The sequence below is a fragment of the Haemaphysalis longicornis genome, unplaced genomic scaffold (assembly GCF_048455015.1).
Source record: "Haemaphysalis longicornis isolate Haplotype H1 unplaced genomic scaffold, Haemaphysalis longicornis Haplotype H1 scaffold_3, whole genome shotgun sequence".
NCBI lineage: Eukaryota > Metazoa > Arthropoda > Arachnida > Ixodida > Ixodidae > Haemaphysalis > Haemaphysalis longicornis.
Window position 1 is genome coordinate 12,428,428 of NW_027526335.1, and position 110,609 is coordinate 12,539,036.

General features: G+C 47.0%; 8 protein-coding genes and 1 long non-coding RNA gene across 15 annotated transcripts; 4 read left to right on the forward strand and 5 right to left on the reverse strand.

Annotated features, from left to right (window-relative positions):
- Positions 1–2,385: 2,385 nt before the first annotated feature.
- LOC144173981 (phospholipid-transporting ATPase ABCA3-like) lies at positions 2,386–9,029 on the reverse strand. The gene is made up of 4 exons (XM_077702373.1): positions 8,779–9,029; positions 7,760–7,933; positions 6,162–6,304; positions 2,386–4,751 (listed from the first exon to the last, which is right to left on the reverse strand). Exons 1-4 carry the CDS (start codon positions 8,898–8,900, stop codon positions 4,465–4,467), a joined length of 726 nt encoding a protein of 241 aa, XP_077558499.1. The 5' UTR covers positions 8,901–9,029; the 3' UTR covers positions 2,386–4,464.
- On the reverse strand, positions 8,912–14,269 carry LOC144173802 (phospholipid-transporting ATPase ABCA3-like). Its single transcript, XM_077702060.1, has 8 exons — positions 14,000–14,269; positions 13,344–13,518; positions 13,034–13,159; positions 12,046–12,209; positions 11,465–11,585; positions 10,606–10,853; positions 9,304–9,527; positions 8,912–8,966 (listed from the first exon to the last, which is right to left on the reverse strand). The coding sequence occupies exons 1-8, from the start codon at positions 14,267–14,269 to the stop codon at positions 8,912–8,914; spliced, it is 1,383 nt and encodes a 460-aa protein (XP_077558186.1).
- Positions 14,270–16,232: 1,963 nt separating this feature from the next.
- On the reverse strand, positions 16,233–42,621 carry LOC144173803 (phospholipid-transporting ATPase ABCA3-like). Its single transcript, XM_077702061.1, has 15 exons — positions 42,618–42,621; positions 41,735–41,883; positions 41,621–41,687; positions 38,660–38,898; positions 33,991–34,228; positions 32,776–32,964; positions 32,135–32,316; positions 29,051–29,191; positions 24,323–24,598; positions 23,658–23,813; positions 21,937–22,147; positions 20,863–21,023; positions 19,553–19,849; positions 17,907–18,067; positions 16,233–16,744 (listed from the first exon to the last, which is right to left on the reverse strand). The coding sequence occupies exons 1-15, from the start codon at positions 42,619–42,621 to the stop codon at positions 16,390–16,392; spliced, it is 2,826 nt and encodes a 941-aa protein (XP_077558187.1). The 3' UTR covers positions 16,233–16,389.
- Positions 42,622–42,763: 142 nt separating this feature from the next.
- LOC144173983 (lysosomal aspartic protease-like) lies at positions 42,764–76,536 on the forward strand. Of its 3 annotated transcripts, none has more exons than XM_077702377.1 (9): positions 42,764–42,912; positions 55,000–55,138; positions 62,108–62,231; positions 63,078–63,211; positions 64,931–65,115; positions 68,763–68,885; positions 70,599–70,687; positions 71,697–71,795; positions 74,817–76,536. In XM_077702377.1, exons 1-9 carry the CDS (start codon positions 42,782–42,784, stop codon positions 74,936–74,938), a joined length of 1,146 nt encoding a protein of 381 aa, XP_077558503.1. In that variant the 5' UTR covers positions 42,764–42,781; the 3' UTR covers positions 74,939–76,536. The 3 variants fall into 3 exon arrangements, with proteins under 3 accessions (XP_077558503.1, XP_077558501.1, XP_077558502.1); XM_077702375.1 differs by having other exon boundaries at positions 70,540–70,687; positions 74,817–76,530; XM_077702376.1 differs by lacking the exon at positions 42,764–42,912 and adding an exon at positions 52,835–53,401 and having other exon boundaries at positions 70,540–70,687; positions 74,817–76,526.
- Positions 48,214–52,587, forward strand: LOC144173984 (Fanconi anemia group E protein-like). 2 transcript variants are annotated; one of them, XM_077702379.1, is made up of 8 exons: positions 48,217–48,604; positions 48,704–48,802; positions 48,885–49,028; positions 49,275–49,401; positions 49,490–49,565; positions 51,995–52,067; positions 52,149–52,271; positions 52,404–52,581. In XM_077702379.1, the coding sequence occupies exons 1-8, from the start codon at positions 48,266–48,268 to the stop codon at positions 52,503–52,505; spliced, it is 1,083 nt and encodes a 360-aa protein (XP_077558505.1). In that variant the 5' UTR covers positions 48,217–48,265; the 3' UTR covers positions 52,506–52,581. The 2 variants fall into 2 exon arrangements, with proteins under 2 accessions (XP_077558504.1, XP_077558505.1); XM_077702378.1 differs by lacking the exon at positions 48,885–49,028 and having other exon boundaries at positions 48,214–48,604; positions 52,404–52,587.
- Positions 62,249–79,455, reverse strand: LOC144173989 (uncharacterized). 2 transcript variants are annotated; one of them, XR_013323410.1, is made up of 4 exons: positions 79,356–79,437; positions 76,648–76,879; positions 74,505–74,577; positions 62,249–62,413 (listed from the first exon to the last, which is right to left on the reverse strand). It is a non-coding gene; the product is annotated as an uncharacterized LOC144173989 (long non-coding RNA). The 2 variants fall into 2 exon arrangements; XR_013323409.1 differs by lacking the exon at positions 74,505–74,577 and having other exon boundaries at positions 79,356–79,455.
- Positions 79,456–79,486: 31 nt separating this feature from the next.
- On the forward strand, positions 79,487–83,466 carry LOC144173985 (mitochondrial inner membrane protease subunit 1). Of its 2 annotated transcripts, none has more exons than XM_077702380.1 (5): positions 79,487–79,764; positions 79,856–79,944; positions 80,014–80,131; positions 80,270–80,380; positions 83,386–83,466. In XM_077702380.1, the coding sequence occupies exons 1-5, from the start codon at positions 79,654–79,656 to the stop codon at positions 83,431–83,433; spliced, it is 477 nt and encodes a 158-aa protein (XP_077558506.1). In that variant the 5' UTR covers positions 79,487–79,653; the 3' UTR covers positions 83,434–83,466. The 2 variants fall into 2 exon arrangements, with proteins under 2 accessions (XP_077558506.1, XP_077558507.1); XM_077702381.1 differs by having other exon boundaries at positions 79,489–79,764; positions 80,014–80,122.
- Positions 83,454–91,287, reverse strand: LOC144173986 (small ribosomal subunit protein eS10-like). Of its 2 annotated transcripts, none has more exons than XM_077702382.1 (6): positions 91,187–91,287; positions 90,762–90,819; positions 90,250–90,517; positions 88,479–88,538; positions 88,329–88,381; positions 83,454–83,549 (listed from the first exon to the last, which is right to left on the reverse strand). In XM_077702382.1, exons 2-6 carry the CDS (start codon positions 90,810–90,812, stop codon positions 83,511–83,513), a joined length of 471 nt encoding a protein of 156 aa, XP_077558508.1. In that variant the 5' UTR covers positions 90,813–90,819; positions 91,187–91,287; the 3' UTR covers positions 83,454–83,510. The 2 variants fall into 2 exon arrangements, with proteins under 2 accessions (XP_077558508.1, XP_077558509.1); XM_077702383.1 differs by lacking the exon at positions 91,187–91,287 and adding an exon at positions 91,112–91,175.
- A 75-nt stretch (positions 91,288–91,362) lies between these two features.
- LOC144173982 (ER degradation-enhancing alpha-mannosidase-like protein 2) lies at positions 91,363–106,310 on the forward strand. The gene is made up of 9 exons (XM_077702374.1): positions 91,363–91,705; positions 92,990–93,246; positions 95,816–95,941; positions 96,721–96,932; positions 97,418–97,559; positions 98,955–99,079; positions 101,923–102,067; positions 103,485–103,606; positions 104,541–106,310. Exons 1-9 carry the CDS (start codon positions 91,611–91,613, stop codon positions 106,092–106,094), a joined length of 2,778 nt encoding a protein of 925 aa, XP_077558500.1. The 5' UTR covers positions 91,363–91,610; the 3' UTR covers positions 106,095–106,310.
- The last annotated feature ends 4,299 nt before the right edge of the window (positions 106,311–110,609 follow it).

Genomic DNA, 110,609 nt, shown 5'->3' on the forward strand with positions numbered 1-110,609 from the left:
CCGTGAACAGCCCGCAGCCCGCAGTAACCTAACACTCAAAAGCCTTCTTTACTGCCTCCAATAACACGAAGCCAAGCTGAACTTATTGGACAAACACCTTGACCCATACATATCCACCGAGTGTCTCGAAGAGGAATTTACTGCGCGCTTTGAATGGGAAGAGATCATAATCGACACCAGAATCTGATTACGATGCGCTTTAAAAGAAGGAATCAAAACAGAATATCAGAGTTCTACTGGTGCATTGTCCGGTATCTCCGACTTTTCGCTCGCAAAGAAGTCTACGAAGGAATTGACTGAGATATTCGAGCTCCACATAGTTCAATTCTGACGCCGCCTATTTGATCGTCGACCCCGTTAATGAAGTATTTCTGGGTGAAGATTCCCAAACCATTCCCAAACAGCGAAGCCTGAACTCACTTGCAAGCAGGACTCAGAGAAGACGCCTAATTACAGGAATCAACCCGAGTACGAGCCACCTTCACCAGACCTGAGCTTGAAGCAGCTCCCACGGAACACAAATCACAACATGCTTCGGCGCATACATAGAACACGCAAGGCAACAGCGTGGAGAGGCCTGAAAAACCGAGTTAAAAACCTTTGTCCTTGCCAAAAGCCATCTGCATCAATCAGACCTTTTCCCAGGCGCTTGACCCGTTTGACAGTTCAACTGTGAGAGCGCTTTAATGAATGGGCAACGTACCAACGCGGAAATTTCAGGAGACCGCCGAGGCTCTTTATTAGGCGCACGAAACAGACACACCATCGGAATCGACATAAAACTCGCCTGTTCTGCAAACACACAAATCCAGAAAAAGTGAACCGAACAGGCATGATCTACACAAGAATCATCATAATTGGCTTCCAGTGATTCCGAAGAAAATTGTCCACTCTCATGCGAAACCTACTTTCATCAAACAACTTGTGGTCGCAGTCTACAAGTCTGTTACCGAACACACAGCTGTCTGCTGGAAGCGCCATCGACACTACAAACACCGCTGGAAGATCAAGCTGTCGTCCCAAAATAGAACTGGATGAAACTTCGAAGTAAATGTGCCAGTAAAACGGACTACAGTGATCGGCCAACCAGTTAATTCACTCTGTCGGGGTGGCGAGGAAGTTATGAAAGAAGACGTTCCCCGATTCCCGCGTATGCTGACATTATCATCACCATTATGTAAATAAAATTTCATGGTTCTTTCTGCACGTCCCGGCCCTTTGTCTTCCGGCTTTCCACAACACAGGTGTTCCCGAGACCCCAGCTGAGAGCTGGTCATCCCGCACTCCCACTGTTCCGGGGTGGGAGAAGGGAGGGCGTTATTTACTGCTCAGAACCTTCGGCAGTTCTTTTAGCACAGGGAATCCGGTAAATTTTTATGTCAGACAGAATGGCAGCATGTCAGACAGGAATGGCTCTGTCCTCAGCCGGCCCTCCGAGGATGGTGGCGGATCTGTCGTGAACCTTCGAATTCTCAGCATTCTTAGGGTGCCACCCAAGCTCTCAGCTGCGGAAATTCTTTCTGCTAAAAGTGTGAAATAAGCATAATGTGCTAAGTCACGTTCACGTGTAGCTCGGTGTAAATGATTTGGGCTGCGACGCTTTTGTCGACTGCAAAGCTGTGAATACCAACGGCGAGTATTTTTTTTAGAAGTTTTCCGCCCGTAGCCGAGTTTGAAGACACAGCTTGAAGACACAAATGCGCCTCGAAGAAAGATCGTAAGTACAGAAGTTTATTCCTTGACAAAGCAGAATGACCTCCTCAGCTCTTAACAAAGATGAATCTCATAGTAAAGTACTATTCATAAAAAATTCTTTACAAATTACTGAGCTATTCTGTTCTACAAAAGCAGACGACTGGAGAAGCTGCGGGGATAACACCATTCAGTAACTACACACTATCATACTGAGTATCAATATTAGACAGCACGCAAGATTCTTTGCAACTCATTCCCTTATTGCTAGGTTTCCCAATGCCCTTGCAGGTTACCCGGCACAGCACATGACGGCTGTCAATACTAGAGTACTTGGAAAGTGCCGAGATCCTTATTCCGTTTCCGTTTCCCGTTTCTCCTCCGTCCTACCGGTGCTGCATCTCTACGGCCAGTGGTGTACCCGTGATTTGTGGATGACTGTGCACGTGTTCGTGGCGTGACCTTAAAACTTTGGTGTGTCAGTCTTGCACATTGTTTTCTTCTAGCAGGCGTCTTTGACCTTGAGCGGCATGTGCGCGGCTCTGTCACGTTTTCTTCTTTGCTTGTTTTTTGCTGCCTCTGCAATTGATAGGGCACATCGGCAAAAGATTTTCGCCGTTAGTTCGCGGACACCGAGCGTCAGAAGGACATAAAGCAACTCGTGTGGACAGGGGCGACGTCAGTGAGGTTGGCTGTGGTGTCGCTGGGTACGAGCCTCGGGCGGCTGTACCGATGTTGCGAGGTCGAAGTGGTGACAGCTCGAGACAATCTTGGGTTGCCGCTCTTTCTTCTCCCTCTCTCCAAGGATTCACTGTCAGTATGGGTAGAAGCTAGGTCGGCTCCCAGGTCTGCTGTTCCTCCAGCCTTGCACCACTAGTGAAAGCTGCGCCATATTTTTTTTTTTTGCGCGAACCTTCCCGCATTTTGGACGAGACCAACGGGGTGGCAACTGGTTTTGGAGCAAAGAAAAGCGCGTAGCAGCTCGGTGGACTGCTGCGGTGTATCCTTGGGATCGAATCACCTCCCTCCCCCCCTCACTTTATCCGTACGTGTTGGTACACCGCCGGGCTCGACCACTCCGTGAAATTCCCAATACTCGTCCACCTCCGGCGGCTTCATCGTCCGTCATATGTATAAAATTTGCTCTCTACCTAGTATAATACACTTATAAGTAAATTTTGCAAACTAAATTTAAATGCCTTATTTTGAGGAATTGCGGATGACAGCTACACTAGAGATATGAGGCGCGCTGTAGTGCAGGGCTACAAAATAAATTCTTATGGTCACACAGATGTTTACTTTTTGTAGCCGCCATCATAAAACCAGTCTCCGCGTCCTGGATCGAACTCGCGCGTTCAGTCTCAACGCCTTAGCCCTGCGCCTCAGCCACTGACTCACAGTGGCGGGGTAAAAACTAGGCTGCCAGTACGCGAACCGGTACACTGGGAACCCCAAAATAAAGGCTCCGTGCGCACGTCCAGACCACATCGATGCATGGAGTCCGTACACAAATATTGTTTTCCCGCCAAAATGAGAAGTGTTCGCAACCAGGGAATACGCTGAACATTTAATCCTTTTTTGGGAGCCTACATACTTTAGAGTACTCCCAACAGGTGTACACGCCTGGCGAAAGATGCGATGCGAATGCGTCTATGCGGATTACAATGTAATGAGCAGGTCGAGCATGCTTGTTCACAGTGGCACTGCATGCCGTCTCGTATTGTAGGATTTAATGTTGCAAGTGGAGCACTTTATAACAGCGTAGGAACAATGCCCGCGAAGCTTGTTCAAGAACTTTGAACCTCGCCGCAGCTGCACGTAACACGTACAATTTCAACAAAATAGACGCTGTGGACTACCTTGGAGTTACATCGATATGCTTCCTAATTAAGCAGTTTATGCCAGTACCCGAATTACATCAATCGCTAACGCAAGCACAACAGCGCAATGAAATAACACTTTCGTGAATGCCGTAGCACGGTGAGAGGTTTTCAGTAAAATGTCCTATTCGCGACCTACGTGTATAGGTACCTTTGTGCTTTACACAAGCGGTACATCGCACCTTTCTCACCAGTGTGCACACAACAGCAAATCGCGCGTAATGTTATCTCTTTTCGGCTAACAGTCTTGTATTGCACAAGGCACTTCAAATCTTTCACCTATGTGGACACAGCCCCGCGCTTCGGGGGTGCGCAGTATAAAAAGAAACGAACGCAGGGTCATCGCTCTTAATCACATCGTCCTATTTACTCACGACATTTAAACTCTTTGGCGGCTGGCCTCTAAACCGTTTTAAAAAAAAAAAAACTTTTTGGGTGCTCTGAGTGAGCCCGAATGTGGTGCTTGGGCCCCAGTTCATTATCCAAAAGTTCAGCGTTCCACACAGAGCACACTCAAAATCAGTATTAATGTCACCCGAGGAAAGCTGACACCAGCTTACGCAACACATGACAAAATCTAGTAATCTCCGTGGTCTTGTTTTCTTGATCTAGTATTCTCTGTGACCTAAAAATTAAGACAAGAAGGGCCTAAATGGCCATAAGTTCTGGGTGAGAAAACGAGGCGGAGAATATATCAGTGAAAGAACGACGCTTGCACTGACAACATAAGTATAAAGATGAGCGAGGAGTTGTAGGCAAAAGAAAAAAGAACAAGGGGATGGGCAGCGAATAAGTGCTAAAGCGATCATTACTGTAAAAAATATTGAAGTACAATTGACAACGCTAATGGCGGAAAACGAAAAGATAGTTCGGTCCACCAGCAGCAGCAGCGCTAGACTTCGTGCGGACTGGAGTCCGAGGGCGAGGCGAGCGACGGCGACTGCACAGAGTCCACGGCGCAGCGCCTGCTGCGGCGCGTGTAGTGCAGGAAGACCTCGGTCAGGCTGACGTCGCTGACCAGGTACTCGTGGATGAGGTGCTCGGCCCGGAGCTCCTCCATGCCGGTGAACAGCTCGTGCCACGGCTGAGCCGGAACGTGGAAGCGCAGCAGCGACCCGGCCTGACTGCGCCGCAGACGGCTGCCCGGGAAGCGCGCCTCCATGGCCGCCTTCAGCACCGCTGCGAACCGGGCCAGGCTTCCCCGCTCATCGCAGTTCTTTCAGGGGCGATTATCGCGCAGTTACTTGGCGTGGCGCAATGAATTAGCGCACAGATCAAAGAAATTGTGCACCCTTACGTCTAAGGCCGGGTTCAGACTGTTGCCTCAACTGTCGGAATATCTTTAAAAAATGATGTCGTTTCCCGTCTCAGCTAAGCAAACTGCGTGACACGCCATTTTTTTTACGTCCATAGCTCATGATATGGTTGTTACGTCGGTAGTCTGAAAATAGCTTAACGACGGCGATGGTTGAACACGAAGCTTTCTCGCGAGGGATTCCTCTGTTGGTACGAAAACCTAAAGCAGGCTTCACCTGCGAATTTGTATATTTGAGGCAGAGTACGCTTTACAGGTGGAAGTAGGCTTTTCTGCAGTTGATTATTTGTGGACTACAGACGCCATCAGTGAGACATAAAAAGCTTCGCTTTAAGGTTCGACCGCGTCGGAGTGGTGCATCGGATAAACGTCGGCTCCATAAAGCGAGGGACCCAGGTTCGATTCCGACCACAGGAATCGTTTTTTTTTTTTCAGTCCACCCACGATCATCATCATAATTTGATAAAGCTGGCTTTCCTGCAGTGTGTTTTGATGTGGACTACAGACATCCTCAGGGAGACATAGAAAGCTTCGCCTCCATATTGAGACTGAAATGTTTTTGTGCGCGCAGTTTCAAGTTTAGAATCTAGCTGTACCAGGTTTCGGAGCCATGTAAACTACCCTATTGAAATGTAAGGGCAGTAACTTCGGCCAAAGAACTGCACAAAAGCTCGTATATTTCTACGGAGCTTTTCTATATTGCCCATGTACAAGTCGTCTCCTTATACTCTGTTCGAAATGTCACTTTTCAGGTATGGTTTTACTTCGCTCCTTAGCGATAATCGGCTTTTTGAGCGGGAAAGATGGGGTCAAACCGGACGAAGTTCTGTCCCACCAAGCTCCTGCGTTCGGACTGTATAACAGGTCGGGCATATGGTAAGAACATTTGAGTTCATGAACTGGTCTCTGAGAAAAGAGAACAGCCCGCAAGATTATCGGCTTTCTTAGATACCATACTTTTCCGCTCCTCCTTATTTCTGCCTTACTAACTGTGACAGCGGGACACCGGTGCGTCACGGAGGGGGAGGCAGCCTGACCTAAAAGTTCAGATGCTCGCGCTGGCAACCAGGCGGCGACCGTAAACTTGGAATCGCGAATACTAAACCTCTCGTCGGCGACGTCGCATAGCAGGCCACGGTTTTTCAACGATCAAGTAGGGCAAAACTGCTAACGCAGTATAGTAAAAGTTATGGTGCTGTTAAGAGCCCATCGTTTTTTACACTATATTATTCATAGGCCACGAAGCAAGTGCATTTATGCGGAGGCACACATACCAGGGTTGGGCGACGTGCTCCGAGCCAGCACCGTGGCACCGTGGCCGATGTTCTCCTTGAGCTTCTGCGTCGAGCCGAGGCAGGCGAAGCGGCCCTCGGATAGGATGCCCACTCGCGAGCACAGGGCCTCGCACTCGCGCATGCTGCACCGCCGCAGATGAGAGCAGACGGGTGCAGTAGCTACACTGAACGGCTTCGGGCCGTTCAGTGTAGCTGAACGGCCCGAAGACGCACGAATACGTGCACAAACTTCAAATGAACCGAAAGGCACCGCATCACCAGCTCTGGGCGCATGCGAGGCATGGTGCAACGAAGCTTAAAGACAGTGCGTCGATCGCCAAAAAAAAATCAATGCCCCTTTCTTAGAGAAAAATGGTTAAAACGCGAAGCTTTCTCCCTTGAAAATTGTGCCAAAGTCCAAAATCCACACTTCTTCGACTGTGTCGGAATAGCGCAATCGCATACACGTGGGCTTCATAACCCAAGAAACTCGGATTCGATTGCAACCACGGGAAGCACTTTTTTACCCTTTCCGCAGAAAGCTTCGCGTTTCATCATCAATATCATCATGTGTCCTCCCATTGTTTAAAGCTGGCTTTCCTACAGTGCGAATTCGCATTCAACACCAGCGGTGAGGAATAGGAAGCTTCGCTTTACTCCCATCTATAAAGTGAAGTGTTCGTTTCAGAATAACATATCTTTACCAAGGTCTGTAGCGATGCTTCGCCCTGTAGAATTATCATTGGTGCAGCCACACTAGGAAGTTATCCGGGGCACACTGGAGCAAAATCTGGCCACACTGACACGCAGTTAGAACGAACCTTCCTAATGATCCTTTATGGGAGGGACCTTTGCCCAGCAGTGCTCACAAATGGGCTGATGATAATGTGCGCGCGAAACTTCAGCGGCCAATCTATGCGTCGATTTTTTGGGGGGAAGGAGGAGGGGGGGAGGGGATCAGTTATGATTCTCAGCCAGGGAGCTCGCTTCTGGCTCTTCTTTCAATACGAGCTTGTGCCACTGGCTGTTACCTTCAAGGCTCGATATGCAAAATTTTCGTCCAGAAAATGGCGCCATACTTTGCGCGAGAGCTGAGCCGCTATACAACAAAAATGGCTCAGGTTTAACACTTGCAAACTAGTTATCACGAGAGAAAGGTCTGTTTGGCTTGGTTTAACAAAGACTATGCACACAGTGTATGCGCAGGTTAGGCTGAAGTGCACGCGCAGACGGCCCAGCCGGCGCGCCACCTATGGCGAGGCCGAGGGACCAAGCGCCGGCAAAGCATCCAGCAAACCCTCGCCTAGTCAAGTGGTACCGCAGCGGCGAGGCACCTCGCGAGTGCTGCTGCGACGCATCTCCGCAGCTATAGTTCACTGCACCGCAGCGGATCACGAGGCAAGACGTCACACCTTCCACACTTGCGCTCCGACTGCTGAAGGTCATTGCGACGCAATGATTGACCTTGCGAAACACGCCGTAGTAGAGCCTTCACTTTAATAGTGTCAGGACTGCAGAAGAGCCAGTGCACAACTATAGACAGACGCAGCAGCAGCAGCAGCAGCAGCAGCAGCAGCGGGGCCTGAGGAGGCGCTTACCAGTGCGAAGAGAGGAGTATGGCGAGCTCGAGGTGCTGCTTGGCGGCGATGAGGATGTTCCAGATGCGTCTGCGCGCCGGGGGATCCACGGCCGCCGTCGGCTCGTCCAGCAGCACCACGTGCGGGTTCCCCACGAACGCCACGGCCAGCGACAGCTTGCGACGGGTGCCGCCGCTGCGATTGTTTAAGCCCCATCAATATAAAGATGCCCGTTCATGATCAGCCGTGGCACATCTTTTTAAGGCGAAAGCCTTCAATGACCCATTGACGAAAAAAATCTGGCGTCCGACCTCAACGTCCGTAAGAGAAAAACAGCTCCTCCTGAGGCGTCCCAAACAACGAGGCGTTCCGTAGCCGGAGGCGTTCCACAGCAAGCTTTAACTTAATCAGTAGCGAGATGTGGTCGTTCGCGCCACTACAGCGCAAAAGAAGGAGGCGTAAGAACAAGCACCAAAATTCACCATCATCGTCATTTCTTTCTACGATGGCAGCAAGAACGAGCAGCGGCGGAATGTGTAGGAGACAAGTCAAAGCTATTCAAAAGCGTTGAGGCCAAGGAGGTTGAGGTGGATCCCAAACCTAAGTGTCCCACCTTCCAACGCACAAGGTTTCAAGCTCTTGGACAATGCGAGGCCGGAGCAAGGCGTTTTGGGCATTCAATTTGGCACCCATGCTTTCGCACTCAACTCGTTAGAAGTGCTTAGTTTTCCTCAGATCTATTTTGCTCAGCGTTCTGTCGCTTTTTGTATCCTACAAGCGACATGCGTTAACACTGTCGTACTACTACGTACAACTCTTCCAATATCCGTGAACACGGCTAGCTGTATGAAGCGCTCAGGTGTCCTCATTTTTTCTTTTTCTGCCTCAGCATTCGATCGCTTTTTCGGATCGCGTACGCCACTTATCTTGCTACTGCGTACAACTTCTCAAATGTCCGTGACCACAGGTTGCTAAACCCCCTCCTTCCAAAGCAGCCTTTTGTTTCAGCGTTCGTGTTCAGTGTTCATGTTCATACGTACCTGTAGGTGCCTACGGCGAAGTCTGCGTACTGGGCCATGTCCACGAACTCGAGCGTCTGGTGGATGACGTCGGGCACGCTCTGCTCGCGGATGCCGCGCAGCCTGGCGAACAGCGCCAGCATCTCGCGGCCCGTCAGCAGGTCCAGGGCCACGTCCGCCTGCGGACAGTAGCCGATCCGCGCCTGGTACTGCACCCAGGGAGCAACATGCCACCGGCATCATTACTCGTCCTCCTCCTCGACTCGGGCGCGCTTTCTATTCTATTAAAGACGACAGCCTTTCTTGGGCTACCTAAAGAACAATATTTTGGTTTGCCTGTACGTCTTTTTGTCGGTCTCTGCCTCGATTCAGCTGGCCGGCTAATGTTGCGCCACATGGTCGCGTGAAAGGGCGTCAGAAATTTCAAGACTTCGGGCAGAATTGGTGCACAGTTTCATGGTAATGGTACGACGGATGCTGCATTCAAAGCCCGCAGCGGGACACGATGAGCGAGTTGCTGAACTGCGGGAGAAGAAGAAAGCATGCCGGCTCGCCTTGCTCCTCTTGGTGACGAGGTCGGCGTCTCCGATGAAGGCGTTCCCTGCGGTCGGCATGAGGTCCCCAGTGAGCATGCGGAACGTGGTGGTCTTGCCTGCCCCGTTCATGCCCAGCAGGCCGAAGCACTCGTGCCTGCGCAGCGCGAACGACAGCCCGTGCACGGCCTCCATGGTTCCGTAGCTCTTGCTCAGGTTGCTCACCAGCAGCGCCGCCTGCGCGCCGCGAAATTCAAACCTTTTCCGTCATCATCATCATTAGCATCATCATCATCATCAACAACAGTGTTCTCGATGTTAAAGCGGAACAAGGAAAAATTTATTTGCCGTCTTGGCGAGGAAAGGGCCCCATGTTCAAGGTAAATGCTATTTCACTGATCCCTACCCACATATATACATCTTTGGTGCACAGCGCATGAAGAGATAACAGCATCGTCCTCACTTGTTCTGAACTGCTTGCGGATTCAATGTGGAGCGAGAGACAGTCTTTAAAAATAAAGTGCCATTTTACTCTGGCAACGTGGGGGACCAGTGGAGCTGCGAGGGTTTTTGGATAGCCATAAACACCAGCTTAAACCACGCCGTCACGCCGGAGACGCGTTCAGAGAGATTTTGAGCAGGCTTAAATGTGAAACTTCAATGTGGAAAAGCCAACTTATAAAACCCAAGCGTACACCCATTTTCTTAAAGTCAGCTTCACTTCTACAGACAAATGCGCTGCTAGGAAAACATCTCTTCCGGAGGCAGATTACGTCATCTTGTATCAAAATTTGAAGCAGGCAGCCGATGGGAGATAGTGTGAAGTGAAAAGAAGAAGTGAGAAGAACGAAGTGAGAAAAAAAGGCTCTTCTCGTTCGTCGCGCGTCAAATTACTAAGGAGTTCTCCGCTGTAAAAAATAACTGTCACTGAGTTTACACATTCGCTTGTATGAAAACTATGCTTCGTGTCCTATAAGAGTGCAATAGGTGTGGTATGATACGTTCATTGTGCGACCGACTTTCCGCTTCCCGGCCAGACATCTCACCAAAACGCTGACGTCGTAACTACTGCTGCAAACTGTCTCCGTTGTGGTGGTGAGAAGGCCAGTGTTTCGTACGAGCGCATGCTGTTCGTAGATGCTACTTGCATCGACTTTTCTTTATTTACCCGCACCTCTGTAATCGCCTCTTTGTTACGTGTAGTTTGCTGACTGTTTGCTGACAGGCTCTTTCTTGCGCACAAGACGAGAGTTCGGTGTACGTTTATATCTGACGTATCGGCGAATCTATTCGCGAGGGATGAAGCGGGACGTGCCTGCTCGATGCGTCCGTCCGAGATGAGCCTGCGCACGCGCGTGCGCTCCTCACTCACTCCGCCGTGCTCGCTGGGCATGACGCGTGACCGCAGCCGCGTGCGCGCAACGTAGCCCAGGCCGGAGTCGAGCGCTGTGACCAGCGAGAGCAGCGCCAGGCCGACGAACAGCATGAGGAGCACGTCCCGGCCGCCACTCATCTTCTCCCACGTCAGGCAGCCCTTGGACAGCAGGCAGTCGCGACACTTCTCTGCGCCGAAGTTCAAGACGAGGGAGTTCGCCACGAATGCTGAAGCCGGCGGGGCCTCGAGCAAAAAAAAAAAAAAAAGGCGCTGGCAGACTAATTTGTGAACAAAGAAAAGTCGAAAAGAGCGTGTAAAAATAGTATGAGTGAAAAGCCACACGCACGGGAAGAACAATAACAAGGGCGTTTACTTACGTATCGGCAGGGGACTTGCCTTCCTCAAACTTGCGTCTGGTGAGCCAAGTCTCTCGACAATACGTCAGTAAACGTCTTGTTATTGTCATTCCCGTTTGTCCGACTTTTCACCCATACTGCTAACAATGCTTCCTTTTGATCTGTTCATTACTATCACCTTTAGCTTGCATCACACATCACGCGATGTGTGCCCGCTGGTTTTTCGCTCGAGCGTTCGAGTAAACGGTCGCTCTGAACATCGACCTCCTTGTCTTCTCAGTATATATAATATGCACGCACACGGGGGTGTGTGCGTGCGTGCTTGCGCGAATACGCTGATCTAACCAGCCACCCTTGCACAGCTTGCCGAACGTTTGCTGATCAGCAGAGCTTGCAGGGTACACTTTTCTGGACGGCAGTATAGTAAATGTAGAAACACGCACCTGGACAGCATTCGATGAAGCGATTGAGGTGGTCGGGTATCCTTTCGAGTCCGAAGTTTTCGCAGAATAGCAGACGATCGAACGTGGACATGTACTTGCACATGACTCTCTCTTGCGCAATCTGCGAATATGGCAAGCAGAAGAGCGTAAATTGCGCAGAGTGTTGCGCAGAGTAAAGTGCAAATCCCAGTGCCCGAAGAGCGAGCTGGGCTCATAGGTTACCTACTCTTTCTTGCTTCGTTAAAAATGCTTCCTCTAGGTCAAGAAGCATTGGCAGTATCCGGAATTGCGCAACATAAATGAAGGGGGGGGGGGGGGGAGGCTTAAAGATTGGAAGCAACGTATTCGATTAGTTCGTTTTCCGATTATGACAAGACGAGTAGGCGAGTAGGTGCCGCGGGTAGCACGAGCCCTCAAGCGAAAAGTTGAAGTTGACACGTGTAGGTTGCTGGCCCAGTTAAGGCTATTCGCGCGGGGTAAAGAAATCCGCGAATAGTAAGCTATCCAGAGGCGGAGGTAACCATGCGCGTGGGGTGCGTTAATACTCGCGTAAAAGCGGCAAGCTCAGGTTCCCCACGTACCTGGAGGCAGTTGGAGATGCCCCAAGTGAGCGCGAAGCTGGGAATGCCCCTGAAAACCCACAGCGCGGCGTCCAGGTATGGCGTCTCTTGCGTGCCGTTGTCCCAGCGGCCCGTCAAGGTCGGCAGCAGGTATAACAGGGACATGCTCGTGTTCAGCACCATGCCTGCGCAGTCAGCCGGCGGACTCCCGCGCTCAGTGATCGCGCCTTTAAGTTCCGCTGGCTTCGTTGTTACACAAACGGGTCTAGCCTAAGATGCATCATGCACTTGCAAGTGAAGGATGCGTTTTTTTCTTCTGACAGTGGAATGCTACCTGTAGTTAATGCTCCTGCAACATTTAATGGGTCATCTCAACTACGCAGCGCCAAGTTTGTCCCAACAGGCTTTATGAGATCTGACAAATGCCAAGATATTTGTGCATGAGCACATTGTAAGGAGCGTCATGCCGTTCTAAGAAGCAAGCTCGCTAAGTCACCGCCATAGCAAACTCGTCCAGAAGACTCTCTTGGGCAATGAGTTTTCACCTACTTAGTCCTTTACTTAGTCCTTAGTCATTAAAAACACTGCAATCACTATACTCTCATAGCCATAAAGCTATTGTGTTTAGCTTTTAGGTTTCTACGAGAGGTGGGGATACTTGGGGTGGGTATTGAAGCGCGGATATTTATTGGGAGGAGCGACATGTTTGTGTACTTGTTCAGACAGCAGTAAAACTGCGATGACGGGTGGACGTGGGTGACAAATAGAGGGACCACAATCTTTTCTTCACTCTAGGAGCGCCGTCTTTTCGTATTGCGCGATCTGACCATTCAATTTGGATAGTTTGGACCCTGCGTCTAGGCTCCCAGTGCCAAAATAGTCTAAATAGAAAAGAAACATACGCCTGGAGCACTTCAGCTATGTACGGCTGTTTTCCCACCGATTTCATAGGCGGAAGAAATAGACGTAACGGGACTCGTAGGGGAGTACGGAGGAGGGTGGATTATACCTGCCATGATGCTGACGCTGGCGATGGCCACGTATCCCGTCGACGGCTGGTTGCAAACCAGCGAGGTCATGTAGGCAACCGGTATCGACGCCCAGCCGTAGCACAGCATCATCATATAGACGGCAGCTGCATTGAGTGAAAAAAAAAAAGCGTTTCTACCAAAAACCTGGCTAATTTCTGCATGGCAGCAGCCATTTCAGGAGTACTAACAAATCGCGAGTGCCTTCACATCAAAGAGCAATTCATGTTATTTTAGTCTCTATCGCTGCCTCAAATGAAACTGGCCACAGCCAAAGGCGGAAAAACGAACCAAGCGTCGAGGGGTCCGAGTAGAGCCGGTGCCAGTCGAGCAGGCCGAAGGGCAGCAACAGCACCAGCGAGCAGACCGCGTGCAGCGCCAGGTCGACCGCGAACGCCGTGATCCAGAAGGTGAACGCGCTCGCACCCGCCAGCAGCTGCAGCAGCTTCACGTTTTGCACGCGCTCCTGCAGCAATCGAGGAGAGTACGCAATTTATTTGCCTGCCTATTTTTGCTCCACTGAAAATATCCCACTGCGAAGATAGACTTCAGCCCGGCGAAGCTGCGCTCTGGTGGAATTTGCCGTGCTGGGGTGCGGCTATATTGGGGATTTTTTGTGCTAAATTATACGGACGCTGGCGAGATCTCTGCATCACAGACTAATGGCATACACAATTTTGGGGTGGAAACAGTGATGTCGCATCATAGCGCGGCTACGCCTATCACGGCGCAGGCTCTAGTGCGCCGCACACGGGGCCGCCAAAGAGCGCACGGAATATCGCGCAATGTCATGGGGGAGAAAGACGCCGAGCGCGACCCTGGAAGCAGGCGGCGGCAGTGGAAAGAAGTACAAAGCGGGGCTGTGACCACACTCCCTCCGTAGATGGACACGCTTCGCTGTGCCACACACCATGTGGAAAGGGTAGCTACGTCACCGACTCGGTCACCTGTATGGGGAAGAGGACGTAGGTGGAGGCGAGGAAGGCGAGCCCGACGGGGATGAAGACGCCGCAGATGACGCGCGTGGCGAGCACGATCTCGGGGTCCGGCTCGGGGCTCGGGTGCTCCCGGGGCAGCGGGTGGTTCACCACGCGCACCTTCCAGCCGGGCAGGAAGGCCCGCGTGGCCGCCGCCAGCGACACCACCGCCGAGTGCGGAGAGTAGGCGCTGTGCCACGCAGTCACCTGCGAGGGACGGGGACGAAGCTGCTCGCTCATTATGGCCAGCGCGGAGGTAAGTTATTGAGGGTCTCTTACCACGTCTTTCTTCCCCGGACACGCATGTCTTGAACGTCGCCATCCCACAAAAACCTGACACGAGCTGGCTATGGTATACACCTCAGCGATGCACAGTGGCGCATCCACCATGGCGACATAAGGCGTTGCACAGGTGTGCACGCGACACCTTCTTTTAGTGCGAACAAGCTATTAGTCTACCAACCTGCATTTTGTAGTTGTCTGGTTGAAACATACCGTGCTATCCGAGTTATAAGTCGCGTACGAGTGCGAAAAGGTGGATGTCAAATCAGCTGATCAGATGGCGCAGCAGAGGGAGTGGGGACGCGGGTAGGCGACTGCCCGGCGTCGGGCCTAACGTCAGGCATTGAGGTCAAATGTCGTCAGCCGGTGCCCGCAGCTTGGCAGGAAATGGGTATGACGTTGCCTGGCATGTCATTAGGCATGGCGTTAAGATTACCTCGAATATAGGTTCAACAATGTCAGTAGGCCAAGGGTCTCGGTCGCAATAAGGGAGAGAGGAAGGAAAAGATACAGAGGAAATTTCTAAAGGATGATGTCAGAAATTCGGCAACATAACTCAGCGAGAAGTGATGCTCACGCATTCTCATAAAAATCTAGCGCAGCCTGAAATCATGCTGCTTTAGTGCAATATTTCCTGGTTGTCGCAGCCAAACGGTATGTATGTATTTATTGTTCTTTAGAAAGAGAGGAAGGTCCACCAGCAGGCGTAAGTTGTCTCGCCTAGAGGCGGACACCGGAACGCCTGCTGGTGCAGGGGAGGGGGATGGGGAGGAAAGAGTACATAGGAACAGGGGGATAGGGTAGAGGAGAGTTAACAGGGAACATATATAAAACACACAGGGAAGATTAACAAGTAAGGTGAAAAAAACGAATAGGTGTAAAAAAAGGAGGAGTTAAACAACTGGGCAAAGTACGAGGCAATTCTTTTTTCCGGGCGCGGCAAGAAGTAAAGGAAGAAAATCCCAAGATCCCTCTATAGCCAAGGTGCAGCTTCGGAGCCTAAAACCTCAGTTTTGATTTGATCGTAGGCAGCGCGGCGTACTCCCCGGAAAATTTTGAGCAATCGAGTACATTTAATTTCTGAACCATTAGTCGGATATTTGTCAGAAACTGACCTCACCACTTTTTCCCGCACAGCTACACTGCGAGGTTATGAAGAATATGTGGTGGCTCTGAAATATGAAGTGTTATTCTAATTCAACCGACGAACTTCTTTCTGGGGGTTGGTGGCTCTATGGCCTAATCGAGTAAGGGGGAAATGGTGAAGAAAGGAAAGCTCCTACTTGGGCGGTCAGGCCGGCTTCGTGTACCGACCTGTGCGCTCGTTTTTGCGCTAACTTTAACGGCTCCTGTTGCTCGCCATACGTATAATGCCCCAGCTACAACGCTAACGTTCCCGCATGCACCGCGCTAATTAAGGTATTTCCGGCGTATTTACTGCTGGAACTCATAATTCGATTGAGTGGCCGTGGTAACTCTATAGGTAGGCTACACTGAATCATTCAAAACAATAAATGTAAGTGTTTTTTTTTAACTTGTTCATATGTGCCGATTGCTTTCAGCTGAACCAAAGGATCAGGCATTTTTTTAGAAAGCGGAAGGCTTCTCTTTGCGGACTAGTGTACAGTTGTTGTTAAAGGGACCCTGCAACACTTTAGATAAGCGTTTTCACTCTTTCCTTTGCGTCTGGAACCACTGCGAAAGCTATAGTTATCGCCAGCACGGAGCGGCACTGTGTGATTTTGCTCGTCGCAACAGATACGCATTCCGTTTCCACTTTGTTTTTGTGGCTTCATTTTTAAATTTGCTATCGAAAAGCGTTCATTGCTGCAACTGAAAAAAAAAAAACCGACCAACAGCCGCTACACGGCCTCAGTGACGTAATTCGAGCCATCGAAGAACGTAAATAACGGGACAGGGAGGAAAATCTTTCGAGGGAGTTTCCAAGTTATCTGATGGCCATAAAACAGTAATTTTTGGCTGAGGTACTTTGCGACCCCCTAATCGAAGTACTGGGTGTGTTGGGTGACTACATTCTGCAAGCATTTAAGATTTCAAAAAAAGTGGAAGGAAGTGTTTCAGGGTCCCTTTAATCTCTCGTTCGGTTGCTTAGCGTGCTGCGTGGAAAGAACGGTGTGCATCCGGCTCTCCCACAGCCACCTCCTATAACGAGAACGAACGCGTCGCATTGCAGCCTCGCCGACCGTCTGTCTCCTTGCCTCTATAATCTTCTGCGCGTGCCCAAGCGGCCCGCCAGGAACGACGGCTTGCGGCGGAACGTAGGACCAGTTGTCGGTGAGCCGGTAGCCGGCGCCCACCGCGAAGCGGCGCCGGTAGCGCTGGTAGTTGTGCAGCGCCTGCCGCTTCAGCCACTCCAGGGGCTCGTCCGGTTTCAGGCGCTGCACGGTGGCCTCCTCCTCTTCGGACAGGTACCTGAACAGTGGGATGGCGAAGGGTCAGATATCCCAACAGAACTAAAGTGAGAGTCATATGAGCGTATTATATGAAGTCGGGCCCGTGTTACAACTGCATGCAGTTTATTTGGAAGTTCACGCTCAACCATCGTACATCTTTTCCGCACTCTTTTTTTAAATTGCACTATATCCCTTTCGGCCTTGCCGGTGTGAATTGACGACACGACATAAACGTTCCTCTAGCGCATAGAAAACGAAACCAAAACTGCTAGTTTTCTGGGAAATGTGTCTTCAATGATGCCTATTGCGATAGACATCGCCTTGTTGCGTTGTAGCCGAGCTGGACGCTAGAAAGACGGAAAAGCTCCGATGAAAACGAAATTTCGACATTGAGGCTGAAAAAACAGTGGTCCTAGTTCCATTCCCAAGCTTGTAAATCTATAAATACGTTCACTACGAAGCTCACTTTTGTGTTTGTAGGCACATGTGCTCCTAACGTTTAGAAAAACACGCAAAAAAGTTTCTGCTCAACATAAAGTTAATTGACAGATATCTTAATTACCTCATTAATAAATCAGTTATTACTTTCGCAACTACCTCAATTTTTTTGTTAGTGACCTTATCGCACCCCAGATTTTAAGAAACCAGACAAAAAAATATTGTCTTGCTCGTAATAAAGAAATCTGGGCTGAAAGGTATGAGCATTTTGGTTATTATGTTGTGTAAATTTAAACGAGGAAACCTGCAGTGAAGTGGTTCTTTTTTTATTCAACAACAACAACAACAGTACAGTATAGTACTTTGCAGTCGCCCTTAACCGCAGTGAAGGATCAGACGAAACGCACTGATGCTCCACGCATGACTACATGTGCAAAAGAAATGGTATAGACAAAAGTAACAGTAACAATTTTGCACAGCTCATAAATAAAAAGTGCATTTTTGGCTTTTTTTTTTTCATCAGAGGGGGAAACAAAGAAACGTTCAACGAAGCTCAACGAATGCGGAAAGACACTGCTTTTCAGCTGCAAGTGAATTTTTTCTTTTGTTCTTTAGTAAAGCAATTCTTTGACAAACATTATCTGATTAGTGATTCCAGCAAGATCAGTGACCTAGTTACTGCTGCTCAGCCTTCGTTGGTCACATTCGCGTCAAACTGCGTTCGGTCAGCCCAAACTGTGTACCTGGCATATCGTCGCGTAGCCACGTTCTCCATGCTCTCGTCGGTCGTGTAGAAGGCAACCGTTCGGCCAAACAGGTTCCGCAGCGAGTATTCCACGGCGCCGGAGTATATGAGCTTCCTTGAGATGTGCGTTTGGTTGATGAACACGAACAGGAAGATAACCTGCAATGGAAGAACGAGAAAGTAAATTCCGCCCAAAGATCGCTTTCGTCACTGTACTTTGGGTGCTTGCCTACGCAGTTAAAACATTCCTGTCGGCCACCATTTCCTGAAGAGTGAGCCGCAGAAAAGCACTGTGGCAAGGGCGCGAAGCGACAGCCACTGCTCCCCATCGCTTCACTTGTCGCTTCGCGCCCTTGCCACAGTGTTTTTCTGCGGCTCACACTGAGTGCACAACTCCTCAAAGCGACAGTCCCAACCCCAGACGCATGCATTTCCATGCCGCTACCCCGTCGTTTTAGAGAATTGGGCCCCAGCTCAGTGTAGCGACAGCAATTCTTGAGGGCGCACACGAGGTCATGCAGTTTCTCTAAGGAGATGTCGTGAGTCCTGACTGCAGCGGTGGAAAGGGTCGAACACATGAGCGGAAAAACTCCCCCGGCGCGAAGTGCCCGGCACGATCTTCGCGCAGTTGCTTTAGCAGAAACGCACCTCACAGACACGTACAGGAGTACTACCGCTGTTTCAATGCCACAAAATTGGGCCCATCTCCCCGTGAGGGGGACTCGAGTAAATGCGTCGCATAGGGGGTGGGTGTATTGCGTTAACGTTTAGTGTTTGGGGAGTTGGTGGTAGTGAATGCGTTGTATCAGCAGCTTCTTGACGTAGTTTGAATGAGTCAAGGATATAAGGCGCGTTCGTAGCCTCCCATTCTGTGTCGGCTTTGTGGCGCAGTGGGTAGAGCACCATGTACATTGCGTTCCGCCCGCAGGGTCGAGGGATCGAAAACAGGCGCCGGATAGTATTTTTTTTATATAGTGTAGGGGGAGGGGTGCGGACAACGACGGTGCGGACTACGACGGACGTCAACGCGGGTGACATCGTGAGTTACTGAAATGCTCTGCATTTAAAAGCACGCGTCCCCGCACGTGTCTCCGCCCGAGAACCGGTTTGGCTGCCGGATGACCTGCCGGATGAGCCTTTGGCTGCCGGATGAGCCTCCAACCTGCTAGATATTTTGACGTGCCGCGTGGGAAACCGGATTGCTCGGACGGACATGTGTCCCCCGCACATGAGTGGAAAGGGATGCGTCCCAGCACGCGTCTCCGCCCCGAGAAGCGGTTTGGCTGCCGTATGACCTGCCGGATGAGCCTTCGGCTGCCGGATGAGCCTCAAATTTTCTAGATATTTTGACGTGCCGCGTCGGAAACCGGATTGCTCGGACGGACATGTGTCCCCCGCTTAAAAGGTAGAACACATGAGCAGAAAGGGACGCGTCCCCGCGCGCGCGTCTCCGCCCCGAGAAGCGGTTCGGCTGCCGGATGACCCGCCGGATGATGAGCCTTTGGCTAGCGGATGAGCCTCCAACCTGCTAGATATTTTGACGTGCCGCGTCGGAAACCGGATTGCTCGGACGGACATGTGTCCCCCGCTATGTGTTCACTTTCTGCCAGACGTTCGGGGTGCGCCGTCCGATCGCGCACTCACCGAGAGCGGCAGCAGGAGCATGAGCACGGGCAGCCGGAGGTCCCGGCGGCCGTACTGCAGCCGCTTGAGCACCAGGGCGAGAAGGCGCTGCCTGGAGGTCGGGTGGATGCCCCCGGCGGCCACCTTGTTGGCGTCCACCAGGGCGCACGGGCAGTCCGGCAGCTCGGGAATGCCGTCGCTCTCGCTCTCGCCCGGGTCGCGCTCCACCTGGCGGAGGACGTCCTCCAGCGCGGCCACGAACACCGACAGCGAGTCCAGCAGGAAGCGCCGACGGTTCTCCTCGAGCTCCTTCAGCAGCTACGCAAAAGAACACCTCGCCCTCACTCGGGATGGAAGTGCAACAAGGTAGCGCCAGTTGGAAAATGTGCACGTTGGTCAGCGCAAACGAAAACAGGGCAAGAAGAGTAGGAAGGACACAGAGCTTGTGCTGTTCCTTCTCTCGTGTTTTCGTTTGTCTAGACCATCACGATCGAAGAACCTGTAACGCCGTGCATAGGAGACGTCGCCTTCCGGCCTCTCGGCCATACGCAGCTGCCACACAGATTGAGAAGTTTGAGGTGGGTTAGGAACCCACCTCTCATGGCGCATTGGCCATGTAGCCACTCTGTCCTCCTTTAGTAAAACAAATCGTGGTGAATTTATATGTGCAGTAGCGACAAGATAGTTGAAACATAGAAATGCTTTCGCTAAAGTGGGATGAAAATGGTGGTGTTTTATTGGTATTGTACCCTCATTTTTGTTTTAGTGCTTTTGAATTCGGGTGCAGAACTGAAAAAATACCCGTTTGGCACACGTGGATTTGTTTGGTTGCGGTTCAGTCTCGACTCGACAACATTATCGAGTTTGTCGTAGTATGCCAAGTTCATAATTACTCAGCCCCGTCAGGACACGTGTCGTGGGGGTTCATTAGTGTAGAAAACCACGAAGTATTTCCTATGGACTTGTGGGAGCAGTCAATAACTGACATTTTTGCAATAGCCATCAAGCCGCCTGTACGTTGGAAAGAAAAAAAAACACCAAATTTAATAGGGTAGCCTACCTAGTGATTATTCGCAGCGACATTCGTTGATATAGCTTAAGTAAGAACAAAATGGCGACAACCAGACGAGCTAGGCGCTGTGGATAAAAGACCAATTTCTAAAGTAGGCTAAGCTCTGTGCGATAAAAATAAACCTTTCCCTGCGACTTTCCACGGTAGTTAATAATCTTAAAGAATGACGTCATACATGAGGCACAGTTGGGCATATATGCGACTTCGACCGACTCCAGCTCATCCGTGTATCAGGCCGCGTGCAGCGCGTGGCGCGCACCTGTATGAGCACTTGCACACCGGTGTCGCCCACGTTGGCGTTGAGCGTCTGGTGGTCGTCGGCCTTGATGTGGGCCCGGGGCACATATCGCCGCACCAGATCAGCCAGGGCCCGGGCGGGGCTGAAGTTCCTCATGCCGGCTCGAATGGAGTAGCCCGTGCCTGCATGCAGGAACGGCTCCCGTCAGCGCATTTCCAAACGCTTCGCTGCACGGAGCACCCACGTGACATGCGTGATGTCACTGCGCGCGCTATTCTTTTGAACGCCTGCTACAAGTACATAATTTGGGTTCTGTTGCCTTGATGTAGAGTACTGAGTACTGGCGCTGACGGCTTGGGTTCGAGCCCCAGCAGGTCTATTTCTTTATTTTATTGCCTAATTTTATTTTCTAAATTAATTTTTGTCTAAACTCAAATCTACGCGTTTTTTTTAATTTGTTAATAATGGTTACTTGGTTTATTTTAGGTCGCTTTAGGATCTGGGCGCAGGCAATGACCATATGGAATTACTGTTCTCCATCGCGCGAACAGACATGTCACGTGGGTGCTCTGTGCAGCGAAGCGTAAGGAAATACGCTCCCCGTCACAGTATGGCAGTGGGCTTCTCATACCACCGTTTTGCCTCCGGCCAGGAAATGGCAAGTTTAAGCAGGGGCCCGCCTTTTCAAAGGCATTAGATGTGATGGCATTTACATTGTCGTCGACATCGGTGGTTATATACCCTTGCCTCACTCAGTAGCTTCTACACCTGAAGCCCTCAATCGTGACGCGCTCAAAACTGATTTCGAATTTTTTGACCAGTTTTCATAATTTCCTAGCCTATTTTAGTAAACCTAACCGCCTTAACTAGCCCACGCCTCAAAGCTAGACTTGCTTTTCCGCGGACCCACAGCTCCACTCCCCACTTCCCCACAGTTTTCCGAAACCTAATTTTTGAAAGCGGAACATCTCGGTGTTCCTGGGGTGGTGTCTGCAAAAACAAGCGCAAGAAACTGAATTAAAATTTAATTCATGACATTGTAACAAGTAAACCCTGGATGAGGTAGGCCCATAGAACTTAGCATTGAGGGGGTACCGTAGGTGGTACGCAGGAAGAGCGGCGAGCCGCAGCAGCGCAGCCTTCCGGCGGCCAGCACGGCGATGCGGTCGCCCAGGGTGTCGGCCTCCTCCATGCTGTGCGTGGTGAGCAGCATGGTCTTGTCCTCGTGGAAGCGCAGCACGCATTCCCACAGGGCGCCCTTGCACTCGGGGTCCGCGCCAGACGTCGGCTCGTCCAGAACCACGATCTGGACGGGGACAGTGCAAGGCCCGGTAACGAACAGGAGGCCTCGCAATTTTCTAGGACCAGCGTTTTCATGACACGAAGTGCTCACGAGGACCAGATTTGGCTCTGATCACAGTGACACAGAGGGATGGACGACAAGGGGGGTTGATAAGAGAAACACTATTCCTCAAGGATCTTTTCTGCGAAGAAAACATTTGACACCCACCTGAAAGGAAACCGTATGCCCAATGTTGCTCAGTAGCAACAACTCAATATTTTTTTCTCTTGCACTTCGTGTTTCTTTTTTCAGCATGTAATACCATATCTTGACAGACAAAGGCTCCCCACCTTCAAAATTAAAAAAAAAGATAGGGCAGCACGTGCTTCTGTGTACTAAAAAAGTCTTGTTTATTCGTGTCAACTCGCATCGAGCCCGGGGGCTCAATGGGCTAGTGACAGGTAAGCGAAATTGGGCAGTTTCGTTGTTAGTACAAGCGACAGCAAAACATACTTCACGTTATTGTCTTCACCTGAACCATAAATCATGCTGATCAAGGTATCTTTCTTGTTGAACTGATATTTGGGCAGCCAGTGCCCAATGTTTCCCAGTGCCCTGTGGGTCACTGTGTCCGTCCTAGAACCAAATTTTTTCTGACTTCATATTTGTGATGTCGAAAGATCTTTTAGATCATAAAAAAGTTTTCACAATCTTAAGCTAAAGTTTCGGGCATCAAAGGGATACACCAACTGAGCTAACCAGGAGGCTAGCTGTTTAAACCATGAGGGAAAATCTTCGGACTACTTGAAGTGAGGGATAAATGTTAACATTCGCTTTGTATACATACGAGATGCTCGTTCGCAAGTCAAGAAACCGGCCAATGTGTACGGATTAACGCAATCAGGGTTACGTACGGGACAATAAAAATTATCGCGAAATGTTTCCCGCAGGACCAAGCCTTCATTTAGCGAAGAACCGTCTGAGTTTGTCTTGGCTATATGTTCGTAAAAAACAATTATTCTCAATTTCACCACCTGGTGAAGACCCGCTTCGGTGGCTCAGTGGATAAGGAGTTCTGCTTTTCAGATGGAGGCGAAAAGCGAAAACGCCCGCGTGCCGACATTTCAGCTCACGTAAAGATTTCCAGGTGGTCAAAATTGATACGGAGCCCTCCACTACGGCACGCCTCATCACCCAGGTGCAGCTTCAGGACGTTAAACTCCACAATCAATTCATCATCAAGTGTGAAATTGTGAATTTACAGACGGGAAAGGTGGTGCGAAATTCCTCTACAAGGGCTTGCAGTTCAGCACATGTTTGGGAGTGCCCTGATTGATCCTAACGGTCCCCGAAGCGACTGATATTTTCCTACCTTTAATTCATATGATACTGTAAATTAAGGGCCGAAAACTATAATAAGTCGCTTTGGGGACCATTATAATAAATCGGCGCACTCCAAAACATGTCCGAAGTATTCTCGGTAACACCTCTTTGGCAAAAGCCTCGCGTCGAGGCGGCGGAGCGCCCCACTGACCATGGGGCTGCCCACGATGGCAACGCCGAGCTGCAGCTTGCGCATGGTGCCCCAGGACAGAGAGCTGGCCAGGGCGTCGCGCTTCTCGGCCAAGTTGAACGCCTGCAGGATCTCCTCGATGGCTTCGTCGGCGGTCGCCCAGCTGCCGCTGCGGATCTGCGTGAGGGCGTGGCGTGCGAGCTCATCACCAGTGAAAGAGCTGGTGAGACGTGTCGTCATCACCCAATTTTGAGTGTTTTCTGTACGCTCTGTTCACTCTAACTTAGTTTCGACGTTTTCTAAGTTTTGCCTGCCTCAAAAATGTTCATCTCAATCTATTTCAAGGCCTGGCACTGTTTTGGAGGCAGAAGTCTTTGCCACCTTCATTACACAGAACACATTACATCTTCATTACACAGTTGCGTCACATCTTTGTCGTTTGCCCTCAGCTCGCTCGAATTGGAATCTTTTAAACAGACATGAAATGGGTAAAACTCAAGATCGCTCCCCAGATTTGCCCCACGATGTCCCGGCTCACTGGTAGACACCGATTTACCCTGCACCAGGCAAGTTATCACAATGATGTGAGTGCGGCCTTTGCAAAGAGTCTTTGCGAACGAACATTTCGGCGTGTCTGAGGCCGAATTGACGCCAAAAGAGGCGTTTGCCGCTGTGGAAGGGCGCACCCTGGCAAAGAATTGCAGGTGCTCGTGGACCGTGAGCCCCATGAAGAGAACGTTCTCCTGCGGACAGAAGCCCATGGAGTGCCGCGCAGCGTCCGTTTCCAGCGCCACGTTGAAGCCGCCGACGTAGACGGAGCCCTCGGTGGCCTGGTCGAGGCCCGTGATGAGGCGCAGTAGCGTAGTCTTGCCCGCCCCGTTGCGGCCCAGCAGCACGGTCACGTCGCCCGGGTACGCCTTGAGACTCACGTGCCGCACGGCCACCGTCTTGTTGCGGTACACCTGGAAGCGGCGAGAAGGATTGGCCGACAACGGGGATCTTGAGGATCCAGCACGCCGAAGATCCGCTTCGGTTATGACGCATGTTATAACGCAGGGGAACGCACTGAGCTATGCACCAAGCCTCATTCACGTTAGTATTGTTGCTGTTTATTCGTTTCTGGCACGAATATAGCCAGGGTCAAACCAGGGACGCAGCTCCCAGTGTCAGAACGGTACCAGGCTTCAAATCGCGATTTTGCGTTTCAAAGATACATGTGGGTGGAATATTGAGCTGCGCCCATTTCAATAACGTCCGTTGCGAGAATATACTGCAAAGCGGGCACAACGAGGCGGGCACGGGGATATTCTGGATGACCTACAGCAACCCCTGAGCGTATAATAAAGCAGCATTGCACAAAACAGACACGTTTTAAGCTCACGCTGCCTCAAAACGTCAGTCTAATACTGTAGGCCGCCGTATTCGGGGACTACGGACTGAGGTGACCTCACGATGCTGCCAAAGTACCTTTATGTATGTGAGGTCTGTGGCCAAAACTCTCCTTGACAGCTATTTTCTGACAGCTAATTCGACTGTACACTGTAGATGCTGTAATTAAATGTGCGATAAATATAGCAATGGCGAGGGCAAACTTTGCACGAAACTTGCATGCGGTCATGTTAAGAAAAGCGAGATTTAATATGCGCCAAAGTATAGTGCGCAAATTCAACCGCTACATTACTACAAATAATTTGCGCAAGATACTATAGCACAGACAGATAAAATGATCAACCTTCATTTGTTCGCGTATCTTTAAAGATCCTGGTTGAGACATCACATGACTGTTCGTGGACGTAACAAGACGGGATACAAGGCAACTAGTATGGGCAATGCTTACATCTAACAAAATTCAAACGTTTGAAGCTCGGACATTCGCATAACTCTGCACACTCAACAGACAAATGTGTCGCTTGGGGGAGACAGTGCATGAACAAATCATATCTCGCCTCGTTAGAAGACGCACCATTGTTTGACACTGGCCAAGGCCAAAACTACCAGTGCATCCTTTGCACGTAATTACGTTAATCATTGTATTATTTCTCATTTTTTAATATCAATCGCCTACAATGAATTGGCAGGCAGAAGCACTAAATCACTACGAAGCCAACCAGAACACCAAAAAACTATCACAAAAGCTGATTTTCTCGAAGTGATGTAGTGGGATCAGACAATTACACACGTGCCATTGTATTGCCTTTTGGCTACTTTGTCTTCGCTAGTATTACCGAGGCAGAAATAGCAGTTAACGCGGAGTCAAGAAAAAGACAGGTGCCACGTGATTGTCTTTTTGAGTACTGTGTCTTCGCTACTATTACCAAACCAGAAACAACAGTTCACCTGGAGTCAAGAAAAGTGCGAAAAAAACCTGTCAAGCATTTTGAACATTTATCAATAACAATATATGTTGGGAATTAGCAATTTGGGAGTAATTTTAAACCAATATTTATACTTACATGCATATCAAGACAAATTAGTTATTTATATTTGTAGCAATGTGAAGCATGGAGTATTACAGGCGAAAATCCCGAAGCAAGCGACTGCGATAGGATCGACCGTAAGAAACAGAAGAATCTCAAATTTATAAAATATTCCTTCTGTAAAATAATTCTTTTGTAGTGGTAGTAGAGTGCATTCCAAAAAAATTACGCCCACCTCCCCTCGCGGGAACCCTGGTGTGATGCGACGCTGAGGGGGTTCAAGCGCAAGCGGAGAGCAACCGTGGACCGAAAGGCCACCGGAGAGTGGCACAGGAAACCGCGGAGAGAGAGAGAGTACTGCACATGCGCAGCACCGCGCGCAGCGCCGCCCACCGGCGGAGTGAGAGCGCGCTGGGCCGCACACGCTCTCACCTAGGCACGCCCCGGCGCCAGTGCGTCTGCCGCGGCTATGACGCAACACAATCCAACACAATCCACTTTAATCCAATCCAATCCAAATCCAATCCAATCCAATCCAAGCCAAGCCAAGCCAAGCCAAGCCAAGCCAATCGAATCCGATCGAATCCGATCGAATCCAATCGAATCCAATCCAATGCCCCTCGCGAGAGAGTGTTCGCTATCGGAGAGGAGAGCGGGAGAGTGGCTGCGTACAACGGACGCACGCCGCGGACAACAACGGACGCACGCAGGAAGGACAGGGCCGCCGACAAGAGATGCTCTGAGCGTCGCATCTAAAAAGCGTATGCCTAAAGTCGGCTTTTTTGCTTGCACAAGTGTCTAACAGGCAAAGCCCGCTTTACAGAGTACGGATACTAGTGCAGTCGGGATGACAAAAGACGAGGAACAGCAGAAAGGACAAACTCCGGGTCCCGCCTGCTCGGACTTCGCGAACGCCGACTACTCTGGCCTTCATCTTCAAACCGTTTGTAGGCATTTGGGTGAGGTTGTCCAATTCATCGCCAATCATTCGCGGTCACGGTTGCGGTTGGTTCGCACAACATTCCAACCTCGAATAACGTTCTGTACAATACTAGAAAGGACACACAGACCATACAGCCGAACTTAACAGCCAGTATAAGACGTTTTTTCGAGATTTGTTAGCTGCTTGCAAAACAATGTATCCTGTTAAGACCGTACTGGAGAACCTTATCTTTTACTCGCATATCGTTTTAAGTACAACTATATACGATTTCGAAAAGGGCCGGCTTGCTCAGCTGTATGGGGAAAAAAACGAGTTTTATCTCTGGTTGGGTTTTATGTGAACTAAAGGGATTTTAGTTTAGTCAAACTGCAGCCATCAAAGGGTCACTCTTTTATCCAATGCTGTGAATTCAATATATCTCAAAATTGTATTCCTCGCACTCGAACTACTGCACGTAACTTAGCCTTATCTTGAAGGAATCAATGGTTATGTAGAATTAAAATAAAAAAACACCATTTTAGTGCAGTCACCCGTCTGTATTTTGTTAATGATAAGTTACCAAAGTTAGTTAGCCGCATAGGTGACAGCCTATGAAAACCCAGAGACCAGGCTGGGTTTAGGAAAGGGTACTCAACCATAGATCATATCCATGTCGTCAATCAAGTGATAGAAAAATCTGCAGGGTACACTAAACCCCTTTATAAGGCATTTATAGATTACGAGAAAGCGTTTGATTTCGTACTCACCGCAGCCGTTTTAGACGCACTAAAAGACCAGAAAATAGAGGAAACCTACATAAGACTTTTAGAAGACATGTATAAAGAATGCACGGGCAAGATAACCCTCCACAAGCAAAGCGATAAATTTCCAATCCGAAAGGAAGTAAGACAGGGAGATACCACTTCTCTAAAACTATTCACAGCATGTTTGAAGGCGGCATTTAGGAAGCTTGACTGGGAAAACAAAGGGCCATTTGAGGTTTGCGGATGACAACCTTGCGGAGTGAGACTCCAGAACACATGCCAACAATCCTTGAGAAACTACAATCAGAAAGCACGGCCGTAAGGTTAAAAATAAATATGAATAAATCGAAAGTAATGCGGAGTAAGCATGCCAAAAATGTCCTCTTCAGCTGACGGAACGAAACGCTAGATGAAGTAAAAGAGTGTAACTACCTTCGACAGATGGTTAGTGCTGACCCCAACCACGAGAAATACGGCGCAGAATAGGAATGGGTTAGGAAGCACTTGGCAAGCACTCCCTAATAACGAAAAGTAAGCTTAAGCTACCTCTACCACTCAAAAGAAAAATCTACAACCAGTGCAAACTGCCGGTCATGACATGCGGAGCCAAAACTTTGCGCCTTACTAAACAACTGGAAAGCAAAGTTAGGTCGGATCAACGAGCCATGAAACGGAGATTGTTAGGAGCAACACTCAGGGACAGGAAACAAGCTACCTGGAACAGAGAACAAACTAGAGTAGATGGTATGATAGCTCAAAAAAATGGACTTGGGCTGACCATGTAGTGAGATGAACCGACAACCGTCGGACAATTACTGTAATAGAGTGGATACCAAGTGATGGGTCTAGAAGAAGGGAAAGGCCATTAATTCGATGGAGGGATGAAATAAAATTCGGAGGTAAACTGTGGACTCGACCAGCGCAGGACAAGAGCGGTTGGAGGTCAATGGCAGAGGCCTTCGTCCTGCGGTGGACCTCAGTAGGCTGATGATGCTGAAGACTCGCAATGTGCTTCAAAATGCCATTAGCTCCGTTAAGGTTATTTCAAGTAGTGATGCTTGATTGAGCGAGTATAGGTCAGAATAAGTGCAAACTCAGCATGTCCTTCTCGTACAAAAAAAAATGTTGGGGAACGAATACCTTTCCCCGCATAATGAGCGTGTGAATTTTAACTTTGTGAGCACTTTTGTGTCAAGTACATAATCGAAATCCGAGGTCCAGGGCCTCGTTCCATCGGTGTTTTTATTGTTTGTATCACAGAACATTTGGCACACACTGTATTGCCGTTCGTGACTTGTCTAAATGACTCACCTTAGTGACGTCGTTAAGCACGATGCCGGGATTTGTGCGGTCCCCGATGTCTTCCAGCGGAGGAGGATCAGCTTCAGAGACATCCGTCGTGGACTCGCTCACCATCACGTTTCCCGTGGGCCTGCTCGTCCAGTAGCTCAACTGCGGTGGTTCCGAAAGCAGCAAAAGAGAAACACAGGTACTGCGTCAACAGGACTAGCAACCAAATCCCTCAAACGTTGGCGCAGAAAGTGTTCGTGTTATAGATGCACGTGGTGGAACCTTTAAAGGGACCCTGCAACACTTTTTTCAACTTTTTTGAAACCTTAAATTCTTGCAGAACGTAGTCACCCAACGAACCCAGTACTTATATTAGGGGGTCGCAAAGTAACACAGCCACAAATTACTGCTCTATGCCCATCAGATAGCTTGTAAACTCGCTCAAAAGATTTTGCTCTCTTTCGCGGTCTTGACGTTCTTCGATGGCTCGAATTACGTCACTGAGGCCATGTAGCTGCTGTTGGCCAGTTTTACTTCAGTTGCAGCAATAAACACTTTTCGACAGCAACTTTAAAAAAAGCCACAAAAACAAAGCAGAAATGGAAGTCGCTTCTGCGGTGACGAGCAAATCGCGCAGTGCCGCTCCATGCTGGTGATAGCTTTCGCAGTGGTTCCAGACGCGAATGAAAGAGTGAAAACGCTTATCGAAAGTGTTGCAGGGTCCCTTTAAAAGTACATGTGGAAAAATTCGCAGCCTATGCGGTAAACCAAACAATCTTTCATATTTTCATGCAATGACCTGTCCTCACGCAGCCGTTGAAGTACTCCGTCCAGTTCAATGTGTTACATGTGATGTAACGACGATGGAGAGTTCATCCTAAAGCTAACACGGACACAGTGCAACCGCTCTTATCATGTTAACGGAAACTAAGATCTCGATTTGTCACTTCGCGCGCCTCTGATAGGCGTCTCCTCACAGATCTGCTCACATTGAACACGTGGTCACCATAAAGTTTACGTGCCAGCTGGTCTCCATGCTCATCGTGTCAGCGAGAACGTGCAACTTCTGTATCTGTCTTTTTGCAGGCTATTGTTGTGAAAAGCCATTGCCACGTTCATGGCTCTGCGGGGCGGCAGATCCTCCAGCTGTGGTGGATGCAAAAAACGTTACTTGTGGAAAATGCGACGCTTATTTCGGTCTCAGACGCCCTGAACTTTGAGGGAAGAAACAGCGTTTTTTTAGGAAGACACGTCAGTGGGCACAGACACCCGCTCCGGCCTGAGCTTTCTAGCTAAACCAGCCCAAATAACTCTGAACGGCTTGTGATCGGCATGTTTTAGGCTGGCCGCACGAGCGAAGTGCTTTCACTAATTGTGAGTGGCTTCAGCGTCCGGAGCGTTCTGCGTATTTGGAGACGTTCTAGCATAGAAAAATAGCCAGAGGTAGTTTTCGGAATAAAGTTACGTTTTAAAATGGGTCGCGGGTTCGATTCCCGGCCGCGGCGGCCGCTTTTCTGATGGAGGCGAAAAGCAAAAACGCCCGTGTGTACGAGATTTCGGCGCACGATAAAGATCCCCAGGTGGTCGAAATTAATCCGGAGCCCTCCACTACGGCGCGCCTCATCGCCTGCGTTGCGTCGGCGCGTTAAACCCCCACAATCAATCAATAAATCAACGTTTTAAAATGCATTGTTGGATTTTGTCAAACCTTCTAAGGATTAAGTAAAATGGCTGCATTTTACTTGCGAAAGAACTACGAGGACGAAGAAGAAGAAGCACACAGGACGACGACGACGACGACGATGATGATGATGATGATGTCCTCAGTTTTTTGGAACGTACCCGGAAGGAGGTCTGGCCAGGGCTAAATACCTTATTGTATTTCATGAGACCCTCAAAATACTATCTGAGAGACGGAGGCCGTAAGATGAAAGTTCTTTATGATTACAACCCCAATTGCACAATAATTTAGACCCTTCAGCAATTCAATCGACCTGAAGAAGAAAGAAAAGCTTGAATGCAATTACATATATGCCTTTTTGCATACCCCAAATTTGTTGCTTCAACAGATAATATAAGTGGACCATTTAGAGCTAACCCCAAACGCTCAATAGGGTCCTTCAAAAACAGTTGTCTAGCGGCCGAGAAGCGGTGACAGGCAAGAAAAAATGTTCCGATTATTTCAGGGACCTGACACCTCACACATAGTTCCGTAGGGGAAAGCCCTGTTCTATACGATAGAAATTTAGCCTTGGAATTCTGCAGCGCAGCTCAGTGAAGTTTGCTTCGCATTGCCGAGAACCACAAAAATGAACATTTCTACCGAAATTTAAATGTTGATACTCTTCAAAGGATAGGAGTGCACCGGAACGTGTAGCGTCCAAATTCCAATATCATCTTAATCTTGAAGATCCAAGAACAGCCAGATTAGGTATGCCGAATCGAACGGGAGGGCGTTCACTAATACGACGTCCTGCGTGCTGGCGTGTCATGTGCTGCTTTTTCGTCCTCGCCCTTTTTTCGCTAGTAAGTAATTAACCAACTAGCTTAACTTTCTGTCTTAAATGAGATGAAACAGCCCAAACTGTGTTAAACCTGCGCACTTCATCTTTGAGAAACCAACCATACTGTTCTGAAAGTTTTGTTTGTTTGCTTGTTTGTTTGTTTGCTTGTTTGCTCGCTCGTTTGCTTGCTCGCTCGTTTGCTCGCTTGCTCGCTTGTTCGCTTGCTCGCTTGTTCGCTTGCTCGCTTGTTCGTTTGCTAGCTTGTTCGTTCGTTCGCTTGTTCGTTCGCTTGTTCGTTTGCTTGTTTGCTTGTTTGTTTTGTTTGCTTGCTGGTTTGTTGCACGTCAATACTCTACGATAGAATGAGAAGCCAACACATTTTACGGGCCCGATGCAAGCTGACGCCAGAATGCTGCGGGGTGCCCGCCGTAGACATTATGTGGTCATGTTCGAAAACTACATTCTTCTTGTCCTTTTGGCTTCTTCTCCCCAAACCCCGTCAAGGGAGAGTTGGCAGCGTAAAAAAAAAGACTACATCCCCAGAAGTTGGGGTTTGGCAAAACTCTTGTCTCCTCTGGTGCCCGAGCCACGCTCTGCTCACCCTCATGAAAAAGAGCGGCTCCTTGGGAATGCCGTACTGCCAGGGCCAGACATTGTCCAAGTACCACACGGCCATCGCGTACGCCACACAGTAGGCGCACACGACCAGAATCATGCCGACCAGCGTCACGTTGTCGTAGCGGGAGCCGGGCAGCCGCAGGTTGCTCCACTGGGCGCCTTCGTCTGCGCACACATCCACGAGAGAGAGAGAGAGAGAGAGAGAGAGAGAGAGAGAGAGAGAGAGAGAGAGAGAGAGAGAGAGAGAGAGAGAGAGAGAGAGAGAGAGAGAGAGAGAGAGAGAGAGAGAGAGAGCTTTAACGAATACCGAAGAAGTTAGCCCCACAAACGACGGGGATGTTCTTTATTCTGATGTGGAAGAACATAGTGAGGTGAAAAAGAGAAGGGAAAAACGTAGACAAACAATGAATACAGGGTAATAAAATGAAATAAATAAGGAGCTCATTGCGGGAATTCTGCAGAGTGTATGGGCGTGTCTATGAACTGAGCGAAGTTCAAGACCAACAGAAGCTTTCGCCCTGTCTGCCTGCCTTGTACTTGGAGGTGATTGCTGAAGAAAAAGGCATGCACAGAAACCGACATGCTGGGGGGTAGGAGGTGGGGGGGACATGCCGTGTACTCAACTGTTCTCTTCGTGCAGGGCGATGATACGAAATATCCAGTGCACGGCCATGTTGGGGAAGACAGAGCTCTTGATCTTCTCGGCAAGCGAGAGGTCCGCGTACTCGACCGACCCGGGCACGTCCAGGAAGAACATGGGCACCTCGTACGTCAGCATCCACAGGCACACGGTTGCAAACACAGCATACACCGCTGCGGGGGTCCATTAAACAGAAATTGACCTCAGTTAGCTTTCCTCAAATCAGACGTGGAAGAAGACGGTTCGGCTGCGCCAACTGCAAAATATTGCGCGAAAGCAGCGCGTGCTCCTGCTTGTGAAACACGAAACTACTTTTGTCCGATGCCCTACTCCAGGTGTGCGCGACTCTGAGGTATATGTAACACTCTGCCAGGATTCAGAAGGTGCAGATATTGCGGCCGACCTTCCTAGATCAATCGATCAATCGATCGGTCGATTGATTGATTGATTTATTGATTGATTGATTTAATTGATTGATTGATTGATTGATTGATTGATTTAATTTATTGTTTTAATTGATTGATTGATTGATTGATTGATTGATTGATTGATTGATTGATTGATTGATTGATTGATTGATTGATTGATTGATTGATTGATTGATTGATTGATTGATTGATTGATTGATTGATTGATTGATTGATTGATTGATTGATTGATTGATTGATTGATTTAGCTGACGAACCATTTTGTAAAGCACAGCCCAGTGCACTCCTGCAGGTATGGGCCCCTGTCGGCAAGCTCGTTCGCGCCGTTTGAAGAGATTAATATATACTTTGGACATTTTTTGACAACTATCACGATTCACTTTATCTCACTTATGCGCTCGTGGGTGTCGTTGCACACAATTAAGGCGAAACGGCAGTGTCTGTAGTAACGTGCACTGCGCAGACATGACGTCTAACTCTTTGTTTACAGAAACGCCGGCCGGCGTGGCATAACCGGCAAGGCATCGGCTCCATGTACCGGCAAGGGCTGAGTGATCACCCGCAAAACGGAACAGGGAGCCTATTTTCTTTCTACTGTCAACCACCGGAGGACGACTGGCCGTGCGCGACAGAAAAGCTCCGGGCGAGCAGCCCAAAAATGTTTCACGTTAACATTAAACAAGCCCCTCGTTCTTTCAGTTTAACGGGTAGTAAAGCATGTTTCCGGTCGCAATGTTTTTTGGCGCTACGCATAAGGCAGCGTGGTCTCACGCGTCTTGACGACACAGCTGATGAGCAGGCAGAAGAGGTCGGCGTAGACGGCGTAGAGCATGATCATGGCCAGTACGAGCGTGAAGTCGCTCTGCGGCAGCATGGCGGGTGCGCAGAAGAGCGGCACCTTGAGCAGCACCGTCAGCAGCACGGCCACCACCAGCATCACCAGCAGGCAGCTCAGGTACGCCGACAGCCAGTACACAGCGTCCGACACGCCCGCTATGCGCAGCAGCTCCTGCGAAATGGGCACCAGGGGTCCTTATCAGAGGCAAAGCCCTCTCGGGGGATACAGCAAACACGAGGTGGTAAGGGGAGTCTGGAAAGGGGTCATGGTACCAGGATTAACTTTCGCAAATTCGGTTCTGTGCGTGAAACCAAAGACCCAAGCGGTAAATCAGAGGGCGGTAGGCAGATTGGCCCTAGGGGCCCACAGCAAAACTACAAATGAAGAGGTACAGGGGGATATGGGCTGGTCGTCTTTCGAGGCGAGGGAGGCGCAGAGCAAGATGAAGTTTGAGGAGCGACTTCGTGACATGGAGGACGAAAAATGGGCCGCGAGTGTGTAAGTACCTGTATATGAGGAGCTTGGACACTTGGTGGAGACGGGGGACCAGACAGCTGGCCAAGCGGTACGGAAAGTCGGTAGGGGAAAGTGGGGTTTACACAACAGTTAAAAAGCAGGTAAAGGCAGCAGAGCCGACGAAGTGGGCACAGAGCATGGAAGCGAAAAAAAACCTGGAGTCTTATGGGGCAGAGAAACGGGAAATTAAGAAGGAGGGATTCTATGGCAATACGAGAGGCAGTGCATTGCTCTTCGAGGCACAGCCGGGGTGCCCGAGAACCCGGGCGTACACGGGTAGCTACAGGCAGCAGGATGAAACATGTGCATGCAGCGTCAGTGATCGGGAACTATACACCATATTGTCAGGGGCTGCACAGAGATGCAACAACCGCGGAGTGAGGTGGAAACGACGCTGGCGGAGGCTTTGGGATTTGGGGCGAGGGGGAACCTCAACTTCAAGGCCATAGAGGTGACGAAGAGGCGACTGGAGTGGTGGTGGAGGAAAAGTAGGGAAGGGATGGGTACGCAGGCGGAGTAAATACGGATGAGAATTTAGAACAGCGAGTGGAGAAAAAAAAAGGGGGGGGGGGGGGAGCGATGAGTTTAAAACAGGGAAGAGGGGGAGATGGGAGGGAGGAAGCAAATCTATTAGGTTGGTTGGGAGTAGGGCAAGTAAGCGTAATAAAACAGGCAAGTCGGTTGCTGAAAACCGACGCCCTGATTCAGGGAGAGCCACTAATCATCATCATCGTCGTCATCATCATCACCATCATCATGTTGCGGCTTGCCACATGCGTGTCTTGCACGGTTTGGGATGCGTGGAGTCTGAGAAAACTTTCTCGAAAGCCTATTGGTAGTTTACCTCAATGTTCAGGAACGGGAGAACTATACCTTTCTCATTTGGCCTTTCGTGTTCAGTTTTCAGGTTTTATTTATCCCTCTCACGGAGGTCCTCAGAGGCGAAATGGTGCGCACTAATGCGTGTCCATTTCTTACCAGGTTTGGGATTCGGTGAGTCTTCGGCAAAACTTTCCTAAAAACCTATTGCTAGTTTACCTCAACGTTCGGAAAATGTTCCTCAAAAAAAAATACCGTGCTCATTTGGTCTGTCGTGTAACGTTTTCGGGTTTTATTATCCCCTTCCTCGGATAATTTGACGCATAGCAACATGTACCATGGTTTTGGATGGTCAAGAACTGTCGTTCAAGAAAGCTGTGGAGGCGCGTACCTCAACGGTAAAAAGAGGCTGACACCATCTATCCCTTCGTGCATTATACCAATAAAAATGCAAAGAAGAGGCAGGGCAGGCTCAAAGTGCAAAAATGGAGGGACAATGCGAGTGTTTTGTCCGAGTTTGTAAAAAACATAACTAAACATTAGGGGCTGCCTCATATGTTCTTCCAACTACCACTAGACTTTCAGCTAGGCCTTCCCCATTACAGGTTATTTCTCGCAGTTTCGCCGCTTTCTTGGTGCTCGGGAGAACTTCGACACCAGCCCGGCACTTTCAGCTCAGAAAAGTTCGTGTGCAAACAGACTTACATTATACAAAGCTCGTGCACTCGGAGAAGTTAAAATAATGCATTGTACGTCAGGTACGTTAGGTCCTTTCAAATCAAATGAGCCTCCCAATGCGCGATGCACAATAACACGACATGCATGAAACCGTGCAAAATTTCGAATATCAATAAATCTCGCTCACGTTTCGCTTTCGCCTGCGGCGTGCTTTGTGCGTGAACCAATTGCCACATTTGTGCGTGAACCTATCGAGTGAACCGTTGAGACATTTCTGCGTGCACGTTCTAAGGGAGTCTAGAGGCCACCGTAGCCTTATATTGTCGCGAAATATACCCTCCAGTCTGTTTATTGTGTTTTGTTTACAGATTTTGGTCGCGGCCAGCTGTCGTATCTGATTTGATAGGAAGAATGTATTGCCTGTCGTTACTAAAACGAAATGTTCGTCTTTGATCGCCGGCGTTCTAGATCTGATTCGGTAGTTCTCTAAAGATTAACGCCGAAGGATAAATACTCGCAAGGCAAATACACCGGCATGTTATTCGCCGACGCCAGTCTGCGCACGTCACTTCGTTAACTGCTTCTACGTCGCTTGTATTTTCTTTGAGTTTTAGCGAACAGCTCGGATCTCTCCTCCCAGCGTAGCCTGGTGGAAAGGGCCCGGGTGGCCAGCGCAGGCCAGGGTATCCCGGAATAGAGGAAACCCCCCACCAGACGGGTGCCCAGACATCAGTATACCGAAGACTTGCCTAAATAGTTTATCTCGAAAACAGGCGCGGAAAGACGTAGACTATAAGAAGAGAAATACACAGGACGACGCGCTAACTAGCAACTGGCAACATTTATTAGGAAACAGAAATATATAGGGCGACCAACCGACATAATTCACTGATTAAGGCTTATACATAATTCACTGATTAAGACCTATACATAGATTATCAAATAAAAGTTTCCCCCGACATAAAAGTGCAACCCATGATATGCTAGTACCGCACGTGTCGTTCCAGAAACGCCAACTCTGCTTCTTGCAGACTGACTGAAGATTTACTCACGCACATTGACCCCTCCCGGCTATTCCAAGCTTCTATTATCTCCCTTTCTGTCTTGCCCCTGTGCCTAAACAACACGGTTGTTTTTTCGAACATGGGTTTGCACCCCCCATGTACCTTGCACTCTTTACAGTGCGAAGCCAGGTGCGTGTAAGGCCTGCCCACCAGTGAACTGTGGTGCTCCCGCAGTCGTATGTTCAGGCATCTGCCTTGTGGGCCTTGTGGCAAGGCCTACATCGGGCAAACAGGCAGATGCCTGAACATACGACTGCGGGAGCACCACAGTTCGCTGGTGGGCAGGCCTTACACGCACCTGGCTTCGCACTGTAAAGAGTGCAAGGTACATGGGGGGTGCAAACCCATGTTCGAAAAAACAACCGTGTTGTTTAGGCACAGGGGCAAGACAGAAAGGGAGATAATAGAAGCTTGGAATATCAGCCGGGAGGGGTCAATGTGCGTGAGTAAATCTTCAGTCAGTCTGCAAGAAGCAGAGTTGGCGTTTCTGGAACGACACGTGCGGTACTAGCATATCATGGGTTGCACTTTTATGTCGGGGGAAACTTTTATTTGATAATCTATGTATAGGTCTTAATCAGTGAATTATGTATAAGCCTTAATCAGTGAATTATGTCGGTTGGTCGCCCTATATATTTCTGTTTCCTAATAAATGTTGCCAGTTGCTAGTTAGCGCGTCCTCCTGTGTATTTCTCTTCTTAGTCTACGTCTTTCCGCGCCTGTTTTCGAGATGAATCAGCACCAACTCGCCCAACTTGCCATCCTGTTAAATAGTTTATTCCTCCTCCTCCTTAGTCGAGCCCGAGTTCGCTCCAGTAAGCTTTGTTTCTTTAAGAAACCTGCGTCATCTCTGGCTACGTGACAATATGACTATCCCAAACATTTAACTGTGCATACTTGCACTTGACTGATTGTAGGGTTTAACGTGCCGACGCAACGGAGGTGATGAGGCGCACCGTATGTGGAGGGCTCCGGACTAATTTTGACCACCTGGGCATCTTTAACGTGCGCCGAAATCTCGAACACACGGGTTTTTTTGCTTTTCGCCATCAGAAAAGCGGCCGCAGCGGCCAGGAATCGAACCCGCGTCCTCGATCGTGCTCAGCAGCGCAACGCCTTGGCTACTGAGCAACCGCGCCGGGTGCATGCATGCCTACTTGCACTTGCGCCGACGGAGGGGTGAACTGCGCAAAAAAAAAAATCCAAACCTCGACATTAGCTGCAATGAGTTCAGCTAAAATGAGTGATCAGTTCCTCTCTCCACTTTCGCGACTGCGACACCGCGGTCAAGTTTGCCTATTAAACCCGACGTATCCTCGACTTAATATTGTTCCAAAGAATCACGAGCCGTTATGTTTGGGCCCCATACCCCACCGTTCAACAGCTTACCCAGGACACCCATGAGGGTTCGTAAAAGACTTTCCTTCCGCGCAAAACAACATGTATTCGCAGTTGCAACAGAAGCTGCTTAAGTGGCTGTGTAGACGGGCGGGATGTTCGTTCGCAGTGCAGTCTACGCCACTACCTTCATTCCAACGGATTTCTCGTCGGCGATGCGCTTCACGGCGACGGGTGCGATGACGATGAAGCCATAGACGACGCTGAGGTCGGTGATGCGGCGGGCAGTGTCGCCCGGCCCGAGCTCCGCGGGCGCCGGGAAACGTCGCGTCTGGAAGTACACGGGTGGCAGCGGGTTCTCTAGGCGACGGGCCTCGGCCCCGGCCACAGCCATGTTCAGACGAGACACAATGGGCAGCAGGACTCCTGCGGGCACGCGCGTACCTGCTGTGAGGCACGCACTCTCGTTAATCTGTACGTAAGATGCGGCGGCAGTTGTCTGTACATCCGCAGCTAGGCTGGAATGTCAACCGGCATGTTCTGACGCCTTGACAGGAGGTCCTCCACTCCCATCCTACTACCGCGTGCCCGGCCCTTAATTAGTTATAGGGACATTACGAACCAACAGGATGGAGAGGTGGCGTTACCCGCTCTTCACAAATAGCTTAGCAGAGAACAGCAAGCGATTTACAGGCAGATACAGGCAGAATCCTTGTACCCGGAAAGGTACGAAAACGAATGCAATTTCTGCAAGACTCAGTTAGGCACGCTCCAACACGTCATTGGAGTATGCGATTTCTTCAAGCCAATCCCCCCGCATCTTACCTTTCCCACAACGCCACCCCATCCATCATCCTCCCTCACCGAGCGATAGAAGACCTTGTTGACCAGCCCCGCCCTAGAAAACCAGCCCGTCCTGACCTGTAGGGGCCAGGCGGCTAGATAAGCATATGGGTCCCGTGAAGAGGGAACCACTTCCATCGACGGCGTCTAAGAATACGTTGTAGTAGCTCGGTTCAATAAAAGTTGTCTCCCTCTCTCTCCCCGGCCCCTAATTAAGCAGCATAGGTGGTACAGAAGGGCTCCCTGGACAGGCCAGTTGTCTCTCTCTCTCTCTCTATCTATCTATCTATCTATCTATCTATCTATCTATCTATCTATCTATCTATCTATCTATCTATCTATCTATCTGTCTATCTATCTATCTATCTATCTATCTATCTATCTATCTATCTATCTATCTATCTATCTATCTATCTATCTATCTATCTATCTATCTATCATCTCTCTCTCTCTACCTCATACTCGCCAAACGAATCTACCAAAGCGAAAGACCGTATAGGGCAGTTTTCTGGTTGCGTGCTGGCTAATGCCTCGCATCTCCATTTACGCTATTATAACGATTAGAAGTGGAACTTGCGGGAAATCTGCATTATTGTGGAAATGCAGGGCGTTAGACGTTCGCCGTTTTGCGTGAATATTTTATATTTTTCTTATGTTCTAGTTTTTTTTTTTTTTTCTCTCGACCAATTATCTCCATTTACGCTATTATAACGATTGGAGGTGGAACTTTTGCGAAATCTCCCTTGTTGTGGAAATGCCATGCGTAAGACGTTTTGCCATTTTTCTGTAATTTTCGGATATTTTCTAATTTGTAGTTTTTTTTTTCCTTTCGACCAACTAATTACCTCCATTTACGTTATTATAACGATTAAATTTGGAACTTTCGGGAAATCTTCATTATCGTGGAAATGCAGGGCGTTACACGATTAGCCATTTTCCGTAATTATTTTATATTTTCTTATTTTCTTAGTTTTTCAAAATTTCATTCGACCAGTTATCTCCATTTAAGCCAATATGGCGATTAGAGGTGGACCTTCCGCGATATCTGCATTTTGTGGAAATTCAGGGCGTTACACGGTCGTGGCTGTGGGGGTACTCGGCAAAGAATGCTACGCATTAATACGGTCAGAAACAAAACAAAGGCAAACCGCTGTCCTGCGCAGTATGGTGGCGCCATCTAGAAGGAAAAACGGTAAAAAACGCGTTCCGCTGCCAGTAAACAGCGCACTAACGTTCGTTTGAAGACCTGTCCTTGTTATGTCATCGCAAAAGTAACGAAATACGATTAGGCGGGAAAACCGAAACTTTAACTTCGTTCCTCAGTGAATAAAGCATCGTTTGCTGCTGCACAAGATCTGGGGACACTATAAAACACCCAATCTTTCGAATAAAACAAACTTAAATTTTGTCTGCATGGTCCCTTTAAGGGACAGAGAATGCCAACTGGCAGTACGCCATGCTGCCTCATCATTTACTTTAATATCTTGCCTTGTGGTAGTGTGCGATTCCTTGTCCACGTAATTGAATTACGTTTGTACGTACATGTGGTGCAATGGAAGCCTTGGGTAGACTCTGTAGGCTCTGCGATTTAAGTTATATTATACTCTCAATCCAACGCATAGTTCTGCGCTTACATTCTGGGTGAAACGTTAAAATGCGAAGCCATAGTACAAACTCGTTCATCTGAAGTTTGAAAAATGATCCTGGAGGCGCACTCAAATGTATAAATCTGTAAAACTAATACGTATGTTTTTTTCTATAGCTCAGTCAACTGAAACTTTTCGCATTGTTAAAAAGAAGCTCCGAAGATGGTTCAACTGAAACAATCCTTTTATTCACATTTTGCATACCCACAGAGCCCTGTGAGAATTACATCGTGTGAATTAGCCATATACGTAAGTAAGCAACGTCGTTTTAATACAGGGTTTAATATTAGGAGGGGTCCATCCATTAATAACCAGGCGAGCAAATACAAATTGGTTGCGGAGAGAATTAGACGGTGTGAACACAGGAAACAAAACGCATATAAGTAACTCGTATAAAGAAAAATTAGTACTACAAAACAATTACAACTCTTTGCGGGCAACAAATATGATACAGTACTCTCAAAATAACGGTTAATTATATATTCAGGCGAATATAAGCTGATTCCATGCATTTCACTAAACAAAAATACATACTGGCTTGCGATTGCGTGGCAAATACAGGCTGGTCAGTGCTATATACAGAGCGTGATCGGCGATGTTCATCGTTCAAGTGAGGGGGAGACGTCCAAGCGGTCGAGGCCGCAGTGTGTGGTATATACCATTGAGCCAGAAGGGCGGCTGCTTGTTGACGCGGCTGGCCAGCATGGTCTGCCGGGTGTAGAACTCCTGCAGGAGGGGAAGCGCAGCGTGTAGCTCAGGAGGCCCTGGTCGGCCTGCTCGAACACCACGCCGTAGTTGTTGGCCAGTCCCAGGGAGTTCGTGCGCACGGACAGATTGGCTACCATCTCCGCCTCGCTCGAGAACATCTCCAGCTGGACTTCGGGAAACGCCTGGCGCAGCACTTCCTCGCCTGTCACGTTTCCTGCGCCGCGAACGAGGAGTGAGGAGGCCGAGCAACGTATCGCTCTCTCTCTCTCTCTCTCTCTCTCTCTCTCTCTCTCTCTCTCTCTCTCTCTCTCTCTCTCTCTCTCTCTCTCTCTCTCTCTCTCTCTCTCTCTCTCTCTCTCTCTCTCTCTCTCTCTCAACGCGACAGGCATGCGATCCTCCACGTTCCCTACAGCTGCCGGACATTTAAAGTTGATTGAATGGTGTCCGTGGTGTCCGGTTTTACGTGCCGTTATTTAAACAGGAAGGCGGATACCATACCCTCTTTCCGCCGTTCCTACCGTAACGATGGAACCCTGTCGCGCAACGCCTGAGCGATATGAGGTGTGAAAGAAAAGTTATAACCAGGGCCTAAGCGTTTTTTTTTTTTTTTTTTTTTTTTCTGGAGGGGCTGTGGCTATGCCCTTTTCTGCCTCATTATTGTAGGGTGAAAACTTCACTTACCTGCCCTCGTTTTTTTTTTGTTTTTTTCTCGGATGGTACTAGAGCGGAAGGGGGTGTGAGGAATTGGAACGTCCAAGCTGCCCCCTGGCTGAGGCACCGCTGTAGCCGAAGATTTCGAGCGCTCTAATATTGAAATACCATAATTGAATCACAGCGAGATCATCGGGATTTATACAAGTTGCCGGCACATCCTTTCGGAGGCCTCAAACATGCCAGAATTTGCGCTGTGGCCACCCTCTAGGCGCTCTACCCGTGACTTGTGTGTACCCATGGTGCCATTGTAGAGTTCATGGAACACAAACCAAAAACCAGCCGCCCAAGGGAAACCCATCGTCGCAGTACGGCACATTCGGCGCAACGATGACTTCAGAGCCCCGAAAGTCCCCTTTGCAGCCCAGCGCATGCGCGTACCCGGTGCCGGAACGAAGCCGATGGTGGCGGGGAAATGGAGCGGCGACGTCCTGACCACGCTGGGCGAGTCGTCGTCCGGCCCCGCAAACTTGGTGCCGGCGGGTGGCAAGGGCAGCGGTATATCGCCGAAGGACTCGCCGTTGCAGTGCAGGTACGTCTGCACCAGCGTGAGCAGCAGGGGCGCCAGCAGCTCCAGCGCCGTGATGGCCCAGTTGCGCCGCAGCTTGTACAGGTACACGCTCTTCCACAGCAGCAGCCGAAGCTGCCGCCAGCGCATGGCCACCCTGCGCGCACACGTAAACGTGATGTCGGCAGCGTTTGAGTTCGCCGGCGCCTTCACGATACGCATGTAACGATACTCGCTGTCCGTAGGATTACTGAGCTTGAACTTAACGTGTCTGGTTGTTCTCGATTTTGATTTTGATGATTGATTGTAGGGTTTAACGCGCCGACGCAACGCAGGCGATGAGGCGCGCCGTATTGGAGGGCTCCGGATTAATTTTGACCACCAGGGGATCTTTAACGTGCGCCGAAATCTCGTACACACGGGCGTTTTTGCTTTTCGCCTCCATCAGAAAAGCGGCCGCCGCGGCCGGGAATCGAACCCGCGACCTCGTGCTCAGCAGCGCAACGCCTTAGCCACTGAGCCACCGCGGCGGGTTCTGGTTGTTCTCGATTGATTGTAAGGTTTTTTAACGCGCCGACGCAACGCAGGCGATGAGGCGCGCCGTAGAGTTGAGGGCTCCGGATTAATTTTGACCACCTGGGGATCTTTAACGTGCGCCGAAATCTCGTACACACGGGCGTTTTTGCTTTTCGCCTCCATCAGAAAAGCGGCCGCGGAGGCCGGGAATCGAACCCGCGTCCTCGTGCTCAGCAGCGCAACGCCTTAGCCACTGAGCCACCGCGGCGGGTAAAGATATATGTCTACTGTAGCAAGCGCGTGAGCGCTCCTCGCGGGTTTTGCCGCTTGTTCTGGTAACGCGAATCCTGTACGACTTCTGAGCTACACTATCTTTTGGAGGAAAAAAGAAGTCTTGCCTTTGCACGCCATGTTAAAGGACAACTCAAGTGAGACTTCTTATCACCAAACACGGTTCTAGCGAAACTACGGGCCCATGGCCGCAAAGTATGTTACAAGCAGCTAGCACTGCCGCTGAACGAACCCGAGGGCTCACCTTGTTTTGCCGCCTTCCGTATGGGCGAGGCTTACAGGCAAGTGCGCTGGTAGCCGCTCCTTCAGCGTTCCTTTTCGAAGCTGCCTTTTGAGCGTGTGCACGAGCGTGTGATGGCAGGCTGGCGCGAGGATCGTGCACACGTCATCTTTCTGCGTGACTGCGAAGAAGAGGATGATAATGCTCTTTATGTTAAGAAAACAAAATATCTTTTTCGTCCCTTATGGCTTCTGCGTTATTGTCATCTCGCGTTCAAACTGACCTTCGCTGACCTTTGCAGCCTCTTAAGAATTGGAAGCTTTGGCCGTTCCTTTTACTCGGTATATTCCGTTCGACCAGCATCGTCCTATAATCGAAACGGGCCCAATGAACGAACTTGCTTCTTTATTTACAATTACGGGACTTTCTTACGTCCTTCAAGGATTACCACGCACTAGGCTCTCGGAAGTTCTAAAAAAAAAATATTAGCACAATGTCAGGTCTTGGTGCTGCTCCTCCTTGCACTGTAATATTGCATGTGCTGTGTATGGAGGAGGAAACGGACGGAGATGTGACGCGGAAATTTACTCTCTTCTTCTCCATTGCCTCTTTTCTTTTTTTGCTTGCTATACTTGTTTGTAATTTTATTCCTCACGACGTTCGAATTATCATTAAGCTGTACCCTGCAGACGGATAGGTTTTTTTGTCCAACCTTGATGACTGGTCGATCCCCTGATAGAGTTATGTGACTTTCACCGTAGCACATATTTGTACTATGCGAAATATTGTTGATTCGCATGGTGGTTTAAAGACTAAAGAAAGATATTGAGACGACGTTTGGCGTGACTGTTTATTCGAGCACCCGGGCGAAGGAACCACCCAAATGGTGATGATGATGATTATGTACAGGTGATGATGCCTGGCCCATCGGAGCCAGCACTGATGATAGTGGGGTTTCTACAAACTTTCTGCCGCCCCCTGCTACGCTTGCCTTCTCTAGGGATCCACTCTGTTACCCTTAATGACCAACGGTTATCTTGCCTTCGCATTACATGCCCTGCCCACGTCCATTTCTTCTTCTTAATTTCTACTAATATGCCCTTAACACGCGTTTGTTCCCTCACCCACTCCACTCTCTTCTTGTCCCTTAACGTTACACCTATCATCCTCCATTCCATTGCTCGCTGAGTCGTTCTCAATTTAACTTGAACCCTCTTAGTGAGCCCCCAAGTTTCTGCCCCGTAGGTGAGTACCGGTAAGATACAGCTGTCATACACTTCCTTCTTCAGGGAAAATGGTAGGCTTCCAGTCACTATCTGAGAATATCTGCGGTATGCACTCCACCCCATTCGTATCCTTCTAATTACCTCTGCCTCATGGTTGGGATCTGGGATCACAACTTGGCCTAAGTAGATATATTCGCTTACCACTTCCACTGCCTCGCCACCTATCTCAAACCGCTGTTCTGCCCCGAGGTTATTCATCATTACTTTAGTTTTCTGCAGATTAATTTTCAGCCCCACGTTTATACTTGTTTGTCCAGTTCGGAAAGCATGCTTTGCAATTCGTCCCCCGAGTTACTTAGCAAGGCAGCGTCATCAGCAAATCTGAGGTTACTGAGGTATTCTCCATTAACCCTTACTCCCACCTGTTCCCAATCCAATGTTCTGAATACTTCTTGTAAACATGCTGTGAATAACATTGGAGAGATTGTGTCTCCTTGTCTGACGCCCTTCCTTATAGGTATTTTACTGCTCTCCTTATGGAGGATGACGGTAGCTGTGGACCCATTGTAGATATCCTTTAGTATTCTTACATAATGCTCGTCTACACCCTGGTTCCGTAATGCCTGAATCAGGGCCGTACCCAGAGGGGGGGTTTGGGGGTTCAAACCCCTCCCGAAATCTTTTCCAGGCAGCACGTAAACAATACTTACTCTTGCTTTCAGCAAAACTACCCCCTTCCCGAAATTCATAACCCCCCCCCCCCCCCCCCCCCCGAAAAAAATTTCTAGGTTACGGCCCTGGCCTGAATGACTGCTGATGTTTCGACAAACTCAAATGCTTTCTCATAGTTTATGAAGGCTATATATGGGGGTTGAGTATACTTCGCGCATCTCTCTATCACCTGATTGATCGTGTGAATATCGTCCATTGTTGAATAGCGTTTACGAAACACTGCTTATTCTTTGGGTTGACTGAAATCTCAGGTGTCAGTAATTCTGTTAGCGATTACTTTTGTAAGTACCTTGTAGACGACTGACAGTAAGCTGATCGGCCTGTAATTTTTCAAGTCCTTCATGTCACCTTTCTTATGGATTAGGATGATGTTCGCGTTCTTCCAAGAATCCGGCACTCTTGTGGTCATTAGGCATTGCGTATACAGGTTTGCCAGTTTTTCAAGTACAATTTTCCCGCCATCCTTCAAGAGGTCTGCTGTTATCTGATCCTCACCAGGTGCTTTGCCCCCTTTCATTTCTTTCAAAGCCTTCCTTACTTCTTCGGTCGTTACTGGTGGGATATCTATCTCATCTGAACTACTGTCTCGTTCGGCATTATCCTGTATGTCCCGGCTACTTTACAGATCCCTATAGAACTCCTCGGCCACTGTGACTATTTTATCCCTATTTGTGATGATATTGCCTTGCTTGTCTTTAAGTGCATACATCTGATTTTTCCCCACGCCAAGACGCCTCTTCACTGCTTTCAAGTTACCTCAGTTCTTTACAGCGTATTCGACCCTCTCCATATTATACTTCCGTATGTCAGCTGTCTTGTGTTTATTGATTAACTTCGAAAGCTTTGATAGTTCTATTGTGTCAGCTGAGGTAGAGCCCAATACCTATCCAAAACGTGGGATTCCAACCCTGCTACAGTCTACGTGGACGGGGCAGGCCCCACCAATTGTGTAACCACAGCAGCGGCCTGCTCGTCCAGCGGTAACCCCATAGCAATGGCATCCACCAAAACGATTGATCCGGCCCGCGCGGAAGAGGTTGCCAATTGCCTGGCCATCTCTGCCCAGCCTCGCGCCATAATAATGATGATTCCGAAGTGGCTTGCCGAAATTTTATCACAGGCAGGATATTCCCCCTGGCCCTTCGAGTAATTGCGAATCATCCTCCTGAAGGTGCACAGACCGTACGGTTCCAGGACATCAATGACAAAACGGGGGGAACGTCACCGCGCACGCGTTATTTATTCCGGGCGTTCACCCCCGCTGGTTGCCCCTAGACTTGGCAGGAGGAAATTTCCAGCTCTTCATCTCTCGCCCACAAGAACGGAGGAGGTGAAACAGCTTTACACGAACACGTACACTTCCAATTCCCGCAACCCTACATAAGTACTACCCGGACATCTACCCAACGGCCAACACCACAATTCCCGCACTGCGATCAAACGGGAGATTTACTCCACACGATGTGGTACTGGACACAAATCCCCACATGAAGAACATATAGCACCGAACAACAGATCCCCGACACAATGGGAGGCCTCCTCAACCCGCATCCAGCTTGCCAGAAATGGCTCACGGACCGGGCAGAGAGAGCTACACGTCGCCGTAGGCCAACGAAAGCCCCGGACTAAAGGGCCCGACCATCGTGACTCAAGAAGCTCTGAGCAAATAAAGTTCTCTATCTATCTATCTCACTCTCGGCGGCAGCGACGCGCTGCGAGATAACGGCATTATAGTGATTGTAGCGCGCGCCGCGTGCGGTCGCTCATCACGCGGTCACTTGCTGAGACGCAGCAGTTATGTGCCGTGACTGAGAGGACTGCAGCTCGCGCTACGCACAAATTTCACACTCGGGAGCATAGTAATCGTCAGCCACTTTTTCTGCGCTGCTTTTTCTGTGTAGGACTGCACCAACTAGCCCGTTGTAATCACTGTTGTGTCGCAGCACATGGTCATGGCGGTCATGGTAGGATATGGTCAGTGCTCACTGCTCTGTCGTGCACGTGGTGAGCTGATCGAATGGCGGGAGCCATAAACGCACCCCCTTCCCTCCCCACCACCACCACCTTGCGTCCTTGGGGCCAAAATTTTGGGGTGGGGTGTGGGGAGATGTCCCTCTTCTACGGCTACGGAGCTGACAAAGCGTTGGACGAAGCGCCGATCCTTCTCGGCTTCGTGGACCGGAGGCGAAGGTCAACAGGCCGAAAACCGAAACTGGAGAGGCGATGACTGGAGGCATCCTGAAGCACCTGGAGGCCTGGAGTCAATCCAAAGACAAATTGTCAAGCCAAGGGAAGTACGTTATATATACGAAGTGCGCTAAGTTTGGTGTGGTTGGATCCTCCCTGTTCTGTGATACTGATTACCGCGAAATTATACCAGCGGTTTGACAGTATGTTTACACTCTACGGCCGGGTATATTCCGACTGCAAGCGCGATATGTTATTGGAACTCTTGGAAGAATTAAAATCCAAGGGCACGAGTGAGCAACCCAGATCGTTAGAAACCCGAGCCACTCCGCAGGAACGCTGCAAGCCGTTGTTTCAATTTCTTCCCTGTGACTCCGAACCAGAACCGATCGGTGATGTTCTAGATGACGACACTGCGGAGCTCGATGAAGACCCCGAGGAAATCGTGGCGAGCAACAATCGTGAACTATGCACACATAAAATGGACGAGCTTGAGGTGCATGGTGCTCCGGATGATTTGGCGGATCTGCCTGAAGAGATACAGGTTAGTCACTACACTGTACGCGTTTTCCTTTTGTGAATAATTTTGTGTGGGCTGCCCAAGGTCATAACTAGTGCCCGTTCGGTTCTCGCTCTACCGCAGCTGAGCGTAGCAAGGATTAAAGAAGCGCTGCATTCTTGCGATGAAGGAGCTGTTCTGACGGAGGATATTCGTTTCATGGTTGCTGCAAGGCCAGAGACGGTACGCAAGAGTGCTTTTACATCACTCGCATGTCACAAGGTGCTACTGCTTCGTGTTTACTACGACAGATTTTATTTTTCAGGTCGCTGCAGTTTGTGATGAACTGGAGACGGACGCGATTGCCCATTCGAAAATGTTTTTGCTGCTCGCTTCGTTTGCTGCTCTTAAGGGTGAAATTAGCCTCATCAACGGCGTTGTCTTCGTGAAGTCTGTACTTCTTCCCAAGGTGCAATAATGCTATTGTGTTTTAATAATTATGTTTGTGAATCTGACGAAGTGTTCGAGATTGTGCGATATTTTTCTGTTAATTTTCCACGTAGAGAAGTTCCTTGTTATTATGAATGTTAACGTATAAAGCATTTTATTCGTGTATTTTTAATAGAAAATATCTGAACGAGGTTAAACGTCTGGAGATATATTTTTTTCGTCATTCTTGGTGATTTCTGTCTTTCCTTTTTTTTTTTCCCCGAAGGTTGCTAGTTGGGATGAAAACACCAGGGCTCGTCCACTTGTTGAGTCCATTGTAGCCTTTGCACAGGATTTGCCACATGTTACCATTGAGGGCCTTGTCATTCCTCTAATATCTTCGGAGAAATTAGGTTTGTACGACTATCACTGCATGCGAATAACAGCATGTTAGATCCAAACTTATGTAACTCTTATTGTGGATTACTTTTTCTTGACCAGGAAAAGTGCAGGCTGAAGTTGTGGAAATGCTCATCAGGGAAGGAATTCCTAAAGACTACACCCCAGTCTGCTTGAGGCACTGTACTCTTTTTTGTTTGCCAAGTTCTTTTCATCCCATGTCGCCATAAAAAGTATGGGCTACAGTAATTGATGCTAGAAATTCATCGAAATGCCGTTTATGGCAGCATATAAAACTTTATAAATGCTACTGCCATTGCCACCCACTGCTACAAACAGAGAGTACTCATGGTATTTAGCACACTAGAGTGACTCCAGCAGACTCCTTCAGTTTAGGAATTTGCTGTTAGCTGCTATTACATCAGCATATTAACTTTTTTCTGAATACCGTTGTGCTGTCTTTGAACCTGACATTTCAGATCAAATGTGATGCCATTCTTATTCTACTTTATGTTGATACAACGATGTGCTTATCATATTAAGCACGTTGAACACGAACATAAACCTTTGTGTCCAAGGACGGAAAAGGGTTCTTTGGCCTCAGGCAGGTGCCAATCATTTCTGACCCAAGAAATAACGAATGGCTGAACGGCTTCGTACTGTTGGAATCACTGAGTTCACCCAGCAGATAAATCATTGACACCAGCAGGTAACAGGATGTTTATTCCAGTGTGCACATTGCGAGCGTAGACTTGGTTGGGAGAGGTCTAGACTGAGTAGATGGTCGAGTGGAGGCAATGCATTGTTTGAGCCAGACTCTGCTTCATTCCCCACACAGGCAGGAAAAAAGTGTGCCTTGTCCTCTTTTCAAATGTTGCTGCAAATTCTGAGGCGGGGCTTCCTAGCTGTTCAGATTCAAACGGCATCCATTGCTGCTAGTCGGTATTAACCAGTTGCCCAACAATGTATTGCAGCTTTGCGAAAGACAGCCATTGTGGAATTTCTAGTCAGGGTTCCCTTAACTTGGCCACTTGATAAGACCGTGCAGATCTTTTAAAGAGGTATGTCCGCTTTGTTGTTTAAAGTAAAATGACCAGACGTCCCAATTTAAGCGGGACACGTCCCGGTTTTGCGGCTGTGGTCCCGCTGTCCCGCAGCCTGCTTCTGGACCGGTGTTTTGTCCCGCTTTCGGCCAGAATTATGGAAAACGGGTATCAAGCCCAGTGTCACTAATGAAAAGCTGGAGGAATGGCAGAGCCGAAACAAACCATTTGAGGAACTTCAAAAAAAGAGTGCACACGATGAAACTAAGCAAGATAGTGTTGGGTGTCCCTTGCTTAGTCCGAATGACTGAGCTGTTTTGTTTAAGTTACAGTGTACCAACAATCCGTTCAGCACACCCTTCTGCATCATTGCTCGTCGAACAAAGGGCGAGAGAAATATGAAACGTATTATCTTCCAGTTAAAACAAAATTTCACTGAGCCTTAGTCTCCCTTCAAGCTATGTCCGACGTTCTTACACCTCCCTTCCTGTCCCTGTCTCTCTCCCCCCCCATCCCGCTTTGGAGTCTGAGGAATATGGTCACTTTAGTTTAAAGTGAAGGTAATTTTTATAAACGTTCTCTAATACTACAAGCACAAACACATCTGTCAAATTACAGGTAACCATGTCAGTTTTCCGATTAATATTGTTGACTTTCTCCTTCCTTGCATGTGCATTCTTGTTGCCAAGTGCCCTGTGGATGAGCACCCTCTTGGCAGTTTATGTGCAATGACTTACGGCCAACTGAAAATTATAAACGACGTAAAATGACGCTGCAGTTATTTCTGAAACAAGTTTGGCATAAACATCAACGGCATGTGTGTTTGGTGTTGCTACTAGCTGGTATATACTGTTTGTACAGCACAGTAAAAGCCCCTAATGAGCGACCAGAATGTCCGTAGGCTAGCTTTTGAAAAGAGTTAGCTACAGTTTTCACCATAGGGTCCTTACTTTAGTGGTTGTCTTGCGATAACCACGCCATGCCCACAATACAGGTAATAATAACGACACTGTGAATATGACTACTTTTGAGTACCAGCAAGAAAAATTTAGTCAAGGAATTGAGAAACCAATTTTTTGTTAAGTCAAGTTTAGCAGTATTGCATTTCAACTTTTCTGATATATTGACATGTGTATGGTGGGTGATTGTGGACACATGAATACAGTTGCAAAGACACAACGTGCACAGGTTGTGGTATAATACCCCAAAATTAATAGCATGCATTGTGTTAAACACTTCAGTTCCCTATGTTCAATTGACTGGAGCCACGCTTCTGGATGAAGCCACGCTTTAGTTTCAATTGAGCCTTTTTTGCAACCACAGCCAGCAAAAGCCAACTGAAGCGAAGAAGAATTCACCCATAAATTTTTCTCTTTCTTCCCATCTTCGTTTCAGACTAGTCCAAATTGGTCGCATGATTGTCACCTAAATGAACACTTTTCTTTTTCTCCTACTTTTTTATATATAGTTATCATTTTCCACTTATCACCGAGGCATCAATGACTACACAGCTTCTTTGATTCATGCAAGCTATAAATAACTGCTCGTGATTGTCTATGTGCAGGCGGACGCTACAAGAATCAAAAGCCTGCATTGAGACACTTGTGATGTTTATTCACAGTATAATTCAAAAGAAGGTGAGGGTTGTTTTCCTTAGATATCAGTTTGACTTTGCCCTCTACATAAAGACATTACTCCGTCCCTCTTTTCTTTTTCAGGGGCCGTTAGAAAGTGTGCTCACTGAACTAGTGAGTTGGATCACGTCTGTAAAAGATGAGACAAATGCTGACAGCAAATTTTCGCGGCTGATAATGGATTTGGTCTGCTTGTATGGCTCACAGGTTGTTACCTTTTTTATCATTCGTAGCTTGCATGCTTTTAGTGCAACATGCATGAAAGCATGCATGCAGCATGGATGAGAATAACTCTGTATGGTTTGTGAATTTTTTTGCTTTTTTTTTCTTTGTTTTTAGATGTCACCTGCCCATATAGATAGCATCGTGAAAGTGGTGACTGTGAATCAGACCTTACTCAAGAAACCAATTGAAAACATGCTGAGGAAGTTGAAAAAGTGATGGCGTATGGGCATGTTGAATATTTTTACAAGCGTGGAGACGCCTTATTTCATGAGGTTGCTGTAATATTACGTGTAAAAAAACAAACTGTTATTTTGTGAATAAAACTGTTATAAATTGTTAAGAGCCTCGAAAACATTCCGACTGCCGTTTTAGTGGGGAGTACTAGTGCTCAATTTGTCATGGCGACTATGTTAATAACAAAATATTGCACTGTAATAAAGTGCTCTACTTAGGGCAACAAAAAAAAAACGTTAAGACTCATTGCAACCATTAATAAAATTTATTTTTGGGACCCCAAAAATATGCAACACTCAGCTGCCAATGCGCTGAACGAGTCGCAGTTTTGCGCGCGGTTGGAGTGTTCACATTGGGGGTCTTGTCTTCATCAGGGTGGCACCAAACTAGCCTAGCAAAATTCACGGTCGGAGTATCACCCGCATTCTTGAAGCTTCATTTTCCGGAGCAGTGCTACAGAAAGACCAGTCAAGTAACCACAAAACAGAAAAAGGAGAAAAACAAACGAGCCCGCTCCATTTTCTCCGGCGTTACCGGATTCGGCGAGCGGATGCGCGGACTCTGCGCGATGATGGGAGCGAGCACGGGCGAGTGGCATCGGCGCGGGGCGATGGCTCCGTACGCATGCATGATTTGCCGACTCCGGCGAGCCACATAAACGGAACCAGGCCGCGTCGATAAGGGAGGAGCGGCGCTTGCGGGGGGAGGTCAAGTTCGGACGGAACCTGCTGCAGCGTGCTCGCGCGGCGATGCACCGGCGGCGGCGGCGGCTGGCATTCTTTTGTTGGCTCCAGGACGAGCAGGATGGGCGAATCGCTCTGCGTTTTCACTCTCCCGCTGCTGCTCGCCCTGGTCGTGCCCGCGGCATCGCTCCTCAGGTGAGTACTTGACATCTTGCTGGGCCGTTCGAACGCGGTCCGCGCCCTCGTCTGCGCACGGCCGCGCTTTGCGCTCGTGGTTGTGTCCGTTTAGTCCGCACACAACTAGAGTCAAGCGCCACTCGATGACAGTACCGGTACTCCGGGCGGACCATCTGAAAGTGATCGCCATCGTAAGCGAAAGTCGAACCCGCGACCTTTTTTTTGTAAGCGGGATATGTGTTCCGCACCGCAAGTGCTGTGATGGGAGAGGCTAGCTAATTTCTCGCCAGTCCATCGCTGTGCAAAATTAGTTTTTGGGTAACAGATTATATATATATATATTGCCCCTTATTTTAATTTCTCACTCCAATTCCAGTTTTGTGTTTCCCCCTTCCCGCGCCCCGTGAAAAGAGAGAAAAGAATGTGGGAAACAAGACCTGCTCCAGCTAGGCCATGGCAGGTTTAAAGCCAATATAAAATAAGTAGGGTTAAAGTCAAGCATTAAAAAAAAGCGAATTTGAATATTTAAAAAAAAAACTGAAGTAACAGTAGGACATGAAAGCAAAGTTTAAAAGAAAAACTGAGCGCAAAGAATTAAGAAACGAAGCAGAAGAGAGAAAATTTGCAACTCAGTTCGATATAATTAAAAGTTTGCACAAAGTAGCATTTCCTCTTTAAGAAAAAAAAAACATACTTCAGTACATCACTCACTATATGTACACAATGTGCAATTTAATGAAAGACCACAGTAAGCATGTAATCCTGGGAACCCGTCAACACAACAAGTAATTTGCACACCGAGGTAATCACGTCACTGACAAAACATTACGCACAACTCCCCAGATGGAGAACTAAGCCCATAAAACGAAATAACTGCACACAAAGATTGCAAAAGCCTTACACAGTGCATTGCAAAAGTAAACTATGCATATGCACATTATTTACAGGAACAGTACCAGCAGACAAGAACCAGTCAAAATTGTGGGTATTTAAGAATTACCACAAGCACGGGTAGTACTCTCAAAGAAAGCAGTAGTCAGAGCTGAGACTGCATCATTCACATATCGCAGATACCAGGTCACGTTGTAGCACTGGGACCTCGGGGAGGCAGTACTGCAGAGATGCAGTTCATGGGTGGCACGTAACTAGGTGTTATCCAGTTCAATGCACAGTGCGGCAAGTGGGGGCAAAGATGCAAAATAAAACACTGGAAAAATGCCCTTCACAATGCCAACACTACGGAGAGCTGGAGGGTAGGGGCTGGCGCAGAGTACACAACAGGGCTCAGATTCAGACCACTGAAGACACATAGGCGTCACACCTTGGGCATTCATCGAGAAATGAAATCGACGAGCTCCATGAGTACCTTCACAGCTATCGAACTGTCCAAAAGGCGTCGAAGCTGCAGCAGTTCGAAAGTGGTCTCAAGAGACCACCATTAGATTTTTTTTTTTTCTGCTCCTCATTTTAATTTTTCCTCTGTCTAACAAGCTGCAGAATCTGGAACATAATCTTGTACAATATGCGAGCAGGACATTTAGAGAAGCAACCAAGAAGTGACATGACATGAACCGCCAATGACTTATTGGTTTGCTTTTGTTTCCTCTTGTGTGCAGCATTCCATTACACCGGTTCAAGTCTGTGAGGCAGACCCTGGGTGAAGTAGACACCGAGTTGGTTGTGGCCCAACCAAAGTACTACAATGATGCGGGCTCTGCTATGCCGATTCCTGAGCCCCTCTCCAACTACCTTGATGTAAGTGAGGCAGTGCCAATGCTGTTTTCTTATAGGCAACTATCGTTAATTTGAAGCTAGCTCACTTTTATCACTTAAATTCAATCAAACGTAGAGGCCCTGTTATGGTGCCAAGCTATGTACGTTGACTTGGGTTTGTTAAATTTCCAGCTCAGTTTGACCAAATTTTGCCTATTCCATTTAGGGTAAAATCAACTACAATGTGAAGGTAGTGAACTTTGAATCAATGGGAGTCAACTATAACGTCTATAATATGACGAAAAAAAAGTGGTATGCGAAATATTTGTGACACCGAGAATGTGAAGGTAGTGAAAGTAGTGTTAAAAGACTTTCGAATGGCAAATGATCTACTGCCTTCCTTTGCTGCACTCCCGTAATAATGTAGATTGTCAGTCCCGAACTCGTTTTTGATTCCTGAAGAAGCAATTTGGAATTTGTTTTTTATTTTTTACGCACCTTCCTATGGTTTGGATGAGTCTGAGGCTGTAAATCAAAGAGCCCCAATGTAACTTTTGGGAGAGGTGTAAGGAGCATTTGCATGCTCCAAGCCCAGCTCTGATTTTTATGCACCCTCTGTCTGTGGAAACAGTGGTGTAATGTTTACAACAGTTGTTTAGATATGATGGACAATACGAATGTAAAGAAATGATTAACTAAAGCTGCCCAGGACTGTCTTATCAACGGGAAACAAAAACGAACATTTATGCTGCAAATTTAGTGTTTCCAGGAAGCAGCTGATGCATGCAAAATGTTCCATGAGTGGTCAGCATGTAACAGTGGGGTAAAGAGGCTGCAACTACTAAAACACCTTCTTTCAAGATTTCTGATGGTGCGTTATGTGTTTGTAATAATGTCTCATGATTGGACAGCATGTAACTGTGGGGGAAAGAGACTGCAACTACTAAAACAACCTCTTTCAAGATTTCTGATTGTGCGTTATGCATTTGTAATATTGTCTAACACTTTGCTGATGTTTTGTTACGAACGTTCATCGCAGTATACTAATTTGCATGCCTGCATGTTTTCTCTCTTGTCCCTGCAGGAGACGTAAATGTGAGTATGCATTTCACCTGCCTTCTTGCACATTGGCAGCAGTGTAACAGTTAATGTCCTTCACAATATTGGTAGGAAGCCGCTGACTTATTGCATGCCATTTACTTACTCTGGGATGTTGGCTCAGGCTTAGCTCTGGCTCATGTGCTACTTTATAACATCAGTCAGGCAAAGCATGACACCCCCGAAACAAATAGGCTATATAAATACTTCCTGGCGTATCATACACCTTTCAGCATTGTATAAAAGTCGCATCAGTCAACCTTCCTCACAAAGATTTACAGCCTAAAGCTAAGTGACAAACATGATGGGCGTCCGGCGGACTTTATTGATGGGACCATAGCAAACGTCCATGCACACACGTAGCTCGGACGTCCGTTGGACCAAGTTGAACGGACGTTCACGTTTCCCAGAAAAATACATCCAAAGTACGTAAGCCGGACGTCGAGCGCGGGACTCGGTTGTTTGGCTGTAAAACAGACGTCCTACGGATATCAGTGGTCCAATAGGTTTTTAGATGAAGCCAACATGGCGAGCATTTATATATAAAAAAATGTATGCTAAACATTTCTGACATGAAGAAACCAATTTTTAATAAATAGGCCTCGAATGGTTTTGAAAGCTGCATTCTGCGGGTGCTTTCATGTTTATTGGCTGTCGGTTATTATTTATTATTTATATGTAATAATGCTATTTTCATCCGTGGGCCTTGCACCCATTTTTTGTTTGTGCATCTGTGCTTTCTTTCTGTTTAACCGTTTCAGTCTGTGAGTATCTTTTTAATCCTTTTTTCTGTGGTGGGGTCAACTTGACTGCAACTTAGGAGGATTGGGGGAAAGGAGGGGGGAAATGCTGGAGGGAGGGCAGAATGGAAAGGAGAAGGGGGCCATTTGACAGTACAGATATCTGCCATGCAAAAGGACATATAGCATTGCACCAAGAGTCATCAGAGATGAGTTGTGCCTGAATTTCTTCTAATTTATTCACCTAGTACCCACAGCACCTTATGGCATTGCAGCATCCTGTGGGTGGATAAAAAGAAAGAATGAAACAAGCACTGCATTAAAACAACGAGAAGAAATTAAAGTGTAGAATAACGGTAATGAGTAAAGCAGGAAAGCGTCAAACATCCAGACATCTATAATATAAGGCAAAAACAACAAAGGCCCCAAGACAGACCTTTAAAGGGGCCATGTAGACAAAATACGTCTGTTTCAATCAAAAGATTTTGTGTTTGATGGTGCCCCTAGCACTTGTCGGGCAGCATACAATGCTCACTGAGAAATTAATCAATTTGGGTTAAAAATTTCATTCTCCCGCCTAATCGTATGCTTTCGTGACATCTGCCATGAAGTCATGGGGGCGGGTATTCGAACAAACTTCCAGTGCATCATTAGGCTCTGCAGCTTCGCTTACCGTCAGTCCTCCCAGATGGCGCTACCATAGTCAGCCGCGGATCGTTGTCCGCCGTTGCATTATTTTTGACCGTATTTGCACCAGGCTTGTTTTTGTTAGAGTAGAAAGTAATCGTTTCATGAAACATGGGGTATGCTTGACAAACAGTAAAGGTTACGTAAGACAACATCACTTACGCCAATCAGCCAGCGTCATGTAACACAACTCTAAAGCGGCGGGCTGCTGTGCAGCTAAAAAAAAAGCATAGTGCGTCCAGTACCAAGAGCAGCGCCCATCGGTACATCTATGTTTATGTGTATTTTCCTAACTTTCATTGCTTACCCAACCATTCTTACTGCTGTAAAGTGAGAATGCAATGCATTTAAAGGAGTCATGAAGAGAAAACACAAGTTTGGTTCATTCAAAAGATTGTCTCGTTAGAATCATACTGACACCACTTTTAACGTAAACTTCGCTCAAATAAGCTACATAATTAGGAAAAACGGGAATGGTCATGCGACCCACCAGCTCATTTCCCGCAACAGAACCTATGATGTCACATGAGCTAAGCTCTGCGATTGGCGGAGGCTGGCAGAAGCAGACGAAAATTAGGTAGAGCTTACAAACTAGACGAACGAGCGATTTGCGCTTAAATTTAGGGCACATTCTTTACAAAGCAATAAGAATGATGGGACAAACAGTGGAAGTTACGAAAGCACATGTAAACATAGAAGTACTGATGCGTTCTTCTGTTCGTACTGTGCACAGCATGCTTGGTTTAGCTGCACAGCACTACGGGGCTTGGGGTTGTCTCAGACGACACTGGCCGATTGACGCAAGCAACGGTGTCTTACGTGACCCCATTTGTCGAGCGAGCACTGTTTCAGGGAACAGAACAAAAACAAGCCAGGTTTAAATGCGGGCAAAAACAAACCAAACGCTTGCCATGGTATGGTGGCGCCATCTAGGTTACGGAACGTAAAGAAATGCGGGAACAAACCAACACCGCTGTACAGGGTGGAGACAACCTTTGAACGGTCCCGTGCCGCCGCAATTGGGCCAACGGGCTCAATGCGTTATTCCTTTCATTTCCCACGAGACCTAGCAACGCGAAACAGACAATATGATTCAAACTTCTTCAGTAAACCGCGTTGCGGCGATAATTTTAGCGCGGTTTTGACACAAGGACTTGCTTCGGCGGCGAGCGAGCAACCGAAAATGGCGGCGCCAGCGTATACGTGTCTCTACCCTGTACGGCGGATGCGTGAATGAAGGTATTCTAGGCTGCAGAGCGGTCGGTTCCTGTGATGTCATTTGGGACCACGAAAACGCACGATTCAGCGAGAAAATCAAAATTTTAACCTAAATTGTTTAATTTCTCAGTGAATAAAGCACCGTTTGTATCCGGACAAGCGCTGGGGGCACTATAAAACACGAAATCTTTCGAATAAAACCAACTTGCATTTTCTCTTCATGGCTCCTTTAAGCACAAATAGCTAATTCAGCAAGCTTGTAAGCACTGCCTAATTTGCGTTTGCTTTTGCCGTCCTCAGCCAATCGCACAGCCAGGCATATGACATCATAGGTTCTGTTGCAGGAAATGAGCCAGTGGGTCGCATGGCCATTCCTTTTTTTCCTAAATATATAGCTTAATTGGGCGAAGTGTGCGTTAAAAGTGGGGTCAGTATGATTCTAACGAGACAATCTATCAAATGAACCAAGCTTGTGTTTTGTCTGCATGGCCCTTTTAAAGGAGCCATGAAGAGAAAACACAAGTTTGGTTCATTCAAAAGATTGTCTCGTTAGAATCATACTGACACCACTTTTAACGTAAACTTCGCTCAAATAAGCTACATAATTAGGAAAAACGGGAATGGTCATGCGACCCACCAGCTCATTTCCCGCAACAGAACCTGTGATGTCACATGGGCTAAGCTCTGCGATTGGCGGAGGCTGGCAGAAGCAGACGCAAATTAGGTAGAGCTTACAAACTAGACGAACGAGCGATTTGCGCTTAAATTTAGGGCACATTCTTTACGAAGCAATAAGAATGATGGGACAAACAGTGGAAGTTACGAAAGCACATGTAAACATAGAAGTACTGATGCGTTCTGCTGTTCGTACTGCGCACATGCTTTGGTTTAGCTGCACAGCACTACGGGGCTTGGGGTTGTCGCAGACGACACTGGCCGATTGACGCAAGCAACGGTGTCTTACGTGACCCCATTTGTCGAGCGAGCACTGTTTCAGGGAACGAATATTTTCTCACAGAACAAAAACAAGCCAAGTTTAAATGCGGGCAAAAACAAACCAAACGCTTGCCACGGTATGGTGGCGCCATCTAGGTTACGGAACGTAAAGAAACGCGGGAACAAACCAACACCGCTGTACAGGGTGGAGACAATTTTTGAACGGTCCCGTGCCGCCGCAATTGGGCCAACGGGCTCAACGCGTTATTCTTTTCGTTTCCCACGAGACCTAGCAACGCGAAACAGACAATATGATTCAAACTTCTTCAGTAAACCGCGTTGCGGCGATAATTTTAGCGCGGTTTTGACACAATGACTTGCTTCGGCGGCGAGCGAGCAACCGAACATGGCGGCGCCAGCGTTACGTGTCTCTACCCTGTACGGCGGATGCGGGAATGAAGGTACTCTAGGCTGCAGAGCGGTCGGTTCCCGTGATGTCACTTGGGACCACGAAAACGCACGATTGAGCGGGAAAATCAAAATTTTAACCTAAATTGTTTAATTTCTCAGTGAATAAAGCACCGTTTATATCCGGACAAGCGCTGGGGGCACTATAAAACACGAAATCTTTCGAATAAAACCAACTTGCATTTTCTCTTCATGGCTCGAAGAGAAAATGCAAGTTGGTTTTATTCGAAAGATTTCGTGTTTTATAGTGCCCCCAGCGCTTGTCCGGATACAAACGGTGCTTTATTCACTGAGAAATTAAACAATTTAGGTTAAAATTTTGATTTTCCCGCTCAATCGTGCGTTTTCGTGGTCCCAAGTGATATCACAGGAACCGACCGCTCTGCAGCCTAGAATACCTTCATTCACGCATCCGCCGTACAGGGTAGAGACACGTAACGCTGGCGCCGCCATGTTCGGTAGCTCGCTCGCCGCCGAAGCAAGTCATTGTGTCAAAACCGCGCTAAAATTATCGCCGCAACGCGGTTTACTGAAGAAGTTTGAATCATATTGTCTGTTTCGCGTTGCTAGGTCTCGTGGGAAATGAAAGGAATAACACGTTGAGCCCGTTGGCCCAATTGCAGCGGCACGGGACTGTTCAAAGGTTGTCTCCACCCTGTAGCGGTGTTGGTTTGTTCCCGCGTTTCTTTACGTTCCGTAACCTAGATGGCGCCACCATACCGTGGCAAGCGTTTGGTTTGTTTTTGCCCGCATTTAAACCTGGCTTGTTTTTGTTCTGGGAGAAAATATTCGTTCCCTGAAACAGTGCTCGCTCGACAAATGGGGTCACGTAAGACACCGTTGCTTGCGTCAATCGGCCAGTGTCGTCTGAGACAACCCCAAGCCCCATAGTGCTGTGCAGCTAAACCAAAGCATGCTGTGCGCAGTACGAACAGCAGAACGCATCAGTACTTCTATGTTTACATGTGCTTTCGTAACTTCCACTGTTTGTCCCATCATTCCTATTGCTTTGTAAAGAATGTGCCCTAAATTTAAGCGCAAATCGCTCGTTCGTCTAGTTTGTAAGCTCTACCTAATTTGCGTCTGCTTCTGCCAGCCTCCGCCAATCGCAGAGCTTAGCCCATGTGACATCACAGGTTCTGTTGCGGGAAATGAGCTGGTGGGTCGCATGACCATTCCCGTTTTTCCTAATTATGTAGCTTATTTGAGCGAAGTTTACGTTAAAAGTGGTGTCAGTATGATTCTAACGAGACAATCTTTTGAATGAACCAAACTTGTGTTTTCTCTTCATGGCTCCTTTAAGGACCTCCTGACTTCTCATCTCAAGTATCGAAGACTGCACGATTTATGACAACATATTGTCACCTACCAGTAATATACGTTGAAAGCCGCCGCAGAGTTTTAGAGTTAGTGCCATAGAATGACAGCTTCTTAGTAAAATGTTGTGGCTAAGGAACTGTGTCAAACATTTTTCTACAATCTAGAAAATGCAGTCAACAGCCATAAAGGGTCTGTGCAATATCATGGGTGAACTGTACCATTTGGGTGATGCAAAATAAACCTTTGCGGAATACACATTGAAACAAGTTAGTTTAAAAAAGCATCATTTTCAATGTGTGCGGCTATACTGGCACATTAAAAAAATTTATTCTTATGCCTTCAAACACACTAATTATTAGTGAAATGGGGTGGGGGAAATAGGTAGTTTGGCATGCATAACAAGGAATATTTGTCTAGATTGGGATAGCACTTGCGAATTTCAGTTCGTGGGGAATGACAACGTTACAGAGTGCATTTAAAAAAAACTATGTTTTATGTGGAATTGAAATTTATGTACACCTAATTGGTCCCATTGCCCTTCCAGGCCCAGTACTATGGTCCAATCAGCATTGGTGTGCCCCCACAGCCTTTCCGAGTGGTCTTTGACACGGGCTCATCCAACCTCTGGGTCCCATCGAGACAATGCAAGTGGACAAACATTGCGTGCTGTAAGTTCTTGTCCCAGGTTGTCTGTGCCATGATAGAATTCACACCGTACTCAATGCAAGCTCCTCTTCTGAGATCCAGAACTCTGTCCACATGCACCGTCCTTGCAGATTGGAGGTAGCTTTAATTGCTTCAATATCGAGTAAAAGCAAGGTAATTTTTTTCGTATCGATTTCTTGGGCATCTGTAAATAATGAACATATATGTATACATGGAGCCCCTTTGATGAGATCCTCGCAAAGCCTTGTTTTAATGCTGCTGGTACTGCTTAACCATATTGCCTAAATAGCGTATTTACTCGATTCTAAGCACCCCCTTTTTCCCACCATCATGATGCCCAAAGTAGGGGGGTGCTTAGGTTTGAAAAATTGACCCCCTCCCCCCCACCCCTCACACACACATGCACGCTTGCAGGCACGCACACTTTTTTTTTTTGTGGCACTGTCCAGATGAGATGGGCACGCAAGGAATAATGCTTTCATCAGAAAGCGTTAAAAAAAGGCTTGGACAATGAACCCGCCACTTACATCTGATACTCAATCACTCTCATTATTGCTCGTGTCTTCCGCGCCGCCTGAGCCACTGCTCTCAGTATCCCACAGCAGGTCATCTTCTCTTCGGTCGAAGTGGTTTGTGATTGAACATCTCTTAAAATGTGCTAGCAATATGCGGGGAAATTAATTTTTTTTAATTTGTGGACTGAAAGTGAGGATGGCGGTTATATGCACGAAAATACGGTATCCCTTATATCGATCTGATAGGTGTTTTTTGCGAGTTTGATATCACTGGGTTTGACTGTATCCTTGATGGTGTAGTTTTATGCTGTTCTTGCTTTTCTTGATGTGCAGTGCTCCACAAAAAGTACGACCACACAAAGTCAAGGAGTTACCGCAAGAATGGCACTGCCATTTCCTTGCGGTATGGGACTGGCAGCATGACGGGCTTCCTGAGCATCGACACGGTTTCACTTGCAGGCGTCGATGTGAGTTGCCTCTTTCGGCCATTGTTTTTTACAGTGCAGCTGTTTATAATAATATATTTCCACCTAACCGGGACTGTCGGGCCTTTATCGTAGCGGAGCACGATTACAAAGGGAGTGCAAGCGGCTTGAGTGGTGCAGGGAAGGAGCACTGCTGTTATGGGAAGGCCGAATGACTCGTGAAATTAACACAGGTCCGCGCTGCGGGGGAGCATTGTTGGTAAAAACACCAAACAAAGCATGGCTTTCATTGAGAATGTTACTGTCATTATGTTGAACTCTTGTAGTTAAAGGAGCCATGAAGAGAAAATACAACTTCGTTTAATTTGAAAGAACTAGGATTCAGTATCTCACTCAGCTCCATTACAGCCACAAAAGATGTTTTTTTAACGAAAAAAATGCAAGAAGTATTTAAAACTTTCAAATTTTGTGCCACAGTGACGTGTTATGAGCAAGAATGACGTCACATGGGCCAACAATAAAATATTATTTTCAGTGCGTTAACTGCACGTTGGCATTCAAGTGATGCGGTCAAATGGAACTAGAGGCACCATTACAGACGTCCAGTCATGTGTCGTCGCGACAGGTCAGTTAGGCGGTCGCCAATCGCACAAACAAGGTTCCGTGACATCATAGAAAGTTGCGGGAAATTGGCTAGGGGGTCGCGACTGCCTCACACGTTTTCTTTAATATCTCCGTTATTTGTTCGAAGATTGCGATGATATTGGTATCATGGTTATCGGGACTAAGCAGTCTTTCTAATAAACCCATCTTGTATTTTGTCTTCATGGCTTCTTTAAGGGGCCACACTGGTCTTAACAATCATTTTTACAGTTCTCATAATAAAAATTGGGAGATGTGTAGTTTTTCATCCTGATTGTAGACATGAAATTTGTTGTTGTGTAGAATGACTACATTCGAATTTATTCAGATTTATGTATTAGACTTTGTGACAGCTTTTGTAAAAAAAAACTGCTGGAGGGATGCAGCTGAACAAGGTACCAGGTGAACTGTGCACTAATCAAGGAGTGTAATAAAATAATGTCGTCATTCCATCTGGTTTGTAGCAAAAGTTAGGACCGTTTGAAGTTTGGGCCTCGAAGGTGGGAACCAGAAAAACAGTTTGCCTTCCAGGCCCAAACCTCAAACAGTCATAATTTCTGCTACAGACCAGACAGAATGGTAATGTTAGTCTTATTGCACTCCTTGATTTGTGCACAGTTCACTGGTACCTTGTTCAGCTGCATACCTCCAGCAGTTTTTTTTTTTACAAAATCTGTCACAAAGTCTAATACAAAAATCTGAATAAATTTACAAATTTACATATCTACAATCAGAATAAAAAACTACATATGTCGCCCAATTTTCATCATAATAACTGTAAAGGTAAAGTTTTTGATCAGAGACCCATGCGCCCCCTTAAGCCTGTTGCGGTTAGGCCATTTGATTCGTTCTGTTCTTTTTTTGTTGGTTGTGGTACTTCAAACTACGCAGCTAGCAAATGTAGCATGCTATGCAGCGGTTGTGGTGGTCAATGCCACACGGGTGTCTGGGAGAGCAATATTTCTCATTTCAGTATTCCCACCTGGTGTTGGCCTTACATTGTCACGTGGATTCGAGGGTTTTTTGTTTTTTTTAATAGAAAAGCTGAGCTTGCATTTTGTACCAGCCTGATAGCGCTTGTGGGGGGGCAGGATGCCCTATGTGAGCCCTTCAATGCAGGTTCATAACCAGACCTTTGCCGAGGCCGTTACGGAGCCAGGCCTGACATTTGTCGCAGCCAAGTTTGACGGAATCCTCGGTCTTGGCTTCAAAAATATCGCAGCCTCTGGAGCAAACACCGTCTTCGACAACATGGTGCTCCAACATCTTGTGCCAGAACCCGTATTTTCTTTCTTTTTAAATAGGTGGGTAAGTTCTATGGCTTCCTGGTTGCAAATTCGTTTCACTTTGGAGTATACTCTGAGGCAATCATAATGCCTGGGCTATGGGGTGCACCATGCTCGAAGGCTCTAGAAGAATTAAAACTACCCAGGTTACCTTATAATTTACTGAAATTTCATACTACTGTTTCGTAAATATCTTTGAATAAACACCATTTGCTTGTTTGCTCTTGGATATAGAAAAAGGGTCACATTTTGTCATTTGTATATTTTAAAACTACCTATGCTGAATTTCTCCAGAAGTAGTTCCGTAATGCCATTAAAGGTCTCCTCCACTTGGTGATTAGCATTGCCATGTGATAATAGGTTTATTTGTTGTAGGCAACAGCAGTTTTTGCTTTGCTTTGGATGAACCAAATATTTCAGGAAAGTTTTGTACTAGAAAAAAATAGCCCGTATGATGGAGATGATTGCGCGAACTTTAAGCAAAAACTTGCGAGTAGTTAGGGAAGGCTGTTATTCTTGAAGTCCTTGGAATCTCCCTTATTATGAATCGGAATAATGTTGGTGTTTTTCCAGGCTATACACACTTTTTAAGTCTTCAAGCATTCAGAAAATGTTACAGCAAGCTTTTCCAGTACAATATCTCCTTCCTCATTCAAGAGATCTGCAGTTATGCTGTCGTCTCCTGCAGCCTTCCCTGTCTTCATGCCTTTGAGAGCCTTTCCAGCTTCCTCTTAGTTACTGGTGGCACATCGCGATTTGAGGTTGTACTCTCAGTAGTTTCCCCTGGTCTAACGTCGCTGGCACACAGTCTGGTGTAGAATCGTTGTGCTACCTTTATTATCTCGTCCAAGTTGTGCGTAATGTTATTCTGCTTATCTCGGAGTGCATATTACTCCTGTCTTTGCCAATGGATAGCTTTCTCTTAGTTGCTTTCAAGCTTACCATTATTTGCATATTTCCCTCGATCACTGCCATTTTATATGCATGAATGCCGTTTGTTTTACTTTCGTTAATCAGTTTCGACAGCTCGGCTAATTCAGTTCAATCCGCCGTACCTGACACTTTCATGTTCTTTGGACACCTGTAAAAACAGCTGTAGACTGATCATTTTCGACTCTTTGTCTGGTTTGTATCTGAGTTAACACTTCTTGGACTATGTATACAGAGTCAACACTCGCTTTTGTTAGTGGTCCTTGTAATCTCACTGCAGTGTATGCAAACCAAAATTGGATTTTATAGCTTTTAGGTGAAATGTGCCCGCAAACCAGGGTTGCACATAAAGCTTTCCCTGTTTCTTGATGTCACTGATGTCTTGATGTCCCTGATTCTTGATTGATTGATTGATTGTAGGGTTTAACGCGCCGACGCAACGCAGGCGATGAGGCGCGCCGTAGTGGAGGGCTCCGGATTAATTTTGACCACCTGGGGATCTTTATCGCCGTTATCTTCAACAGTTAAACTTGGCTACTAATGGGCATACCACTAGGCCATAACAGCATGTATACTCTACATTATTAGTGTGAAAAGATCCATACATAGCAACGTTGCACAGGTAATAAGAGAAAGCAGACCAGACAAAAAATTAAAGCCGTTCCACTCAACATGCAAGCTGTCGGAAGTGCAGAGAAGTGATTCGCCATACTGGGCTGTAGCGCCGTTATCCGCTCACTAATACCGTAGAGTTTCATACAATAATAACTAGAGGGGAAACTGACGCTAGTGTCAGCGCAAACATGGCGGAAGCGCTTACGCTTCAATGGGAATGATGGGTAGTTCTGGAACCAGATTGCGTAGGATCATAACGGGCTTATGGCTGCGCAAACTGTGTTTTTTGACAAAAAAACTCTTATTGTCTGGTTCTCCATTTACAAATTACATGGCAAACAAGAAAGTTAGTGACCAAAAACTGGTTTTGTACGAAATAAAATGGCGCGTTTAAATAAAAAGCAGATGCGGAGTCGAGGAGGTTTGTGGAGCAGGTTTGGCATTTGCCACCAACTACAGCAGGACGCGGACTTCTGTAAAAACTATTTCTAAAAGTTTTGGTGATGGTAGTTTGTAATACTAAGAAAAGTTTTGCGCTCATAAAAAAAAAAAAAAAAAGAAACCGCTTACCTTTGGAGAAGTTATTCTTGCCTGAATTAGTGACATTCATCAAGCTGCGTTCCAATCAGCCACCGGTACTGCTGGTCAACGCCGTAGGAGCCGGCGTTTGCACGAAAGGTGTGGCTGTTCCAAGCGATTCGCAACCGTCGTCAGCTCAACAATGAATTGCTCTGCCGAATGAGCAGCGCCGCATCTGGCCGCATCTCCTAATTCGCAGACAACTTTGCCACACAGGGCGCCGTCGTTTGTGTTTTTAGTGCTCGGCTGGCCAATTCGCAGCTCTGGTTATAAAACATTCCACTCAGGGCGGCGTCAGTGCGTGCGCGGCATGCAGTTCAAGGAGAAACATATTTTTGATCGCTTCTTTCAACACCCCGCGTAGGCAAATGCGTTCATGTTAATCGAAAACGAAAACGAAACTGTCTGCACAATTGAATCCATAGGAACTTCCGCAAGCCATTGAGTGCCAATACAGAATCAAGAACTACCCATCACGCCCATTGAGGCGGACGATCGCAGCGCCAGATTCCTCTCTAGTTGTTATTGTATGAAACTCTGACTGCTACCACCCAATGCAATTCAAATTTCCCGCCTTCGCAGTGCTCGCGCGCCCCCTGCCTGAAACTGCGCCAGCGGGAGTTCTGTTCTTTTTGTGCTTGCTTTTCCTCCCGCACATGCCGGTGTTGCACTGCCACTTTTTTTTTTTTTTTTTTTTTTGCTTGCTATCATAAAAACCAACCCAATGAGCGTTCGTAACTAAATTAACACGGGCGCTGACAGTCAATTACGCATATTTTGCCTCAAATGTACGTACAGTTCTCTTTGCGCGAAACAACGGGGGATGTATTACAAGCGTCAGCGGTTCACAAATTTTGAACGCTTATGACTATATAAACCACATGGCTTTCGAAGCCTCTGGGTTACGCCGTAACGACAGCCACTACGATGGAACGCCGTGTGGCTCTACTTGGGTCCAGCGAGCGAGCTACAATGACAAGGCGAGCCCCTAAAGTGCTCTGCACATAAAACTGCATGTTCATTTTGTTGGCACAGTACTACATGCAGTACTACATGCAGCACAGTACTACATGACTGAGTAAGTGGAAATGAAGAATCCTTGCGGATGCAGGGTGCGTGCTGGAAATGCATCACAGTGCATGGTGGCATTGTAGAGGATAGCTTATACAAAAAAGGTTGACAGGTCACGATAGTATGTCAGGGGAGTGGCAATTCGGGTGCTCAACAATCAACTTGTCACCTGAGTAACTGCCACTCGCAGAAGCATTCAAACAAAGCATTTAGTTGTATGAAACACCAAATTCAATATATGGATGCACTGTGCCCATGGTTATTTTGTCCAGATGGTCGATTAACCTTGCATAATTATTTGCAGATGGAACGTATAAATTCCTACCAAAACTACTACCCCACCAAAGTCAGGTTCCAGAGCAAGCCTCGTTACACTAGTTGCCACTCGTGTTTTGTACAGAGAGGGTCTTTTTGTAGCATCTCTGTTCATTTGAGTTTACAGCTATGGCTTTATTCTGCGCGTGTTTCAGGAACAGCAACTCTTCCACGGGCGGCGAGATCACCTTTGGCGGCGTGGATAAACGCTTCTACAAGGGCCCCATCAATTATGTTCCAGTCACAAAGAAAGGCTACTGGCAATTTGCAATTGACGGGTAATGTTTCTGTCGCACTTAGGTTGTGCGTATATTAATAGAGAATTGCAGCAGGACACGTTTATAATGCCTGTCATGCAACCGATACCAGTGGGACAGTTGGGAAAGAATATGCATGTCAGTGGTACCAACTTATCATTTCCTTTCCCATTTTCCTGTTTTGTGGAAATTGCTACAGTTTACATATTATATACTGCTGCATTTTGCGACATCTGAAGGTTTTAGAGAAAAATTTGATTTTTCAGCATTCAGATTTGTGAAGTTTAGCCTGTGAGAAGTTTTTATGATCTAAATGGCTTCCAGCATCACAAATATGAAGTCAGAAAAAAAATTGGTTCATTAGGACGGACACTAGGACACACTGGACACTGGGAAACACTGTGCACTGGCTGCCCATATATCACTCGAACAAGAGAGCTACCTTGATCAAATGTTTCAAGTGAAGACAATAATGTAAAGTTTGTATTGCTATGATTTGTAATAACGAAATTGCACAATTTCAGTTACCTGTCACTCGCCCATTGAGCCACCCGGGCTCAACTGGAGTTGACACGCGTAAACAATATTTTTTTGTAGCACACGTAAGTGCATGCTGCCCTCTCTTCTTTATTTTTGAAGGTCCGGGATCTTTTGACTGACGATAGATGGTGTTAATTATGTCGAAAAAAACACAAAGTGCAAGAGAAAAAAAGATATTCTTTGAGTTATTGCTCCTGAGCAACATGGGGAATTAAATGGTTAATGGGAACTATCAGCATTATTTCTTTTCAGTGGATGCAGCAGTTATCTGTTTCCTCTCCTGGTACAGGTGCCCTTTTTTTGGAATTTCCAGTGCTTTCCAAGTTTCTAAAACTTCGTGTGTAATTTTATGGCAGTATTGACACCTCATCGTCATGAAGCCGGTCGGAACAAATTAGTTACAGTTTTTGCTTGTTGACACGTACACCCAGGTGCACACCGAAAACTCTTATTCGAGGTTTGACAGTGGTGCCTGGTGTGTGACATTCACATGCAAGACAGTGCGGCAGCAGTTCATGGTGCTAGACGCTGGAAATGGAAAAGTAAGACGTAGCCACCACAACAGTTTGTTCTTATGGAAACAAACAGGGGCCCATTTTCATAGACTTTGTCCACCTGTGGAACAAGTCTATGGACTTGCTCAGCAAACTGCAGACAGCGAATAGTAGTGATATACTATATAGCTCACTAACCCACGTGCACATTAGCAGTTTACTAAGGTGTGGCTGTGATGAACACAATAATAATAACCATCATCATATTAGAATAAAAATAAATGGGCAGGACAACTTAGCACCGTCACATACATCATTGTCACGGGAGATAATCCCCCTTCCCTTTTTACCTGCCCCCCAAAACGAACCCATTAATCTGCCGTTGTGATTAGTCATATACATACCTTCGTTTCACTTTTTTCTGTGTAAACCACATGCCTAATATTAAAAATATAAGCCCGTTTTGGCACTTACTTGTAAATGTTAAATAGTCTAGTTCCTGCATACGTATAAGCTAGCAACAGTCAGGGCTAACGTCTCCCAATTTGCAGCGAAATAACTGTTGCTATGAAGAGAATTCACGTGTCACAGCATTGGGTGGTGCCTGCGCAGCATAAATTTCTTTTCTGGCTCTATTTCAGAATTTCTGTGCAGAACAGTTCACTGAGCTTTTGTGCAAATGGCTGTCAGGCTATTGCAGATACAGGCACTTCCCTGATGGCTGGCCCTACCCTAGAAGTGATGAAACTGCAAAAGATTATTGGTGCCTACCCTTACTCCCACGGCCAGGTATGGATTGTCATACTCAGGGTTTTCTTTTTTTGTGTGTGCACCAAGGGAAAGTATGTGGAAAGCAAAATTGGTTTTTCTGGTTCCCTCCTCCCAATTCCAAACCTTAAACAGTCGTAACTTCCGCTACAGACCAGATAGAATGATACTGTTAGTCTTATTGCACTCCTTGATTTGTGCACAGTTCACTGGTACCTTGTTCAGCTGCATCCCCCCAGCAGTTTCTTTACAAAAGCTGCCAAAAAATCAAATATAAAAACCTGAATAAATTTGGACATAATCGTTTTACGCAAAAACGAATTTTATATCTACATTCAGAATGAAAGGCTACACATGTCCCCCAGATTTTATCATCATAACTGCAAAAATAAACTTTTTTGATCAAAGACCCATGTGTCCCCTTAACAACACAGTCCTCCCTCCCAATTGCATGACATCTTTCTCGGTGTGCAAACAGCTCCCCTTCAGATAAATGGGATGCGTCGAAATTGCTTCCTGAAAGCAGTGTCACTGCCATCCCTATATCCTGCCCTTGTGAATGTGACAAGCATGGAAGCTTTTACACGCTAAGCAGGTTTTATCTGCATTGCTATGATTTTCCTGCTGGTCGCTTCAACGAACATGTGCAGCAGTTTGTAAATAACTCGATGAGCACCACCAAAACGTAGCTAGTCCTAAAAGAATTACAATGTCAAAAATTAGGACCTGTAATAGAAAGAATCACGCTTCCGAACCTTCAAATAAAGGCTGTTTTTTTTTTTTCATCGACAACAAAACCTTGAAAAAGCTGTGTGGTCTCCAAAGCTGTATTTGCATCTAAATGGACGCCTTTCTTTTCTGTGCATTAGAAATTTTTATGGGAGATGACTTGAAGTGCGTAAGCACAAGTTTGAACTATGTCAGGGAATGCGATTTGGTTGCAAGCTTCAGTTTGCTGGAGTTTGTGCACCATCTGGAATTTAAGCCTGGTATGGACATTTTTCCTTTAACCTTGGTTTCTCTTGTTCAGTACACGGTAAAATGCGAGGATATACCCAGACTCCCAACTGTCCAGTTCCACATCGGAAATCGCACGTATACCTTAACTGGGAACGACTATGTCCTGAAGGTAAGCAGTGTATTTAATGGGCATGCACAAGTATTACTTCTGTTTTAACACGAAAGTGTTTTATTACCGGATACACTAAGATTTCAGTGACGTCATATCCGTCACGGAAGTGACGCCAGTGCAACGAAGCAAGCGACCTGTAAAGGGTGCACCCCTGCACACAGGGTCTTCTTGCGGGGAAGCAACCTTTAGTACTAAGAGTACGTTATAATTAGGCTTGTCCGTTTTTGGGTTTTATATTTTAACACGAAAGTGTTTTATGCCGGGATACACCAAGATTTCACTGATGTCATATCCGTCACGGAAATGACGCCAGTACACCCTTTGCCGAAGCGACCCGCCAACAGGACGTCGCTCGCCAAGCACATTCACAAGATAGCCGCCGACCCACAAATCATGCTCAGCTGCAGATTTCACTGCACATTTCACTTTCGTGTTCTACCTATTCCTATGACAGAGGAGTCAACCACAGTTTTTCTAACATTCAATGAAATTATCGGTTAGTATTCAATATGTGCTTTGTGATCAGTGCTTTAAAGGAACCCTGCAACACTTTTGATAAATGCCTTCACTCTTTCCTTCACGTCTCAAACAACTTCGAAAGCTATAGTTATCGCCAGCACGGCGCGGCACTGTGTGATTTGATCGTCGCACCAGATACGCCTTCCACTTCTGCTTTATTCTTGTGCCTTTTTTTTTTTTTAAGGGGAGACACTGCTCTTAAAAAAACTTTTTTAATTTTTGAGTAAACTCTGTGAAACTTGTCAGACTTGTTGCTTTTCCTCCACTGATTCTAAATATGGCATTATTTTTTTTGTTGGTCAATTAGGTCCCGAGATAATTACAGGTAATTAACCATTTTTGGAGGAACAATAGACAAAACTGTGTTGGTAAGAAAACTTTAATCTTTACATTTTCCAACACCATGAACACTGGTGAGTGCAATAAGACAATCAGTTCTTTTATGAGTCGCTTGTAACTAATTTTACAGCTCATTAAACCTTGGTGGCAACACTGGCAAGGAGCCATTTTGAGTGCCAACTTCAAACACTGAAGTTTAATGAGCTGTAAAATTAGTTCCAAGCGACGCATAAAAAAACTGATAGTCTTATTGCACTCACCAGGGTTCATAGAGTTGAAAAATGTAAAGATTACAGTTTTCTGACCAACACAGTTTTGTCTATTGTTCCTCCAAAAATGGTTAATTACCTCTAATTATCTCGGGACCTAATTGACCAACAAAAAAAATAATGCCATATTTAGAATCAGTGGGGGAAAAGCAGCAAGACTGATAAGTTTCACAGAGTTTACTTAAAAATTAAAAGAAATAGTTTTAAGAGGGGTGTCCCCCCTTAAGGTTGCTATCGAAAGGCATTCATTGCTGCAACTGAAGGAAAAGCGGCCAACAGCTGCTACATGGCCTTAATGACGTAATTTGAGCAGTCGAAGCACGTCAGGACCGGGAAAGAAAGAACCTTTTGAGCGAGTTTACAAGTTATCTGATGGACATAGAACGGTAATTTTTGGCTGAGGCACTTTGCGACCCCCTAATCTAGGTACTGGGTGTGTTGGGTGACTACGTTCTGCAAGCGTTTTAAGATTTCAAAAAAAGTTGAAAAAAGTGTTGCCGGGTCCCTTTAATAATATTCAGAAATTTTAGAACAAGTAGTAGAGGCTAGGCGTCTTCTTTGCTTCCCAAAAATGCTTCATTATTCGGGTGCATTCTCTATAGAAGACAATTATCTGAGGCCTGGTAGCTAAATGTGAGCGCACATGACGTGACCAGCGCTCAAATACAAGCAAACACCGAATCATTTCGGAGAAGGAGAGCTTATACCCGGGGGCACTGCCCTTTATCTTATGCTATTCCTGGTGTTTCCTTTGCCTGGAACTACCTTAGCTCTCTTGCCAAGTTGGCGTAAAATCCTGCTGGATGCTGGAAAACTTCAAATGGGGCTGATTTCTCGCGGGTTCTCATGTGATTGGCTGCGCGCGCAAAAATTTCATGAAAAACTGCGCGGGCAGCCAATCACGCGAGACCCCACGAGCCATCAGCCCTACTGGAAGCTTTGCGGCCCCCAGTGAGATTTGCCTCCTGCTATCATTGTTCAAAGATCAGACTCTGTTGCAACAAAGAGATTAGAAAGTAAGGTAGGCGAAGCACCCGACAGATATAGGAGAGTGGTCCAAATCGCTATAGTACCAGCAAATAATATGTGTGACAGGTGTACCAGAGACTATGCATTTTGCCCACATTTTTCTGGTCACTAATGGTGATGCGTTAGAGGGGGAAAAATCTTAAATTTTGATGAGTGATATAAAGAAGGAATTTATTATGTGAACATGTTTGAATGCACCCAGGCGCCCCATTCTTTTCGTCGCAGCAAAATGAGCCTGATGTTAGAAGACTCTATCTGGGGCCTTAAGAATTTTTGCACATTTGTCAATGAAGTTCATTTATTTTCATGTGTGTTCCGATGAAAATAAATGCCTGGTTGAGTTCTGATTGCATTTTTGTAAATAATTATTCAAATCAAAGTTACTTTGAAGAAGAGTATAACTTGATTCGCATTTGCTTTGAAGGCAGAAATAACTGTCTGCATATGCGTAATCTTTACGCATTAGTTCATATCTTTTTAGTGCTGTAAATGGGAAAAAAATTCTTAGCAGTAAGGCAATGCTACAAGATCTCCAGAAGTCAATACTTACATTTTTTTATAAAACAGTGCTTGCATGTAATTTTGGTATGGATTATATTTTTGCATTTCTTCTGCTATGTTCCCTATGCAAGAGAACTGAATATTGGCACTTTGGCGAAAAACATAATCGAAAGGCTGTCCGATTTGCAAAACTAATTGGTTTTAAGTAGTAACAAGTTGGCTGCATGCAAATCAGGGTTATCGATTACTTTTGGGTGTATTTGTGCAAGGAAGTGTTACACTCTGAGCTCCATACTGCATAGAATGCTCTTTTTGTTGCAATGTTTATTTGTAATAAAGATCCTCTTTGTTTCCATAACAGATCAAGCAGTTCCGTCGCATGTTGTGCCTGTCTGGATTTGTAGGCCTAGACATACCGGCCCCCCAAGGGCCACTCTGGATCCTTGGAGACGTCTTCATAGGTCGCTACTACACTGTCTTTGACTATGGAGGCGGGCGCGTAGGCTTTGCTGCAGCTGCCAAAGTTTACTGATGGCCTGTCCGTGCCCTTTGTCAATCCAACACCAGCAAGTTGGCGATTACAGTATGTGGTACTTGGGCATTAAACATGTTTGTGTGTTTTTGAACCTGATGCAAGCTCTTGGGGGTTTCTTTTTCTGCTGACAGGCCATTGAACTTGTTCAACACAGCCCACAATAAAATTCTTCACGCACATCTGGTGCTCTACGATTACTTGTTGGTGGTTAGGTGTGGAATGTCTGCTCTGAAATGGGCAAACCACAGCCCAGAAGTGCTGCAGGCATGCTTGTGACCAGTTTAGTCTGCACTCCAGGATAGTCTTGTAAGCACTGCTGTCTTGTGGGGGAAGTAAATGTCTTTTACTCATCTCCAATGTGGTGTGATGGCCAAGCGGGCTGTTGCAGAAAAAAATTCAAGCTGTTCCACTCAATGTGAAAGCTGCCGGAAATGCAGAGCAGTGATTCGCCATTATGGGCTGTAGCGCCGTTATCCGCTCACTGCTGCCACCCAATGCAATTCAAATTTCCCACCTTTGCAGTGCTCGCGCGCCCCCTGCTTGAAACTGCGCCAGCGGGAGTTCTGTTCTCTTTGTGCTTGGTTTTCCTCCCGCATGTGCCGGTGTTGCACTGCCACTTTTCTTTTCACTTACTGTCGTAAAAACCAACCCAACGAGCGTTCCTAACTAAATGAATGCGGGCGCTGCCGGTTAGTTACGTATATTTTGCCTCAAATACACCTATAGTTTTCTTTGTGCTAAATAATGGGGAGATGTATGACAAGCGCCAGCAGTTCACGAGTTTCGAAAGCCTCTAGGTTGCGCCGCGATGACGGTCGCTACGACGGAACGCTGTGCGGCTCTACTTGGGTCCAGTGAGCAAGCTACGACGACAAGGCGAGCCCCTAAAGTGCTCTGCACTTAAAAATTGATAATCACAAGGTCCGGATTAATTGTGTGCAGCTTGATATGATGCTGCAGAATCCACTTCACTGCCACTCCTTGTTGCCCACTTGAAGAAGGCACTCGACAAATGAGCCTCTTGAGGGGCTTTTTCGTGTCGACAGATCCTCTTTCTCTCTTGTTCACTGCATACCACTTACAGTGCCTCTGCAAGAAGTTTTCACTCTTTGTCTGCAGCTCATTATAATCACACGGCTGAACACTGCTTTTGAACCAGTCTAGATAATCGGTGAAATGCCAATAAAAATATTCGCGACCTAAGAAATATGTTGCATAGTAATATCAATTTATATGACAGGAGTTGTGCAACACATTGTCCACCATAATGAAAGAAATATATTGTTATTTATGGCTATAGCACAAATTCACCATAGTGAACATAGCAATGGGCAAAGCAGCATTCTGTATAACAGGATTTTTGGTGTAAAATAGCAAGTCATTACTTTTTTAAGACCATGTAAATTAGATCACTCTCAGTTACATTGACTTTTTGATTGTTTTTGCATCCAGCTTACTTTTTACTTTCTAAAATTATTTATGAGGCAGGTTTTCGTTTTGTGCTGTATACTGTTGTTGGGATTTGCTTCGCTGCTGAACAGGTCATGCTAACTCCAGTACAGGCTGGAGACCTTAGCTGTCGCACGCAGCGAGACTTGATGCCTCAGCACACAATCTTTTGATGTTTCCGCGTTGAAAATAGTCTTGTGCAACTCACATTTGGTTTGCATTCCGCTTCTTTGCCAATCAGTCCCCTGGCACGGCCTGTGGGAGTTTTGTGCACTTACTATGCAGATAAGCTTTGCATGTTGCAATCAGCTCCACCATTAACTTGGCTTTTTGTCATTGCGCACATGCTTGTGGTGAAGCGCCTTTGGGGACCAATTTTTGGTGTGCCCAACATGCCGGAGCAGAATTTTGGGAAATCTGTGTATGACTTCTGCTGTGCGCTGCAAAAAGAATGCATTTCCCTTTGTTTATGCGCTAGACTGACTTCAAACGAGCTTACATCTCACCTGGCTATGCACAAATGTATCAAGTGATGCATCCAGTGGCTGTGCTGTAATGCTTTTGTACAGAAAAAATTTCTGGTTTGATGTATGATTTCGTTGCAAACACGCAAGTAAAATATAATCCATTTTAAGAAATTCTGCGCGAAATTAGTGCAACCTTTTACATTAATGCAAACCAAGTGATGGCTGTCACTTTGGTACATTTATCAGTCATGTTAAAATTTTAGTCCCCAAATCTACGTACTAGGAGGAGCACAACCGTGTTCGAGCTTTGACAGCATCTCTTTCTGCAAGACATGCCCATTCAGCTCAAATAACAGCTGCTAGACCACCTGAGCAGACCCTTTTGAAGGCCATATCCCACCACTCAATGTCAAGGGCGCATTTGATAACGTCACACGCCACGCCATCTTGGAAAATCTCAACACTACCATTTGCTTGATGAAGGTGTTCCACTTCGTAAAAGCTTTTTCCGGAAACTGGACTACAACATTGCGACTTGGGCGCCTTTGATTGCCCACCTTCCACATGCTGGTTAAAGGCACCCTCCAAGACTCCATTATCTCGCCAGTGTTACCCTCCTCCCTGTTCAATGCAGCTACAAGCTGTTCTCGGCCTCAAGCTTGCTCTTTATGGAGATAATATGATTATTTGGACCTTGCAGGGCTCCAGCAGCATGCAACCAGATGCTGTACAAAAAGTAATTAATACAGCTAGGTCTGACAAGCGAACCTAACAAATCGGCCCTCCTGGTCCTTTGCACCCGCACACAATGCCTGGCAGCTGTGGCTACCCCAAACACCCTAGTTGCCGTCCAGGGCTCTCCCGTGCCCCAAGTCCCCACGTGTATAGGTGCTCCTATCCACCACGACGGTTCCGGTGCTGTCCTCCTACCTCAACTCATCCACCTCAGCTCACGCTCCTAATACAACTTGTCTGGGGATCCACGCACAGCCTCAAGCAACCAGACACCTGGTCCAAGCACTGCTGGTCAGCCACCTCACTTACAGAACTCCTTTCGTCAACCTCAAACCACAGAAAGCCAACAAGCTGAATACTGTCCTCCAGAAGACTTACAAAACTGCTCTTGGACTGAAAACATACTTCCAGTGAATGTCTGCTCCACCTCAGCCCACAGAACACTCGGTGGGCTACTGGAAGCACAGTGCACGTCCCACCTCTACCGCCTGGCCCTCACTCATGCAGGCAGATAAGTTCTCCAGAAAACTGGTCGACCCATCCCCTTCCCTCGACATAAATTCCGACACATGCCCCTGTCCGTCCGGCAAAGCTTCAGGATTGGTTCAGTTGCCAAGCACATGCACCCTTCCTTGAATGGGGGTGTCATGAAACCAGGGTGGATCTGCTCAATAAATGCTGCAGTGCTGACTCCCAAACATGTTACACGGGCATTGTCTGAACTCGTAACTACACACACACCTCCCTCGTCACCCTGGACTCGACATCTCACTATTACCATTACCTATCGAGATCTATTGGTCGCCTCGGCTGAAGTGCTTGCCATGGCCCATGCCACCATTACACACTAGCACAAACTGCACGTAAGACTGACTGCATCAATTCGGCCTTGTGCCGCTCCAGGCCTTCCCCATCCTGCAACACCTTCCCAAAAACATTGACGTTTCCATTATCTGGACCCGAGGCCATGGTGGCCTTAGAGGGAATGAGACGGCTCACACCGCAGCCCATGATCTTCCCACTTGGGCACTCCCATTCGCAAGGATGGAGCCAGGCGCCTAAACTCTACTCTTCCCTGTCTCCAATCTATGTACCTACAACTCCCTCCTCGCACACTACACGAACAACAGAAGAGCATACGCCCCCACACCGCACCCTGCCCAAAAACCAAGCTTACACCTGTTGCGTCTACAAACAGAATATTTCTACAATGATACTATCCTCTCCTACATGTCCCCACCCCTTTTTCCCCACAACTCCGCACAGTGTGGCGCCCCCACCACACGCTCCCCGTCTCTCGGTCAGGGGGAGGGTGCGCCGACCAACAATTGTTTGGCGCCAGAACATCAACGCCTAGTGCAATGAGCCTTGTGCGTGGTGCAGGCCTCTTGGACACACGAGGAGGATGAGCGATGGGAGTTCTTGCTGAGCAGCCCCACTGCAACTCTTTTGAGAACAACAAAGGTTATTGCATGTCTCTCTCCCCTTCCCTCAATATGTTTTAACATTAACACCCAAAAGCAGTACACGCCGCGTACAACGTGCACACCCCAACACTTCTTTCCCTGAATACGCGTGGCGGCATTTGATAACTTTGCGAAGAAAAACGGCGCGCCGCCAGATGCTTGGAACGTATGCGCGGTGCGTCCTGCAACAGCGGCCACATAGGACAAACAAGCATTGTAGATAAAATAACTACAGGGTAATACGTAACTGTACTACGATCGGACGGGATGTACTACGCATACGGGACCATTTTCATTCGGCTTCCTCCCGTTGCTTCCTCCCAATTTTCCTATTCTCTGGGAAAGCTGTCGCCTTCAAGCCGATCCAATCCAACCCGAAGTCGAATGCTGCCTGAGCGTGTTTTCGGATGGTTTTCGTGCATTCTGTCCGGTACCGAAACTCCGGAGATCTCTCAGCGTGCTTTTAATCGAGCGACAAGTATGCTGATTACTTTTTCAAGGTTTAAGGTACCTTAAGTTTGTGCCTTCGTTTGTATAGTCAATACGATGCAGCTCTTGCATCGCATTTTGTCGCGGTGCCTGCGTGCGTCCGGATTTGTCGTCCAGACAGCTGCCGTAGCGTACTGTGTCGTCGAGTTCTGTGGAGACTTGGTGATAGTAAGTGTGCATCTGCTTGCCAACTCGTCAACTGTGCTTCCTTGCTGGCATGTTCATAGAAATTTTCAATTCTGCTTTGCTCCCATTCTAGTGCAGTGGCTCGTCCATGGAGCCAACGATCGCGTCGAATGACATCCTCCTCACTGAACACATATCTGTGCACACGAACAACATTCGGAGGTAATTGTCTTGACAAGGTGCGATACCGGCACGCCCGCTAACAAAAGGACTCCTGCTGTAATGTTTCAGGGGTGACATCATCATAGCTAAATGCCCCAACAATCCGCGACAGTACATTTGCAAACGAGTCGTTGGTGTTCATGGGGACCAACTGGTTTCCGGCTTCTTCGTGCAGAGGGTAAGTGGGGTGAGCACCTCTAAAGTCAATTATACCACAACGAATTTAGTAAAGCAAGTGGTGCTTTCTTTTATTAATTTTTTTAAACACACGCACGCGAAAACAGTATTTCACGTCGAGCCCGGATAAAAAGGCTATTTCCCGCAGATTCCCAAAGGCCACGTCTGGCTTGAAGGCGACAACAAGGAGAACTCGACGGATTCTCGCTCGTACGGGCCGGTCCCTCTTGGTCTTATTCGGGGAAGGGCGGTGTGTAGGGTAAGTATCCACTTGACTTGTGGTGCTAGACGTTTACATCGGCAGAATCACCTTTGTGCCATTTCAGAACATACTCTATGCGGCAAAGACAAATCAGAACATAGCATATGCACAGCTTCCACGTCCCTTCTGTTGCCACTTTTCTACATACACACTACCAATATTTACACATTGCTGGAGTCAAGAGGCATCCTGGACTAGGAACATTTCACCATGACCCTCTTCATTTCTCCTTTAATAAACGTTTACTACTTCTGGAAATGAGGAGCCACCCAGACAGCCAGCTATTTGTGTTTAGATGGTTGAATTGTTCCACCGCAGAATGGCCGCAAAAGACAGAAAGCTGACCTTATCGCAGCTTGCATGGCTCTTACAAAAACATATGTGCATCACTTCACCACAGCTCAATAGTGCTGCTACTACTTGCTGTGGTGGCTTAGGGGTAAAGGCATTACGAGGCCACAAGGGTTCATTGCTGTTAGTCGTCTGTGTAACTCTGGCATGTCATGGCAAGATTTAAAAAGCCCATTGCCTAGAACGTTCAGCGACTTGAAATTATGGATTTAGCTTGTCAGGAGCATGATATACTTAAAAGACTGTGGCCACCAACACTGAATGCGAAAACATTAATTGAACACCTAAAACGCTTTGCTTTGCTTACGTCCCATGTTTTCGAAGTGCCTCGTCCTCTTGCCACCAGATTATTTGGTTTGTGATCAACTTCCACTGTACGCTTTCGAATGGCTTCGATCTGTCTTCTACGTAGTGTGGTACTGCTCATTCAAGCCACCATGCATAGGGAGAGTGGACAGTGGTGGATTTCACTGCTTGTCTAGTCTATTTATTATTTATTCATTTCGTAGTGCCAATATAGCATTACAGTGGCGGGCAGGGGTTGGACACAAGAGAACACAAAATCAAATTGCAATAAGTACAGTACAGTCAAGGCATGTATACTCAATACAGCAAGAAACTCAAGTCGACAAAAGAAATCATGCGTTAGCGTTTTATGCAGCACTTAAACAAAAGAAACTCGTTATCAATTCAACGATTCAGCTGACTCTAACAAAGGAAAAAATGAATCACTACCAATAGCAGCAACAATCACTGAAGGACAACTGTTTTGGGGAAAAAAGAATTACTGAATTCTGCGGTGTTACATTGGTACTCCCACACTTGTGAATGTGATCGATTTGTCCAGGTATGCAGTGCGGTGATAAAATGTAGCTGCCACAAGGAATACAGGTTCGAGATAGATATACATATGATGGAAGAGCTTCAGATGCTGCTCCACTTGCCCCGTCTCCAACTGTTCCTATTTCAAAGTTTGCTTGCAGAGCATCATGCTGAAGTTGTGGCCAATAAAAATGTTTCCCAGGACAGATAGGGTGCCCATGTGTTGCACTTTTTCTCATTTATCTTGTCAAGTGCAGTGGACTGGTCCCATACACCATAGGTGCCAACTATCCTCCGGGATTTCCTGCGGGGGCCGAGCCCCCCTAGCGATGCTGGACCCGCCGCATATTTTCACACTTCACTGCACAGAGCACTCATGTGACATGTGTGATGTCACTGCGCATGCTATCTGTTTGAGCGCCTGCTAATACGAGCCCACCGTTCGGGCTCTGTGGCCTCAATGTAGAGTACTGGTGCTGACGGCTTGGGTTTGAGCGCCAGCAGGTCTAGTTCTTAGTTTTTTTTCGTTGCTTAATTTTTCTTAACTCAAATCTACGCGGTTTTCGTTAATAATGGCAATTTGGTATGTTTTAGGCCGCAGCCAACGACCATGTTAAATTACTGTTGTCCATCGCACAAACGGACATATTACATGGGTGCTCTGTGCAGCAAAGCGTTTGGAAATACGCAGCCCCGCCCCCCTTCCCTACTCCCCGAAGTTCCATTGCCAGTGACATTACCAGTCAGGGTTTCTTTTGTGTTGCCTCTACCTTTTCACTTAAAATCGTATTGTGGCTTAAAGTCATACTGCATCATTGTTGGCACAGACATACACAGCTTACTTACATACTTTTCATGCATTCCTTGCTACAGGAGCACAAGTGCTCTAGAAGCAGCAGCGGCGGTTGTCATCCACGTTTTTAATTTTTTTAACTTTTGACGGTGAAGGCCATGTACACACGAAATATATTTAGATATATACACAGGAATAATTTATATTTTTAAAGAGAAGGATGGAGCCTACTAACCGCCCTTGTCTAATGTTAGGGATAGCCTATGCTCAGGGAATGAATTCGTTGCTGTATGTTCACCTTGCGTTAAATTGGTTTGTGTGCTTTTTTTTTTGAGCATGAAAAAAAAAAAAAAAAGGCTGCAGTCTTCCTTCAGCAGTTTTTATCAGTGGATTGTCAAATGCACGTGTGCTGTGTCTCAGTGTTGCTACTCTTTCCAGTTGGCAATCCTGACGACTCGTGGGGAAAGCTCTTCTAATTTTCTTAGGAATGGAGAAATCATCACTTGCAGGCAGAGGTCACAAATATATACATACCTAATTCATTCAGAACTGAAAGCGAGGTCAAGCCGGATTCACTTAAAATTCTGCACCCATGCTCCAGGTGCACTGTAGTGGAGGGCTATGGAGTAATTTTGACCATGTGGGGATGGTTTACATGCACCAGATGATGCCTTGTGTTGTACAAGAGTTCTTCTAGCCCTGTAGTGTTTCAGGCTCGCTCAAGCAGCTTAATTCATGCTAGAATGGCTACTAAGAGGCTGGATATGCAAATCCTTTATATGCATATCCCTTTAGAGGGTGTTGGTACATTTTTGCCAAACCTCTGCTTTTTATTCCAGGAAGAGTTTCTTAGCATAGGATTGCACTATTTTTTTAGGGTTTCTTGGCTGAACTTTCATATACAGGACTCAGCTGCTCTTTCAACAAGGACACTTGTTCTGAACAGCAGCTCAACAAGCTTAAAGCAAGGATTGAAAGACCACAGCATTGCATGTAACGCTCACTGCTATATGTACAAAATCATCTGTCTGTGCAGGTGTACCCATATCGGAAGGCAACCTTCTTCCGGAGTGAGAGCTACTGACCGTAATAAAGAGAGGCCACTTTTGTTTTGAAACCTGTTTATTATCCACAGGCTTCCGTGATTTATGCCATAATGCTTTACTGCGGGGCTCCACGGCCACGACCAAAGCCTCCCCTCTGGAAAAGAATAAAAGAAACAATTTCACAACTCTGCGCCACTTTAGCGGAATCAACTACCACATGTGATGCACAGAAAATGTCGGCAAGCAAGTAGCTCAAGCTGGGCCTGAAAATAATTTCAGATGCACCGTGTTGCAGATTTTACTATGCAGCAGCAGAAAAACAAATGATGGCTTTTTTCAAAGCAACCATGAAGATGCCAACATGCAACATTGCTTTATCCAAAAGACAGCCAATAATCCTGATCAGCTGCTTGCAGAATGGAAAAACAATACAAGGCAACACCATACAATGCTATTCGACTGGGAAAAAAAAGCTACTAGGGAAAAAAAAAAAAAAAAAAAAAAAGCCACTCCACTCAATGTGAAAGCTGTCCGAAGTGCAGAGCAGTGATTCGCCATAATGGGCTGTAGCGCCCTTATCCGCTCGCTGCTACTATCCCATGCCATTCAGATTTCCCGCCTTCGCAGTGCTCGCACGCTCCCTGCCTAAAACTGCGCCAGCGGGAGTTCTGTTCTTTTTGTGTTTGCTTCCCCCCCGCACATGGCGGCATTACACTGCCACCTTTTTTTTTTTTGCTTACTATCGTAAAAACCAACTCAACAAGTGTTCAAAACTAAATCAACGCGGATGATGCCAGTTATACATATATTTTGCCTGAAATGTACCTACAGTTTTCTTTGCACTAAACAATGGGAAATGTTGACAAGCACCAGCTGTTCAACGCGTTTCAAATGCTTAACACTACATAAACCACCTGGCTTTCGAAGCCTCCATAAGACGCCGCGATGACAGCCGCTACGAAGGAACGGCGTGAGGCTCTACTTGGGTCCGGCGAGCAAGCTACGACAAGGCAAGCCCCTAAAGTGCTTTGCACTTAAAAAACCATAGCCTACACTCCCACACCAGAAAGTACTTTTACCAACAATAACATCCTGTGAACAGACTGTAATAGCAAAAATGAATGACTCCGGCTGTCAACTTTTCCCTTGCATCCCCCCTTTACATGCAGCAGATTTGGCACGGTATAATTTCTCTCCCAAAACCTGGCTCAGCATGACAAAATTTTTAGCTGGCCATTGATGTGCATTCTGCTGGACATAGCATATCCAATTTTGTGAAGGAATTAAAAATCAGTGAAAATGCTTAACTCCAAAAAATGATAGAGGAACTACAATCAGCTTTGCTGCAGGGCTAGATGAATATGAATAAAACCAAAGTAATGGTAAAGAAACGTGCTGAACACACATTTTTCAGCATAGGTGACGAAATACTAGAGCAAGTAGAAGAATATAACTACCTTGGCCAGATAGCCAGTGCTGACCCTAACCACACGAAAGAAATCCGACGCAGAGTAGGACTGCGTTGGGGAGCATTCGGCGAGCACTCGCAAATAATGAAAAGTACGATACCTCTTTCCCTAAAAAGAATGGTATTCAACCAATGCGTCCTGCAGGTGAAGACAAAAGTGTAGCGCTCAACTACACTGTAAATGAACAGATCGAAGGCCCTCTCGCAGCTGAAGACGCTGCGTCAATGCTTATGTGCTGTCACCTGTGAAGTCGTGTAGCGTATTGAAGTGCTAGATGCGAACCTGATGCCTTTTTACCACCTGCCCCCAAATGGATTTTCTGGCTGATGATTGGCTGACGGCACCAATTTTGCTTTTCTTCTGTGGATCTCTTATTACCACACAATGAAAAAGAAGGCCTGAAAATGGAACCCAGCGCCTAAGCAGCTTTTGTTTTGAGGTTCCTTCACGCGTGGGCTTGCCAGCATTAATTTAGAAGTGCAGCCAAGTTGTAGCTTGTTTGCCAAGAAAGTACGCTACCAAACACTAACCAGCTCGTTTGGGCCCCCAAAATTAAATGCATCTTTTGGGAAGACCCATTTGTCGTGCAAGAAATAATTTCTAGACGAATTTAACATTTTGTTGTCGTAAATAAGGGTGGATGGGTATCCTTTACGTTGGATTACTGGTTTATTTTTTAGGTAACCACATTTAGGAAAATCTGCGCCGCGCAGAAAATTCTGGTTTTGTACTATCATCGGAATGCCACAGTCTCACACGGTGAATCCGAAGAAACAACTCAACGGTGAATGTTGCCTGGCAGGTATAACTCTCGACAACTGAAGCGGACGACTTTGTGACGAAAGCACCCAGAGATCTGTGAATACTTTATAAATCTGGCTGTTGCCAGACAAGCTCTCAGAGGTGCGCCTAAATTGCACCAATGCTCCTGTATGAGCAGCAAGTGTGTACAGGATCAGGATGTTGCTTTCGTTCTGCACAGCTCGCAGAAACCTTATGCATCGTTAATATTTGTCCAACCTGTTTTATTAACCACTGCACGGTGACCTTTTAAGAATTTTTCTTAAATTTCAGAAATATTGCATTTCTATTTGCAAGCACTATCAAGCCTGCAATTTCCTTTCAATGCCAATGCCACTAGCGATCCTAACGGCAACAAACCTGACTCTAGCACAAGGTTATATGCAAATACGCAAAGCCCAACAGGACTGTTCACTTTCACACATTTCTCTTGCCCTATCGAACTTGTGGTTGGTTTGAACAGCTCACAAACACTGATTATAAGTCAGTGGCCTCATTTATGAAATGCATACATAATTTAGACAGTAGCCACCAGCGCGATGAGGCGGTAAAAACAGGGCTTCACAATGTGCCATCCCTCACTGTTGAAGGCATTCCACCACTTATTAAGGGTGATGTGTAATCTGCATAACTTTCGAAAATGCGCTGAGCTAACTTTTTTCTCAGGCTGCTTTAATTTGCTTCGAGATACGAACACAGTTCTGCAAGCTTCACTAGAAAGGTAATTCTAATATTCCCCATAAACTGTTGTATTAAAACCTCAAGTATGAAGCCACGCATTAGTTGCCTTAATTTTTGTCGTGTCCAACAAGCTAGCTTAGATTTGAGAAAATAGAGAAGCAAAAAGAATAGAGGGGAAACAGCTTTTCTGCAGGCTGCAACAATGTAAGCCGTAGTGCGTGACCATAGGTGAGAGCAAGGGCAAGGAATGTCGCTTCTTTAACCCTTTGCAGTTTGTTACCAGGCCCTGTCTGACATAGCAACACGGTCGTAGCAGTCTGCTGTCGGGGTACGCCTGACCATAGCCTCCTCTATAACTTCTGTGCCCGCGCAATCGGTCCCTCAACGCCGTCCCCGCTTCTCTCGTTGTACGCCGCGGCGCACCGCTAGGGGCGCTCGCATCCCATAATAGCTCCCGCAGTGCTCGCTGCAACAGCAGACGATCCGCTACGCCGCGGCTTTCCCGCCGCGCGCGAAATTTGTTTACCGTATTCGTTCGAAAGCTTTGCTTAGTTGTGATATTCTTTCTAGCGTGATAATAATAATAATAATAATAATAATAATCTTTGTTGCACAGCACTGAATACATAAGCGGGCAAGCCCAAGCCAAAAAAAAAAAAAAGCTTGGCAGTTGCTGCCCATTACGGACGCAGCGATACGCATTTATTGTCGTCTGCGACACAAATATTGTCGATGCTTGCTCTCCAAGTGCTTTGCTAACTGCAGCGCTTGTCGAGACAGCCGGGCCAGTGCCATGCGCATGTTCTTCAAACTTTTCGTCGACCCGGGTAAGTTCTTAGTTAAACATATCGTTAAGAAACGGCGCTTGCTTCAAGGCATAATACTTAAACGTGGTATTTTTGTTCTCTGTAGCACTACCAGAAGAAAGGCGGCTGTCTAGGCCCCGAACGCTGCACAATGCCGTACTGCTGCGTACCGCTCTGTAAATCATGGAGCGGCCGGAAAGAAACTGGAGTGTCGTTCCACGAAATTCCCAGTGACCAAGAACTTCGCGAAAAGTGGCTTAAGGTGATCTCGAGAGACAACTGGACCCCGAATAGCACATCAATTGTTATTCCACTGTTTGTAGCCGACACTTCGACCCGTCCGACTATAAAGAAGGGTGCTCGACGCGAAGACGAAACCATTTGCTGTGATGAATGCTTCGCCCTAGTGACGAAGCCCAACAGTTCAGCGCCATCGGATGCCTTAATTAGGCACCAGGACAGAGGTGGACTCCTCTACCCGTCTGCTGAGCTTGTGATGGTTCTCCATTCACTAAAGAAGTACGTTGAGGTTTTCCTCGCGAAATCTAGGAAGATGAACCAGCCACTAAAAGCTGCCGTTGACAACGCCGCGGAAGTACTTCAGAAACGTGAACAACTGGAGTGCTCAACCCAAGGCCAACATGAAAAACTCGTGAACCTTGTGCTCGTCAAGTTTTTCCGGCCACTTTTTGTGAACTTCGCGACGAGTGTGACTGACAGACACGTCGACATTGCAAAAGTGTTGCATGCGAAACCACTGTGTCGGAAAGTGCTGAAGCTGTAAGCGCAAAATCAAATAGAAAGCTCGTGTCACCTTCTGATTAAAGTTTTTATGTTCAAAATCTTCTGTAAGATTACTTTTTACTGTCGACGGATAACCCTTTATGAAACGGAGACGTTTTAAACCCTCATCCCCGCAAGCGTGCATAGGCTGCGTCGTCTGCTGCTATTATGGGATAGGCGCGGCTTCTGGCGGCATGCTCCAGAACTATGAGGGACCGACGCCACCTCTGTATTCCGCGCCAACGCGCGGGCACAGAAGTTATAGAGGAGGCTATGGCCTGACTTAGGTAAAAGGTCCAGACCAAAAAGGGTTACAGGCAGCACGCAGGGTCGGCGAACTCCCAGGTTACAAGATGCAAACAGAAAGGGCGGGAAGAAGAGCTGCACACTCACAAAGTCAAAGTTGGTGTCTGTTCCAGGTCCAACGTCGCCCTTCTTATCGAGACCTGGGAACACAAAGAGACGCACAGTTGGTCAGGGAACTGGAGACCAAGCGCCCCCCCGGGGCACAGGGAGCCACATGCTCGCGCAGCACTCACGTACCTGGTGCTCTCCTGTAGTCGCTGCGGTCGTCTGCGGACTTGCTCTGCATGTCTTGTGTCACTGCAACCAGGGAGGACAGAGCGTAAGTGGCAAGGCCAGCAAAGCCTAATACAACCGAGGCCCATCGCGCTACGCTTGGGCAATATACCAGCATTGAATACGATCCGCTAATGGCTCACTTCTTAGGTGCCCAGATGTGGCAGGCATCAAAAATCACTGGCGACCAGGGAGTAAGATTGCAAGGATCCCGGTCCTTGTGCAGTGAAAACATGATGGAACTTGGCACACGGGTGCCAACAAGTAAAGCAAGCAGAAAACACAAGCTTCCACGGGATATGTGCACCAGTGTCATGCAACACTGCGGCCAGACCGTCAGACTACCCATTTCTACACAGGGTAGAAACACAGCGAAAGCTCAAATTTGAATTTCAATAACTCAAACTGCTTGATTTGGTCGAACCAAGCTCCATTAATGTCTATGTGTAGAAAAGCCCGTAAATTTGAACGCGAGTAGGCTCCACCACGGGTAAACCAAACTATGCACCACCGCACCAGTGGCTTGGCACTCGTCATGCAGTACGCGAAATGCACCTGCTGCCTACACACAAGGCTGAGTCCCCTCCAGAATGCGAAAAACAGAGAGAGAAGGTAAAATCAAGTAAAACCAATCTCGCAGCCCCATGACGTATGCTTTGGCAAGTAGTGTGGCGACACATGGGGACTTCATTACTCAGAAGCTGTTGCTGCCAGCGACAGGGAGGAGAGCGCGCCAGTGCGATCTCTGTTACTGATGTCACAACCAAATTGAATGCCACCCGTTTCTTCTCGTCTTGAAGGTGAAGAGAATGCCTTCAGCTACATTCCCTCGTTAGAGCAAAAAGTGCTGGCTGTCGCCTTTCAGCACACACAGCAGACTGCAAGCATAGACTTTTTTCCAAGTTTGAAATTGTTGACATGCCCTACCACTTCCCAATTGCAGTGTGCTGATGTTTTGAGGTCCAACCACATGCACGTGTAAAACCGGCATAAACCAGCGTACGCCGAATACATTGCTACGTGCTTGTTATGCCCTAGTCAGAGCCAGCCAGACATCGATGCAAACTTTTGGGCGCACAATGTTGACGTCAACCTCTCCCAGTGATGTTATCTGGCGTAGCAAGAAAGCTAATAATAAACAAGTTAACGTTACTATAAATTATGTGATATTGGTAAAATACGGAGCGCAGACGATGGGAGAAAACATGCACAGCAACGAGCAACTATGGTAGAAAAGGAGTTTTTGCCGAATGTTCTGGAGGGTTTCGTGCCTGCGAAGAATACATACTAATTAATGTTTTTCAATGTCCCACGAACTGTTTTGGTTGTTTCTGCATCAAATATACATACTTTTGTGAGAATAAGCACTATCTGCTTTATTTTAGTTAAACTGTAGGTGAACTGGTCGCCACACTGGTGTACGCTGGGTTTGCGAGCGCATTGCAGTGCTTACTCGCCCTCTCCGGTGTCGTCGGTCAACGTAAAGGCAGCAGCGGATGTTGCCGCAGCCGTACGTCATCACGCCGCAGCCGTACGTCGATTTTACGCATGCATGTGGTTGGGCCTTTAAACTTTCATTAGTTTGAACAGTCAACTCCATTTCTGGATGACAAGCTGGGGCAGCACACAAACTCGAGAGCCTACAAGCCTAGCAGCCAGCCAAAGCATTGGCAAAGCCCCCAGAACAGTGACTGGTAACAGTGGGTGCCCAGGTTGGAAGGAGAGAGACGCTCACTCTTGGGCCTGCGGCTGGGCGCCTCCTGGCGGGACTGCTTCTTCAGCGTGGCCGGCACAATTTCGGGCGGCAAGTGCAGAAAGTCGCGCAGGTACTGGATGCCCTCGTTGGTGAGGTACCAGTAGTAGTGGCGCCAGGCGAACTGCTCCTTGACGTAGCCACGCGACTTGAGCGACTGCAGGGCCTTGATCACCTGCAGGTTGGGGATCGCCTCCAGCTCGGGGTGCTTGGGCGCGTGGAAGTCCTTCTTGGCCACCAGAACACCCTCCTGCACAACACGGCATTGGCGCAACTCAGGGACCAGACATGACCAACATGCGTGCTTGATGTGGGAAGTGCGCATCTGCCACACATAATTGGAAGATCGAGCACCAGCACCGTCCTGTGTTCGGGTGTCGACGTCTTTTTTAGCTCGTTTTCATGCTTGCAACCATTGTCACTTTCGATAGTTCTGCAAGACCAATCAATGATGGCAACCGCTTGAATAGTTGGAATGATGAAGTGAATCTTACCTTAAAGAGGTATTCGTAGATGGCAACCCGGTTCTTCTTGGGCATCAACATGTTGAATCTGCCGAGGGAGCAACACAGAACAAATGAGACGGCAGTGAGCTCAAGACTTTTTCTAGCCGGCAGAAACCAAGCACGACTACTGCGAGATCTTTAATGAATTTAAGTATATGCATAGAAGTTTCCCAAGCGTAAACAATAATTACATTGCACTGCTGTAATAAGGGATAAAACGGCAATATTTATTCCTAAAAGGCAATGCAATGCCTGCAGGTCGCTCGCTTCAATCACAATGCTGCAAGCGAAAATTTTGCGCCTGACAAACAAAGGGTATGAGAGGGATATATAATAACCTTGGTATATTATTTCAGGCTTACGCAGCAAAATAACACGTCCACGGACTTAGATTAAATGGATTTGTCACTCACCTTTAAAATGTTAGGAAGCTCCCGACATGAAAGCTAACCGGAAAAGGACACGGCGCGCCAAAAAGCGTTCGCAGCGCCACAGGAAACATACTCGAGAGAGCAGGGCGCATTTTTGTTTTTCTTACGTTCGAGAGTACACAAACCACATGGCCTGGTTGGTCACGTGACAGTGTAGACGCCGCCGGAGGTCTGCTCGTCGTGCACATCAGCTGCGTGCACTATGCCGTTAAAAACATAGCAAGCTGCCAGTCAGCCACATTCGAGCGAATACTGAACAGTCAGCGTTTGGCGATGTGTGCTAGGACTGCGCCAGTTAGCTAGGAGTGTAGGCAGCCAGTCAGACGTCGCTGATCGAATCACCTGTCGCGATTACACATGTGCCCCAGGAAAGCGTCGGCGGTGCTAAAGCGTCTACGGTCGTGTCATGTATCACTTAGTACACGTAGTATTACTGTCGTCCCTAATGATCCCACTTTCCTCGTGCGAAAAATTTACCGACCAAAAATTGACTGTTTACAGGTAGTGTAACATTTGGTCCTGTGTATGCCGTGGTGTTGTTTTGCTTGATACAAGCTTATGTGCAATGATCTTGGGTACAGATCAATCACTAGCTGCCAGTGCAGCTGTTTCCTGGCAATGTGTTTGAGAATTTCTGGTCATCATGTTTCGCCGTTATCGAGACTTCACTTTGGAACCACTATCATGTTGAGGAGATGCGTTGGGAATATATAACCGTTCACTGTTTTTTGTGATGTGTGATTTCTGAAAATATAGTTCTCTGTTTATGAGGTGAAACAAAGCATTGTATTTTTTTGGCAATGTTATGTACAAAAATCCTCGATGGTGCAAACCAGAGGTAATTTCAATCAAATGCTTGCAACTTCATTCAGTGGCTGCGGGTATAGCAGTGCAATTTATAACAGAACGCTACAAAAAACAAAGCAGATAAAAGGATATGGCTCAATGACGTCCCGTTTTCACAGGAAGCTTGGTTTCAATACAAACAAATGCCATCGTATCACCACAGCACATTGAACTGACTGCTGCAAAACTTGCTGAATCATGGTATTTTTAATGTCAAATTCGCCGCATCCCACAGCACGAACTCCATCCGTATTAAGGCATCTGTTTTTGTCATACCAGTAATGTTTTATAAAATGTACTGTTACGGTAACAGAGGTCATGAGTTCTTCAGCATTTTTTTGTCACAAGAACGTTTTCACCAAAATATTCTGAAGAAAATACATTGCAGTGCAGTAACTTTTGCAAAGCGTTCTTGCTTGTTATTTCTCTTTTTGTGTGTGTTTGGGATCTCTGCATGAAGTTCCATAAGAAAATTGCTTTACTTTAGGTCAATACATAATAAGGCTATGTTCAGACTACCGCTGTAACAGCCATATCGTAAGCTATGGATGTAAAAAAGCAGCGTGTCACGCTGTTTGGTTGGCTGAGACATGAAATGACATCATTCTTTTAATATATTACGACAGTTGCGGCTATAGTCTGAACCCGGCCTAAGTAGATTTGCTGTGGTGATGCATAGCCATGTGGTATAAGTAAAATGCAATCAAATTAATAAGAAAAAAAGAGAAGTTGCTATTTTAGTACGGCAATGTGGCTACCAAACAGACAACTCAATCGGTAAATTTCGTCCCAGCCAGTTGGATTTCTGTCCATAAGTACGTCGGTAATGGGCACCAACTGTTGGGTGCTGTCTGGTTCATCTTTTGTGCATTGTATATGCATGGGTTTCGCCACCTGGTTATTGAAAGAACCACAATGCTGACTGCCCTTCTGCTGCAGGAACCGCGTGGTGGAGATGTTCCAGCACGCGTACGATGGCTACATGAAGCACGCGTACCCTTACGATGAACTGCGGCCGCTCTCGTGCGATGGCGTCAACACGTGGGGCAGCTTCTCGCTCACCCTCATCGATGCACTCGACACGTTGGCCGTCATGGGCAACTACTCAGAGTTCAGAAAGGTAGCAGCCATGATAGCAGAGAACATCCATTTCAACATCAACATCAATGTCTCAGTTTTTGAGACCAACATTCGAGGCGAGTAGTGCACGTTTTAGACCTTATTTAGGTGCTTCCAAAACTGTCCCAAAGCCAGGCCCTTCACAGGTGGCTTTACGTAGGGATTGCCATTGTTGTTGCAATGTGTGTAAGGAGCTGCAAACATCACAACGGCCACCCAATCCTGTAGGATCCTTTGGGTTCTCGTGCTAATTGGGTTATAAAGCATGCATCTTAGCTCTTGCATTCTACAGCCTGCGTCTGCAAACAGACATAATAGTTTGGGAATAATTTTATGTCCATGGAAATGTCTTGGTTGTCGTTTCTTAACTGAAAGTTTGTTTTATGCTTCATTTATTTGCAAGCAAACTGTGCATACCTAGCGATATAAGTGTGCAGTGTCCAAAGTTATGTCTGATAGAACAATTAAAGTTGCGTCCAATGCAACCTAAAATGGGAATTAAAGTTACGTCCGACGGAGCCCAAAACAGAAAATAAAGTTACGCCCGGCAAAACTTTAACCCACTGTTTTGAGTTACATACATAACCCACAGTAAAAAAATTAAACTTGCATCCGACATAAAATTTGCCCAAATGCTTCGAGTTACACCTGACGTAATCTGAAAATGAAATCGAAGTTGTGTCCGACATATTTTACAGTATAAAATAAGAGTCATGCCCGACAAAACCAGAAATGGTAATTTAAAGTGACGGTCGAAGTTGGTGCATACTATCAAAAGGTGTAAACTGCGTTAAGGACAACGCCATACAGAGAGAGGTACACAAGAGCTGCGTTCACAAGGAAAAAAGAAAGCCTTGTGTGAAGAGAGGTACACAAGAACTGCGCCTGTCCTTGTGTACCTCTCTCTGCGCCTGTCCTTGTGTACCTCTCTCTGTGTGGCGTCTTCCTTAATGCAGTTTACACCTTTTGATAACCTGCAGTAGCGTCAGATGTGGAAAGAAAAGCTGAAATAAAGACCGTACTGATATTTTTAAGAGTCCTTCGTTTGAGTGATGATAAAGAAAGAATGATTGAAAGGTAGGTTGCAATGTGATTGGATTCGTGCATGTTTTGTTGATAGTACAGTACTGCTTATAGTGTGGATTTTCGTGGCTCCCGTGATATACATTATAAGTGGTCTACACTGTATAATAACAGAATGTGCTGTTGGGCGAGTTGGTACATACTTAAATGGAAGGTCTAGCGCAAAAAAAAGACGAGGACGGTCCCGTTTGCCACCGTCCTCTTCTTTTTTTTGCGCTAAACCTTCCATTTACACTGCATAAACATTGGGCTGAAGTTCCATTGGATGGAACTGTAATTTTTGTTTAGGATTTCGTTGGACATTCTGATTCCCATTTTAGGCTAAAGTCAAATGTAACTCAAAACAGTGGGTTAAAGTTCTTTTGGGTGTAACCTTAACCTTAATTTTGGGTTTGGTTCTACCTAACTCTAGACACAGTGATATAAATAGGCTATCAATATGCCAAATGCAATTCCTTCACGCCGATGGGCGTTACTGTATGTCAGGGTGTTTCTAACGCTTCATCTCTGTTCACTACAGAAATTTCCGCAGCACTCATTTCCACGAGGCTGATCAAACCAGCTGCAAATGGCTGCATAATCCACATTGCTGTTTCTTGCAAAGGAATTGGCCGTGTATCACTTTGTTGATGTGTCAATAAGAGTAGCTGTAGCTTAAACCGGTCCTTCTCTTGATTCTGGCTTCGGGTGGTTAAAAACAAATGACCAAATTCTGAAAAAGTGATGTTGGGTTACGGGTAGCATTAAAAGATTGTTTTCCGGTGACCTTCCTCTGAAGTGAGCTTTGGACTTGAAGCTTAGGGAAATTTGAGATTTTGCAGCAGGGAGGAAAGAGGGAGGCTTTGGAGAGGAAGATCTTGTATGTAATGCCTGCATCCATGACTTGACGTTGCCTGGTCAAAGAACAAGATAGAAATCATAGGGCCTGTAGTTCTTCAATGATCGCTTGCTAGTGCAAGTTTGTACCACTGATCTTCTTCACTGTGCTTGTGTTGTTGGTATGTCTGCTTTAAAAAAAGCGTTGTACTGTACTTTATTAAAAATTATGTTAGCGAAGTCACACTACTAAAAAAAGATTACAAACACTCAAGAAATACCTGTTATGGAACAGTAACACTATGTTGAAAATGGCAATGGAGCCTGTTTGAGAAACAACACTGGGAAGTCTGGTTGTGTGCTTGACTTGTCTATGCTCTATCCTGTAGTATCCTGGTTCTGCAGTAGCAGAGTCTAATGAAAGGCAGTAATGCATAGCACCTTAGGCTCAAGGTTTCTGGAATAAGAAATTTGAGTTGCTGGTTCTAAACTCGATGGCTGGCATACTTCGTGGAACCTGTGTAAGTTTCCCAAAAGGCCATGTAAATGGGCCCTGAAACTGCACCGTTGGGTGGTAAATCCCAGAGATGCAGCAGTGACAAGCACCTGTTTCCAGTGGGCTATCAGTTTCAGGACGTGGGTGGAAAATCTGTTTTCTTTCAGAGAAAGTGCATCGAGAGCTGTTGGCATTTGCAGGAGAGCGTTGAAAGGGTGGCTTTCCTCCTGTGCTGTGTTCTTCTGCTGCAGTGGTCGGGGGACTGCTGTCAGCGCACTTGCTGTCCCGAAGAGCAGGAGTGGTCCTGGAGCCCGGCTGGCCCTGCTCTGGTCCCTTGCTGCGTCTCGCTGAGGATGTTGCCACACGGCTGCTACCAGGTGGGGAAGGAGGGTGGCCGCATCTCTCTCGACGCACTTCCACTTTATGTTGGACGCAAAAGCTGGGAGCATGCAGTCAAAAGATCATCACTCAAGTCCCAACTTGAGTGATGATGAACCAACTCAAGTTGGCTCCAAGATGCACTCTTGGAGCATTGTGGGGGTAGCTACTCGCCGATTCGCGCTGCGAGCGTGGTTAATGCCCAATCTGGCTAAAATGTGGCGCCCCATATGCTGTAGTAAAAAAAGAAATAACAGTTTGGAATCCTTGATCAAATCTAGCAAAACATAGTAGGGCGTTTCAGCCTATGAAACCCTATGCCGCTGCATGACTGCATAACTATAAACCTTGTTCCGGCTTTCAGCAATAACCGTAACTAGAAATAAACTACCTCAACTCACCTGAACCCTCAGTGGCTCGTGAGAAAATGATGGCCGTGACTTGCTTGTAATTCTTTTGACTGCGATATCAATGTTGCTGTTCAAGAAACGCTCAAGAGATGTTACAGCGTCACTGCATGATGTAAAACCGCTGCATCCTTGAAATGCACTGCTTTGTTGGCCGTTTTTCTTGTCGTGTTCCATTTTGCACTGGTCTTCAAGTGAACCAAGGGGCGCACTTGCAAAACTGACGACAAAATGGGCAGAGGTAACGAGGAGGTTGGGTTCTTGAACTAGCGCCATTTTGTTATCCCACGTCGTCGTTGCGTTCTGTTTGTTTTATCCTGCTCTTTGAAACGCATCTGTGGTGGTGAGGCTGTGTGTGTATGCCTGCACAGCGTTTGACACCAAGACGGGCATGCCGTACGGCACGGTGAACCTGGTGAGCGGTGTGCCTCCGGGCGAGACCGCGGTGACCTGCACGGCGGGCGTGGGCACCTTCGTGGTGGAGTTTGCCGCCCTCAGCAGGCTGACAGGCAACCCCGTGTTTGAGCAGGTGGCCCTGCGTGCCCTCCGGGCCCTCTGGGGTACCCGCACCGCCATCGGCCTGGTGCGTCCGCTTTATTTTTCAGTGCAAAGCAGACATTCTGGTACTTAATTTTTCGGTCAGGACATTCGGTTAGTTTTTGAGTCACCCGACGACTTTTCACCAAATTAACAATAAGGAGTTTTCCGGGAAAGTAGAAAGTGGATTTTGAACATTGACATGTATGTCTTTGCATCATTTTAAATTTTTACTTTGGCTTAGCCCTTTTTGGTTTTCGCTTGTGTGTTGTCTAAGCCCTGCACTTAAAATATGGGTGGATAGCAAGAATTTTCACCATAACTTTCAATATGTATAACCTAACGCTTTTCATAACTGAAAATGTGAAGAAAGAAGCCCGTTTAGCTGGAAGTCCGAAAGAGACTCGCTTGGCTATCTTGTCTCGGTAATTTTTAAAGCAAGGAAAGTCAGACATAAAGCTTATTTTGCTGCTCTTGTACAAGTTTCATGAACTTTGGATCACATGGAACATGCTGGCGCGGTCTCGGCAGGTGGGGAACCACATTGACGTTCAGCTTGGCATGTGGACGGCTACGGATTCTGGCATAGGGGCTGGCGTCGACTCCTACTACGAGTACCTTGTGAAAGGGGCCATCATGCTGCAGATGCCCGAGCTCATGGCCATGTTCAAAGGTGGGGAGCAGATGCCCTCTGTTTCTCTATTTCCGTCTTATTCTTCTTTCTTTGACGTCGTTTATCGTCACTCAGTGTAGCTGATGTCCGCATAGAAGGGGTTTGGCACAGGTAGTGCCATGGGAAAAACATACCAACAGAGTAGCTACACGTGGCTGCACTGTAGGGTTGGTGAAGGCGCAAGAAATTCAGGGAAGCTTGCACTTGTGTGCAAGACTTGAATGGTGAAGCTGTTGTAGTGAGCATTGCCGTTCTTGTAGTTGAGTTTCAGTATCATTGTTTAATACATAGTTGCGGTGCTAGTAATCGTCGTCATATGCGCCGAAGAGGTCGTCGTCTTCTTCACGGCGAGTGGTGGATGCAAAGTCAGCCTCAGCATTGTAGGCTGCCACCAGCTCAAATGGCGAAGCTTGCACTAAGTCGCACAATGCTTGGATTTCTTTATACGTGAGCATTGAAGGACACATCACCACCTCAAGTTTGTAATTGCTTATTTACAAGTTCCATCGTCGCCTTGCACTGTGCTGGTAGTAGTCATCGTCATATGCATTGATATCATTGTGTTCTTCATGCCAAGCATTACATGCGCAGGAGGTTTTTTTTGTTTGTTTGTTTGTTTGCTCGTTTTCCTAAAGCCCACTGCACGAACCGGGGACTCAGCGGTTGCCGCAGGGCCTCACAAGCGCTCACCATTTTTTTGCTCCTCTTTTTTTTTTTACCCTCTCTCTCTAAAGTCGCTGTGTGTGCCATGAACGCTCTATGGTCGCCTTGAGGCAGGTGCTCACGAGCGCTACGTATTTTCTTGGTATTTTTTCCTGCAATGGCAAACTTACAACTTATGCAACAGCCTCACTGTTAATAAATGCTAATCAAATGAATAATTTCAATCAGTCAGTTTTAGTATCCCAATCACTATCTCAGCTGTCACTGAAATTTTTCGCTTTCCCACGTGGTTGTTGTCTTGTTACACACAGTGGTCAGCTAAGAAATGCTAGTTCAGGTGATTGTATAGTCAAGTCAAGGGTACTTATTGTAAAGCTAAAAGCATGTATTATATGGCAAAGCTTGCATTACTGTGTTCACAAGTAATGCCTAACAGTAGTATGAGTTGCATGCGCATTAAGTGGAAGTGATCAAATCTTTGCAGCAGTGGTATTTATTACAGTTTACTACATGTATAATCCAGTTATCTGAATTTGCCCTGAATGCATCATACCGGCTTGTGCTTATGTCATAATGCATGACTTGAATCGTTCAGCATTGGCGCACTTAAATCTCAGCATTAGAGCGGTTTTTTTTTTTTTCATGTTCCCTAGTGTTTCCATGTTCACACTAGGGGCTTGTAGTCTTTGCTGCGCAGGAATGCAGCTTGTGAACCTTGTTGTGCATTTGCAGAGTATGAGAAGGCGACCAGGAAATACATGAAGCGCGATGACTGGTACTTCTGGGTGGAAAATTCATCCGGCAAGGTTACCATGCCAGTCTTCCAGAGCCTGGAAGCCTTCTGGCCTGGCCTCTTGGTGAGCGCAAACTATGCTCCTGCAAACAGTGGTGTCTGACTTTGCAATTCGATTCTTTCTTCAGTTGTTGGAACCTGTGGTTCTGCATTGACACATGGTGCCACCAAAGGTAGACTCCGGCTTCCACTGGTGGCTTAAAGCTGCCATATAGACAATATACAACTTCACTTCAATCGAAAGGTTACTATGTCAGAACAATAAGCATGATGCTTTTAAGGCAAGCTGCTTTCAGTGAGGCCAGATAATTAGGAAAGTGAAATAATTGGTGGCGATTCCCTGGCCACTTTTCCTGCATTGTCATGGGTACTAACATGTCAGGCAGGTAGGCACCGGTAGGAGCAACGGGGAAGTGAGGACCCACGAAATGAGTTGCAAAATGGCACTACTATTACTTAACAGCAGTGCTACGAAAATTTATAAAAGACCCACAACAATTCAATTGACTGACTGGAGACGTAAAGCAGTCTCTGAGTACCTTTTTTGACCATGTGATTGTTTCGCTATGGCTCCAGAACAATTGTGCTTGTCGGATTGAAAATGCCAAACCCTGGCCAGAGTTATTGAACTGTAGCCAAACTATCTCCTAAGCCAGAAATTGGTCATTTGAAGCAAGAACAGAGCCCACAGCTGCAGTGTTACATTGGCTGAGTGCCCGGCTATCTTTTACATTCTTTAACCAAGAATCGCCAAGCTTCAAGTTCCTTGTACGCCGTGCTTTTTGTCATGGCATCAGCCTAATGTATCTGGGCTGTTGCTGCAGTTTGTCGCATTGGGGCGAAGCGAGTGGGCAAGCAGGGATCTTCCCCTTTGATGTTCGCAATCATGCTTCCCCAACCCTCCCCACACCCTTGTTTTTCTGTATTGCGTAGTGGCAGTGAATAAATGAACATGCAACAGCTGGGTAAACACCCCCGGAGACCTTTTTACGCTTTGCAAGACTTCCATTAGTAATAAATACCGTAATTACCCGATTCTAACGCGCCCCCGATTCTAACGCGCACCCAATTTTCCTGGCAAAAAAACCTAAAAAACTTGCACCTCCGATTGTAACGCGCACGGAACTTTGTGAGCAAGAAAACGAATGCGAGAGAAACCGGCGATTTATTTCTCGAAGTAATCTCACTCATCTCACTACTCGTCGCTCTCCGCTGACCACAACCTCGTCCTTGGTGCCGTCAAGCGCGTTCCCGATGCCACACTTCTGAACGAACGTTCAACCATGGTTGATCGGATCGTGGCCCACGCCTCGCACGCCCATCCCGCGGGGTTCTCCAGAGACGCACGCTTCAGCCGACCGCTCGTTTTGAGCGCGTGAGAGCCACTGCTGCCATTGCTGTTATCAAGCGCGCAAGTGGAACGATTTGACGATTTGTGTGAACACCGATAGAAAAGAATCGGCACATATGTTTCAGCGTCCGAAAAATCGTTGCTAAAAGCTTTGGCGCCATCTTGAGATGGCGATGGCGATGGGTGGGACAAAATTTCCGCTGTTTCGGCAGTTTCGGTTTCGTATCCGATTCTAACGCGCATGCGATTTTTCGACCTATTTTTCCGGAAAAAAAGTGCGCGTTAGAATCGGGTAAGTACGGTAAACGGGCAATTTATCATTTTGAGAGTTAAATGTTAATGCTAAGTATGCCAAATATGCTAAAAGCTAAAATTGAAGTGCTAAAAGAGTTTAATGCTAAATATGTTCCTTACAACGGATAGCATGCTTATTTGTTGTTCCCAAAATCAGGCAAAATCAGGTGTCACATTTTGATACATAGAGCCTATGAAGGGTCTTGCTACGTCCTATGTTAACCCTTTGATGCCCAAAACTTTATTATTGTGCTTAAGCATGCGAGAAGCTTTTTTATGATCTAAAAGGACTTCCAACACCACAAATATGAAGTCAGAAAAAAATTTTGTTCATTAGGACGGACACTAGGACACACTGGGCACTGGCTGCCCTTGAATCACTTGAACAAGAGAGCTACCTTGATCACCATAATTTATGGTTCAAGTGAAGTGTAAAGTTTGTATTGCTATCATGTGTAATAACAACGAAATTGCACAATTTCGGTTGCCTGTCACTAGCCCACTTAGCCATCCGAGATCGATGCGAGTTAACATGCATAAACAATATTTTTTTTTAGCACACGGAAGCACGTGCTGCCCTCTCTTTAATTTTTAAGGTCCAGGATCCCTTGTCTGCCGATAGACGTTAAATGTCGAAAGAACTGCATAGTGCGAGAGAAAAAAATATTGAGTTGTTGCTCCTGAGCAACACTGGGCATCAGAGGGTTAATAAACCCCAGGATGGCAGCATCATTTGACTTTGAACGAGAATTTAGTGAGTTATGGAAGGCCCAATTTGGCAAATTAAGTAAAGTTGGAAACTTCGAAACTTGTGCATGGTGCCTTTATGCTCCCTTTGACACTCGCATACTGTGCACTTTCAAAAGATAGAAACGAAATCGATGCAGCGTCATGTTTGGTGGAAAAAAGTGAACTCTAAATTGCATTCTCAAGGGTGTATAAGGCCTGAGGACATGATTTTGGCTCTGAAAAGATCAACACACAAAAGGTTAGAAAACAAGTACTGTGTCAGGGGTTTATGCAGAATTTCGATTTTGGGGGGGTGTCGGTGGGATGTTTGGAGGGGTGTTGTATAAATCCCTAGGCAGGAGGCTTGTGGTTGTGGAATCTTTTTGGGGGGGTGTCGAAGTCCTTCTAAAGGGTGTTAGGGGGGTGTGTATAAATCCCTGTACTGTGTAAATTCATTTTTTTTTTCTTCAGTTGTGCCCCCTGTCACCTCTGTGTTACTAAACTGGCAAACCGGTTATTCCCTGCTGTTGCAGAGTTTGACGGGTGATCTTGACAGCGCTCGCAAGACCGTGTACAACTACCACCAGATTTGGAGGGAGTACGGATTCACCCCAGAGTTTTACGAGGTAGTGCATGGGAAACCTCACTCAAAGCGAGATGGCTACCCCCTGCGACCAGGTGAGCTCCGAGTTTGACAGGCTTTCCCCTCTTTTTTCATGCATGTGAGAGGGGGTGGGCAAGTATTTTGTACAGTGAATCCTCTATAATACGGCTTCCAAGGGACCGCGCAAAAGCATCGGATGATCGAAGTGTCGTATGTATGGGCTACGGATAAATGCCGTCCTGTACATAGTAGACGGTCTCGCGGGACAGGCACACGGAGAGCTTATTTCAGTTACTATATGTAGCGCGTTCTCGCTTACCTTTAGCTGAAATCCCAAATTTCTAAAAAAAAAAAAAAAAATTTAAACTTATTTTGGCCCCCATCCCCTCTGTGGCGTCTGTGCTAGCCCACCAGCCTTGCGCCTCGCATGCGAGAGATAAGCTGGGAAGGCTGACGTGGGTGAGCTAATTGAGAGGGGTAAAGGTGAGAGTGTGAAACTGCCAAGGGCACGCGAAAGAAATCATAGTACAAGGCGGTGGTAGAAAAATCGTGGGAAAGAAAGGAACGAAGCAACAACGCAGCTTTGTGTTGTTGCTTCGCAGAGGTTGTGTGGTAAGAGCGGTAAAGGCCATAAAGAAAGGACTGTGGGTCAATGCGGAGGTTGAAACAACGAACAGGGGGGGAGAGAGCGTCGTGAAAGTGGGAAACTTGGATCGAGCGTATGTATTTCCATGATCATCAGCTCAATGGGAGCTTCAAATTGGAGGTCGGCCGGCCACCTGGACTATGACTTCTCGCGATTGGCGCTTTGGCGCTCTGCTGCCGCGTGGGGCTGTTGAAGTGTGAAGCTCCCGCCCGCCAGTACCTGTCTGCTTGCTCGAGTCTATTCAGCAAGCAGTCAAGCCCACCGCGGACTGTTTACCTTTGCACATCGAGCAGCATCAAAGGGAGGTTAAGAAATAAAGGCCTGGACGAGGTGGCGAAGCAGCAAAACACTGGTTTATCCCCGCTGGCATCCATCATCTGAAGCGGACCGCATGCACCTGAGCATTGTATAATCAGGGTTTTTAATGCATAATTTCTATAAATAGGGAGTGTGCCGGGACCGTGGTGATCTGTCTTAAGAAGCGGGTCGTCGTAAAACTGGGGGTCGTTATAATCGGGGTTCCACTGTATCTAGGTGCAACTCCTCAGCTTTCGCAGAACTTCACGGTTGAAAAATTTGTCCACATGTAACGTTTAAACTCACAATGGAGAATTGCTGCGTGTAATGATTTAACTAAGAGGCTAGCCGTTTCCGTTGCTGTATCGTGGATTGACAATTTCCCCCTGTGGACTTCTGCTGGTATGTGTGGCTGAAAGCGCACGCAACATAATGGACGTGGGGAAACCCAAGTGGCATTTTCCGTCGAGTACTTTTGGTCACTGCATAAATAAAGGGCTTCTCAAATGAACGATGTTTCGAATGCTGCGATTCCTGTATTTTTGCAGAGCTGGTTGAAAGCTTGGTGTACCTCTACCAGGCCACGAAGGATCCTCACTTCCTGGAGATGGGTGTTGACATCCTTGAATCGATCATGCACAGCGCCAAGACTGAGTGTGGTTACGCAACGGTCAGTTCTTGTTGCAGTGCCGTTTTGTGTTCACCATAATGAGGCGAGCATATCGGCACTGTTGGCAGGAGTAGTTACCTTGCTACATCATTAGAGCTGAGACAGGCAGTGACAGTGATCTGTGCGCAGCCACATGTCGCTCTGTCCTTGGCTTTTTTTTTCTGCTTCAGACACGCAGAGCCTTGGCTGCAAAGCAGCCACTGCATGGAATATGATTTTCAAGTGCAGAGCACTTTAGGGGCTCGCCTTGTCATTGTAGCTCACTTGCTGGACTCAACGAGAGCAAAACGGCGTGCTGTCGTAGCAGCTGGCGTCGCGGCGTAACCCAAAGGCTTCGAAAGCCAAGCGGTTTATATAGTCATGAGCGTTCGAAACTCGTGAACTGCTGCTGCTTGTCATACACCTCCCCGTTCTTTAGCGCAAAGAAAACTGCAGGTACAGTTGAGGCAAAATATACGTAATTTACCGGCAGCGCCTGCGTTCATTTAGTTAAGAATGCTCGTTAGGTTCATTTTTGCAATAGTAAGCGAAAAAAAGTGGCAGTGCAACGCCGGCACATGCGGGAGCAAAAGCAAGCACAAAAAGAACAGAACTCCTACTGGCGCAGTTTCAGGCAGAGGGCGCGCGAGCTCTGTTAAGGCGGGAAATTTGAATTGCATTGGGTGGCAGCAGTGAGCAGATAATAACGCTACAGCCCATTATGGTGAATCACTGCTCTGCACTTCCGACACCTTTCACATTGAGTGGAGTGGCTTTAATTTTTTCGCTTTCCCACTCCTTTTCACTGTTGCACTTTCATTGCAAACAAAACCAGCAAAGTGTGAGGGTTTGGCATATGTGTCGCATTCTCGGCTCACAGTCACTTTGATTGCTACGCTATGAGCAGAGATTTGGAACAGCTGAAGTGCAACAGCTTGTGGATTTCCCATTTCAGATAAGGAGGGTTGGGGATCACACCCTAGACGACCGGATGGAGTCCTTCTTCCTGGCCGAGACCACCAAGTACCTGTACCTGCTGTTCACCCCCGACCACTTCATCCACAACAATGGCAGTGCGGCCACTGTCATACAGTCGTCATCGGGGGAGTGCGTGCTAGACAGTGGGGGATACGTGTTCAACACCGAGGCCCACCCCATCGACGTGGCTGCCGTGCACTGCTGCAGTGCCGACAAGGCCGCTGAGGACGAAGCCCTCCGGGAGTTTGCGAGGCAGCTCGACCTGAGCAAGCTGCTGCTGGATGAGCAGAGGGGCCAGTTTGTCAGAGCTTTGCGTGTGGCAGAGAACAGCACAGGCAGTGCGGGAGAGAGCTCGGGGCATGCCGAATCTGTGAGCAGGGAAGTCTTGTCTCCACCATCTTCTGACGTCCAAGCATACACTGGGGAGGAGGACCCGGCGTATCACTACGCCGAAAGGCCAGCTTTCACGGAGACCACCCAGCAGGAAAAGCCAGAAGAGGAGCAAGAAAAAGATGAAGCGACGGAACAAGACGACGACAGCCACAGCATTTTTGGGTCTGCGATTTTTGGCGCTGAAACGGAAGAGGTAAGCATGTTGAGTGGTGATGGGGATGAGAAGAGTGAAGAGCCGCCAGTTTTTTCCAATTCAGCGGTCGGCCCGGAAGACACGCAGGGGACGACTCCTTCTGATAGTGAACCTAACGGGCAGGAGCCCTTAAACATGCAGGACGGGACTGTGCAGTCGGTACCATCTGTCGATGCTAACTCAGTGGCAACCAGTAAGCCTGATGGAGAGCAGATGCCTCATACAGCTGTACAAAATGATCGAGTTGGGGCGGCCGTGAATTCTCCTCAAGAAGAGAGTGCCCGCAACTATGTTGGGGATGAAGATGAGTTTGAGGATGAAATGGAAGCCTACAATTCGGAGCAGGCTCCGAACGAAGAAGAGCCGAACCCTGCTCCAGATACCAGCCCGTGCACTGGGCACAAGGTCGTGGAGTCTGTGCAAGAGGCAGACGGCAAAGGCTTAGAGGAAGCTTGCCAGGCCCCTACTGAAACACCAGCCGGTCACGAAGCACTGCAAACGGTCAGTGTCGCCGGCACCACTGAAGAGGTGGGCACGAAAACGAAGGTTTCTGGTGAGCAAAAGGAGGGCATCAGCTTGGACAAATCAGTCTTGAACAGTTTGAACATTGATGAGCTGGCCAGTAGCATAAACTTGGGTTGGAGATCAGAAGTAAAAGAAATCCAACTTGCTCCTGGAGAAGAAGAGGAAGTGGCTATCAAGGAAGTGCACTTAAACTACAGCGTAGTCGCAAGTAATGGCACTGCGTATATGGACGCACTGAGCTTTTTCAAAAAGGCTTTTCAAGAAGCGCTGGACAGGAAGGCTTCGATTGAAGTAGCAAAGCATGCACAGCGCACTGATAAGCCTGCTGTGGGCTCAACTGAATGGCTCGTCCTTACGTGCCCTTCGCAACCTTTTACATCACGCCTTGCGTTCCGAGGAGAGATGTTCAATGTTGATTAGGTGGCTTCAGGTGGGCTGGCAAGCTGCACTGGATAGCGCAAGGTGCACCGGTCCAGCCTACTGGTTGACAGATTGTTTGATTTCTAGTACAATGCGCTAATGAAAATTGCGCCTCTGGGGATGTACACGTGATGGTACGTGAGATGGTATATGCAGTGTAAATACGCAGGTCTGTCTGCTGCACGAGAATTTAAATAAAAAATTCTTAGTTTCGCACTTTTCTGAGTAAATGTTTTCATTTCAGCACATTGTACATCAGTTTGAAATACTGACTCCGTGGTGAGAACGGTGGGGATGGGGGGGCTCGTTTCTGAAATTGCCATCACGTGAAAGCAGGTTGCACCCTCTAGAATGCGTGCATTGAATGTGAACGTTCGCCGTGATGACATATATGTACGGCGTAGCAACATTTCTGACAGGGTAGCACCGCAAAGAGTACGATAGCTAGCAGTAGGCTGTAAAACAAGGAGAATAGAGTGGATGTTCTAATCCAGTGAAAAGCCTACGGATCTTGGAGGCATTTTTATGGTGGCTAAAAGTCTGTCTTTTCACATGTCATCCAGTAATGACAAAAGAGGCGGTAATGGTGACTGACCTGGCTAGGGCTTATAGGTGCAGGCCATTTTTGTTGGCCTCTAATGTACTGTGTGCTGTTAGAATTGCAATCCTGGATGGGAATTGGAGTATGCGTATATGTAAAAACATTATTTTCCAGAGTCTTTCGTATTGGCAAGGTATAGTTAATTGTACATACATCAACACTCACTGTGTCAATTGGTAGTGGAACAATGCTCATGAATCTTGTTATGTGTCCCAATGATTGGTAGTGCAGGGGTGCGCACCCTTAAAGACAAAATGTTAAAGAGGCATAGAAGTAAATGTGTTATTTCTTATTTGTGACTGCAGTGCATGGTACAAACTGCCTTTCACTTCACGTTCTGGCGGAAGTCTAGAAGTTTATTCACCAAGCTCCGACGAAGAAAAGACACCAAATTTGTATTGCGGCCGCTTCAGCTGAGCTACCACAATGACAACTCAGAGTTTCACTCTCTGGCTTGAAGCAACGTTTGTTTTTGTTCGAGTGCAATTTTATGTATGTTCACAGTCTTTTAAAAGCTTTCGGTTCACTTTCCAGTGCCACAGCTGTCAGATGTGCTGTCAGATAGCCATTGTCGCTGTGTCAGGGGCACAGTGAACCAAAACCAGCACATGAATAAGTCTGCGAGAACCTGAGTATAAATAAGAACAAGAACAAAAAAAAAACGAATACTCGGAACGTGTTGTACATTCCATACAGCGAAGCCAGCCTAGAAACTGGATATAGAAATGGCCTTTCTTCTCTCTTAAAATTGAGTGTACACTAAGCTGTGCAAAAATTGTTGTCTGTCATTTGAAAATGCACTTTTGTGGAAGACTCGCACATCTTTACATCTAGAATGCTTCTTTGATATTTGATGTCGGCATCGTGTTGCGTACCTTTAACGGAAGCCTGTTACGAATAGTTGTACAGTGTACAGTGGTACAAATGCAGAGATAAGGGTGGGGTTAAGTTTTGGAGTGATTTCCGGAAAATATAACAAGTCAACTTTTATCGCCGTCAAAGGTAAACAAAGAACAAACGTTTGCCGTGTTCAGATGCTGTTCACCGCACCCATTATCCCTCACCTTCGCAAATCTCGCCAATAGGCATCAGGCAGCGCCCAGAGGGTGACACTGAGCCCTTGCCGCCCAGCACCAGTTATGGCAGGTGCATGCAAAACTGGGTTGGTCTTTGCAAGCCAGTACGTTCCTGGTTTGGGCGCGCTACTCTCTTTTGCAGTGCGGTTGAAGCGTATCAGTCGCCCCTTTTGGGTTTAAAACAAAGTACGAGATTGTACGGTAATTCTCCCACACAGTGCAGGTGAATGAAGAAGGATTTATTCGCTCGAACTCGGGTATGGTAACGCGAATAAAGGCCGTATGGGTGTGGTGCCCAGAAGAGAAACGCACACTTTTTCAAGATCTTCATGTTTTACTTCAAAAGAAAAAGTAATTTATATTTTTCAACTCCGCAAAAGAGGAGGTTTTGTCTGCAAATATATCGGACGTTGCGCGATGTTTCTATGCAGGGTATTTCATCCGTGTGAGTACACCTGCACGTGCGACTGCGTAACTGCTAACTGGACCACATGGATATTACAAGTAGGACTTTCCAGTCCTCGAGACTTCATATTCGGTCCAATGCCGATTTTGAATCCATGACTTCAATTATAACATCAGCAAAATATTCCAAAAGTGTATCAGGCTCGACGTGTTATCTGCTTTTCATGTATTGTCATTCGGTTCTTTAGGAGAAATGCAAGACAGATATTATCACTCTTTCCAGCCTCTTAGATAGGGGAAAAGGGATAACTCGGTCTATGTTGCACCCTTCACCAAGAAACTTTATGGGCTTCCAGGTGTAGCCCAGCACGCCAGCTCTATAACAACACGCCCCGAAAAAAGAAACTTTTCATGAGAAGGCTACCACAAGAACTTCCACTGGGCGAGGAGGGGGTAGGGGAAGGTAAGCAGAACATCTAATAGGCATATCGGTATAAATTAAGAATGTTCATATTCGGTGATTTTTTTCTCTCTACGCTAACGGGTCCGGCATGAGACCTCTGTTAGGAACGGATAGTAGCACTTTGACTACCGTGAACACTTTTGCAGCAGAAGACATGGGAAAAAAATTTAGTTTTCTGAGGACACCCCTAACTAATACGGAGTGACCGCAGTCCCAACGGATGGTATAGATAATATTTCTCCTCCTTCTCCCCCCTTGATTCCCACCTCCTCGAATGCGAAAATTTCATCCTGCGTTCACATATTTATAACTTTTAATGCTGCACGTCCTATCTGTATTAAATGCAGAGCATTTCAGTAACTCACGATGTCACCCGCGTTGTCTCGTTGTAGTCCGCACCGTCGTTGTCCGCACCCCTACCCCTACACTATATAAAAGAAAATACTATCCGGCGCCAGGTTTCGATCCCGCGACCCTGCGGGCGGAACGCAATGTACATGGTGCTCTACCCACTGCGCCACAAAGCCGACACAGAATGGGACGCTACGAACGCGCCTTATATCGTTGACTCATTCAAATTACTGCTGACGAGCGCTCTCTCGTCAGCAGTTGCCACAAGTGCAACAACATTAACGTAACGCAAACTACTTAACGTCGTGCGCCCCCGGAAATGCTCTGCATTTGATTGTGCCCCTCGCGAGGGGGATGTTTCACTGCGTCGCCATGCGAACAGTTTGCCACGCTTTAGTTTCAGTTCTTTCTTTGCTGGGGTGCTGACGAGCGGCGCCACCTCCTCGCACTTCGCTGCGGGAGGATCCGCGGCGGGGGCGAGAGATGGCGCTGGCGTCTCCGCGGCCGCGTCTGCGGCCTCCGCGGGCACCTGCGCCGGCGCGGGGTCATCGCCCTTCTTTAAAAAACAATGCCCATCGTCCCCTGGAGTTGGGAAGCGTGCTTGTACTTGGGGCGATCCATGATCTTTTTTCCTAGCGTTTCAGTGGATTAGACAACAATTTCATGGTTTCTTTGCAAGAACAGACGATGATTTTATGCTATCCCGCCGAGAACTCCGGGGAGACGACCGTCGTGACCTGCTTCTCGTGTCACGGGCTGTGACAGGGCTCGGGGCTCGTGGCGGATAGGAGAGACCGCCTTCAGCCGAGCATCAAGACAGTCGTGATCAAGACCGCGACCGGCTTTATAAATAATCAAGACCCTCCAGGAGTAGGCATCGCCGCATCGCCTCTGGGCGAGACTCACGCAAGGGGACTGTCATGTCCCTGTGGACTTTCGCAAGTACCCGTGGGATACACAAGAGGATGTAGATTCCCTCACCTCCTTAACTGTTTTGTTAAGTGTTATGTAATGCCTTCGGGCTATTAAGGTGACAATAAATGTAATGAAATGAATTTCTAAAGTTTAAAATAATGTGGCCCTGCGTAAATTGTCAATGCATGCGTCGAAAAATTGACGAATGAGAATTTTGAGCTGAGATGTTCTGATGTTTAATTAATGCGATATTATATTTTATTGCGATGATAATAAGGCTTCAAATCAACTCGAAAGCAAGCGCATAGAAGCAACCAACCTAATACCCCTGTCACACGGGCACTTTCAATCGCGATTGAGTCGATCCGGATCGAGCTCAATCCGGATCGGGCACCTGCTACACGGCAGTTTCAATCGCGATCGAGCTCGATCCCGCTCGAACTCAATCCTTGTTTCTCAAGCGCGATCGAGGCTTCCAAGCGCGATCGAACGAAAGCGGCGATACTCTCGTCCCCGCTCAGTAATGGCACCGAATGTGACAACTTCAACTAACGCCACAAATTGTGTGAAATAACTTGACCCAAATAAGCGTGAGGTGATATTTACATAGTTACGTATACCTACGACCACGCGAAGTTACCAAACGCCGGCCACAAGTACACGGTTAGCGCCATCTGGCGAACACGAGAGCAACCCGTGCAACT

What these genes read in the sequence shown, in the direction of transcription:
- LOC144173981 (XM_077702373.1), bottom strand. Translation starts at nt 8,900, where the DNA reads ATGCTGGCGCTGTTCGCCAGGCTGCGCGGCATCCGCGAGCAGAGCGTG. An exon ending in ATACTCCTCTCTTCGCACTG is followed by an intron (nt 6,305 to 7,759) that starts GTAAGCGCCTCC and finishes GCGGCGGTGCAG; the next exon opens with CATGCGCGAGTGCGAGGCCC. An exon ending in GAGCACGTCGCCCAACCCTG is followed by an intron (nt 4,752 to 6,161) that starts GTATGTGTGCCT and finishes CCCGGTTCGCAG; the next exon opens with CGGTGCTGAAGGCGGCCATG.
- LOC144173802 (XM_077702060.1), bottom strand. Translation starts at nt 14,269, where the DNA reads ATGAGCGAGCAGCTTCGTCCCCGTCCCTCGCAGGTGACTGCGTGGCAC. An exon ending in CAGCGTCAGCATCATGGCAG is followed by an intron (nt 12,210 to 13,033) that starts GTATAATCCACC and finishes CTGACTGCGCAG; the next exon opens with GCATGGTGCTGAACACGAGC. An exon ending in CGGACGGACGCATCGAGCAG is followed by an intron (nt 9,528 to 10,605) that starts GCACGTCCCGCT and finishes CGCGGCGCGCAG; the next exon opens with GCGGCGCTGCTGGTGAGCAA.
- LOC144173803 (XM_077702061.1), bottom strand. An exon ending in GCCGCCCTTCTGGCTCAATG is followed by an intron (nt 38,899 to 41,620) that starts GTATATACCACA and finishes GCGTGCCCGCAG; the next exon opens with GAGTCCTGCTGCCCATTGTG. An exon ending in AGCCGCTCTTTTTCATGAGG is followed by an intron (nt 29,192 to 32,134) that starts GTGAGCAGAGCG and finishes GAACCACCGCAG; the next exon opens with TTGAGCTACTGGACGAGCAG.
- LOC144173983 (XM_077702375.1), top strand. Translation starts at nt 42,782, where the DNA reads ATGGTGGCGGGGAAATGGAGCGGCGACGTCCTGACCACGCTGGGCGAG. An exon ending in TTTCACTTGCAGGCGTCGAT is followed by an intron (nt 63,212 to 64,930) that starts GTGAGTTGCCTC and finishes CCTTCAATGCAG; the next exon opens with GTTCATAACCAGACCTTTGC. An exon ending in GGAACGACTATGTCCTGAAG is followed by an intron (nt 71,796 to 74,816) that starts GTAAGCAGTGTA and finishes TTTCCATAACAG; the next exon opens with ATCAAGCAGTTCCGTCGCAT.
- LOC144173984 (XM_077702379.1), top strand. Translation starts at nt 48,266, where the DNA reads ATGTTTACACTCTACGGCCGGGTATATTCCGACTGCAAGCGCGATATG. An exon ending in TACACCCCAGTCTGCTTGAG is followed by an intron (nt 49,566 to 51,994) that starts GCACTGTACTCT and finishes GTCTATGTGCAG; the next exon opens with GCGGACGCTACAAGAATCAA. An exon ending in ACAGTATAATTCAAAAGAAG is followed by an intron (nt 52,068 to 52,148) that starts GTGAGGGTTGTT and finishes TTTCTTTTTCAG; the next exon opens with GGGCCGTTAGAAAGTGTGCT.
- LOC144173985 (XM_077702380.1), top strand. Translation starts at nt 79,654, where the DNA reads ATGCAGCTCTTGCATCGCATTTTGTCGCGGTGCCTGCGTGCGTCCGGA. An exon ending in TCTGTGGAGACTTGGTGATA is followed by an intron (nt 79,765 to 79,855) that starts GTAAGTGTGCAT and finishes CTCCCATTCTAG; the next exon opens with TGCAGTGGCTCGTCCATGGA. An exon ending in CACACGAACAACATTCGGAG is followed by an intron (nt 79,945 to 80,013) that starts GTAATTGTCTTG and finishes GTAATGTTTCAG; the next exon opens with GGGTGACATCATCATAGCTA.
- LOC144173986 (XM_077702382.1), bottom strand. Translation starts at nt 90,812, where the DNA reads ATGTTGATGCCCAAGAAGAACCGGGTTGCCATCTACGAATACCTCTTT. An exon ending in TCTACGAATACCTCTTTAAG is followed by an intron (nt 90,518 to 90,761) that starts GTAAGATTCACT and finishes CGTGTTGTGCAG; the next exon opens with GAGGGTGTTCTGGTGGCCAA. An exon ending in GCCCAGCCGCAGGCCCAAGA is followed by an intron (nt 88,539 to 90,249) that starts GTGAGCGTCTCT and finishes CCCTGGTTGCAG; the next exon opens with TGACACAAGACATGCAGAGC.
- LOC144173982 (XM_077702374.1), top strand. Translation starts at nt 91,611, where the DNA reads ATGTATCACTTAGTACACGTAGTATTACTGTCGTCCCTAATGATCCCA. An exon ending in CAAAAATTGACTGTTTACAG is followed by an intron (nt 91,706 to 92,989) that starts GTAGTGTAACAT and finishes CTTCTGCTGCAG; the next exon opens with GAACCGCGTGGTGGAGATGT. An exon ending in CCCGCACCGCCATCGGCCTG is followed by an intron (nt 96,933 to 97,417) that starts GTGCGTCCGCTT and finishes CGGTCTCGGCAG; the next exon opens with GTGGGGAACCACATTGACGT.